The sequence below is a fragment of the Mirounga angustirostris genome, unplaced genomic scaffold (assembly GCF_029215605.1).
Source record: "Mirounga angustirostris isolate CCGP_5_RB_7025 unplaced genomic scaffold, mMirAng1.0.hap1 SCAF_7, whole genome shotgun sequence".
In the NCBI taxonomy this organism is placed as follows: Eukaryota; Metazoa; Chordata; class Mammalia; order Carnivora; family Phocidae; genus Mirounga; species Mirounga angustirostris.
In genome coordinates, this window is record NW_026991715.1 from 153368303 (window position 1) to 153505729 (window position 137427).

The window sequence follows — 137427 nt, forward strand, 5'->3', positions numbered from 1 at the left end:
GCACACACACATGCACACACACACGCACACAAGCATGCACACGCACACACACGCATGCACACAAGCATGCACACACATACACATGCACACACGCACGCACACAGACACTCACACAAGCATACACGCACACACACATGCATGCACACACACAGACCAAGACACACACACATGCACACACAAGCATGCACACACATATAAACATGCACACACGCACACACACATACACATGCACACAAGCATGCACACACGTGCGCACACACTGAAGCATGCACACACAGATACACAGAGACACGCACACATACACATGCACACAAGCATGCACACACACAGACACACACACATACGCATGCACGCAAGCATGCACACACATACAGACACACATACACATGCACACATGCACGCACACACGCACACATGCACACAGACGCACACATACATACGCATGCACACACATGCACACACACAGACACACAGAGACCAAGACACACACGCGTGCACACACAAGCATGCACACACAGACACACACAGAGACACGCACACACGCACACACACGCACGCACACATACACATGCACACAAGCATGCACACACAGACACACACATACACATGCACACACACATGCACATGCACACACAAGCATGCACACACAGAGACACGCACACACACAGACACACACAGACCAAGACACACACACATGCACACACAAGCATGCACACAGACACACACAGAGACACGCACACACACACGCACACACATGCATACAAGCATGCACACACATACACATGCACACATGCACATGTACACATGCATGCACACACACAGACACGCACACACATGCATGCACACACACGCACACACAGACCAAGACACACACGCATGCACACACAAGCATGCACACACATATAGACACACAGAGAGAAACGCACACACAAGCACACACATACACATGCACACGAGCATGCACACACATGCACACACACATACACATGCACACAAGCATGCACACACATGCACACACATACACATACACATGCACACAAATACAGACACACGCATGCACACACGCACACGCACACACGCATGCACACATACATGTGCACACAAGCTGCACACACATACAGACACACATATGCATACACACATGCACGCACACACAGAGACACGCACACAAGCATGCACACACACGCACACATACACGTGCACACAAGCATGCACACACATACAGACACACACACGCACACACAGAGACACGCACACAAGCATGCACTCACACAGAGACACGCACACACGCACGCACACATGCACACACACAAGCATGCACACACAGACACGCACAGACCAAGACACACACACATGCACACACACATACGCATGCACACACACATATATAAATTTGAAACTTAGAGACTTAACATTTTATTAGCTGAAGAGATTAAAATTGTAGACTAGGTAGAAAATGATGATGTTGAGAAAACACCCAGAAGAGGCTGGCCCGAGAGGGACCCTCACCTGGTGGCCGCACTTGGGGTAAGATGTTTCAGGGGCAGAGAACCCAGGGGTGGAGCCTTGGCTGCAGCTCTGTTCCAGGCCTGTCCGTCAAGCCTGTCCACAGCTGCCTCAGGGTCTTGTGTGGACAGAGTAGAGCTTTGGGGTCCTTCCCTGCTCTGTGAACCCCGGGGGCCTCTGACGACCGAGAGCCCCCAGACTGTCAGGTCCCAGCCCTGCCCTAGCAGAGCGGAGCAAGAGACCCTGTCCCACATCGTTGACCAGCATCCTGCTTCGCTGGGAGGCCCCAGGCTGTCCTCAGCTCAGCTCAGACCAGACAAGGAGCTCCAGCCAATGTGGTATTTCCTGTTGCCTGGGAATGTCTAGAAAATTCCAAGACAAGACCAAAAAGGGGGAGAGAAAGCAGAGGAGGCACAGTGAGGAAGGACAAGTCTGCACTGATTTATAGGTAGGAAAGTTCCTTGTGAACTGGAGACCCAGCCGTATGACAGAACCCAGAATTCTGCCAAGCAGCGGGCTCCTAAGCAAATACACCTGCGCCAGTCACCGTGCGTCTTGGTTTTGTGTTTACATATCAACATAGTTGCAAGATCCGTTACAACAGTAACAAGAAATGGGGACATATACAAACAAACTTCATGAACAATCCCTCTGTAACCTGGATGAAAAGGCGACACCATAAAGATGCCAGTTCTCAGCAAAATTATTTATAGATCCGGTGTCTTTTCTTTTTTTTTTTTTTAAGATTTTATTTATTCGAGAGAGAGACAGAAATAGCAAGAGAGAGCACAGGCAGGGAGAAGAGGGAGAAGCAGGCTCTCTGCTGAGCAGGGAGCCCAATGCGGGGCTCGATCCCAGGACCCAGAGATCATGACCTGAGCCGAAGGCAGACACTTAACCGAATGAGCCACCCAGGTGCCTGATCCGGTGCCTTTTCAACAAAAGCATAAATGTATTAGGGGAAAGTTCCCCAAATAGTTCACATGTTCATCTTGAGCAAACATGCAAGGGGCAGAAGGGGCCCAGAAAATACTGAATGGGACTGGGTGGGGGAGGGGCAGGGCTGCCATCTCCATCTGTCCTGGAGAGCATCCCCTGCCTGGACAGCCTCCAGAGCACCCAGAAGAACCCCAGGAGGTTGTCCAGGAATGAGATAGGTGTGGCCAGGTGTGCCTGCAGGTGTGAGAACTTGGTCCCCGCTGTTCCCTCTGCGCTATGGGAGTGGAGGTGGGGAAGCAAGGGGAGGGGGGTGCAGAAAGGAGTCCTCAACATCCAACACCCTGGATCTTTCTTTCCTCCTGTGCTCGCTTTGCCCTAATATCTAACCTCTCATTCCTCCTCATTAACAGAGCCCCCAAACGTCAGCAGGCACATTTCCCAGCCTTCTTCATGGGCAGGTGTGGCCATATGACTAAATTCTGCCTAATGGGTCAAACGAAGGTATTGCGTGTGGCTTCTGGGTTGTCTCTTGGGAGTGGGGGCTAATTGCCCTTCTCTGGACTCCTCTTTCTACTGCTGGAATATAACTGTGATGGCTGGACCAGGAACAGCTATCATGGACCATGAGGTAAGTGAGTCGAAATTACACAGAGCTGATCCCTGATCTTCTTTAAGTCGTTGCTCAGATATCATCTTTTCCTGGGGGCATCCTGGACACCCCACTTACAGTTTCACCTCACTAGACCCCTTCTTTGTTTGCTTCTTCATTACAGCTCTTCTGCCTCACTTCTAGAATGCATGCTTCAGAGAGGTGGGGATTTCTGTCTCCTCTGTTATCTGCATGGCCTGGCATAGCTAGGCACTAGTAAATATTCGTTGAACAAATGAATGTGCAAAAGATGTTGAATATTGTAAAGTGCTATACCAAAAACATGAAGTGGTAGCAATATTAACACAAAATTAACATGTGCTGCCGGTGCCCATAAACAGAGTAGGCTAGTTCTTGCCCACATTTTCTATCCGGTGCATTGCTCCCGAACCTCCTGGTCTCACCCCCCTCCTTCCTGACTTATGCTCCATCCAGGTAGAAGTCTGAGGCTGGATGGACACCTAATGGTCAAGAGGCCAGAGCTGGGGGATGGGAGGATGCCAGGCCAGGGTGTCCCTCCCCCAGACCCCACGGTCCAGGAGGCCTCCACCCTCACTCACTCCAGGAAAGTCTAGCACCGACCTCCTTGTGACTGGTCCCTGGCTGCCATTCTGCCGCTGGGGGTGGTCGCTGTCCCAGACCAGAGAGGTCTCCAGCATCCGCTGGCAGCCTTGTCCCAGGCCCTGGCACTGACCCCTGCTGCCTGGGTTGGGGGAGGGGTGTCTCCAAGGTCTTGCAGCGAGGTCCCCCAAGGCTCTGCTGTTCTGAAGGGACACTCTGGCTGGGAAATGGAGGCTTCCGCGCCTCACGGAGGGAATGTGCCCCTTTCCCGAGTGACTGCGTCCCCAGCCGCGCTCCTACTTGTCCTGGCCGCCCCCTCCGCGCTCCCCGTCGGGTCCCCTCTTCCCGCGCCATGGCCCCCTCCCGGGTCCTTGCAGCGCCGGTCCCTGAGACGGGCTCTGCCCCCGCGCCAGCCCCGCCCCCGCCGCCACCCCGCCCCCGCCCGCCCGGCGCAGACCTGGGCCCCGCCCTCGGCCGCACCGGCCGGCTCGGCCCCGCAGCTTCGGCGGCGGCCGGGGACCTGGAGGCTGGGGCTGCGCTCCGGCCATCATGTCCCAGCGCTTCGTGGTGACCCCCGCGGCGAGCGGGGCGGGGGACGCGGGGCCCAGGCCCGAGGGCAGCGGCAGCCAGTTCCCCAGCCCCAGCCGGGCCCCGGATCGCGACCCCGCGGCCGCCCCCGAGACGCCGAGGGTGGACGCGCTGCCCATCCTGCGCTACTGCCGCGAGCCGAGCCGCTACGGTAGGTGCGGGCCACGCGGGGACGCCCATCGAGGGCGCGCGGGCACCCCGTCTGCGCGGCGGAGCCGGGCGGGCGCGCACCGGGAGGGTCGCAGACGGGGCCGGCGAGAGCGCTGCCCGGGCGCTGGCCTCGGGGACGGCCGCGGTGGCTGCGTCGTCAGCGGCGGGGGAGCTGGTGTGGCGCATGCCCTGCGGGCTCGTCTGGGGACGGTGGGCTCGGCCCCGACGCCCCCGCTTTCTGCTCTGTCCTGCGCCCTGGAGGGGGATGCGAGTCCCCGGGTCCTTGTGAAAGCTCCCTGGCACCCTCTGACCTCACCGCCCCTGGAGCGCCGGGCATGCAGTGCAAGTCAGGGTGCCAGTGCGGGGAGTGGTGGGCGCTCAGAGCCCACGGCGGCAAGGCTGCCATTCCTCCTGTCGGGGTGAAGACACCCAGCGGTCAGCGAGGCCCGCCGGGCCTGGACAGCGCTCTGGTCAGTCACTTGGTTTGTGCCGCCAGTGGACTCCCCACCCCCTCGCCTTTAATCATCAAACTTCTACTAGCGACTTTCCTTTGGTTTTGAGGATTGTGGTCGGAAGGCCCTGAGAAGTGCAGGCGGGCACCTCGGTGATCCCTGCCCTGACCGGGTGTGCTGGGGGGGGTTGCTGCATGGACCACGGCCCCTCGCACAGGCCGGCGCCCCACAGCCCTGGGTGGGGGAGGGTGCAAACAGGAGGACAGGCAAAGGCCGGTTCCCAGCAGCTCCGGGTCTGACTGGATTCTGAGAGGCCCTTGCCCTCGAGCCTTAGGCCGCTCCTGGGGGCAGATGGTCCTGTGGCTGCCCTTGGTCTGTGATTTGCCGGCCCCTTTGGGAGCCAGAGCCTCCACCTCTGGGCTGATGTCTGAATAACCTGCAGCTTTTCAGGAGCCCAGGCGTTTCCTGCAGGTCAGCGGGGGGAGGTGGGTCTCTGGACAGAGGGGCCTCAGTCTGCCCCCCCCCCCCGCAATGTAGGGGGCGCAGTGCATGCGGTGAGAGCTGAGAGTGCCAGGGGTTTTGGATTCTTTCCGACAAGGCCTTTGTTGACTTACTCGGGAAGTTCTTTAACACGGAGATGAACTCTCAGCCGTGCCTCCCTCACAAGCCCGGGCGTTCTGTGGCTCAGGAGCACACGCACACACGTGCACGTGCCCTCTCTCAAGGACGGCATTGGTCCAGACACGTGGTGGGCACTGGGGTGTGTGTCCACGGGTTTCGCTCTGAGCCTAGGTCAGGTGTGGCCATGACACCTGTCACCTGGGGGCAGCCGGTTCTCGGGTCCTGCTCCCTGCCCATTGCCCTCTTAACCTTGGGGGCCTTTGTTTGCACTCTAGGAGGGGTAGTGGCCGCGGGCAAGGCAGAGGGGCACCCTCCCGCCGCTGCCCCTGCTTACCCGGGAGCACCCTCCTCTTGTTTGCTCTGCGAGCAATGATTCTGCTGTTAATCGATTTGTATGAGTCAGAACAACTAATTATTTCTGGGACTGCCGGCTCCTGTGTTCTGAGGGAAATTGCTTTTTTTTTTTTTAATATGTAATCCCTGAGGGAAATCGCTTTGACAAAAGGGGTCAACAGAGACTTCTGGGAGACCGTGGGTGAGAAAAGAGCCCCCAGCTGAAGCAGGTGGTCCTCCTCACGTGTGGCCGACAGCAGGGAGAGAGCGGCCTCTCCACTCCCCGTCCCGGGGGTACCCAAGGCCCCAGCCTGGGCTTGCTGGCCCTGCCATGGTCTTCCCCCCAGGAACTGGGGCCTCAGAGGCCGTGGCCTTGCCTCTTGGCAGGAACATGGACTCTCAGTGGGCCCTGTCCTGGCATGGAGCTGTTCGCCCAGCAGTGTGCAGGTCCCGGCTCCCCGGGACTGACCCTCCAGGTCCTCCTCGAACCTCGTCCCCCCTCCTGGCCCCCTCTGCCCCGCTTGTCCTGGGCCCCCAGCATGCTGGCCTGTGCCCCTGGAGAAAGGGTCTGGTGCCGGGAGACACTCTCCGGTCTCAGCTTGTCCTCTGCCCTCCGAGCTCCTGATATGTTCGTTCTCATGCTGACGAGGAGAAGGGCATGGCCCCAGAGTCCTCGAGCGGTAGATGGGAGACAGGGGGCTGTTTGGGGCCAGGGAAGCCCTACAGTCCCCCCACTCCCACCTTCACCTCTTCTCTTGGGCCTGCGGTCCAGGAGGTCAGACCTCCCTCCCTCCCCTCCCCCCATCCGGCCGCCCCAGCCCTCGGGTGTGGGACGGTTCTGAGCCGGGGCCACGCTGTGCTCTTGCCCCTGGCTGACGAGGTTGCCGATGCACAACGGGGCTCCAGTGGGGCGGCAGTTACAGGGGCGCGGCTCCAGCCAGGGATCAATCAGCTGATTGTGTGCCCTGCCCGCTGCAGGAGAACAAAAGACCAATTATTTGACGAGACGCTGCCGGTAAGACAACGTGCACCAAGTTTAAAAAGCAACTCGGGTTCTGTGGCGTGCCTTCGCGCGGGGGGGCACCTGCCCTGCATTGCCCTCCCGCTTCTGTGTACGAATGAGGGGGCTTTCGAACCCGGGACGACGCGCAGCCTCCTGGCACAGAGGCGCCTCACGCTGTGTCAGGACCCCGCCAGCTCCGAATCGGCCAGGCTGAGCATCGACTTTGCCCTTCAACCAGCTCCCCTCCAGTGAGTCTGCTTGCTGTGCGTTTGTGCATACGGGCACTTCGAGTGGGGTGTCCCTTCTCTCTGCCGAGGGACCGGACGTGATCCCAGCTCCCGGCGCCCCATCCTTGTGTCCCTGGGAGCCGCGTTTCCTTGGCACGCACCGGTCTGCTGCGCACTCTGTGCCGAGTCCCATTCCTTCGTCGAGGGTGGCAGGGTTTGTGCTGGGAGGGAGGGAAGGCTTCTTCACCCCAGGAGGCAGGGGTGCTGTCCCCAGGCCACCTGCCTGCCCTGCCTGGCTGCACCGCGGGTCTGCATGCTCCGGCAGGAGGGAGATGAGCTCGGCAGCGAGCAACTGGGCCGGGATGGGCTGCCGTAGCACCACCACTTTGGAACCCGCCCGGGAGGAAGGGCAGGGACAGAGGGAGCCTTGGCCTGAAAGGACGCCGCCCTGTGGCCACAGCCACCCACCTGCCCCTGCGACGCAGGGCCACACTCCTTGCAGCTTGGCTCCCCAGAGGCCCAACTCCCCTCAGCCCCCTCCCAGTCTCAGGTCTGGGCGGGTCCGCAGGTTGGGGGGTATCAGACAGAGGCCTGACCCTGAGACAGGGCCTCCGGCCCCCGCTGTCTCCGCAGGCGCTCTGAGCTGTGCTCCTGGGGAGGCTGGGGCAGCCCCTCGCTGAGTCAGGTGGACCCTCACGCGGCTCCTGGTTTCCGCTCTGCCCTAGGGTGGAGGCCCGTTTCCAGCCCCTGTTGCAAGGTCGACTTTCTGTTTCTCTGAAGGCACCGTGGGGCGGGGGGGGGGGGGTCCTCAGAGTCCCACAGAGGCTCAGATGACAGCTGGGGGGCTGGTCACACAGGCCTTTTGTTCAGAACATTCAAGTGTGTTTGCACGTGCATCTTTGTGTGTCTGTGTCCACATACATGTGCCTGTGAGTGTCTCTTGTCCGTGTCGGGGTGTGACCCCATGTTTGGCTCTTCGCTGCTGGAGGGGGAGGTGAGGGTCGGCCACCGAGCCTGAGAACCTGCTCCGGCCAGAGGGGCATCGTGTGTCTGAAGGGGGATTCTCCCTCAAGAGCCGGGACCTGGGAACCCGGGAACGGGACGAGGCAGGGAGCCGTCGTCCGGCATGCGGCTGGCCCCCCACACTGCTGTCCCCGGGGAACGGGCTCCCCGCTCACCGTCTGGGCCGGGCCCTCCGCGCAGTCTGTGAACCCCGGGAGAGCCCCCCTCCCCACCTGGACCGTGCGTCTGCACTTTGTGCGACTTCACAAGTGGGTCATAGGTTTCTGCTCCAGGTGTGTGTCAGGGGCAAGTCCCGGTTCCCTGGCCGATGTTGGTGCTTTCTCGTCGGGTAGGAGGCTCAGCACTGCTCCTGGCTGCCCAGGAAGGCATGAGCCCGAGTCCAGGGTGTGGGCTGCCCAGCTCTGGTGTCAGAGAACCCGCCACCCCGCTGGGCAGGCTCTGTTCTCTTTTTACTTAAATATTTCATGGGGTGCAGCGCTCGTGTCGGTTCTTACGGAGCAGCTCTGTCCAGAGCACCCTCCCGGGGAGCTCTCCCCTTCGTGGTTTCTAGCTCGCTGACGAAAACACTTGAGGGGTGTGCCCCTCACTCCCTGCTTGCTACTTCTGCTCCGTTTGGCGTCCTTTCCATGGGGCGGTGTCGCAGTTTTGGAGGCACCAACTCCCATTAAACATCAAAATGACACGGTAAGTCTGTGTTCAACTGGCCACACCGCCGTCCTTTACCCATGGGGGCTGCGCGTGGGCAGGCCCAGGACCCTGGCAGGAGCCCTGTGCGCAGTGCCTGCCCGGGGCCCCCAGCGGCCCTGCACGCGCCTCCTCCCACCTGGGCCTCTGGCCCCGTGAGCAAGGGCTGCACTGTGTGAACGTGGGCTTGGGCTGGGGGTCCCAGACATGTGTCCACGGATGTTGGCTACCATACAAACGTGGGGGTGTGTATGGCAGAAAGGTGGACAGAAGACGTGGTCCTGCCACACGCTGGAGTATTGTCCCACCTTGCAAAGGAGGGACGGACGTCCTGACACCTGTTACAGCAGAGACGGGCTTGAGGACACTGCTCAGTGAGACGGAGCCGTCACGGGGGACACAGCATCCCTCCCCGGAGGCCCCTGGAGAAGTCCCGTCCACAGAGACACAGGGGAGGGCGCAGGGGCTCCAGGCGGGCTGGGACAGAGGGTTTCACGAGGACAGATGTTCAGAGAGGGGAGGCGGGGATGGCCGCACAACGCTGTGCACGTGCTGAGTGCCACTGTATACAGAATGGCTGAAAGCTTCAAGTTTTAGGTCAGATCTGTTTTGCCACAGTCAAAAAAGCAAACAGGAGAGGGGGTGAGAGGAAACCGAATTCGTCCCCTCCCGACCCTCTGCTTCTGGCAGGTAGGCTAGCTGCTGTCTGGTTTTCCGGAGGAGGAGGAGGAGGTCACTTTGATTAAATCCGTGCTCCCCAGCAGGGCTCTCGCCAGGGTCCTTTTCATCTAAATTACTCTCTGCAAGGTGCGAGTTCAGGCCCTTTGCAGAAGATGTTTTTGTCCAGGGACCTTCCTGCTTCAAGCAGCCCCCAGTGTGGCCTTTCTGGCCTGGTCCTGGAGCAGGAGAGGGGTGGCGGGCTCGCAGTGGTGGGGTCGGGGAGGGGCTTGGGCGCGGCTACAGGCCTGGGAGACCCCTTCTCACCCTGTCCCCGAGCCTGCTTCTCCAGGGACCAAGAAAGAGCCCTAGGCCTCAGTCACCCAGCCAGGAAGGCCCCTTCTCCCTGGACACCCCGGGGACAGCCTGTCCTGGCCGCTGGGCCCGTGGGCCCCCTCACCCCAAAGCAGGAGGCCAAGTTCTCCAGTCGGAAGGAAGGGCAGGTGCAGGGCACTGGGGTGGCCCCTCCAGCCGACAGGTCCTCCCTCACCAGGGGCTGCTGGGTCTGCCCTTTGCTCGGCATGCTGGCCGGTCCCTAGAGATGGGGACAGCGCTGCGGGCTGCACTTCTACCTTCCAGATGCAGCACAGAGGGGCTCTTCGCCTCAGTTGGCCTTGGGGGGTGGGGGGTGGGGACCCAGCTTCCTGCCCCTGGAGGGACCTGAGCCCTGCACAAGGGCCGAGACCAACAGCGGCCCCAGACGGCCCCCTGAGTTGTCTGGCCGTGTCTCAGTCACAGGCAGGGGCGGGTGTGTGCTGCGTGTGAGTCCCTCCCGCCCGCAGAGCCGGGGGCCAGGGCTTGCCCCCCCCCCCCCCCCCGTGGAGACTGCTCCTGCATGATGTCATCAAGAGTCAGACGGGGCACCTGGGAGGCTCTGTCGGTCAAGTGTCCGATTCTTGATTTCGGCTCAGGTCATAACCTCAGGGTTGTGGGGTCGAGCCCCGTGTAGGACTCTGCACTGGGTGTGAAGCCTGCTTGGGATTCTCCCTCTCCCTCTTGCGCCCCGTGCCCCTGCTTGCCCTCTCTCTCTCTCCCTCCCTCTCTCTCTCTCTCAGGCCCACGTGGCCCCCAGTCCTCGCTGGGCACAGGGAGCCTGAGCCCTTCCTTCTGCCGCAGCCCTGGGCCTGGTGCCACCCCCAGTGGGCAGAGTGGGTGCTTCAGGGCATCGGGTGCTGGGAGAAGTTCCCTGGAGGCCGCGATGGAGCCGTGATGCTCACCTGAGAAAATGTGGACAGTGTTGTATTCGGGGGCCCCAGAGAAGCGGAGCCAGCAGGATGTGTGCATGGAGTGAGAGAGATTCCAAGGATTGGAGTAGTTCATGCAGCCGTGGCTTAGTGTGTCCAAAGTCTGCAGGGTGGGCCGGCAGGCAGGAGACGCGAGGAAGGCTGCAGTGCCCACGGGCCGCCTGCCGGCAGGGTTCCTTCCTGCCTGGGGAGGTCAGCCCCTGTTCTGCCAGGCCGTCAACTGATTGGACAGGGCCCACCTGTGTCAGGGAGGACTCAGAGCTCCTCACTTTCAATGTTCATCTCATCCAAAAGCATCTTCACAGAAACACCCGGAATAATGTGTGACCTCGTACCTGGGCAGCGAGGCCCAGGCAAGCTGACAGGCACAGTGAACCGTCACAATAATGGAAAGAAAATGTGCTCAGAAGTAGTCCCTGTGAAAAAGCCTCTTCCAGGCTGTCTCTGCGTGTCCACAGTCACGTGGCTGTGTCCTCGTGGTGTACCTGCTCTTTCCAACTTTACCTCTTAATGTATTGGAAATGCTTTTTCTGAATAAAAATGCCTTTATTCTTTTTATTCTTTGGCTCTGGCTTTTAGAGGACGGCGTTAGAAAACCAACAGAACATGGGTGCCTGGATGGCTCAGTCGATTAAGCGACTGCCTTCAGCTCAGGTCATGATCCTGGAGTCCCGGGATCGAGTCCCGCATAGGGCTCCCTGCTCAGCGGGTAGTCTGCTTCTCCCTCTGACCCTCCCCCCTCTCATGCTCTCTCTCTCTCTCTCATTCTCTCTCTCAAATAAATAAATAAAATCTTTAAAAAAAAAAAAAAAGAAAACCAACAGAACACAAAGCTCGAGGCAGTAAGACTTCTCGCTTTCAGTGAGTCCACGGCAAAGCTGGCTGTTTGGTTGCCAGTCTTTCTGGGTGTTTTAGGTTTTCTCCAAAGCCTGTGCAGCCAGCTACTCCTTTCAGGGCTGTTCCTGTGGAGAAACACACCCGTGTTCGCATCTCAGCGGCCGCTGTTCGGGAGGGACCGGCTTCCCACACCATGACCCTGCAGAGGGGTGCTCCCACGTGTCCCCGGCCGCTGGCTGAGACCTGTGGCCGCCAGGGACGCAGCAGAGCGGGGCTGCGTGGGAGCGGGGCTTGCCCATGGCCGTGGCAGGTGCGCCCCAGCGGTGGTGGGGCTGGGCATCCCTGGCCGGTCATGTATGTGGCTGATGCTAGTCTCGTGGACTCTGTGTCAGGGCTGAACGGATGCTTTAGTATTCGTTCACGAGCTTGGAAAGTCTGTTACCTTCAGAGGCTCAGAGACGAGACACGGCCCGGGGGTGGCTGCCAGGTTGCCTGAGATCGCAGGGAAGGGCGGCAGGTGGGAGGCTGGGACCCAGGGCCTGTTTTTCCTGTTTACTCAGATGGTCACTTCTGAAACACCATTGCAGCAACTTGCCGTGTGTCTCCATCGGGAGTTATTTGCCCCACCCCCCACCCCATGACCCGTCACACACTGGGTGGTGAGCTTTTGCACTTAATCGACGGTGCGGGGCTGTGGCGTCTGCTCCCTGGGCGACATTTGGCGGGTGCCCACGGGCAGCCGGCCTGCCCTCCACCCCTGTGCAGTCGGGGCTGGACACACCTCTCTCTTCCGTTCAATCCCTGGGACACTAATGCTCCAACCCAGGCAGGCTGGCCCAGGGAGGGTCTGGCTGGGAGGCCATTTAAAGTCGGGTTGGAATGGGTGACGCCAGTGGGTCGCAGGGTCCAGGTGGCTGAAGACGCCCCTGCGCCAGCCTGGGGGCCAAGGAGACGTGGAGCGGGTGGGACCGGGCACCTCCCTCTGCCGCTGCCCGCACCCCTCGGCTGCCCTCGGTGGAGGCTGGCGGGCCTCTTAGGACGCCCTCTGTGAGGCCAGTGGTGTGCGGACTGCCTGAGCTCAGGGAGCAGGTTCAGGGCACCGTCCGTGGAAAAGCAGGCCTGGATGTTAGGGAGAACCCCAGAAAATCAATGGAGTTCACATAGGCTACTTAACTCAAAGCGTCTCCTTTCATTTGAGAGGAATGCCATGGAATGTTCTGGAGCTCCAAAGGCTCACCTTCCCGGGCTGTGGGAGACTCTGCCTTCCAGAAGTCGCTTCTGGGGCACACGCGGCTGTCTCCTGACCGCACCCCCCACCCCGCATCAGTGCCTTCCTCCGCCCCGTCCCTGGCCTCGCCGAGCTCGGGCACGGAAGTGGAGAATGGGCCGGGTGAGGTCCGTTTTAGGCTTCCGTTGTCCGTGTGCTTTTATGTGTTCTGAACTCTGCACACGTGGCCCAACGAGCAGGAGCCACCGGAAGAGTTGGGGGTGTGGGGGGGCCGTGGTAACCCTCTGGGTCGGTGGTCCGTGTGGGGCGGGCGGTGCTGTGGGCTGTGAGCTCAGTGGGGCGGGGGGAGACGGAGCTGGAGACGAGGAGGAGACAGCGGTGACTTCCGTCTCCCCGTGGGGTCATCCTTGCTGGGGGAGGGTGTGGAGGCCACTCAGGCCGGCGGCGTAGGGTGGCCAGCAGGGCCCAGGGGCTGGCAGGCTGGGCCGGGTGCGGCTCCGGAGGGACACGGCGGGCACGCTCGCGCACCTGGGCAGTGCCTCCTTTCGGGCACGGGGAGTGGCGGTCTTTCCAGGGTGATGCAGTCCACGACTCCTTCATGCTCCAGCAGCACTCGCGTGGTCACGCCACGGCACCCAAAGAACAGACTCCGAACAAAGCTCCTTTCCCCCCCACCACCACGTGGCGCCAGAGCCCCGTTCCTTCCTTCGGTCATTCCCTGGCTCACTCATTCCTCCATCCTTGGGGCCTGAGTGGTCCCACACACTCATGCTGTCCCCTATGGCAGCCGCCAGCCACGGGTGGCTGTGGAGCTCGTGGAATGTGGCTGGTGCAACTAAAAACTGGATTTAAATATTTTGAATTTTTAACTAATTCGAATTTAAACTCAACCAACTGCCTGTGCTTGGTGGCTGCTGAATTGCACAGCATGGGCCCGGTGCTGGGGCAGAGGGGAGCACGTGCCCAAGCCCACAGCTCGGGGAGCTTGCACTCCAGGCCACGGCCCGTGAGCAGGGGCGCAGGAAGGTGGGGCTGCCCAGGGGGGCTGACGGCGCTGGGGGTCCTGGCCCCAGCATCTCAGAGTGTGACTGCACTTGGAGATGGTCTTTAAAGAGGTGATGAACAGAGCCACGGAGGGGCGACCACGTGAGGACACAGGCCACGGACAGAGGCCTTGGGAGTAATAGCCTCCAGGACGTGAGGCCACGCAGGAGGGTTGTGTGTGCCCCCAGCTGGGGCTGCCCGTTCTGCCACCGCAGCTAAGATAAGCCATGGGCTCTGGTAGCCAGTGCACGCCCCCTCCCCCGTCCCCCCAGGGGGGGCTGAGTCGGCTCAGCCTCCTCCACCACGGAGCTCCCGCAAGCAGCCTCCCGTTGTGGTCCACCATGAGGTCACTGAGCCCATCAGAGCCCGCGCAGGGACCCTGCCTCACCTGGGCCAAGCTCCCGCCCCTGTTCCACCTGCATCGGGCTCCCCTCCCCCTCCCCCCAATGGCCACCTGAGCCCTCCCCAGGGCCCCAGCGCCTCCTCGCTGCCTCGTGTTGCCTGGAGACCTGAGAGCTCTTGTCCTGCTAGACTACAAAGCCGAGTGGCGTGGGCCAGCTCTGCCGGTGGTGTCAGGCACCCTGGTCAGCCCCCGCCCGCCTCCCTGGGGGGCTGCTGCGAGGGGCTTGAGGGGTGCAGGTGATGCCAGCAGCCCACCTCCATCCCATGCACCTGTGCCCACCAGGCCTGGGGATGCTGATGACCTGAGGGATGACCAGACACAGAGCTGCCTGGGGATGCAGATCAGTGGTCAGCATCACCCTTTGGAGACTCCAGGGCCCCCCATGCTGCCCCATGCCACCACCTGGGGAAAACTGGCCAAGATTAGGGGCTGCCTCCTCTGGACAGCAGCCTGCCTGAACTCACACAGGTCTGTGGCTCCCTACCCCGAGGTGGGGGCTGTAGGGTCCTGTGGGTCTGGGTGTCCCCCTAGAGCCACCACATGGTCACTTCCCAGCCTCCCGTGGACAAGGCCCCCCACGTTGGCCTGTAGGAAGTATGGACCTGCTCCCACGCACACACCTCTCTGCAGGGTTCTGAGCCACCCGTGAATCTGGCCTGGGCCGAGGGACCCCTGGGAGCTCGCCAGTCAGCTACAGACATGGGCCCCTGGTCCACACGGCCAGACCCTGGTCGAGAGCTGTTTCCCGAGGGTCTGCTGAGGATGGCTCCTTCGGGGGTGCTGACCGATGCAGAGAAGCAGGGAGCCCCTTGGCCACCACCCTCCCCCGCCGGAGCACCCTGGCCTGAAACTGCTCCTCTGGCGTTAAGCCTGTCCCATGCCTTGGACGTGCGGGGACTCAGCGACATCCTGGGAGGCGGAGGGCATATTCTGCCACACCCAGCACCTGCGGCCAGAGGTCTTCTCCGCTGAGCCCTTCCTGGGACTGGTGACCCGAGTCATATGCGTCAGAAACTGCTTTAGGGACATGGAGAATTCCCTCTGGATGCTTCAGAGCCCACCCAGGTGTTCCAGAGGGTAGGAATGAGATGCGCCCTAGGACAGAGCAGGAAGGGGGCTCACAGGACCCCACCCCCCAAAGGCAAGCAGGCCTGCTGGTGGGAGGGGGCAGGGTTGCAGAAACAGCTGCCCGAGGGGCCAAGCAAGGCCATGCTGTCTGCCATGGGCAGGGGGCTGAGTGGATGCCTGCTGAGGACTGTTGGGGTTTGCTGAGCCCCCCTCTCATCTGTGCCCACCCTCCAGGGACCACCTCTTTCAGGCTGGGCCGGGCCTCGCTGTCGCCCGCTCTCGGCTGGGGGCTGGAACCTCTTGAGAATGAGGTTGCCTTCCTGCCCTGCCCCCTCCTGCCTCCCCATGTGCTGCCTTCAGCCCCCGCTCTGTGTGTGGGCCCATGGGTCACCGTCCCGGCTCCCCTCCGTGGGAAGCCTTGCCAGCCTCCTGCTGAGGCCCAGGAAGGCCCCCCCTTCCCCTCCTGCCTGTGGACTGTGAGTGGGAGACAGGACTGGCCCAGAGGGAGAGGATGGAGCCTGGCTTGCGGGACCATCGGGGGTCCCAGAATGCACCTGCTGTGGCCTGAGCCCCTCCACCCCAGCAGCCCTTCCAAACTGGGGACCTCAGCTGTCCTCCTTTGAAAGGCCAGACGGTGGGTGGGGGCCCACTAGGGACAGGGCACAGTGGATCTCCTGCCTGGGAGCTGCTCCCTTGAGGACACATGTTTTATGACCACAACTGTGAGGATGTGGCAGAAAGCCCAGCATTCTGGGTGAGATAGTGGCAACCGGGGTTTGCCAGCCCGTCCCACAGTCCGAGATGGTCCCACTGTGTGCACAAGGCTGCAGAGGAGCTTTGGGGAATGACCCTCCTCGAGCCCCCTCCCTGCGAACCAAGTACTTCTAGGTTTGGGCCTTATCTTGCATTAGTTTTGAGGCTGGTGGTGGGCTGAATGGTGGCCCCCAAAAGATATGTCCCCATCCTAACTCCTGACTCCTGTAAATGGGACCTGATTTGGGAAAAGTATCCTTACAAATGGGATTAGGTTAGGGACATGGGGGTGAGAGGTCATCCCGGGTTATCCGGTGTCCTGAGTCCAACAACCAACATCCTTAAAAGAGACCCAGAGGAAGACACAGACGCACCAGGGAGAGGCCACCTGAGGAGGAGACGGAGGTCGGAGTGCCGGGCCACCAGGCAGAGGCAGGAGGGACCGTTCCCTGCGGCCTCCCGAGGGAGTGGGGCCCTGCGACACCTGGCTGTCGGACGTGTGGCCCCAGGGCCCTAAGAGCCGGCTTCACGGTCTGTGGCTCTGGGTTAGAGCCACCCCAGGGTACTGGTCCAGGCTCTCAGTGGTGCTGGAGGGGCTGTCTGGGTTCACCTGGGAGCTGTTTCTGGAATGCTCCTGGGTGCTGGGGATGCGGGTGCAGAAGGGGAGCAGAAGAAAGTCCCGGCCCTCCCTTCCCGGACCCTCAGCATGCCCCAGTCCGTGGCATCTTCGTGGCCGGCACAGGGGCTCCTGCAGGTGCTACTTCTCTGGGGACTGGGCTCGGGCCTCACTGTCTGCATCTGCAGGGATGGAGGGGAGCCGAGGGCGAGCAGTCCCCAGCCCGTCCTGGAGCACCCACCCTCAGCCCAGGAGCCAGGCAATCCTCCCGAGTGCCGAGCCCCACGGAGGCACCTTCTCTCGGGCTTCGCGGGGCCTCAGCCGGCAGTCCCTGGAGGGCGAGGCTGGACCCCAGCAGGGAGGTGACGGCTGTGTCCTGGAGCAAGTGGCCGATGAAGAGAGTGGGGCTGAGGGGTGCTGGAGGGGCCTGTGGAGGCTGGGACCTGACCCCGAAGTGCAGGCCGCTCTCCAGCCTCCTGGGAAGCCCCGGAGCAAGTGCCTCTGCCTCTGTGGCCACGGGGACCCCCGTGCCCCGCTCCACCAGAGCCCCTCCCTGCGCAGACCCCCCAGGACCCCGCAGGGGGGTCCCCTGCAGAGCCAACATGGCCGGCCCTGCCTGCCCCTCATGCGCATCTGCATGGACGTGCCGCAGAACACGGGCCTGCACGGGCCTCGGCCAGCACCCCAGGGAAGCCGGGCAGGCTCCTAAGTCTGTGACCGCCTTTACAGACAGAGGCTGCTTCTCTCCCCATGCTCCCCGTGCCCCCCCAGGGCAGCCCGGCTGTGCTTTATCAAAAAGAGTCATTTGACCTTCGCTCACACGGGTGACCCGCGTTGCTTGGAAGCCGGGCTGTGACTGTGGCATCGAGCCCCCGGTGAGCTCCCTGTGGTGACGCTGGTGCGGAGCCCGCGGCAGAACCCAAGCGGGACGGAGGACTCGGGGTGCTGGTGGGCCAGGAGGGGCTGCGCTGCGGGCCACCTGTCCTTTCGTACCTGTGTGCACACGGCCCCGTTCCGTGTGCAGGCGCCTGGGGGTGAGACCGCCGCACAGGGCAGGTGTGGGGGTTTCGGGCAGGAAGGGCCCGGCTCGTGGGCAGGCGTGGGGGTTTCGGGCTCGCTGTGTACGTCTCTCTCACTTCATGCGCAGGCAGGGTGTTTGTGGGCTCGGGGCACCGGCGTACATTTTAGCTGCCGTGTGCTGGCTCAGTGCTTTCCCCTTCCTGCCGGGCTGACCGTGGGCAGAGCGCCGAGGGCAACCCGCCGAGGTGTGGACTCGTCCGGTTCCGGGGACACATCCGGTTGTGCACTGCATGCAGTCGTCTTGGGAGGGAGTCGCACACCCACGAGCAGCTCCCAGTCCACTTTGCAGAGGGTGGCACCTGGATGGGCCCCCAGGCCAGCGGGGGGGGGGTGCAGGAGAGGCCACCACAGGTGCAGGATGGCCAGGGGCAGCGTGGCAGGTGGTCTGAGGAGTCCGGGCAGGGCTGGGGGACGAGGGCACGGCGGCAGGGCCTTGGGGCTGGCTGAGGCCCTGTCGGGCGCCGACCACCCTGGGGCTGGCGGGTCCGCGTCGCAGCGTCAGGTGTGGGGTGCGGCCTGGAGAACGGGGCTGTGGCTTCTCCCCGCGAACGGCGTTCCGCACAGGTTTTCTCAGCCCCTACGTGGTGAAGGACGTGTGGCTTTAGTGGTCATGGGAAATGACGGAGGTCAGAGCGCCAGGCCACCAGGCAGAGGCAGGAGGGACCGTCCCCTGCGGCCTCCCAAGGGAGTGGGGCCCTGCGACACCTGGCTGTCGGATGTGTGGCCCCAGGGCCCTGTGGACTGTGAGTGGGAGACAGGACTGGCCCAGAGGAGAGGATCCGCATCTTGCTTATGCCAAGAATTCCTTGTGTCTACTGAATGCACTCCGTGGTCTCAGAAACGTGTGTGTCCCCTACCGAGGGTCAGGCCCTGAACCAGGTGTGAGGGGGGCAGGCCTGGCTCAGATCCGGGCGTGAGGAGCCGCCTCCCTCGCAGCCCTGACTGTGAGTTCAGATGATGCGCTGGACTGAGCAGGAAGGGCCTTGAGTGCAAAGGCCGCTTCCAGGAAGAGGTGCCCTAAGCTGCCCAGATGTCCAGCCCAAGGGCAGCAGTGCAAAGGCCCTAGGGCAGTGCCAATGTCAGGATGGGGCCTTGCATGTGAAGGACACCTGGGGTGGGCACTGGCAGAGCATGCTGTGGGGAGGGGGTGGTCCATCACACAGGCCCAGGCAGGCCGGGGAGTGGGAGAGCGTCACGGCAGAGAGGGGGTCTGGGTCTGCTCGGGATGCGGGGGGAATGCAGCTTAGCCGGGGACAAGGAGCCAGTCTCCTGTGTGGTTGGTTAGGCAACTGAGTGGTTGGTCCTGAGCTGGATGTGGGGCAGTCACCGACCAAGTCTTGACCATCTGGACTGATCGCTGCCAAGGTCGTGGGCAGGGTCCTATTGTCCGTTTCTGTGTGGTGAGGGGAGCAGGCTCTGGGTCATTCCTGGATTCGGACTTCTGTTTGCTTGTTTGTTTTCAGGTTTCTGAGAGGGGGGTGGACAGCCCCTGCAGTGGAGGGGACATAGTGGCCTCGAGGTGACCGGTGGAAAGTGGCTGGCCGTGAACCATGGGGCACATCCGTGACAGTCCCAGAGAAGTACTTTCTCCGAGAACAAAGGCCCTGTGGCCACCAGTGTGGGGCATGGTTTGCAGGTGGAGGCTGACTCCTGAGAACGGGGGCCTCCGCGCTCGGCAGGAGACACCGGAAGGAAGTGCAGAGGGCTCGCTCTCGAGGTCTGGGGGGCTTCTTCCTCCCCACCCCATGCGCTGGCTGAATGAGAAAACACGCAGACAGACAAGGGCCTGCTGGTTTCTTTCCCTCTCTGGGCCCCGATGGCCTCCCTCTCGGCTCCCTGGTGGTGGGGGTGGATTCTGTTCTGAGGAAAGGTCCCTTGGATGCTGAGTCATGGGCGAGGTGACGGGCCAGCAGCTCCGCGGCCATGACTGTGGCCTGTCCTTCGCACCCGGAGCCTGCCCGGGAAGCATTTTGCTGGGGGCATCCTTGCCTGTCTTGCAGGAGATCCTGTTGACTCTAAAACATGAGGAAAACATGCGCGTAATTGCTAGTCCGGGCCGCACCGGGCTCTTGCCTAATTCCCTCCCCGGGGTACCTGCGGGGCAGGGTGTCCAGGGAGTACTTGAAAATCTTCCACTCCCTGGGAAGAGGGAGGCTGGCAGGGACCCCGAGGCCGCCACACCTCAGAAGGCCGAGCCTGTCCACCTGCGCGCCCACCTCGTGCCCTGGGCACGGGGTGGCCAGACCCAGCAACCAGCCGTGGGCAGGACGCGTGACATTCCCGTTTCAGTAGACACAAGTAATTCTTGGCATAAGCAAGATGAGGGACCAAACTCACCCAAGCAAAGTTCAGTATTTATCTGAAATTCCAGTTTGACCGAGTGCCCGGTGTTGGTCTCACAACCCCTGTCGGGAGCCCTCCAGCCACGAGGTTCTTGTAGAGCTGGCTGGTTTTAGGGCTGGTGATGGCCCTGGGTCCTGGAGGGGAGGAGGCTGGGAGCCCACGTGGTGAAAGCGACCTGGACAAGCTGAGGGGACGTGTGGGGATGTTGGGTCAGCCTCAGCCAGCGAGCGTGGGCTCCAGGGCCGGGCCCGAGAGCCGGCGAGGGTTCCTCATGCGGGGGGCACCGCAGAAGGGCAAGATAGGGACAGGAGCTGCTGCTGGTGATGCAGGGGGCTGGGGGCCCTGAGTCCAGTGTCGCTGTTGGGGGTCGGCTTCTGGGGTCACACTGCCCATCTCCCCGGAGACCGGGGCTGTGCGGAGAGGAGACCGTGGGCCTGGCCCCCTCTGCTGCCCCCGGGGCCTGTGTGGCCCACAGGGGGCTGTGCGGGGCCCTGCGGGACTGTGTGTATCCCAGGCTGGCGAGATGCGGAGTTTCTGGAAACTTCTGCGCGCGGTGGGGACACTTGGCTCTCTAGGGGAGGCGGGTGGTTTCCGAAGCTGGAGGGCAGTGCCAGGCCGGCAGGCAAGCAGCAGGGCGACCAGTAGGGGGCAGGCGAGCACTGCGGGAGGGGTGGGGTCAAAGTCAGCCCTGTGGCCTGTGGCCGGCCCCCTTGTCCCTGGGTCACCTCTGAGAACTTGTCTGCACACCAGACCCCGCTTGTCCCCTTGTTCATCTGAGATCCTGCCGGGAGGCCAGGGGTCCGGGGAGGAGTTCCAGAAAGTTCCAGGCCAGCCTCCCACCCCTCCCCCAGCTGTGCTCAGGCGTCTCCCCACCCCTGCGAGTCCAGCCCCCACGCCACCCTCCCTGGTCAGGGTCCTGCCAGGGTCTGTGACGCTGCCCCTGAGGCCGCGGAGGCGCTGGCCCAGGACGCTCACCTGGGGACCCCGCCCCAGGCTGAGGCGAGAGCTGTGGCCTGCGGAAGGTTCTGGAGGGTCCTGGAGCTGCTCACGGTGGCTGCCTCGAGGGGACAGCTGGACGGTCACCACGGCAGCCTCATGCAGTTTCAGGTGATTTTCTGCGTATTTTCTCAACTAGATCCAGAGATGAAGTCATGGAGGGGGGTTTGCTAACTTCCTTCTTTAGGACGGAGGCGGGGTGTGTGCGGGGTTGCCCCTGCGTGGACGCCCCTCCCTGCACGTCCGACCCGGGCCCGAGGGCTCCGCGGCGGAGCCGGCACGGGAACCTGAGGACCGGGTGACCGCGGGCAGCGCAGGACCTCCCACCTCTGACTTAGTGGCTTTTCCTCTTGCAGCCCCAGGTCTGGGCAGGGCTCCACCCCCCAGAACCTTCTGTTCCCGTGGGACACCCACCGGGGTCCAGGCTGAGGCCCTGCCCTGAGGCAGCGTCCCTGTCCCCCGCGGGGATGGATGGAAACCAGGCAGGCTGCCTCCCACCTCCCACCTCTGGCAGCACCAGTCTTGGTTAGGCAAGCTCAGTGGTTAGCAAATAATCGTTGAGCACCGTTGGGTGAGACACACTTCCTGCGTCTGAGAGTTAATTCTAGAGCCTTCCATCAACAGGGTGAGGAGGAAAGAAGCTACCGTCCCAGGGCCTCCGCGCGTGGGCGTGGCTCAGGGCATCGGGAGACCGGGCGGCTGGGGACCAGCCTGAGGCGCAGGCCTCCCTGATTGGCTGGTGGTCGGTTGGCGCTTGTTTGCAGTTGACTTCTCGGAGACATGGTGTCGGGTCTCCACGGCCCCTCTCGGACCGAGGGGTTCTGCGTAAGAGTGCGCTGTCCTGCAGTCTTGTTTCTCGTGCCGCGGGACAACAAGGGCTTTATCTAGGCAGCTGGGACCAGCTGACCTGGACCCCCTGGACTCCGGGTACCGCTGACTCCCTGCCCTGCACGACCAGTTGGCCCCGCAGCGACAGCACCTGCAGCTTCGAGCCTGAGCACACCCCTGCCTCCACCGTCCCTGCCCGTCCCTCCCGGGGGACACATCTCTTCTTTTTTTTGAGATTTTATTTATTTGAGAGAGAGAGAGAGAGTGAGCGTGAGTGGGGGAGCAGAGGGAGAGGGACAAGCAGACCCCTGATGAGCGCAGAGCCTGACGCTGGACTCAAACCCACGACCCTGAGATCACGACCTGAGCCGAAACCAAGAGTCAGAGGCTTAGCTGACTGAGCCGCCCAGGCGTCCCTGGACACATCTGTTTCTAAGTAAACTTGTACCGACAGGTAACACGGGTAGTCAGGAGTACACAAATCCTGCTTTTACGTCTTCTTGAATGAACAAAAGGTGATCTCTTGAGAAACCACCCCTCGGGGTAAAAACAGAACGTTGAGCCCCTGCAGTTCATAGCGTTGTAGCTGTTTTCACGGGGTGTAGTTCGTCCCATCGTGGTCTCATCTTTCGGTTCCTTGATGACGAATGTTGATTTGACAAAACGAGTTAGGCAATATTCCTTATTTTTTTAACTGTCTGCAGGAGTTTACTCTAATTGGCGTTATTGCTTAAGTGTTTGGAAAATCATAGCAGCGCTGCCGTCTGGGCGGAGCGTGCGTGTGTGCGTGTGTGCGTGTGCGTGCGTGGGGGGTGGGTTTGACTTCATGAGATATCGCACTATTCAGAGCTGCAATTTCTTCTTGTGAAAATTTGGGTAGGGTGTGTTTCCCAAAGAACTGGTCTATGTCATGTACAATTTCAAGATGCTTCCGGGGAAGTGGCTCCTAACATCTGACGATCAGCAGCTATGTCCCGAGCCTGCTCCAACAAATCGTCGCAAACCCGCGGCTTCAGACAACAGCACGTTCGCCTCTGACCTTCCGGAAGCGACAGGGCCTGAGTAAGGGGTGGGCGCTCCCTCCAGAGGCTCCAGGGGGTCTCCCTCGATTCTTGCAGCTTCCCGTGGCTCCGGGGCGTCCCCGGGCCCTGGCTGTGCGGCCACGAGCCCGCCTCTGTGTCCCCTCCGCATTTTCAAGCGTCTCTGCCTCCTTTCAGCACCGCCAGCCGTACTGGCTCGGGGCCCGCGTACCCCAGCGTGACCTTGCCTTAACTTGATCACTTCTGCAAAGACCCTGGGCCTAAGTCCACGTTCCCAGCTTGGCAGCGGAGTGAGATTTGCCTGTGGTGCGCGGGGCGTTGGTGCGTGCTTGGCTGTGCGTGCGTCTCCGGCATCTGCCGGTTAGGTCACTCGCGTTCCACGTGTGGTGCTAGTTTATCTCCACTGGCTTTTTTCCCCTCGTCCACTTGTTCTATCAGTTCCTGAGAGGCGTGTCTGCAACCCCTGTTGGCGTGGACGCTCCGTCCGCGTCGGAGGCCACGGCGCGGAGCCATGCCCTTAGAAGGGCTGGTCTGTGGCGTGCGCACCCGGTGAGTCGGCGCAGGGCCCTCTCTTGCCTTCTTTGGTATGGAGCGTGTGTTTTCGATATTCCGTTTTCTCCCTCCACGGGCTCCCTGTTCTCTCGTCACGAGTGTGTGGCTCGTTGGGGTGCGTGAGTGAGCGCGGCAGCCAGGAAGCCTCTTGGGCCCGTATCGCCCAGGAGCTTCATTCAACACCTGGATTGCCTGTTTTGTGCGTGAGAGCGCCACGTCACGTGGCCATTGCTGTGCGCGCCCAGACCCCACGCCAACCTCCTCCCCCTCCCGCTGAGGCTGTGTCTCTGGGCTTCTACCCGGAGCCATTTGCCTTCAGCTGGGGAAGAGGTTCTGTCTCCCGAAAATGCCATCGTGTTGCCCCGTGTTTAAGGACTGTGTTGGTGGCGTGGGCATCGACGTGGGCATTGACGTGGGCATCAACGTGGGCAGCCGTTTTCCTTGCACATTTCACTGAAGTGGCAGATCTTCCCGGTTCTGCCCTTTTAATGTGCGTGTCCTTTCTCCCCAGAAGCAGAGACTGGCAACCAGCTGCTCTCCGTCAGCCTGTGTTTTATCGCCTTTCTCCATGCTCGTCACCCTCGCGCACGTTCTTGGCCTGTGATGTCGGCTCTGGGAGGACCTGGCTCCTGCCAGGGTGGACAGACTCTGGGGTCCTGAGCTGCCAGGCCCAAGTAACCTTGGTATACTTCAGCAGCAGTCAAGCTTATTTTTAAAATGTATTTTTAACTCATTGCCCTGAGAAAATAGAAATTAATGACTTGCGGTATTTACACAAAAAGTCGTGCTCCGTAGACCCCAGCTGGGCTGTCTAGCGCTTTCCTCAGGTCCCGCGGATTCGAGCCAGAGTTAACGTTTGAACGAGGTACTCAAGCCCGGAGATGGCTATCTAACTCAAACTGTGGCTCACACACCCTGCCCCTTCCCTCTCTTCCTGGGGGAACAGAAGAAAGCCAAGAAAAAGCTGTGGATTTTGGTTCAGGTTGCTGAGCAGAACTGGCCGTGTCAGCTTGAGGCCCCCCAGCTGGAAACCGTCTGGCAGAACCAAGTGCTGGGCCTCCGCAGGCCCTCGGCCCCGGCTCCGCAGGGTCCACCGCCTGCAGGCCCTGTATGGGCCGAGCGGCTCTGTCAGCCGTGGTGGGGGGTGGCCTCTGCTCGGGCCTCGTCTTCGGCCTTGTGGCCTTGCTGTGCGGGGGTAGGGGGCGCGCTGGCCGGGAGGCTTTATTCATTTAGGTGGAGGGTTCTTCTGCCTCAATTCCCGAGGCCAGAGGCCAGGGGTGTGGTGGCTGGTGTGGTCCCCAGGGTGTCGGGGCCCGCCCCCAGTGCAGACCCCTCCTCCGGCTGCGGTCTGAGCAGTCACCCCACACCCTCCCCCAGACAGAATCCAAAAGCCCTGGGCAGGTCCCCACCTTCCTGGGCTGGTAGGTGTGACCTTGAGAGAGGCCGTTGGTCACCTTATCTCCTGTGGATAATAATAGGATAGAAATCACCGCCCCGGGCGCCTGAGTGTGACCTGCTTATCTCTGGGCAGCAGCTGTTTAATTGAAATGATGGTGAAGTATTTTTGTCTTAGCAACGCTGGCTCTGGCCACCAAAGCAGAAGGTACTGGGAGCGTCTGGTCCAGTCCCGTGTCCTTCCAGAGGGCTTGCGTGGTGTGGGACGCCTTACAGACAGGGCGATGTACTTTCGATGCCTGTCTCTTACTTAGATGTATTCTCTGGGAACTGTTACACCTCACTCCATACAGGGGAATCATTTAGTGAAGCAAACACCGTGATGAGCTGAGGGGCCGTGGTGTGGGCAGCTTTCCCCCGGCTTCAGAGCCCAGCCCACCCCGCGGCCTCCTCAGTTGTGCTAGGGGGCGCCCCCAAGCCACTGAGCTACATGGTTAAATATGGTTAAAACGGCCAATTTAATATTCTGTATGTTTTACCACAATTAAACAAAATCAATTTTTTGGAAAGGGAAAGAAAAGTCAAAACGAGTGACATTTTTGTCAAGTCCCTGAGGTTGGGTGGAGGAGGCCCAGCGGCCCCAGGGCGCGAGGACTCAGCACCCTCAACGCAGGGCGTCACGGCGCGCAGTGGATGGCCTTCACCCCCACTGACTACGCTGAGGTCCCAGTGCTTGGCGGGCTTGGACGCTGCCCCCCTCCCGAAAAAGTTTGACTCCGTTGTCACCACAGCCCTGTGAGTGGGGGTCCTGTCCTCAGAGGGGACGCTGGTCTGGTCACGGGGACTCTAGGATGACCCAGTGACCATCCCCCGTGGGACTTGGGGACTGTGGGGGTCACCACGGGCTCCCATGGACAACAGCCAAACAGGAGCCCTGGGCCTGGGTGCCCCACCCTTGGCCTTCCCCAAGACCCCTCGGGAGCGACAGGCTCGCAGGAACGGGGTGCCATCACTGTGGACGTGAGGGCGAAGCTGGTGTGGCAAAACAGTCTCCAAGGTGGTGGCCTCCGTCCGGGGCTGCCTGGAGACCCCGGGACGGTTTGGCACTCCCTGAGTACCACGAGCCCAAAGAAGGAACGGGCTGGGGGTGGGGGCAGTTCCCGCTGCGGCTGGCCCAGGGGAGCTCCTGGGGATGGTCCCCTGGGAGTGGCTGTGCAGTGGCTTCCAGGGCCATACTCAGCTTCCCGGGGATGAGAGTCCAGGGAGCAGACCCCCAAGTGACCAGCCGAGACACCTGGAGCAGATCCTGACCCCAGAGAAGGCAGCTGTCCTCTAGGACCTGGCATGCCCTGTCCACCCACCTCCCTGCATCCCCAGTGGCCTCCTATCTAGCTCCTTAAGCCATGGTCTGATCAGGGGTGACACCTGAAGTCGGCTCCACTTGGGCCTGGTCCCCAAGGTGGCACCCCTGCAGGCCCGAGGCCAGGGCCTCCTTCCCCCAAGTGCCTGCACCTCGAAGCACTGTGCATAGTCCACCTCCCTCCCCAAGGCCGGAGACTTTGTCTCCTACGCAGACAAAGCCTGGGATGTGGGACCCACTTTGCCCCACTTCGTGTGTCCAAGGATGGCCACAGTTCCTGGCACAGTGATGCTTGGGGATGGAGCTTTGAGCCCGTGGAGGAACTGGTCAGTGAAGGAGCGGACCTGCCCTGGGGGCCACATGACCCCTACCCTCGCCCTGCTCGTCGGGACCCCACCGCCCAAGGGCCACGGGACGAGGCCTGCAGCCCTTTCCTGGGAGAGCCTGCACCAACTCCTGAGGGTGGCCTGTAGACGGGCGTCTGGGGCTCCGCACCGCGGGGCCCGGGCTAGGTGCGCGTGGGCAGGGGGCTCGAGTCCCAGGAAAGGCAGAGCTCCATCTGGACACACCCGGCTTTTACAGCCACCTCCGGTCCCAGCCCCAGCGCTGTGCCACGTGGCTTCTCTGGGACTCACAGAATGGAGATCGTTATTGTGCCTACAGATGGCTGTCTTTTCCTTTCTCCATGACTAGTGGGGGCCACACAGAAAAAGACCCCGAGTAGTGCCTGCTACATAGTGAGTACTGGGGTAGTCCCCACCCCGGGGCTTGGGGTCAGGATGAGGGAAATGGGCACGAGGGGCCTGGACGTTGGCCTCCCTTCCCCCACAGGCTCTGGGACACTTGAGGGAGCAGATGCAGGTGCTGGGGCTCACCTGTTGGCCTTGGTGCAGGCCCCCATCAGGGCCAAATATCCATGGGGCTGACAGCCCATCACCCACCCACCAGCCGGAATCGCCCCTGCCATCTCCAAGCCTCGGGACCGTGTGGGGCCCTTGTTGGTAGAGGTTGTGAGAGGCACGGCCCAGGTGACCCCCTGCCCGGGAAACGAGGGATTCAGGCAGGGCGAAGGTGCGTCGGGGCCTGGGGCTCATGCGCGTGCTGCCCCATCCCTGGGCATCAGGCGGAGCTACGCTTTCTTTCTCCCACAAGGTGTAGCCTGCAGTGAGGAGCACTCACGGGGCTACACTGGTGAGTTCTGTGCCCCAGGCCCCAGCAGGCACCCCTGGAGCTGCCGTCCTGACGTCTGGCCTGGACTGGCCCTGTCCGCCCCGAGCTGCCGGTGACCAGGGTCACGCAGCCTCCTCTTACCGACGCGGTGAGGGGCCGGCCAGCCGTGCACACAGTTGGCACCTCTCATGGACACTGCCGTCCCTCTGCCCATTGTGTTGATGGGCTTCTGGGCCATCTGCGGCGTGGCTCACACGAATGTCCCGCTCCCAGCGTCCCGGTGCGTGTCCTTGCTGCCCGTGACTCCTTGGGGGGAGGGGGCTTGGAGCTCCTGGCCAGGGTGAGCGTGGGTCTACCAACGTGGCTGCACGCTTTCCATGCCCGCGCTCGGCCTGGAGTGCGGCCGTGGGCCGGGGTCCTTGCTGGTGGCCGGGCGACCTCGGTCCTGCTGCTGCCTTCTCCTTACTGATCTGCGGGCTGACCTTACAGAATCCGGACACGCCTGGCCAGCCACGTGGCTCACAGCTGTCTTGGCACCCTGGGGCCCACTTCTCCACTCTGCATGGAGCTCTGTGAGGAGCAGAGACCACTTAGGCACTTTCTCTTTCAGGAAGAGTGCCTTCGAGGCCACGAGGGAATGCCACAGCCACCGTTTTTAGCGTAAATCTCTGTCTCGCGGCCCCTGACTCTAGGCTGTGCTCCTGCAAGCTCGGGATCTCCCTGATGGCGTCACCTCACATGCAGGCCCACCCCGGAATGGGGGCCCATGGCGAGTCCAGCGAGCCTGCCAGGGGGCTCCATGGCAGGCTGAGGGGTGAACCCCGGCCAGCCCCATCAGCAGAAAGATGCTGAGTGGACCAGAACCTGGGAGTCACATGTGAGGCCTTCAGAGGGACGGGTGGCTGGGAACGGCCTGCGTGTGGGCCTCGGGGGGGACAACGAGGCGTTTGGGTCTGAAGGGAGGTCAGGGGCACCAAAAGGCCCAAGGCCGGATGCTCCTGTCCCCACCTCGTCCATTCCCAGGAACTCCCTGGGGGAAGTCCAGGAGAACTGGGCGCTCCTGGATCCTTGACAGCCTCTGGAGCAGGGTGGGGCCTGCCCTGCCCACGCCAGAGCCACAGGGCTGGGGCCTGGGCTGGGAGTGTGGGTGTAGGAGCCCGGTGCACAAGGGAGGGCCTGGCACGAAGCCCTGTTGCCTGACGGTTTCTGGGGCTCCTCACCACCACCACCCGTGACCCCAGCTCCTGTGGGACGGGCTGAGTCCGGGGCACTGGACCGCATGGACCCCGGGACACTTGTCGTGGTGAGATGGGTGGGAATGGATGCAGAGGTCACGCGGAGGCTACGTGGCTTCAGACATTTCTGGAGGGGGTTGGAGATACCTGCATTGCTGAGCTGACAGGCCTCAGGGGTCTGGGCAGTGCCGTGTGGGGGCGGGGAGGCAGAAGGGTCCCCGCCGGTCCCTGGCGCTGGCCTAGCGGTGAGGGTGCCCTGCGTCCAGGCCCCGGGAGGGGTCTGGCAAGAAGGGGGCGGCAGCCATCAGGGCAAGCATGCTTTCAAACCCCACCTGTGTTGCAAGGGGCTTCTCGAATTTCCACCAAGATTTATTTGAAAAGAAGTGACATGTGAAACCAGAACAGGGTGTGAGGGCAAAGCAGTGTTTTGGAGTCTGAAGCTCTAAAGAAAGTGGAAAGGAAACCTTTCTTTGTTCTGTAATCAGTGTCCTGACCGCGAGGTGGGAACAGGGGCACAGGGTTCCCACCCGCTCCCTGGAGAGGAGATATGAAAGTCCCCGCCAGCCACCGTGGGTTCCCCGGGGAGGGGGGGTTTGGCTGCAGTGGAATTCCTCCATGTTAAAGGGTTATAAACCCTGGTTAGCACTCAAGTCCTATATGCTTTCTAACTTCTAGGTTCTCTTAACACGACTTGCTTATCTCAAAAAATAAAGCCCAGCAAGGTCTCCAAGGAGCTCTGGAGGTGGGATCCCGCCTTCCTGGCTTCCAATTCCTGGCTGCAGGCCCTCCTTCAGCACCGCCTCGGCGGGACCTGCCCCCCAGAGTGGGTGGCCCCAGAGTCCCCCACAGGACGTCCTGAGCTGGGGACTGGCAGAGGCCATCAGAACAACCCTCCAGGGGGCAGTGGAGGTCACGCAGAGGACAGGGTTTTTACGATATGGCCATCTGTCCCTTCAAAACCAGGAGGTTTTCCTAGAGCTATAAAATTATCTTATTTTGAAAGATTTCCAACCTACAGAAAAGTGCAAGACGACTGTGGGAGCCACACAACCCAGCTGACCCCATAACGTCCTCTGCAGCTTTCCCTGCCAGGCCCGCAGATTCTCGCTTCTGTGTCCTCAGGTGACAGTGACGTGTTGGAGGAGTCAGGCATTGTTTGCAGAACCCCAGAACCGGTCCAGGGCTCAGGGCGGAGAGCCTGCCCCGCCCTCCTCAGAGCCGGAGTTGTGTCCCCGGGGCAGGCTGCAGGGCTTGTGAGCCGGGAAGCCACCCAGACGCGGGCGGTCACAGGGTGTGCGCCTGGGGCCAGGGGCCAAGGGCTCCAGCTGAGAGCCGGGGCGGGGGCGGGGCAGACACTGGGTCTGGCCTGCGCCTCTGCGCTGCCCGCCACCCCACTGCTGCAGCCCCCTTCCTGAGCCACGGCAGGAGGGCAGGAGACGGTGGGATCTTGGGTGGTCCCCTCAGAGAGAATTCTCCCCGCCCTGCCAGCCAGGAGAGTCCAGTTGCCACAGAGCCGTGAAAGGCTCCTGAAGTGACCTCTCCCCTCCCGGACTTCTGTCCCCTGCTGTCCTCACCTTGCCCCCTGCCAGGGACGGCTCACCACAGTTTGCTCTGAAGAAGTAACTTTGGTTTTAAGTAAAGGGGCCTCCCTCCCCTCCCCCTGCCTCTGGAGCATCTCGGGTTCCTTCTGCTCGCCCTCTTCCTCCCCTCCTTTCTCCCCGCCCCCCATTTCCTTCCTCTCCCTTCTCCCCGCCCTCCCGCCCTCCCAGCGGGCTTGGCTCTCAGTCCAGTAGCCTTGTGGGGCATCTCCCTTTGTGGCAGGAGCTGACCTTTTCAGGATTAGCCCCAGGCCCACAGAGGTGAGCACCCGCGTGGGGGCCAGGATCTTCCAGCCTATAGCCGCTGACTTCCTAGGAGAGGTGGTCTTGGTCTCCTGGGGCTGGTCTCTGCCCTGGACCCGGGGCAGGTCTCTGCCCTGGACCCGGGGCAGTCAGCACCCCATCCCTTGCATATCCTCCCTGGTGGTTCCTGGACAGCAGGCTCCCAGCCCGGAAGGATGAGCTGAACTCTTGGGCCGGGAAGGTTGGAGGATCAGCCATGGCCTCTGAAAAAGGGAGAAGAGAGTCACCCCCCAGCCCCCTGTGAATGACCCTTCACCTCTGGACCTCAGTTCCTCATCTGTAAAGGCGTGGGTCCCACTGGTGAGCTCCTGTGGTCACCTGGCCCTGGTCACAGACCATTTAGTCTTGCTTGAGAGCTCCCCGCATCCCGGGGTCAATAGATTTGGTGAGTGCTGAGTGCAGAGGCTCAGTCAGGGCCGGGCAAGCCTGTTTCCACACTCCTACCCTTCAGCACCACACTCCGCAGCTTTGCTGAGCACCGCCCAGACTTCTTCGACAAAGCCGGCTCTTCCCTGAGAAGGACCCCTGGAAACCCTTCTATACTCTGGCGGGGGGTAGCCTTCTCCCCACCTTTCTTGCGGCTGCCCTAGGGAGGCAGCTGAAGGCACCTCCGCCTTCTGACACTCCTGACCCCTGCCACAGGACTCCGTACCTCTCTGTGGAAGCCGGGGTGTGAGGGTACACAGGGCAGTCCTGGGCAGCCCACGGGCCCAGGCCACCCGGGGAAGCTGGTGCTGGTGCTGGGTGGGGCCGGGAGCCTGGGGCCACCTGACCGACTTCTTTTGATTTTAATTGAGAATGGACTTTCTGATTTTGGTTTTATGTTGTTTGTTGTTAATATGAAAATATGCAGAGAAAACGCAGACCTTTGTAATGCCAAGGCCCAGGCCCAGAGATAACCGCTGACCTTCCTGCGGACTGTTCCGGGCGCATTTTTCAGCCATGATGGCCCCTCCTGGTGATCCTGTTGCAGTGCGTGGTGACCTTGCTTTGCCCTCCTGCGTTGCTGCGTCCTGGCCGTGAAACGCTATCTGTTCGGCTCCTTGCGCCTAGACGCCATCACCGCTTGGATGCAGAACTTATTTTCACTTTGATGAACATTTTATTGTTCTTTCCACATGTCCTTTGTTCAGGAGCTGGAAGACGCAGGCCAGTGGCGGCCTGGGGGGTGCCTGGCTGGGGTCCGAGCCGCCCTCGCGGGCCCTTCCTTCCCTTCCCTGGCTGCCCCGGCAGGGCCCAGACAAGGAAAGGGAGGGCTCCCCAGGGTACAGGCTGGGAAGCACTCCCTTGAGCGGAGGGGAGAGGCCTGGGGTCCTCTCCGGGCCGGGGCCTGTCTCAGGCCCTTGGTAACTTGTCTGGGTTATGTCCCTTGAGGACGGAACCCCCACAGCAGCCCGACAGCCGCCCACACAGCGGCCTCCGCTCCCCACCCTGTGCCCTTGCTAAGCATGGCTCCCTCCGGTTGGAAACCCCTGCGCTGGGGGCGCCTGAGCCGGGCACGGAGGGAGAGCGGAGACCAGATCCCCGCTTGGGTGGGGGGTACTGCCCTGTCCTCTAGGGATCCAGACTGCGTGGGGGGACCCTGCGGGCAGGGGCCAGCTGGGGGCACGGTGGCAGCGAGGATAGGGCGGGCAAAGGCCTGCTCCGGGCGGGCCGGGCGACGCTGGGGGAGGGGGCGCCCTGGGCGCGCGGTCGGTCCCGGAGGGCAGGCGGGGGAGGGGACCTCCGAGGAAGGCGCCCCGCCCCGCCCCGCCCCGCTGAGCGCAAACTTTTCCGGAGGCCGAAGGGACGGCAGGTGAGGTCACGTGGTCAGGGGCGGGGCGAGCCAGGCCGGGGGCGGACCGCGCGGACCCCGCCCCTGCGCCCAAGTCCCGCGGCGCGTCGGCCTCTAGAGCGCGGGCCGGAGCGGAGACCGGAGCGCCATGCCCACCAACTTCACTGTGGTGCCGGTGGAGGCGAGGGCGGACGGCGGCCCGGACGAGGCGGCCGAGGGGGCCGAGGCGGCCGGGGGGGCCGAGGGCACCGAGGCGCCGGGCCCCCCCGAGGGCGAGCCCGACTGCCAGAGCCCGGGTGAGCGCGGCCGCACCTGCCCGCCGGACAAAGGCGGAGCCGGGCTGCGCGGGGCCCGGGGACGGCCGGGAGGGGGGGCGGCCCCGGGGGGGGCCGAGGGCGACCCGGGAGGAGTCTAGAGGAGGGGGACGCAGCGAGGTCGGCCCGAGGCAGGCTGCTTTCCACCCACTCTCCCCAGTCCCTTCCCTCCGGGGTCCCCCCAGCCGTTCCTCTGCCTCACCACTACGTCTCGCCTCCCACGAAGCCCCTCTTGCGCCCCCCGCACCCCTCCAGCCCGCAAACTCCCCTCACAGGCTTATCCCGGGGACGCAGGGCTCCTGCCGCGCCCAGTACTCCGGGGGCTGTGGGCTCAGCTTGGCTGCTCCGTGCCTGGCCCACCCCACTGGGACCCTGGAAGCACCTTCTCTCCCGCACTCTGGGTGGGGCGGGAGCTGGGGTGGGACGCCCGGGGTAGCTATGGAAACGGGGAGGGGCCTCCGCCTGCGTGAGAACATCCAGGGCCCCCAGGTCCCGGGCGGTCCCGGTAGGGCCGCCAGAGTGCCTTCCTGCTTCCTTCCTGTTGCCTTTGCTCTTGCGTGCTGGGGCAAAGGGCCTCTGGTCCGATAAGCGCGGCCGAGAGGCCAGGTCTGTGCGCCGCCTGATTGCCCACGAACCCGCTCTTTTGTGGGGTCATCCGCAGGAAGGTCGGCTGGTCCCCAGCGGGGCTGGGGGAGGCGCCGCCCCATCCCAGCAGAGCTGTGCTCTGCCCCGGGCTCTCCCATACCCGCTTTGTTTCTGGACTCCAGAGGCGTCCAGCGCTTTCACTTTCTCTTGGGGGGATCCCCCAGGCCTGCTCCCTCTGTCCTCCAGGCTCCAAACCCCAGGTTCCCTGGAGTGGATGAATGGGTCGCCCCCCGTAGGTATCCTCTAGAATTGGGGGGTCCTCTGAGAACAGTCCACAGCCGCGGGTCTCACTCCACTGCGTTTGGGTCGAGGCTCCCTGCTCCCGGTGGCCCAGACCCCTGGGGCCAGGCCAGGCACCTTGTGAGGGCACCCACCATCAGGTGCACCCCCTCCCTAGGTGTCCCTCCCATCTGCGGGATGAGGCCCCTGTCCAGCTTTCCTGTGTGTGTCCTGGGGCCTGGGACAGGTCGTGGCCCCCTCCTGGCTCGAGGGTTGCAGACTAGGTGTCAGGTTAAGGCAGGGTCTGCACCCAGCCTCTCCTTGGTTCTGAGCGCACTCTGGCATCGTCCCCCTGGGTGAGCCCTGTCCTAGCGGCCACCAGAAGTGCATCGCGTTTCCAGGGGAGCCTCCATGCCTGCATGTCCCGCTCCCCATCCGCTGGCCCCTTCTTGGGCGGACTGTGGTCCTTTCTTTCCAGACTTGGAGTGTGTCTTGTTTTGAACCCGGGGTAATTTTCTTCCTGCTCGTTTCCTTGTCCCTCCATTTAGGAGCTCCACACAGTGGTCTTGGGCCTGTGGGCTCAAGAGCCAGGTACTGCAGCTGCCAGGAGGGCTGGGCGTCTTACCCATCAGGGCTGGTGGGGGGCCTGGTCTTGAGACCCCGCCTGCCCTCACTGAGTGCTGCCCACGGTCTCAGCCTTCGTCCCCTTCCCTTCCTGCCAAGGGCTCGCCAGGAATCTCAGCGCCTCGCGTGACCTCACGTGGACGTGGGCTTTGTGCTCACCTCGTAATGAAGCTTGCCATCTGAGCTGAGCCAGCACAGAAGTTACCTGGGTCTTTGACATTTTGTGCTCTACACTCTTGCTTTTCCCGCGGAAAGAGACAGGGTAGCGTCCCCCGCGTGTTACTGTGTGCTTGTCTTTGGGGATTCTGCTACGGCGGGCTTTGATGTTTCACATGAGGTTCTGGAGTGCAGTTGGTGCTCACAGGTAACGTGTGACCGGCACTGTGTCATCAGCCTATGAGGGGGCTGTCAGGGAAGGTCCTTAGCGAGCTGGGAAGGCCAGACTGGAGCCCCTCCTGAAGGCCCACTTTGCGGGCCAGGGTGCAGGGTGCAGGGTGCAGGGTGCACGCCCCAAGGTCCCAGCAGTGGCCACATCTGGCCCCCTCACAGGATTGCTGGCACTCAGGCCAGTCCCCCGGGGAATTTCCCGGCTTTCTGGGTGGACCTCCCGGTGGTGGTAAAGCAAGGCTGGGGAGACCCTCCTGGGGTGTTTCTGGAAGCCCTGGGCTGTCTGGTAAGAGGAGGCCTGAGACCCTGTAGGTTGAGGGCCCAGGGTGTGCTGAGAGTGACTGGCAGGCTGGGAGGAGTGGCCTGGCAGAGCTCAGCGGGACCGTGGGGTCTGCCCTGCCTCGGTGAGGGCCAGTGAACTGTGACCCAGGGCTGGAAGGAACCTGAACGCACCCAGACTGCTGTTCCATGCACCCCAGGCAGATGCTGGTGTCCAATGCCTCCTGAGGCCGGGTCCTGTCCCCCCCCGCCCAGGCCTTCAATGCGCAGGCCGGAGGAAGCCAAGCACTGACCTTAACCCCCCTGCCGCGTTGCCCCCGGCCCTGCCCCTCCAGGTAGGCCTGTGGTGGGTGCTTTAGAGCCGGGGGACGGGGCTCTTGACCCGGGTGGTGCTCCAGGGAGGCCTGGGCCCAGGGAGGGTTGGCACAGGAAGTGGAGGCCAGGATCAGCATCCTGCTTTGGACCCTCCCCACCCTCTGCCAGTGAGGTGGGGATGTGTTCTGGAATGACAGTTTGTCTTGCCGAGGGTCCTGTGCCTCGTCAGGACATTTATTCTGCGTTTTCTTGTGATTGGAGATTGCAAGTGGGCAGGATGGACTCTGTGTGTCTCTCTGGTGTTTGTTGGTGAAATACTTCTCAGGGGAGGTGGCGAGGAGTGGGGTGCTTTCCTAAGTTCCAAGTGTGGGGTTTTTACCAACTTCAGGGAACCCATGTGGCTGTTGGGCCTGGGTGGAGCCCCTCCTGGGCCTTGGGGGGGCCCCTGGGTCAGGCAGGTGCGCATGTGAGGCATGGCCACAGGCTGTGGGCCCCCACGGAGGTCGGGCTCAGCCCGTGGAGGGCGAGGGCTGACTGGACGGCTGCCCTGTGTCCCCGTCCCTGGCTGAGACTGTCCAGCCTCCTTGTCTCGGTGACTTCCGCTCTGCAGCTCAGCTCCTGTTGGGCACCCAGGGGTCTCTTCCCCACCTGCTAAGAGGCGGGGGGTACTGTGCTTCCCGGAGGCACTCACCCGGATGGTCCCGGGCAGCGTCACCCACGCTCTGCCAGGGCGTGTGGCGGGCTGGCCATCGGCAGTGGGCCGCACTCAGGCCATGACCCCAGACCTCAAGCAACGTTTCTGTTGGCATGTGGCTGCTGACGGGTTGGGCGGGGGTTCCTGGAACAGCGTGGTCAAGGAGTGAGGACAACAGGGCTTCCAGGTTTGGTTCTGCTGGGCGAGGACGCGGGGTTTCAGGACGGAAGGACAGCATCCTGGCGGCCGTCTGAGCAGAAAGGACAAGCCATGCGGCTGTCCCGTTGACAGCGCCTCCGAGCACCGTCTTGGGGAGTGGCTGTTAGCAGTCCCGTGTTGTTCAGGGAGATGTCACAGTGTTAGACCCCGGGTGGGGGCCAGGGCCACCACCCACGGTTCTGTGTACGGGGAGCAAAGAGGGGAAGCTCACCGAGGAGCGTGTGCAGCCGAGTGCTTGCTCACACAGCCTCTGTGCACCTGTCGAGGTTCCCGATGGCCTCCAGGGGACAGGCCCTTTTCTTGAATAAGTCCCCCCGCCGAGCCCATGTGTGTGTGCGTGTTGTCTGCGCACACGTGAGCCTTGTGTGCATGTTTGTATGTGCACATGTGGGTCTTGGTGTATGTGGGTGTGTGCACACGGGTCTGGAGGTGTGCGTGTTTGCACGTGTGTACGTGTGGTCTCTGGGCACATGGGCACGTTTGTGTGCATAAACATGGAGGTGGGTACAGGGGCTTGGTCACATGGTGCTGGCTGTTCCTTCCCCCGGCCCCCAGCGGGCCCCGGCTCGTGGAGGGGCTGGAGGTGCGCCTCCGGGGTGCCCGCCGGCTGTGGGGGCAGCGGTGAGACACGCCTGTGTCTCTGATCTGAGAGCTGTTCCCGTGACCGGTACCAGGGGCCTTGCTACCTAGATCTAGGTCTGTGTTCTGGAAAGTTCTCAGACCCTCTCAGTTTGTACCCGCTGAGCTGGAGCAGGTATCTGAGCTGTGGACACAGCGGCGTCACTGCTCGGGGAAGTGGGGGTGTGCGCCATGAGTCTGGGCACGAGGGACGCCTCTGAGGGTCTGGCTCCCGTGGCAGCCGCCCGAGGGGTCCGCTGGGTGCCCGTCACCGGCAGCTGCCATCCGTCCTGTGAGTTAGTGTGTGTGCGCCCCCCCCCCACTCCATCACGGCCTGCGGCGCGTCGGCGAGCAGACCGGGCCGTGCTCCCCTTGTGGGCGCGCAGAGGCTGTGGGACCGGCGCGTGATGTACGGTGCCCTGGGGAGGGTGGGGCGCCATGAGCTGCTGGCTGCTGGCGTGGCCTCACGGGAGGGGCGCTTGGGTGCTGGGCATGGGGGTGCCAGCGGCGAGAGTGGCCAGGAGGGCCAGGCCCCTCCATGCGGAGACCGTGGGTGTCGGGGCCCTTCGGTTCTGATGTCCCTGGCCGTGGGGCGTGAGCTGCAGTCTCCCCGTGGGGGTGGGGGCGCCCCGGAGGCTGGAACTGGCCCGTCCTGGTGAACCCGCCACCCACCAGCTGCTGTTCATAAGGTGGGCGGGGCCGGGAGCAGGGAGCAGCTGACCCCGCAGACCGACCCTCTGCCCCTCAGCGCTCTCCGGTGACGGGCACGGGGGCCTGTGGCTGGCTGAGGGTGATGCGGACCAGCAGCCTGCCCCCCGCAGTGCAGCCCCCGGCTGAACGCGAAAAGCAGCGGTCTGGGGGGTGAGCCTGGCCCAGACAGAGAGGCGCGATGAGTCAGGGTTTACAGCCACGGGACACTGAGATGGCCCGGGGGAATTCCGTGGAAGGGCCGGCGGGGCGGGGGTGGTGGCTGGAGGAGCGCGTGCGGTGTGGGGTGTGCAGCTCCCGGGCCGCTGGGCCGTGGGCTCAGCTGGGCTACCGAGCCTGTTCGCAGGGAGGAGTGGGCTCGGGGGGCTTCTGTGCCCTGTGTCCTTGGACACCTTCACCCCCTCTCTGCGCTGGGGCCTGGTGGGCCTGTGGACCCCCCGTCGCTGCCCGTGCCTCAGTGGGGCCGGTGTTGTGGGTGTTGTGACACTGTCGGAAAGCGGGAGCCCCCTCCTCACCCTTGCCAAGGGTCTGGGAGCCACGTGGCATGGCCCACGCCGCCCCCTCTGTGGTTGAGGCTCGCGCAGATTTCAGACTGTTTCAAGTAAATGGCCCCAAATGTTTCCTACTTAGAGGTGTGTGGCAGGCTCACTGTGTGTCCCTAGGGATATGGACGGAGTTCTGGGGGGCACCGTAGAGAGGGGTGCGGGCCCCGTGTGAGCACAGACCTGGTCAGGGCTGAGGCCACACGGGAGCCGGGAAGGTGGCTGGCTCCAGGGTCATCTTTGCTGCAGGTCAGTGTCCCACGGGGTGGCCGGAGTGGGTCCGAGCTGTGGGTGACCGTCCCCCCCCCCCCCAGCCCGCTGGAGCCCCCTCTGTCAGGGTCACTAGCCTCGTGGCTCCCGGGTTGGCCCAGGCTCCTGCATCGGGATGGGTGACCTGGGGCCAGGGACACCTTCCCTGGGCTGCTCACCAGGGTACCTGTGGGGCACTGGCCAGCAGGTGGGGAGGCCGTGGACGTTGGGCCTGCGGTCTGCTGGTTGCGTGCATGCTGCCGGCCTGTGTGGGGGCCTCCTGCTGCCCCCCACGTTGGGACGTGAATTCCGTGTCAGCCGCTGCAGATGTGTGCCCAGGGGCAAAGTTTGACGTTAGGTATTAACTCCCGATGGTGGGGCCAGGCCAGGCGCCTTCCATCTGGCGGGCTTAGCCAGCCGAGCGCTCCTTGGGGCCGCGTCCCCTGGTGCCGTGGCCGCGTCCCCTGGTGCCGTGGCCGCGTCCCCTGGTGCCGTGGCCACCGCTGTGCTGGGCAGGGCAGGCGTCTCCCCGCGGCTCTGGGGTGCGAGCCCGCGGGGGAGGCGGGAGGAAGACCCCTCTGCTGTGGGGTGGGGGGCCCAGTGGGGCGGGGTTGGGGCCTGGGGCCTTACAGGCTGTCAGGCCGCCAGCTGTGGGCCCCTGCGGGGGACCCTGGGCCAGTGGTGGTGAAGAGAGCATAGACGGTTAATACCCTTCCCTCAGGAGAAAGGGAAGGTCCCTCTCCAGAGAGAGGGCTGGTCTGTGCAGAGAAGCCTGGCAGCTCCAGCAGGACCAAGACCAGGGACAGACGAAGTGAGGTCCCCACACGGCTGTCCTGTCTGCACCCCAGCTTGTGTGTCCGTGTTACTGTCACGTGGGTCCTTGAGCCTCCTGCCACGAGTCCCGGTGAGAGGCCCCAACCACGCGGCCCCTGTGTCCTGGGGGGGTGGATGGGGCGGGCGGACGGGCCCCAGCCTTGTGGCCCCTGTGTCCTGGGGGGTGGACGGGGTGGGCGGACGGGCCGCAGCCTTGTGGCCCCTGTATCCTGGGGGTGGGCGGGCCCCAACCACGTGGCCCCTGTGTCCTGGGGGGGTGGATGGGGCGGGCGGACGGGCCCCAGCCTTGTGGCCCCTGTGTCCTGGGGGGTGGGCGGGCCCCAACCGCGTGGCCCCTGTGTCCTGGGGGGGTGGATGGGGCGGGCGGACGGGCCCCAGCCTTGTGGCCCCTGTGTCCTGGGGGGGTGGATGGGGCGGGCGGATGGGCCCCAACCATGGGGCCCCTGTGTACTGGGGGTACAGGGGTGGTCTGCAAGGCTGCGTCCCTGGTGGGGGGTAGGTGCTGGGGCCTTGGCCTGGGCCTCTGTAGGCTCTGGAGCCCTGGGGCGCCTTGGGCGTGTTTCCTTTCAGTTCTTGGGTGGTTTCTTCCTGGGGAACAATTGAGGGAGGAGGCTGAGGTGCTGTCCTGAGTCCTGTGTGGTCTGGGCTAGGTCGCCGAGGCAGGCGTCCCGGGGCGTGGTCAGCCGGTGTGGCTCTCGGCTGCTGCGTGCGTCTCCGTGTGGGGGAGGAGAGCGCACGGCCTTGGCCTGTTTGCCACTTAGAGTTGCTTTCGATTCCGCGAAGCAGGAGCTGCTCTGGGCTGTCTGCACAGCAGGAAGCTGAGCCTGTGTCCATTCAGTGGCCATGGCCTGGCGCTGCCCACGAGGTGGGGGTAGCTGTGCGCTGGCGTGAGTGGGGGCTTCCCCTGTGGGCACTGGCCATCCCGCTCCCAGGGTGCGGCGGGGCCCTGAGGAGGGCGCCTTGTGCCTCAGTTTCCCCATCCAGGAGCTGGCCTGGCCCAGAGTTGGCCCTGCCGTCCCCGCTCCGTCTGGCTGCGGCGCCCGTGGACCGACTGGTTCCCGGGGAGGCTGGACAGTCACTGGGGAGGGATCGAGTGGGGCCGAAATCGGAGGAGCTGCAGGTCAGTCTTGGGTTTCCTCCTCCCTCTGCCACGGGGTCTCTGTCGCCGCCAGACGGGAGCCAGTGTGGGTAACAGGAGCCGCCCCAGGAGGCCGGTGAGGGCTCGGTGTCCCTGGCGGACTCTCGCCGCCCCTCCTTGGGTCCCAGCTTGCCAACTCTAGGTCCTGATGTGGGAAAAGTGGAGAGGTTGTGGGAGAGGTCAGAGCAGAATGGGCACAGACGAGGGACTGACGGGGGGTGGGGGTCCCCCCGTTTCCCACGCGGGGGGCACACCCTTTAGGGAGAGAGGCTGGTGAGGCCTTCAGAGCGCGGGTCCCCAGAGATGCCCTGTGTGCTCATGTGGGAGGAAACGTGAGCGTGTGTGCGTGTATCTGCGTGCACACGCCTGTGCAGTGAATGCACACGCGTGTCTAGCCAGCCGGGATTTTCCAGGCAGTGTTTCTGTGTTGCTGCCCCTCAGTAGCTGAGTGTCCCCTGGGACGTCCCCTCTTTTCTGGACCAAGTCAGATTTAAAGAAAACGTGCTGCACGTGGGGTCTCTGCCTAGTCTTGGGGACCAAGGGCCCTTTGAGTGGCAGTCGTGAGTTGCCGTGGTGGCCTTGGTTTAGGTTGGAAGGTGGCTGTGTTTTTCCAGTGTCCAAAACCTTCCTGACCCCTTCTCCCCAAAGGTCCCTGAGGTGTTTTCCAAGGGAACCTTCCCTCTGGAAGCGTGGGGCAAGTGGAAGATGGGGGGGAGCCTCATGGGTTGTGCTGGTCGGTGGGGAGTGATGGGATGCACCTGGACGCGGCTGGACTTGGAACCCGAGGCCACACTGCCCTCCAACCACGAGGCTGCTCGTGGGGGTCGGCTGGTTTCGGGTCACACCTGGTGTCACAGGAGTGCTGGGTCAGGATGCTTCTGATGCTTTATGCTGAGGCTCTGTCCTTGATGGGGGCCTCTTGGAGTGGTAAGCAGGCCCAACTGCCTCTGCGGGCTGGACACGCCGCCTCCGGGGTGCTGGGCTCCGTGGATGCCACGCACACGTGGACGTCACTCGTGGGTGGACCCCGGCGTTAGGGAAGTCATGCCTCCATTCTGCATCAGGGACCCCAGAGCAGAGCAGATGTGTGACGTGGTCTTAACATACAGGGCCTTGTGTTTGGGGAGTGTGCTGGATGTGGGGGCAAAGGTAACCAGGCTTAATGTGGCGACGTGGAACTCGGGAAAGGTGACTCTGGCATCTGTCCCTTCCCTGTGACCCCAGTGGTGGCCCCGCAGGCCCGGGCAGTTGACCTCAGTGGGCACCGAGGAGGCCCTGGGATGGGCCAGTGCCGGGCGGGTAGGAAGGGCGTCCACGTTCCCGCTGGCCTGAGGCCCTCTGCTTCCTAGTGGGGCAGGCACGCTCCCAAGACATCCTTCCTTCCGCGTTCCCGGAGACCCAGGACGGGAAAGGCTAGTCCATCCTCCCCACAGAGGATGCTGCGAGGTGTCAGCGGCCGTCTCTGGCGTGGGGGCCCCGAGGGTTTGTCCTCCTGATACCTCCTCTGATTGCAACACAGTGTTTCTGTGTTAGACAGAAATTTGCTGTGAAAGTCATGGGGACTCTGACCTCGAGCCTGGTCCTGGTTTCCCGGCCTGAATGCAGAGCGCCGGTGTCCCAGCCCCTGCAGGGCAAGTCCCACTGGCCCGGATTTCAGATTGCAACGGAGGTCCTGGATGTGAAGCACTGGGGGGCGGCGGGGGCTGGGGGTCACGAGTCCACTGTCAGGGATCCTGCCGTAACCGCGTCAAAGAGATCTGGCTGCTGGGGCTGCACCGGGGGGTCCCCCGAGGGGACGCCGTCCTGCTGGGGGGCAGGGAGAGGGGTGGCCCACCTCGGGAGCCATTCTTGGGGGGAGGTCGGTAACATCCCAGTTACACATGCAGAAGCGGAGGGAGCCGGGGAGTGATGTCTGGCACACTCCGGAGAAGGCGAGATGAGCTGATGGATGCTGTAACCTGAGAAGGGGCCGGGGTCTGGTGTGCCTGGGGCCAGCCTGGGGCCACACACCCCGTGCCCACCTGTGCCCCTTCTGGGCTCCAGTCCTTCCTGAAACCTTGGTTCTGGCCCAGCAGACGCCACACGTCTGGTCTGTCCTGGGAGGGCCCGACCATGGCCTCTGGGTCCAGGGCCTGGATGGGGCCTGCTCACCGGTGTGCCCTGTGAACAGGTGCAGAAGGTGTGCTGCTGGGCCTTCCCTTAGGACCCGGGGAGACCAGCAGCTGTGTGTGGTCACTGCGGTCCCTTCGGGGTACAGAGAGGAGTGCTCCCCTGTGAGGCCCTGGTTTCCACAGATGTCTCTGAGCTGGGATCTTTAAACAGGCTGATCCGCCCTGCTGTGAGGTGGGGCAGAGCAGAGACAGCTACTGAGGCTGGGAACACACAGGGCAGGTGGAGGAAGGACGGCGGAAGGACGGCCACTTCCCTGCTTCGTGGCCTCCCGGAGAATGGCGGCGAACAGCTGTGTGTTGAGAACCTGCTGCTGGGCTCTGCAAGCCAAGGTCTGGCTGCGTGCTTTTTGTCAATAAAGTTTTATTGGCATATGGCCCTGCTGTTGGGCTTGTTCACATGTGGTCTTGGTGCTCTGGCAGTGTGGCCTCCACGGAGGAAGCCTGCTGGTCCCGTGTCTGGAACCTTCCTCCACGTCTGTCCTGCCATCGGCATGCTTGGAGGATGTGGGTCAGGAGTCTTGTAAAATGCTACAGAATTTATACGTGGCCGTTTTCCTGGGGTGGTTTTCAGGAGAAATGCTTCGTAGCAGGAGTGCCATGGGGTGTCCTGTCACTGTCTCGCTGCCCAGGTGACCCGAGGTGACCCTGGTACCGGACACCTCCCCTTTGTACTGAGGCTGTGGGGACCCACCCCCTCTGCCTCTCACCCAGCAGCTACTGGTGGATTCTTGCCTGAATCGCTTCATGTGGTGGTTACGTGGACGCACACGCACCCGCGTTCGTGAATGGCGCCTGCCTGCCTGTGTCTTCCAGGCCTCAGTTCTTAAGTTTTCTCTTTGTGGTTTCTTTGAGATAAAAATTACCTCTTCATTTACTGGGTGAGCTTTATGTTTCGCACAGCTCTGGACTTGCGGCCACGCTCCCCAGCCCCACGTGGCCTGCACCCCGAGTCCTCCCTGTGTCTCTTCTGCCCCAGGAGTCCACGTGGCATCTTGGCCTGTGGCAGTTTCTCCGGCTTTGCTTCCTCCTGAGGCTGTGGGCTCGGGACCTGTGAGCTCGGAGGGCCCGTGGCCGTGGGGTGGTGGGGGAGCGTGGGCCGTGTGCTGCCATGGGGCCCTTCAGTGTGCCGTTCTGGGAAGGGGCTGCCTGGTCACGGAAAAGCAGGTCTGGCGTGGGAGCACCTGGAGTCCACAGCCAGCCGTGCGGCGGGACCCCCACAGCTGCAAACCCAGCGCCAGGCCGGGCGCTGCTGGTATCTGGGATTCGGCGCATGAGCCCCGCCCCCGCAGTGCTGCCCGCCTTGGCCCCCTGCTCCCTGGGGTGCTGACCGCGCCCTGCTCTGGCTTCAACGCTCTCTGGGTCGCTGTGTCTTGCTCCGAAGGGATCTCGGGGCTCAGCTGAGTTGTGACATCGTGGCAAACGGGCATTTATAACAAACAGGTTTTAAAATGATTTCTGTAAACGGGAGGCGAGTGTTTTCCGTCCTTAGACGTGCAGGCGAGCCCGATGCGGGCTCCCTGTGGCAGGAAGTGGGAGAGGAGCTTGCCGCAGACGGTGTGGGGACGAGTCCTGTGACCTCCTCGTGCTGCGCACTGGTGGACCCCCGGCTGGCCCGACACCTTGTGTGTGCGGCTGTCCCTCCTCATGGTCCTGGCAGAGGATGCGGCGGGGCCTGGCGGGGCCTGGCTGCCCTCTGCCCAGGTTTGTGTGGGTAGAGCTGAGCCCGCCCCCAACTGCCTGTCCCAGCAGCGAGGGCGCACTCACGTGACGCTCGGATGCGCATGGTGCGCCCGCAGACTCATGCTGGTTTTAGGAGTGCTCACCCGCATCTCTGGAAAGGGCACCGCCTCCCAGGGCCCCCAGTTTTCCGGGTCTTCAGTGCAGGATTTAGTCTCAGTACTTGGGCCGTTTCCTTGATCCCTGCTTGGGGTGATGATGGTGTCCAGTTGAAACATGGTCGTTTGTGTTTTGTCCATCCTCATTTTTTTCTAAGGGTGGGAAACACAGGGCGCGGTTTCGGAAACCGAGCAGGGAGGCGCTCCCCGGACGAGCGCAGGGGGCTGAGGTCCGGAAGAGGCCGCGTGGCGCAGACCGCAGACCAGGCGGGTGAGCGACGGCTGTGGTGGTGTGGGAGGTCGGGTGCCATGGGCTGGGACCCTGAGGGTCTGGGGGCCTTGCGCAGCTGGGTGTGCCATTCAGGAGCAGGGTCTGCCTGGATTTCGGGGGCTGTTCAGCTGACTGGGGGTGAGGAGGGTTTCTTTACTGTGCCCATGGAGACCCACTATTGCCCCCCCTTGTCTCTTGAGCCGCCACTTGGGGACCTCCCCACCCCCACCCCCGAGCGGCCGGGCAGGATGGGGACCAAATCCCGGCAGATGACAGGTCTTACCAGTGACCCTTCAGGTCGGGGACCATGCAGCCCAGACGCAAGCGCAGTGCCCGCAGGTGACCCTCTTGCACCCGTGGTCCCCATGGTTATTCCTCACGGGAACCATGATGCAAGCCTCCTCGCTCACGAGGCGATTTTGGGCATTATTACGAAGTTGGACCAACAGGACCTGCTGTGAGTTCTCCCAGCGCCAGGGTCCTGGAGTCTCCTTGCTAGGAAGCCTTCCGGTGTGGCCTTGGGTCATAGGTCAGAACACCAGGTGGCCCGAGCTGGTGCTGGTGGGCTCGAGGGTCTCTGTCTCCCTAATCAGGAACGGACCCGGGAGGAGGTCGTCCACGTTCACACTGCTTGCGGCCCGTGCTGCCTTCCCTGCTGTGGCCTCCCGACTCTGGACGTCCAGGCAGGAGCCCCCCGCTTGGGGGTGGTGACTCCCTGGAGGGGACGGTGTTGGGGGGACGCGAGTGGGTGCCGGTGAGGGGGCGCGGCCCCGGGCTGCCCACCTCAGCTGACCCTGTCCGTGGCTTCTGCCTGTGGGGTGGCATCACCCTCCCTGAAAAGATGGGGCTGCGCTGGGGCTCCTGTCACCAGGGCTTGTGGCTTTTCCCTCCTCTTGGATTTGGAGCCTGGGATCGGGTGCCCGGTCTTGGGGTCTGGACTGGATTGGGACCTGAGTACTTTGTGCTCCTCTGTGACCTGGTGGCGTCACTCTTCTGCGCGGCCTCGTGTGAGCACGCTTTCCTGTCAGGAACGGTTCTGGCCAGGGCGCGGCGGGGTCTGTCGGATGTGTGTCCCGGGGTGGCGCCGCAGGGCCTGAGGGGGGCAGCTTGGGACTGGAAGTTCCCGAGTGGGCGGCCGCCTGTGGGGCGCCCTCACCTGACCCCCTGCAGATAGTGCTGCCCGTGAGCCTGGCACCGGGGGCTGGGCGCTGCGTGCTTCTCGGAGGCCGAACCCCCGAGATAGGACCCATTCTGGCTCCTGCTTTCCTCCTGACATCCCGTGGGCTTCGTTTGTGTCCACCGTAGCCCGGCGTTGAAATACGCGCAGGGCTTTATCGTGCACTGAGCCGCGTCTAAACCCCAGTGCCCGGGAGTGGGCCACGCGGGGGCAGAGGGTGTTTTCTGTTCTAACGAGCGCAGGGCGTCTTGGTCTGGAGGTGCCTGGCTAACTTCGGGCGTCTGCAGACGTGGCTGTGGCATCTGAAAGCCCGTGCTGGCCTGGAACCACCTCAGCGGGCCGCGCTGCCGGGACCGGAGCGCCTGCCCTCCCCTGCGTCCCGGGCCCTGTGCTCTTGCCCAGGATGGGGTGAAGTCGTGCTCTGTGAACACATCACACGTGAGGTTGGCGTGTTTCGTGTGCTGGGCGTGTGCGTTCTTCGTAAGGCCTGTCGGAGAAATAGGGAGAAGTGGTGGCCATCCCTGGCTTACTGGCCAAGGGCCTGGCGTGACCCCTGCCCACACGGAGGTCACCTCCTTCCTCTCCGACGTGGTCACTAGGGTGGCAGCTGTGCTGCGTCCAGGCTCTTGGTGGAGGGTTGAGGGGATGCAGAATGGTGGGGGGCCTGGGGGAGGTAACGGGCTGGGGCCGGGACCCTGGCTTCAGGGAACAAAGGTCAGAGGTCACCAGCCCCCGGGCACACCCCCACCCGCCCGCGTGTGGGCTGCTGCCCTCCTCCAGCCTCGCCTCGGCCCAGCCCCGGGGCCTTAGTGGGGGCGCCGAGGCCGCAAGGGGCAGCTCCCGCGAGGTGGACTATCTCCCTGCGGCCAGGCCGCCGTCCAGGTGCTGGGGAGCGTCTGCTGGGGGTCCTGGGTGTTGTGTTAGCCACCCCCAGTCCTGGCATCCAGCTTGGGTCCTGATGAGAGTCAGTGGGGGCTGCGCTTGACTTGGTGGGGAAGCACAGTCGGGGGTGGGGGTCCTGCCTGTCGGTGTGGGGGGGGCTGGGGTCCTCCCTGCCGAGGGGGGGTGGTGGTGCAAGGGCCGGAACGTGCCAGACCTGGGCCTGGCGCACAGGGTGGTGTAACTTCCCTGTGTGGGGGTCTGGTATCGGGGGTACACTAGGGTCTGACTTGCTGGCCTGGACCCCGGGTCGGCAGGGATGGGGCCCTGGACCCCTCTGCATTCGCGGGGGCCGCTCCGCCCTGCACCTGGCCTCCGCTTGCCCTGGGCATGGCAGCCCTTCCCGTCCTGCCCACCAGCTCCACCTGTTACCTGCCCCCACTCTGTGTTCCTGAGTCTTGTCGCATAGGTGGGGAAACTGAGGCGGGGAGGGCTGGGCTGCTTAGGCACAAACAGCTATCCCAGCAGCCAGGGCTACGACCTTGAGGAGTGTTGCTGGCGGGGTTCCCAGGCACAGGGTGATGTCTGCAGGTGACATGCATGTCTGTGTTCTTAGAGCCCAGCGGCCTCCCCCGCTGCCCCGCGCCTGGCTGGGCGGAGCCAAGGGTCCTGGTGTTCCACAGGGTTCCCCCCAGGCCCCGGGGGATGCGTGGGCCTCCAGGGGCACCGGTCCTGTTCAAGCCACTTCTAAGACTCACCTGAGCGGGTTCCCCTCCAGGAGATGGAAACCCGCGAGAGAACAGCCCGTTCATCAACCACACGGAGGTGGAGCAGGAGAGCTTTGAAGGGAAGAACATGGCGCTTTTTGAGGTGACTCACACTTCCTCCTACAAGACGCACGAGGGCCGGGACTTCAACGGACACGGCATGGGGGCTGTGGCCCCAAGACCTGGGGGTTGGGTGGAGGGCTGCCTGCCTGACTGTACGCCGTGCACAGGGGGAGCCTCCTTGGCCGCCACCTTCTTGGGAGGGGCCATCTGGGAAACCCTGGACCCCTACTGGGTGGCCGGGAGCCCCGAGCTCTGCCCCGACCCCTGACTTGGGACCTGGTGTGCATGTGTCGGGTGATGTGGGCCCATCTCAGCCCCGTGGACCTCGGATCTGGAGCTAGAAACGCTGGGAGCTCCGTGGGGTATTGCTCCAGTGGGTTTGGGGATCCAGGTGACTAACCATGTCTTGGCCCCAAACAGGAGGAAATGGACAGCAACCCCATGGTGTCCTCACTGCTCAACAAGCTGGCGAACTACACCAACCTGAGCCAGGGTGTGGTGGAGCACGAAGAGCACGAGGACGACAGCAAGAGGCGTGAGGTCAAGGTGCGCCCATCCCCGCCGTCCAGTCCTCGTCCCTGTCCCCCCAGTCCCCCGTCCCCATCCCCCTACCGTCCCCCTCCCTGGGGCATTCCCCAAGTCCCAGTTAAACATGACCCCTTTCCTTTCTCCTGCACATGGCTCAGTTAAGGGTGGGAACTGGCCTTCTCTGCCTTGAGTAGGACGAAGGCAGCATGGGGAGTGCCTGGCCCCGCGAGGGGGTCGGCGTTCCTGCGGGGTTCCTGCCAGCTGGGTGTGGGGGTGTGGAAGCCGGTGGAAGGCCTGGGTTTCCTGACGGCTGCCCCTTCCCTCTCTGTGTCCACCCTGCTTGGCACCAGCCACGCGGCCGGGGTGCCAGGCCCCCTGCGTGCACGGAGGCCTGCCTGCTGCCTGAGCACCTGTGTGCAGCCTGACCTCGGCTGTCAGGAAGTCTGGCCACAGAGGGGGCTTGGTGCGGGAAATGCAGCAGGATAGGTCCTGCTTTTCCTTGACACTCAGGGTGTTTGTCGTGCGTTCTGCGCGGAGTGGTAGACGTGGGGTGTGAGGGCTTCCTGGCCCAGCCTTGCCCTGGCTGCCCTCCTGGGGCAGAGGACAGTGGGGACAGCGGTCCCCGGTGACACCGTGTGGGAAGGTGACAGTTGTGTATGCTGTGGGAGTGGGCGCCACAGGCCTTTCTGTGCGACCGGCACAGGACTGTCCGTCTTTCTGTCCACTGGAGCTTGTCCCAAGGTGCCGTCTGTTGGCAGTAGGACCGGGCTTTCCTGTGGTTGGCCCGGCTCGTTGCCTCGTGGAGCCCACTGTGGCCCCTGCTGGCCCCCCGCTGGCCCCCGCTGGCCCTCACTGTCCCCCCGCTGGCCCCCACTGGCGCCCCGCTGGCCCCCGTTGTCCCCCTGCTGGCCCCCCGCTGGCCCCTCGCTGGCCTCTGCTCTCCCCCTGCTGGCCCCCGCTGGTGCCCCGCTGGCCCCCATTGTCCCCCTGCTGGCCCCCCGCTGTCCCCTCTCTGTCCCCACGCTGTCCCTTGCTGTCCCCCCGCTGGCCCCCGTTGTCCCCCTGCTGGCCCCCCGCTGGCCCCTGCTGTCCCCTCTGTCCCCCCGCTGTCCCCTCCTGTCCTCCGCTCCCCTGCTGTTCCTCGCTGGCCCCCGCTGGCCCCTGCTGGCCCCCGTTGTCCCCCCGCTGTACCCTCGCTGTCCCCCCCTGACCCCCCCACTGTCCCTCGCTGGCCCCCGCTGTCCGGCGCAGCCCAGCACGTCCTTCCCTGTGACCCATGGCCAGATCAGGACTTGGGAGGTCCTGTCCCTGAGGTAGGGGCGCTGCCTGGCCTCTGTCCCCTGCCATCGCAGGAGCGATCCAGCACAGCTGTCCTGTAGACAGGTGGACGGGTTCTGGTTGGGATGAATCATCCGCCCCACTGGGGACTGACTAGGTCCTCGGGGTGTGGGGACTGCCCTTACTGTCCACTGTCCCCCCGGGTACAGGAGGGTGTGTCCAGAGACCCAGCCCCCCTGCAGGGCGCCATTTCCAGGGCTCTGGACCTCACGTGCAGCTGGGCTGATCGTCAAAGCTGCCTTTAGGAGAGAGTGGGAGGCCCGTCCTGCCCTTCCTGGGTGACTCGGGGTCTGCCTGGCCACTGCCGGCAGGACATCAGTGGACACCCTGCAGCAGCTGGGGCTGGCTGCCTGACGCGTTAATCGAACCATGAACGAGAAGCCGTGCCCTGCCTGGCACCACTGTCCCCTTTCACACAACGGGGAAGTCCCTGGGGTGCTCTCCGCCGGCCCTGTGACCACTCCGGGGGCCCTGTGGGTGGGCAGTGTGTGGGCTGGGGGCGCCACACAGGCCCCGCGTTAAAAGGGAGCCGAGTGTCCCAGGCGTCCAGACCCAGGGACCCCCTGTGCCTCAGAGTCTTTTCCTGGGAATCCCACGGGGCCCTGTGGCCCTGACCCGTCCCGGCTCATGGGGACAGGCGTTCCTGGGTGCACGCCAGTCCTTGGACCCTGAGAGGCCCCCTGCCTCCCTGAATGTGGGTGCAGGTCAGCAGAGCCGCCGCCTGGGCCCTTGACCTCCCGGGCCCTTGTCTGCAGCCCCTCTACTCGCAGCAAATGTTTCTAAAGCAAATCTTCCCCAATTGTGTGGATTCTTTTATTCACCTGAGTTTGAGATACTTTCCCGTTGAGCATTGTTTTCAGTCAGTCTCGAGATCTCGAGTGTGCCCCTGACCACGGTGTCAGGCCAGCTGTGGGACAGGATGGGCTGGGACCCCAGTGGGGTCTGCCCTCTGTGCTGGCTTCTGGCCTGGTTGCCGGCCGCCTGCCCGCCCGGCTGGTGTGCTGAGCCCTGGTGGCCTCCAGGATTTCAGAGGACACCCCGTCAGGCACCTCCCAGCTCTGCGTCCTCGGTCACCCCGGAGATTGCCCCCCCGGGCTCATGCGGCCGCGTGTCCCATCGGAACTTTCTGGCGGGTTTGATTGAGGCACTGCTGATTTTACGGGACTTGGCTTTGCGGGGACTTCGGCGTGGTTAGGGGGCAGCCGCCCATCTCCCGCCTGGGCCTTCGGAACCCCCCTGCCCCCCGCCCGCTGGACAGGGCCTGGCTCGTCCTGCTCTCAGCTTCGCCGACGTTGCCGTGGCTGTCCTCGTGGCGCCTCCCTGCTCCCTGGCAGCAACGTGGTCTCAGGTCCTCCCGAGCCCGCCCTCTTGAGGATTCCTCCCAAAGCCTCCCTTCCAGGGGTGGCCTGGCTTCCCCCAGCCGTGCAGCCTGTGCAGCCTCCCTTCAGCGTCCGCTGTGCACGGGCGCCTGCTGTGGCTGGCCCCCCTGGAACCACTGTGCTCTCTTTCAGAGCCCGCGCATGGGAACCTTCATTGGTGTCTACCTGCCCTGCCTCCAGAACATCCTCGGGGTGATCCTCTTCCTGCGGCTGACGTGGATCGTGGGGGCGGCCGGCGTGCTGGAGTCCTTCCTCATCGTGTTCATGTGCTGCACCTGCGTGAGTGGTGGAGGGCCCTGTGCTGAGGCCCCGGGGTCCGCCCAGGGTAGCCTCCACGGGCACTGGTGCCTGCGGGGGGAAATCAGGGCCAGCCGGACTCCGTCCCTGCGTCTGGGGGAGGACGTGGCCGGGGGCTTCTGAGGGCACGGTCAGCATGCGTGAGGGCCCACGTTTGACACGGTCCCTTCCAGTTCGGAAGCTCCTGGGCTCCCTGTTTGAAGGAAGGGCCCACGCCAGTGACTTGTTCCGCCCCGACCCCGGCTCCCCACCCCTGCGTGTGCCCAGGCGTCTGCGTCCGGTGGCGCTCAGTGTTCCCACTGCTCCTGGGTCGGCCGTGGGCCCTGCACGTCCTGGGCACCTGCTGTGGCAGCCTCAGGCTCGCCTGCCCCCCCACTTGTCCTGGAGACCGGAACTCGGCTCCTCTTATCCCCCAGGTGTGAGCGCTCCGACCCCAAGAATTCAGACAACACAGACTGTGCCCCCTGCAGCCTCACGGGCTGTGGCCTCACCTTCTAAACTGTCCCGTCCTTCCTCCTGTGACGTTTTTTTCCTGGGGAAATCTGGACGGATCTAGAGTAGTCGCCATAAAACCAAATAAAAATCGGGATAAGGACCAGGGTTTTTTTTAAGTGGGACCTTAAGCCAAAGCTGCGCCTGGTGGGATCACGGTGACCATTGAGACCCTAAGCTCTCCCGAGGCTGTTCCTTCTGGTCCTTCGGTTGCAGGCTGCCCCCCAGCCTGTGGTGTGGTCACTTCTGAGCCGTGCTGGGCACTGGAGGCAGACCCACCCGGGACAGCTCTGGAGGTCCTGCATCCAACCCCCAGGGCGGGCACCCAGATGGGGTCCCCCTTGTACCCCATGGGCGGGCGGGCACCCAGACAGGGTCCCTCTTGCACCCCATGGTGGGGCAGACACCCAGATGGGGTCCTCTACACCCCAAGGGTGGGCGGGCACCAGGATGGGGTCCCCCTTGCACCCCACGGCGGGCATCCAGACGGGGTCCCCCTTGCACCCCACGGCGGGCGGGCACCCAGGCAGGAGCTGGCCTTTCATTCCAGGTGGGGTCCTGAGTTGGGTATTTCTGAGTGGCCTGCAGGAGCTCAGCTTGGAGCATTGAGTGGGAGATCGGGGGCAGCCCTGAGCATCCTGGAGCCCGCGTGCCTGACTGCTCCGCAGCCCCTCTGAGATGGGGCTGGGTATGGCCCCCGAGGCGCCTTCTCTTCTGAGAGGATCATCTGTGTTTTTGCAGACGATGCTGACGGCCATCTCCATGAGTGCCATTGCCACCAATGGTGTGGTCCCAGGTAAGGGTCCTGGGGCAGGCTGTGTGGGGTCCCAAGCTGAGCCCTGCTGAGCACCCCACCCAGGGCAGCCTCCGCCGAGACGGGCAGCACTCTGCCCCTCAGGGCCTCAGTGTGCATGTGCCCTTCCCTGCTTGGCGGCCAGCCTGGAGGACGGAGACCTCCACATCTGGTGGGCAGGCGGGCGGGCAGACGGGGGCGAGCTCTGCACAGCCAGGCTCTCCCGGAAGCCATCAGCAGGGACCCCGCCTCCAGGCAGAGGTGCTCACGGGCTCCCGGCTCTCAACGGTGCACCGAGAGCTGGTGCCTGGTGTCCTGGGCGGTGTCTTGTGTCCCCTGAGGGCACCATGGGCTGTCCTGAAACCAGGTTGTCACCAGCGCCTGATCCTGCGCTCAAGGTGCTGTGACGTTGGGGTTCTGCTCCTTGTGGGAACCTACGTGAACACTTCCCTAACTTCCTTAGGAAATTTCGCCTTTGATCTGTGGTTGGAGACCCTGCCATTTTAGGAGCCGCTTCCTGCTTTTGGTTCTGGAGTTAATTTCTCCCAGACCCTCATTATCTAGAAATAAACCGAAGCGCCAGGGTGGGCAGTGCCTGCCACGGGCGCTGTGTGGCCGGGGTGGAGGTCTGGAGAGCGGAGGGGCTGTGGGGGCTCTGGGGATGGCCCTCGGTCTGGGGGGGGCTCGGCTGGGTGGGCAGGGGCCTCAGGTGAGGAGGACCGGGAGGGACGCTGTGCTGCGTCTCCAGGTCCCAGGGAGGCCACCTGTCCCCGGAGGCTCCGTGCCCCAGCACGTGGCAGTAGTGTGGACGTGTGCATCCACAGTGATGTGTCCTCGTCCACCAGCCGGGTCCGGGGACGGTGCTCCAGCAGCCACAGGCATCCTCAGCCTTTTTGGGGCGAAGTGCACAGAATCGCAGTGTTGGGTCCAGCATTGGCCTCACAGTAAACGGTGCGATGCTGACCTGCAGCTTCTCTGTCCCATTGGCAGCTGGTGGCTCGTACTACATGATATCGCGGTCTCTGGGGCCTGAGTTCGGGGGCGCCGTTGGCCTCTGCTTCTACCTGGGCACGACATTCGCCGGGGCCATGTATATTCTGGGGACCATTGAGATTTTTTTGGTAAGTGCCTTGTTTTGGGCTGGTTTTCTAGACCCCAAGGAGTCCCTCCCAAGGCACACGGGCCCCCTCAGCCAGCCCCCTCACTCTTGACGCCTGCCTTGGGCTCTCGGGCTGCGCCGTGGCTGGCAACTGTGGCCGTGCGGCAGTGACCTGTGGGTCCGTCCGTGGCTATGTCCCACTCTCGGTGCTGGCCCGTGGCTGGCGACCCTGCCTGTGCAGCAATGACCCAGGGGGTCCGTCCGTGGCTGCGTCCGTCCATGGCTGTGTCCCCCTCTCGGTGTTGGGCCGTGGCTGGCGACTGGCTGTGCAGCAGTGACCTGGGGTCTGTCCGTGGCTGCGTCCCCCTCTCCATGCTGGGCCGTGGCTGGCGACCGTGGCCATGCAGCAGTCAGTCGGGGGGTCCGTCCATGGCTGCATCCCCCTCGCGGTGCTGGCCTGTGGCTGGTGACCCTGCCCGTGCGACAGTGACCCGGGGGTTCCATCCATGGCTGTGTCCCCCTCTCAGTGTTGGGGCTGTGGCTGGCAACTGTGGCCGTGTGGCAGTGACCTGGGGTCCATCCGTGGCTGCGTCCCCCTCTTCGTGCTGGGCCGTGGCTGGCAACCGTGGCCATGCAGCAGTCAGTCGGGGGGTCCATCCATGGCTGCATCCCCCTCGCGGTGCTGGCCTGTGGCTGGCGACCCTGCCCGTGCAGCAGTGACCCAGGGGGTCCGTCCGTGGCCGCGTCCGTCTGTGGCTGCGTCCCCCTCTCAGTGCTGGGCTGTGGCTGGCGACCATGGCCGTGCAGCAGTCACCCGGGGGTCCGTCTGTGGCTGCGTCCCCCTCGCGGTGCTGGCCTGTGGCTGGCGACCCTGCCCGTGCAGCAGTGACCCGGGGGTTCTGTCCATGGCTGTGTCCCCCTCTCGGTGTTGGGCTGTGGCTGGCGACTGTGGCCATGCAGCAGTGACCCGGGGTCCATCCGTGGCTGCGTCCCCCTCTCGGTGTGGGGCCGTGGCTGGCGACTGTGGCCGTGTGGCAGTAACCCGGGGTCCGTCCGTGGTTATGTCCCACTCTCGGTGCTGGCCCGTGGCTGGTGACCGTGGCCATGCAGCAGTGACCCGGGGGTCCGTCTGTGGCTGTGTCCCCCTCTTGGTGCTGGGGCCATGGCTGGCGACCGTGGCCGTGCGGCAGTGACCCCTGTGCCCTCGGCTGCCCTTGGACTCCACCGCCAGGGTTCTTGCCAGGTCAACGTCCGCGTGTGTGACGGGCTGCAGACCTGAGCCCGGGGTCAGCCGCGCGGCCGTGGCCTTCAGGGCCTCAGCTGTTGGCGGAGGCAGGGCCGCCCAGGAATTGGTCCGTCCTGTCGTCCCCACTCAGTTTATGTTGCGCGTGCTCACTAGGCCTCCCCCAGAAACATTCTCACTCCCGGATGGTCAGGGCGCGGTGGCCCCCGGCCTGCAGGCTGAGCTGGGGGTGCCGTCCACAGGCCGGCTTCCACGACACTGACCCCGGGGCAGTGTCTCTCTGCAGTCTTCCCTCTCTGCTCTCATTCTTGGCACCCCGGGGGCCCACCGTGAATGCGTTCTGGCGGTGGGGGCCCCCAGCAGGGGGAGGAGCCCAGCACCAGGCCCTGCAGACAAAGATGCCCCCCTGTGGGGCCACCTTCCAGGCAGGGGTGCTTGACGGCCCTTCCTGACCCCGTCCGTCCCCCGCAGACCTACATCTCCCCCAGTGCGGCCATCATCCAGGCAGACACGGCGGAAGGCGAGGCCGCGGCCATGTTGCACAACATGCGCGTGTACGGGACGTGCACGTTGGTGCTCATGGCCATGGTGGTCTTCGTGGGCGTCAAGTATGTCAACAAGCTGGCCCTGGTGTTCCTGGCCTGTGTGGTGCTGTCCATCCTTGCCATCTATGCCGGTGTTATCAAGACCGCCTTCGACCCACCGGACATCCCGTGAGTCCTGGGCCTGAGAGCCGGCCCATCCTGCAAACCTTGTCTGTGCCCGTGACCACGTACGTGGTCGGGCCGGGGTGGTGGTTCCGTGGGACGCAGATGCCCGTGCTCACGCCGGGCTTGGGGATGAGCCATCAGGGTGCTCGTGCGGCCGCGCCATCTGCACAAGTGGGATGGGTCCGCTGAAGGTCCGGGGTGGACAGGGTGCTGCTGGCCCCGAGGACGGCAGCACTGAGCTCCTCCTGGGGTGGCCCGACCTCCGTGCGCCCCGTGCCCTGGCTCCCCAGCTCCCCTAGTCCTTGCAGGAGCACCCCCGCCCGGCCCCAGTGGGTTTCTTTCTTGTCCCTCTTACGCACGTGGATGCCCAGTCCCAGGGAAGTGGCCCGAGGTCACAGCGAGTGAGCGAGCTGCCCGTGGCCCGTCGGGCTGGTCCAGGAGGGGCCCGGCGGGCTGGGAGGCCACTGGCATGAGCAGCAGCCATCCCTTGCAGCCCGCGGGGCGTTCCCGTCGCCCAGAGTGGGGTGTCCGAAGCAGAGCAGTAGGAGGTGCTTCACAAGGGCCGCACGTGCCCTCACGCCCGACCCCCGCGCTAGGGTCTGTCTGCTGGGAAATCGCACCCTGTCCAGACGTGGCTTCGACGTCTGTGCCAAGTTCCTCGCTGCCGACAACAGCACGATGCCCACCGCGCTCTGGGGCATTTTCTGCAACAGCTCCATGCCCAACGCCACCTGTGACGAGTACTTCGCCCAGAACAACGTCACGGAGATCCAGGGCATCCCCGGCGTGGCCAGCGGCGTCCTCCTGGGTGAGCACCCCAGGGCCATGTGGGACCGCGCCAGCCCTCCCCCTCTGCTCTCATTCTTGGCACCCCCGGGGCCCACCGTGAATGCGTTCTGGTGGTGGGGGCCCCCAGCAGGGGAGGGAGCCCAGCACCAGGCCCTGTAGACAAAGGTGCCCCCCTGTGGGCACCTTGCCCCTGGAGCTGCAGCCGTGGTCAGCACCAGGTGGCAAAGCCTGCAGGTCAGTAGACCCTTCCTTTTGGGGTTTGCTGCTGGGCGCACACGGGGTCGTGGTCGGGGGCGACAGGGCTGGTCCGGCTGGTTCTGGGAGGAGAGGTTGCACGTCCTTGTGTGAAGTTGGAGCCCATCCACCCCCGCCGCCTCTGCCAGGCCTTCCTGATGGCAGGAGCCCGGCAGAAGGTTCTGGAACCTGTTACTGGCCTGTTGCCCCCGCAGATAACCTGTGGAGCGCGTATGCAGACAAGGGGGCGTTTGTGGAGAGGAAGAGCACGCCGTCGGTCCCTGTGCCAGAGGAGAGCAGGGCCAACGGCCTGCCCTACGTCCTCACGGACATCATGACCTACTTCACCATGCTGGTCGGGATCTACTTCCCCTCCGTGACCGGTGAGGCCCTGCCCTGTACCTCAGTGTGCACACCTGCCCCAGCCCCCCAGGAAACGAGCGGCAGGGTCTCTGCTGCCCCCCGCGTGCTGATCGGGGTGTGGGAAGGAGCTTTGTCCCAAGCACTGCCGACTGACCAGCAGCACTTGAGGTCACTGACCGTGGAGGCTGTGCGTGGACCCGAGGGCCGTCCTCCCACGACCTTCATCTGACTTTCTGGGACGACCCTCGGCGCACCAGTGCCTCATCCCCTGCCAGGACACCCCTCAGCGGCCCGGTGCGCAGCGGGAGCTAGCAGCCGTCGGCACGTCCGGCCCTTGCCCGGGCCCTCGACCGCCGCTCGGGCTTCCCCTCCACCAGCTGGAGCCCCACAGTTTGCAGGCGGGCACGGGTTCCGGGCGCTTCTCTTTAGTCCCACGCCCCCCCCGTGAGTCGTGGCCAAGGGCGTGGCCGGCGGCGTGTTCTGGGTCTGTGGTAACTGGGGGCTCTTCCGGCGGCTCCTGTAGGTATCATGGCGGGCTCGAACCGGTCCGGGGACCTCAGGGATGCCCAGAAGTCAATCCCCACAGGGACCATTTTGGCCATCGTGACGACGTCTTTCATCTGTATCCTCAAAGGGGCCGAGGTGAGGGAGGCCCCGATGCTCTGGCCGCCGCCGCCCCACGGGGAGCCGGGCTGGCGTCTGCCTGACGAGGGAGAAGGAGGGACTCCAGGTTGCCGAGCTCACGCCGGCTGCAGTCCGAGCCACTGTCGGTAAACTGCGTGGGGCACCTACGTCGTCACACGTGACAGGCGGGGGTGGCCCATAACTGCGGGTGCGGGGCCTGGTGCTGTGCACAGCGTCCTCGTGCTGGTTGCCGAGGTCTGTCCTTGCCGAGTGAGCCAGCGTCCCCTGCCCAGTGCCCGTGGTGGTGGGCGGGCTGTGTGCAGCCTGACTCAACTGGAAGCAGGATGGAGCCGCGAGGAAGGCGCCCTGAGGGCCGTGGGGTCACGGGGTGGTGGGGAGCGGGCAGCCGGGGCGCGGGGCTGGTTCATGCCCACCCGCCACCAGACCCTGCCGATGACGTTTGGCCCGTCGCTTCCTTGACGCAAGACACAGACCTGTCCTGCATCGTGCTCTTCGGGGCCTGCATCGAAGGCGTGATCTTACGAGATAAGTACGTTGGTTTTTGTTTGTGGCTTCTAGAAGCTTTCTGGTCAGCATCGGTTTTCTTGTGGATGGTGGTTGACCTGGGGACCTCCCCCAGGGTTTCAGCCTTCGCGTGGGGAGCCGGGAGCCCCGTGGCCCCCCTGGGGGTTTCTGCTCGGTCTGGTATGTGGTCCTGTCCTGCTCCAGCCTGGAGCTGGGGAACTGCCGAGCAGCCTCCCGCCCGAGAGAGCGTGAGGGGTTCTGTGTGGTTCCGGACAGCGCGGCCATGCCGAGCCACTTCTCAGGAGTGACCGTGGTTTCCCTGCGCCTGAGAAAGGACACTTAGGGTGGGAGTGGCCTCGCTCCGGCTCAGAGCGTGGGAAGACGTTCATGTCTTCAGCTTGTGTTTGAAAGCCCGCCCACCCGACCCACAGGTTTGGGGAGGCCCTGCAGGGGAAGCTGGTCATCGGCATGCTGGCCTGGCCGTCCCCCTGGGTCATCGTCATCGGCTCCTTTTTCTCGACCTGTGGTGCTGGCTTGCAGAGCCTCACAGGGGCACCACGCCTGCTGCAGGCCATCGCCCGAGACGGCATCATCCCCTTCCTACAGGTGAGCGGGTGGCCGCCCTTCTGAGAGCAGGGGGCCCCGCGGGAAGGGGTGTGTCTGCGAGGGTCCCTGAGGGTCTGCCCCCGGAGCATGGTCTTCACGGTTACGGACTGTGGGACCCAGGTCCCCACCACCAGCCTGGCAGCCTCGCCCTGGGTGGTCACGGGGCTGAGGGCGCAGTGCATGTCGGGGACGGGGGGTGGCCCCTCACCGCCCTGGGCTGTGGGAACATTGAGAGGAGCAACCCGGGGAGCCTCCATTTCCTCAGGGCCGGTGTCTCTCCTGCTGGGTGCAGCGTCCTCCCTGCACCACACGCCATAGGCTGGGGGCTCAGACAACACACGGGGATTTGCTCACATCCCTGGGATGTGAGCGGAAAAGTCCCAGACCGGGGGGGGGGGGGGGGGGGCGCTCCAAAGCTAGTTTGTCCTTGGTGTGTCACCACCTTCCCACCTTCCCCGAGTCCCCACGTGGCTTCCCTGTGCTTTTGTTCGTCTTTCTCACAAGGACACCGGTCACTTAGATTAGGACCGCCTGTAAAGCTCACATCTGCAAACATGGTCGAGTCGCCTTTTGAGGGGCTGGGGCCAGGGCTTCACTCTGGGGCTCGGGGGCACACGGGGCCCCTTCGTGTGTGTTCATCATCTGGGTGGGGGCTGGTCCTCCCCCCTTCAGAGCACAGTCCTCACCTTCACTCCCTGGAAGGTTCTGGCAGACTTCACAGCTCCGTCTGTTGGCTCGGTGCAGACTGGGTTCTGCTCTGGGGGTGTTGCTGTGTCCCTGGTGCCCCCTCCCCGAGTCTGTTTCTGGTGTCATTCCGCATGTCTGTGGCATGCCCTGCATGTCTGTTCCCAGAGCCCCTGGGCAGCAGGGACTGTGCTAGAAAAGCATTGGAAGCTGGGGTCCCTGGAGGCAGCTGTGGTCTCCATGTGGTCCTTCCCCGTGTGGCAGTGGGTGAAGGGTCCTCACGGTTCTCCATGCGTGTGTGCCGCGGGGACCCTGCGCCTGCCCCCACGAGGCCGGTCTCAGGATGCCCCGGAGGCCCCCATCCGTCCTGCGCATGGAGGGGTCACCTTCACCCTCGCTGACGCCGCTGTGAGGCCCAGGCCTGACGGTACCTCGGCCACCGTCTGCCTTCTCGGTTCTGGGTGTCAGCTTTTCCTCCCAGAGCCGGGGAGGGTTCAGGACAGGTTGTGAAAGTCCGCTTCTGCCTCTGTCCCGTCCCTGAGCCCTTCTGGGCTGCCCCTGGGAAGCTGGGCTTCTCACTGGGACACGGGCTTTTGTCCTGTGGCCTCTGCCCCCCACGCTCGCAGCCCACCTGCCCTCTCCCTGCAGGTGTTCGGCCATGGGAAGGCCAACGGGGAGCCCACGTGGGCCCTGCTCCTCACGGCCCTCATCTGTGAGACCGGCATCCTGATCGCCTCCCTGGACAACGTGGCCCCCATCCTGTCCATGTGAGTGACTGCAGGCCCGGTAGGAGGGGTGTGGGGACAGGCCACGGAGATGGGGCTGCTGCTTGTGGACAAGGAGGCGTGTGTGACCCCGCTCTGGGGCTGGCCTTCTGCTCAGGGGTCCCCAGACACGCAGTCACGCAGGCCAGGTGGTCCTCGTGGAATGGTGCCGTGGAAGGGAGGGGAGACGGGAGGGGCAGTGCTGTAGTGGGGGGGTGGGGAGACCACGTGGGACCTGACCCCCGGCTCCTCTGGCCCTGTCCTTACGCCCCCAGGTTTTTCCTCATGTGCTACATGTTCGTGAACCTGGCCTGTGCAGTGCAGACCCTGCTGCGCACGCCCAACTGGCGGCCACGTTTCCGATACTACCACTGGTGAGCACTCCCACCGCCGGGACGGCCCCGGGTCCCTCGTGCCCCTGCACCGAGCCGGGCAGGCCCGTGCCCGTGTGCGTCCCCCGGGCCACCCGGTCCCTGCCGGGGGGATGGCCTCCGTGTGTGACCGCGGGCCACGTGGTCTCCTGCTGCTGGTGTGTGTGCCGGACGGGCGAGGCCCGTTGTGCCGTGTGGCCCGCGGGGTGCTTGAGCGCCCTGGCAAGTGGGTGGGTGTCCCGCGTCCATGGGCGCGGAGCCACGGCGGGCTCAGCCCTCGAGGGTTCAGCGTCCGGGGCGGGGGGGATTTGGTCACAGGCATCATGGCTGCTTCCTTGCTGTAGCTGAGAAGGGTCTTTGTTAAGGGGCCGGGAGGGTTTCCGGGGTTCCAGGCGTGGCAGGCGTGTGAGGTGCGTGTTTCTCCAGGGCGCTCTCCTTCCTGGGCATGAGCCTGTGCCTGGCGCTCATGTTCATCTGCTCCTGGTACTATGCTCTCTTCGCCATGCTCATCGCCGGCTGCATCTACAAGTACATCGAGTACCGCGGGTGAGCTGCTCTGCGCGAGTTCGCGGGCCGATGTTCCCTGCAGGGGTGTCTCCGTGGGGTCTGCATAGCCCGGTGCAGGGGTGGGGGGTGCTCGCGGTGTGAGTCGGGCCCCCAAGCCGGGTGGGCCCTGCTGTCCGGGCCTGCACACCTGCGGCACGGCGGGTGCAGAGCTGTGTTTGCTACTTTGTATGGATTCCACGCTTGTGTCGCTTTTTTTACTATGTGCTTTTTGAGAACTTTGAAGTCCATACAGTGAAAGCAGTGATGTGTAAAGTGTGCAGCGTCCCAGAGCGCATCCCAGAGCACCTGGTCCGTCCCTGGGGCCTGGCTCCCTCCGGGGGTAGGGTCTGAGGGGTCCCGGCCGCTGCCTGGAGGCCCCCTCCAGCTCTTCCCAGCTGGTGAACAAGGAGCATCGGGCGTGTGACCACTCCTGGTGAAGCCAGGCCCACCAAGCCTGCTGTGCTCATCAGTGTCCCCGACTCCAGGGTCCCACCCTGTCCTGTCGCAGAAACCCCAGGCTGGCTTCTCAGGGAGGCTGCCCCTGGAGGCCTGTGGTCCAGAGAAGCTTCAGGGCCCTGGCCCTAGAGTCCCCTCCTGGGTTCCTTACCGCTGCCCCTTTCTTGCAGGGCTGAGAAGGAGTGGGGTGATGGCATCCGGGGTCTGTCGCTAAACGCAGCCCGCTATGCCCTGCTGCGTGTGGAGCATGGCCCCCCCCACACCAAGAACTGGAGGTGAGCGCCCCAGCCCACCCCGACCTGGCCTCACGCACTTTGAATGCAGAGCGCCATCTCTACCCTCACACTTGAGGGATGGTCCCTCTTTTTGGGGAGCGATTGTCTCGGAAGCTTCTAGCATCTTCTCTCAGTGCACGGTGGTCGGCCGTGGCGTGATCAGCCTGGTGGGTGGGGCATGGGGTGAGTGGACCTCCCTGGGGTCCTGCCGAGGATGGAGGTTAAGTGCATGGACCGCCAGCCTCACGTCACCCGCTTCTGGGAGGTCAGGGATGTCCTCTGTGCTGAGAGCTCCGGCCTCCGTCCCTTAGACGCCCAGGGCTGTAGCCCCGGGCAGGCTCGCCTGGTGAGCGCGGTCTGTGCTGCAGGCCCCAGGTGCTGGTGATGCTGAGCCTGGATGAGGAGCAGCGTGTGAGACACCCCCGCCTGCTGTCCCTCACGACTCAGCTCAAGGCCGGCAAGGGCCTGACCATCGTGGGCTCTGTGCTGGAGGGCACCTACCTGGACAAGCACGTGGAGGCCCAGCGGGCCGAGGAGGTGGGCGGGCACGGGCCGGGTCCGCGGGATGGTGGCGGGCGGCGGGTGGCGGCGGGACAGAGGTCCAAGCAGGGAGCGCAGGCGGGGTGGGGACGGCTGGCGGCTGAAGCGGTCGAGGGGCAGGCCCGCCGCTGCCGCCTGCCTTGCGCGGGAGGGTCAGACCAGCACGTTTTCCATCGCTGCCGTCTGCGAGCATGGTTTTGTATGTTGCGCTGTTGCCTTGTTTCGTAGTAGAGCCTGGTTTCTGGGTTCGGTTGGGTCAGAACTGAGGCTGCTGAAGGCACCCGGGGGCGGGGGGCTGAGACCTCTCAGAGAGCGTGTGGGTTAGAGGCTGGTTCCAAGGGCCGCTCGGTGCCGCCCTTGGAGATGTCCCCCTGGCGCCCTCCATGGCTCGGCCTGGGCTCCGTCCCCTGCACGCTCGCTGTCTCGCATGGCGGCCTCAGGCCCATGTGTCCAGGGGCTCTGGCTGGAGGAGACGCTGACCTCGGCCTGTGCAGGTCATTTCAGGCACACGTGGAAGCGGCTGGTGTCGTGAACGCCCGGGGGCTTCCAGGCAGACCCGCCGGGTCTTGTGCTTTTGTCTCCGACGGTCTGTGTCCATGTCCGAAGTGGGAGGCACGTCAGCGCTGGTTTCTGGGGGCAGCCTCCCTGCTTCCCCGCGTCGGTCTTCCCTTTCTCACCCCTGCAGGTGGCGCGGCTCGGTCCCTTGCTCCAGGGTGGGTCCTTCTCACTCTCAGGCAGTCAGGCAGGTGGGGGAGGGATGGCTGTGTCCCCGTGTCTAGGAGCGCTGCGGCTGGCGTCCAAGCCGGGCCGCGCCCAGAGGCTCATTCGCATTCAGACCAGGGGTTGCAGGTGCTGGATCCGACCCTCCCGCCGCCTCCCTCAGCTGGATAGGCCAGCTCCGTGCCGTCGGCGGTTCGCGGGTTCCTCACTCAGGGAAGGCAGCAGATGCGCTGGGTGCTGTCTTCCTCCCGGAGGCACCAGTGGTTCTTTTTCGGCAGGACCGTGAGCCCGCGGGCTCCAGCGTGGCGGTTGCTGGCCACAGTATGTGGATTTAGGCAGTGTCGTCCTTGCACTACGCACACTGTCCCGTCTTTGGGCGGGACTGCCTCCCGCGGGCGCTAACACGCTCGGCCCAGACCCACCGCGTGGCGGGAGAGGCCCTGGCGTTCAGTTCTGACCTTGCACAAGTGCCACGTGGGCGCCAGCTCCAGCTCTCCCTGCGCGGGGGCTTCTCCGGGGGCCGCAGGGGAGGCGGGCGCCCTGCTGCGTGGAAGGCAGCAGTCCGCAGCCACGGCCCGGACGGTTGTGGCATGGCCGGATCCCCCATCCCTGCCCCCTTGCCGCCGGGGGCTGTTGTCATCTGATACGCGCGGTCCCGGACTTCCCTAGTTTCGTTAACACCCCAGTCCTGCAGAAGGTGTTCCACGCGCTCTTGTTACTGTAAAGAGGCGGTTTTCCGTTCTCGGGCAGCGTGTGTCTGCGTCAGCTCGGCGGTCCGTGTCGTGTGTGTGTTCAGGTTTCTGTTCCTCGCCGCTCTGGTTGTGTTTGGGGGTCTTGGTGTTTCTGCGTCCCGAGCGGTATGGTGAGCGGTCCGTAGACACGTCTCGGTCCCCGTGGGGTCATTCGTAGGAGGACATCGTGGAGTCGGTGGTGGTGTGCACTCCCGAGGGTCTGGGCCAGGTTCCGGTTTTTGGTCCACCTGCCAGTCTGCGTGAGCATGTCTGAGCAATGTGGGGGACGGGGGCCCCTCTGGCCCCGCTCTTCCATCTCTTGGGGACGGAGCCGTGTGCTGGTGGCTCCGCCCCATCGCTGTGCTGGGAGCTGCGAGACCTGGAGTGTGGGTGGCTCAGCTGGGTTTCACCCCAGACGTACAGCCCAGCGGGGGGCTCAGCCGTGGTGTCCCCGAGGGGAGGGGACCACCGTCCGCGGGGCTGGTGGAGCATGTCTCAAGAGGACAAGGACCCAGGGGCGCCATGGTCCCCTTGCACCCGGGCTTGCTGACGTGGCCTGACTCCTGAGCTGGCCAGGAGCGTCTCGGCCAGGTGGGGGCACAGGGCATTCACCCAGCTTCGTAAATGGAAGCAGCCGGTGCACCCCGACCTTGTCCCTCACCGTTCCTGCCTCTGTTCGTGTGTCTGCTCGTGGAGCGGAGGCCTCACTGGGGAAGGGCCGGGCAGGTGCCCACGGGGATGTGGCCTCCACGCAGTTGGCTCATGGGCCGGCCAGGATGTGGGGAAGGGGGAGGCCCTGCGTCTCCCGGGAGCACAAGCAAGGATACTCCGAGGAGGCACCGACCCAGCTTGTCTCCCCAGAACATCCGGTCTCTGATGGGCGTGGAGAAGACCAAGGGCTTCTGTCAGCTGGTGGTCTCCTCCAGCCTGCGGGACGGCATGTCCCACCTGATCCAGTCGGCCGGCCTGGGGGGCATGAAGCACAACACGGTGCTCATGGCGTGGCCCGAGTCCTGGAAGCAGGAGGACAACACTTTCTCCTGGAAGAACTTTGTCGGTGGGTGCGGTGCTTGGGCCCGTGGGCGGGGCTCCCACTGGCGTCCTGGTGTCCCACGTCCCATGAGAAAGCACCCCACCATGTGATACCTCGCTGGTGCGGTGATGCCGGAGAGCCCCGCACCCCTGGGGCCGGCGGCCCAGTGGCTGGCCGAGCGAGGCTGCGCTGCCTTCAGCACGGGCCCCAGGTGGGGCTTCCCGGGGACCCGTGGCCTCGCCTGCCTCCCACGCTGGCTGGAGCCCGCGAGTCCCTGGGGCAACCCGCCACTGCCTCTCCACAGAAACCGTCCGAGACACCACGGCGGCCCAGCAGGCCCTGCTGGTGGCCAAAAACGTGGACCTGTTTCCACAAAACCAGGAGCGCTTCAGCGACGGGGACATCGACGTGTGGTGGGTCGTGCATGACGGGGGCCTCCTCATGCTCCTGCCGTTCCTGCTACGGCAGCACAAGGTGGGCCGCGGGGCGGGTCCCTCGGCGGGGGGCAGGGCTCGGCTGCCGCAGCAGGTGCCAGCCCCGAGGCCCCCGCCAGGTGTGGAGGAAGTGCCGGATGCGCATCTTCACGGTGGCCCAGGTGGACGACAACAGCATCCAGATGAAGAAGGACCTGCAGATGTTCCTGTACCACCTGAGGATCAGCGCCGAGGTGGAGGTGGTGGAGATGGTGAGGGGTCTGGCGTGGTCCTGGGCTCGGGGTCCCGTAGCGCTGGCCTCGTCCTCCCGCCGGGGCCCATGCTGCCCTGGTTCCGTGGGCTGTGGCAGCTTTGCAGAAGTTTACCTTTGCTAGGCCCGGGGCTGGGCTGGTGGGTTTAGCGGGTTATGGGGGGGACCCCGATGTGACGTGGCCCTTCAGCACGTCCTGCGGGCGGACGTGGCAGCCGGCCCATCAGAGGCCGTGAGCCCGCAGTCCAGGCTCCTCCGCTACAGATCCCAGCGTTCCCGCCTGCAGACTCTGTCCCGGAGCAGGTCCCCGGGGCAGGGGGAGCGCTCTTCTGCCCGTGGCATCTCTCCTGGGGCTGCTGTTTGTGTCTCCCCTGGCCATGGCCACGGCCACATGGACTCCGGCGATCTCCCCATGTCGGGGTTTACGCGGGACCACACGGTGGTTCTGTTGCTCACGCTGTTCCGCCGTGGCCACTCTGGTGTCTTCGAGGCAGCGCCTGTGTCGTCTGCCCTCTGCCGTCCCCATCCCGGCTGTCACCCCCGCCAGCCATTCCCGTCCACATTCAGGAACCTTATGCGACGTCAGGTCCCAGAAGCCAAACAGAACTGGGGTGGAAACGGTCATGGGGTGCAGCGTGGCAGGATCACGCCGTGAGGCGTGGACTCCCGTGGTTTGCAGTGACTATATTTGTGTATCAAGGCTGCTAATTTCACTGAGTTTTCTAAGTAGGTGGTTGGTGCATTATGGTTAAAATCCATGTCCCTGCTTGATTTCAGTCATGACTGCAAGTTTTGTTTCATTGGGCGTTAGGGATGCAGTTGCATCTCTTCCGTGAGAGCAGGCCACTGTCCAGCCTCGCGTGGCCATGCACTCCGGTGAGGCCAAGAGCAGACCGTGGTCAGAACCCGCTTAGCCAGGTCCTTCCATTGGGAGGTGGGCAGGGTCCCTGTGGTCCGTGCTCTACTTCTGGGCCATTGGCCAGGCCAGCCTCCACCCTGGGCCCAGCCCGCCAGCATAGCAAGCCCACCTCGTGGACAGCGAGGGCCCAGGGCACCGTCTCCAGGAGCCAGGGAGCCTCACGGCAGAAGGGGAGGCCAGAGTCAAAGGCCAACATTGAACAGCAAGAAGTCAGGGTCACTAACAAGGAGGGAGATGCTCCCAGCCAGCAAGGCTTAGAAAACTACTCCAAGTGTTGAACCAGGACACGTGAGCGGGAAGGATTTGGTGGTTATCGTTAAGACGTGGCTTTAAAGAGTAGACTTTATAGATTTTATAACAAGTACCAGGGAGTAAGAGTCAGTGCATATCTAGCCAGCAGAGTCAAAGACACCCGGCCAACAGCTAGCCCCCCACAGATGTCTCCAGAGGTTAGCAATAAGCGGGCTGCCCACCAGTCTCCCTTTCCGGAAGCTGATGCTGGAGCTTAAGTGTTGGAAGCAAGGAGACGTTTGTGCAGACATCACTTAAATATCTGGAAAACCCAAGAAAATATCCAGAGTTCAGTAAGGTGGATTGACGCAGAAACTGTGTCAGAACACATCTCCGCACGTTTGTGGGACGGGATCCAGCTTGCAGGAGCAGTGACCAGGGCCTGTGGCCCTGCCAGACGATGGGAGAGCTCTGCGGAGGGTCACAGGGCGCTCCCTGTCTTCGGGCCCAAGAGGCAGAGGACATGGTGCTCGCCTGACACCACCCCCATCCTGGACTGGTGGGGGGACCCAGGGCCACCTGCCAAGGGTCAGGCCAGGGGTTGGAGAAGATCCTGGCCCTGTCGTCACCGGGCAAGCTCCAGACACCTCTGCAGGACGAGGCGTGTGCTTCCCCCGGAGCAGGCATGGGAGCAGACACGGATTCAGCTGTGGCCAGTTCCCACTCACGCGGTCACCCACACACACCATTTGGGGGCCACTGGGGCTGAGGGTGCTGGGGTGGGCTGGGGACAGCCGGTGTGCAGACGGCAGGTGCAGCCGGGGACGAGCGCCTGTTGACTTGGCGTGCTTCACGCACTGTCTAGGTTGAAAACGACATCTCCGCATTCACATACGAGAAGACTCTGATGATGGAGCAGAGGTCCCAGATGCTGAAGCAGATGCAGCTGTCCAAGACGGAGCGGGAGAGGGAGGTGCGTGTACGGGGAGTGGGCGGGCACCTGGCAGCCCCACTTGCACACGCGGCAGGAGCAGCCCCTCCGAGCGGGTGTCCTTGGGGTGTCCAGCCGCAGCTTGCTGGCCTGACCAGCAGGACCAGGTCTTGGCGGTCACGGAGCCGTCCGTCCCCAGCCTGGCTTTCTGAATGGCCGGGTGGCACGATTCTGCCCTCATGGCCCCCAGGGTTCCACACCCAGGCTGAGGTTGGGGCCATGTAGACCCCGTCTGCACACATGGGTCTGCTCGGACCAGCGTCCTCTGGCCTTCCCAGCTCTGCTCCTGTCTGAACCACCATAGTGGCCCCCACATGGCCTCCCTCCTCCTTCCCGTAACTTGTTTGGCCGAGAGCCACAGTGGGTCCCAGAGAGCCAGCGTGCTGACCCCTCCACGCGCCATCCCTGCCCTCCCCTCATGTCACCCTGCGGTTTCTCGGCAGCACCCGGCTCTGCCCTGAGCCCTGTCGCCCCCTCAGGCCAGCTCCCTCTGGGCCTCAGTCATGGTCTTGCTCGCACATGGCCTGTCCGGCCTGCCTTGGGCAACACTGACTTTCTCAACGTGCACCTGCCCCGCCCCAAGAACATGGGCTCCCTGACTCACTTTGTGCCGTTGACGAGTGTGGGGACGGGGGTGGTGGCAGACAGGTGGATGGATAAACGGGGGATAAAGGAGTGAGGGATGGATGGACGGATTGACGAGCGGGTGGGGTGGAGCTATGTCAAGTGCAGACTTCTGGGTGCATACATCCCCTCGTCAACGCGGAGCTGTGGGCTGTTCTCAGTTGCCTTCAGAGCTGGGGCAGGAAGAGGGCCAAGTTGGGTCTGGATGCCCAGGAGGAAGGCCCCGGCTGGGGTTTGGGGTGGCATCAGGTCCCCTGCGAAGGAGGGCTGGTCCTGGGGTCCCGGCTTCTCATCTGCACCCGATTCTTCTCGGGAGCGTTTTGGAGACGTGAGGTCACAGAATGGGTCCTGTTGCCTGTCCCCTGCTCTCCCGCCAGGCTCAGCTAATCCATGACAGGAACACTGCGTCCCATTCTGTGGTGGCCACCAGAACCCAGGCCCCGTCCACCCCAGACAAGGTGCAGATGACCTGGACCAAGGAGAAGCTGATCGCGGAGAAGTACAAGAACAAGGAGCCGGGCATGTCTGGATTCAAGGACCTCTTCAGCCTGAAGCCGTGAGTGTTGGCCGGGGGCTGGGGGTGCTTCGTGGTCTGGTACTGGTCACAGGCATGCGCCTGCTGACCCGTGGGCCCACGGGCCACCGTTCGCCGGGATCCGGGTGTCTGTGTTCTTGCTGGATCCCAGCAGCTAGAGGTCAGGGCTTGTGGGGGGCTGGGGACTTACAGCTGTGACCCCACCGCCCATGCAGGCTGCCCACGGGGGCCCAGGTTCTGCCTGTGGCGTTGGGCTGAGCATGGGGGGCACGGTGCGGCTGGGCCCGGAGGGTCTTCAGTGAGGGGAGGGTCCGGGGAGAAGGACCAGGTGGGCCGGGGGAGGACAGCCAGGATCCTCGTGGTCACTCTTGAAGTAACTCATTCTTTGTGTTTTCTCTCCCATGTAGAGAATGGGGAAATCTGTAAGTCGTCTCATTTTATTTAGGATGCTTCTTAGACCTGTTACCACGCATGCTTGGCCCATGCTGCTGTGTGAACCGTGTGTGCATGTGTGCACGTGTGGACAGTCCTGTGTGTGTGTGCGTGCCCGCACGAGCTGCAGCCCCCCTCTGTCCAGACGGCTCAGGGCACACAGCTGAGCTTCCTCCTGGAGCAGCGCAAGGACTGGGCTGCAGGGAGGGCGGGTCCTGAGCCGCTGGAGCAGAGGGGGGCCGGCGCTCGGTAGCTCTTAGCTGCTCCGTCCGCATCCCTGGAGGCTGAGCGTTTGGACAGATCTGCTCCCTGGCCCTGGGTGCTGTTCACCCAGGAAGCTGCAGCCCGGAAGTGCAGAGGGGTGTGGACAGACCCTGTGCATGCTCCAACACGGGGGGCAGCTGGACGGGCTGCTGTGCACCCCCTGCCCCCCCAGCGCCTGCGGGTGTGTCCCCCGCAGAGGGGTGGCCGGGCGGCGTCCACAGCAGAGCGCTGAGGCTGAGGGTTGGGCATGGAGGGCGTGGAGCCTGTAGACATGCGGGGATCTGCGGGGAGGTCCCCAGGTAAAGTCAGTCAACAAAAACAAAAGCGGGAAGACAGGAATATGGTTTCTCCCCAAAAACGCTGAGAGCCATGGGCCTGCTGACCCTGTCCCCGGGGCTCTGGGGGGGCTCCTGGTCAAGGGTTGGGCTGGGAGGTCAGCTTGTAGGGGGCAGGGGACTGAGCGACGGGTGGCTGGCTGTCCCCGGGGCGTTGGTGCGTGCAGGTGCTCATCTGCTTGTGTTTGGTCCGTTGTCCGTGCTGTGTGGCCCCCAGGAGCCCAGGGACTGGAACCTCAGCTTCCCCCCCATGCTGGCCACGTGCTCATCGCTCACCTGCCCCTCCTCTGCCCCAGGCGGCCCACCACCCCCAGCCTCAGCAGAGGCTCTGCCCCACCAGATTCAGTATACGGATGACCGGCTCCCTTACCCTGTGCATTTACGGCCCGCTGTGGGGAGCAAATGCAGGTTTCTGCTGGCTTCCTGGAAACACAAGGGCCAAACTGGCCATCTCCGCGCCCCTGTGACCTCCACAAGGCATGTCACCCTGGAGCCCAGGGCCCTTCCAGCCAGACCCAAACCCCTGATTTTCAGATTATATGTGTTTTCAGGCTTTCAGCCGTAAGGGATCCTTCGATACCACACAGACGCTCATTTCTGGAGTGAGTCTTGTCCCCAAACACTGGTAATTGTGGTCTATCCAGGCAGCTAACTCATGGTCTTGTAATGGAAGATCCCTGATTGTGCCGTGGACAGGTGCCCAGTCTGTAATTTTATCAGGCGAAACTGGACAGAAAGAGGCCCGGCTCCCTGTTTTCCTCCTGGGAATTGGTGGTTGTGATGTGGTGTATTTGGCTCAAGGGCTGAGCTGGTGACAGGGCGTGACCCAGACGCGGCCCCAGCGGGCCCTCCCCCCACCCTGTGCCCTGGCCTCTGTCTGCCCCTCCACCCCCAAGTCTGTGGCAGGGTGACCTGCTCTTGGCAGGGCTGCAGCCGACACAGCCGGGCTGCCCGCGGATTCCATCGCGCAGGCCACCCGAGAACTGGCAGAGTTGCCAGGTTTTCCAGCTCAGGGGTATGGACGTCTTGGAGGCGGTTACCTCGCCCAGACTGCGTCTCCTGAGTTGCTTCCTGGGACACACTCAGCCCGTGGGGACCCATGGGGGCCGTGGCCACCTGGCGCACGTGGGGTAGACGAGGATGGGGCCGAGTGCAGGCGGGCGGGCAGGGGTCTGCCTGGGACTCTTGGAGGACCATCGGTGCACAGTGGAGTGCGCAGAGCCGGTGGTTGCTGAGGACGAGGGGCAGGGCCTGGGTTGCTGAGCGTTGGAAGCGCTTGCCCATCGGCCATTCGCCAAGGGCAGCAGGCACGCTGCCCAGCCCGGGATGGACCTTGAAGTCTCATTCTCGACCAGAATCTCCAGCCTGGGCGCCAGGCGCCTGGGCGTCTCCCTGCACAGCATGTCTGGGCTCCCCTGCGCCCCCAGCCTGTCAGGACGAGTGAGATGCCATTGTGTGCTCACTTGAGCGTGGAGCAGGGCTGGGCCGTGACCCCGAGGCTCCCAGGTGGGGTGGGGTTAGGGCCTTTCATGCTCAACAGTGCGCTGTTTGCAGCAGGGGACACTGCTCCTAGTTGGAGAAGCTCGGTTTGTAGAACGTTCGGAGACCAAAGCCTTCTTGTTGGTGGGTAATGTCCCCGGTCGGTGCTCACCAGCCTCAATGGAGTCTCCTCCCCCGTGGGGTCTTTGGGGGAGGTGACGCCATTTGAATCCTGATGTTTTTCCCCGGGACTGAGATGGGCTCACAGGGCTAGGGCCGGCCTGGCGCCCAGAGCTGTGGGCCGGAGCACCAAGTGGTCCTCCCCCCGCAGGAACCAGTCCAATGTCAGGAGGATGCACACGGCCGTGAAGCTCAACGGTGTCGTCCTCAGCAGGTCCCGGGGCGCGCAGCTTGTCCTGCTGAACATGCCGGGGCCCCCCAGAAACCGGCAGGGGGATGAGAACTGTATCCTTTGTGCGTGCAGCCCAGCAGGACGGGGAAGGCTGGGCCGCTCCACCTCCCGGGGACAGGGCTGTCTTGCCCGGAGGATTCCTGGGTTGGGGGCGGGAGCAGTGGGGCCTGAAGCGTGGCCCCTGGTGCCAGAGCCTCCAGCCCCTGGGCTAAACCTGCGCAGACCAGGTGGAGGGGCAGACTTGGCCCCCCGGTCTGAGTGCCAGAAACTGGGGGCCCCAGGTGAACAGTTCTTGATTGGTTTGGGGCATCAGTGACTGAGGAAGCCGTAAATGTGCGGGGTATCCTGGGCAGCTCAGGCCCTCCGTGAAGAACCTGGCACATGCAGGAATTTGGACCACGGGTGATATGAACACGGACACAGAGCCCTGGCCCCGAAACGCCCAGTGTGGGGGCAGTCACCACACCCCTAACCCCATACCCTGCTCGCCGTGGGTTCCGGTGCTGGCTCTGAGCTCCTGCCTGGCCCGCTCCCGGGCTGGGCGTCTTCCTGGAGACGGGGGGCACCGTGTCCCCTCATCCAGGTGAGCCAAAGCACAGGTGGTCCCCCATGTGCCTCCCAGCCCTTCTCAGCTGGTGCCCCTCCTGGTTGGCTGGAGGCTGCCAGGCCTGACCTTGGAGGTCACAGGTCAGCTCTACCATGAGCTGGGTTCGCACCCTTAACTGTGCGTCCTGTGATGGGGACTTGGGTGCCTAGTGGGTGTGCGGCCTGGGGGCTGCCCTCTGGGGTATGGCCCCCGCCCTCCCCTCTGGTGCCGGAATGTGGGTAGCGGGGGTGGGGGTGGGGGATTAGCAGGTGGCTCTTGGGCTTAAAGCCTTGATCTAACCACAAGCTTGAGGACTCTGCGCTTGGGTGGTGACCGGACTGGGACTTGCGGGCTGTTAGGGCTCTCGATGGATTCCTATCTGTGCTGAAGCCCCGGGGTGAGGGCGGGGCTCTGGTTCCCGGTCAGGCCTGCCACAGGCGCGTGCTGATCTGAGCGTGCATCCGGTGGGCACCTGGCTGAGGCCTGCATTGGGCCTCTTCCTGCAAACCGACCTCCCTCTGCCCGGGACTCTTGTGAGTGTAACCAGCTGTCCTTAACTCAGGTCACCCCAGATATGGAGTTCCTCGAGGTCCTGACCGAGGGGCTCGACAGGGTCCTTCTGGTCCGGGGCAGCGGCCGGGAGGTAGTCACCATCTACTCCTGACACTCAGCCTCACGGGAACACGCCGGGTGGGCTGGGGATTATGCTACACTTGGCCTCCTGTGGAAGTTTCCAGAATAGCCCCACAGCTCTCCCTCCAGGCGCGGAGCCAGCCCGCAGCTGCAGTGGTTTCCTCGCGTGGAGGGGAGGCGTGGATGCCCCCGAGGGAGGCTCGCGGTGACCTGGGACCAGCGGCACTGGCCATGCGCTCAGGCTGTGAGTTCCAGAAGCGGTTTCCGTGGCCAGACCTGTCTGGTTGTCATGGTTGCGCGTCAGTTCTGCCTCGTCCAGGATGCTCACGAGAAACCCCTGCTCTGACTGAAGGTCACTTTGGGCCACAGGGGTCCATTCAGGAAGGTGACCGAGAGCCTTGGTCCCTCGGTCAGCCTCCTCAGCGCCTGTCCCTGCAGCGTCCCTGTTTGTGTTCCTATAAATTAAGGCCGAGGAGAGCCGTCCACCCCGGGCTCACTGGGTGGCCTTGGTCAACGTGCCTGCCTGGTGCAGGAATGTCTAGGAGGGGGACCCCGATTCCTCGGGGACGTGGATGGTCATCCCGGGTGGGCACGTTCCGGGGGGTTCGGCTCCAGGAAGCTGCCTGAGGGGCAGAGACCCAGGCAGGGGTCCTGCCACGCCCGGGCTGGGTTTGCAGCTGGGACACAGCCACGTCCTACACAGGCATCTGGGCCCCGTTTCTGAGAATTCACCACGGTTCCCCGCTTGATGTGTGCGTACCCATGGCCCTCGGTTTCCACGCGCCAGGCTCCACGGACAGGGTGCCCAGGGCCTCAGCGGCCCTGAGTGAGCGAGCCGAAGCCCGTGTGCCTGTCCCCTCCTGTCAGCACACGGGGGATGGTGGCAGCCACATGTGGGGCACTGTGGGCTGTTTCAGTTGGCCGTGGACTTGCTTTGTGGTCGTGGTCCCAGTCACACTGCTGTAGCTTGTGGTGACCTGTGCTTCGTCTGTGTGGTGTATTTATTTATTTAAGCACCTGGGGATTTCAGTGGTAATTAGGGCATCAGTGAAGAGACTGCTTCTGTGAACAAGCCCCAAACGGCCGTGTCCTTGGCATTCTCTGGCTTCTTCAGACCCCAAGGAAGTCGCCTGGTCCACAGATTTCAGGTCAGGGCAGAGGCTAAATGTCCAGACATTCGAGGAGCTGTTGGGCAGCACAGAGGGTCTGCGTCGTCGAGAGTGACCACTGGCCAGAGCGTGTGCCAAACCGCCGCAGCCAGGCCCGGGCATCCATGCTCTTCCCCCCGCTGTTCTGCACCCAGTGAAGCAGCGAAACCCAGCTCCCTGGCTCTCAGTCCCCTGGCCTGTCAGGGGCAGAGCCACGTCCCCAGGGCCCCGTGGCGCTGACACTGCGCTGTGGAAGGGCTGCGTGGCAGGACCTCCCCCGTGCGCCCAACCCCTGTTCACATGGCGTAGACCTTAGTGCAGCTGCAGTGGGAGGGCTCGGCTGCATCTGCGCGCCCCCCTCCACACAACCTCGTGGGGCCCCACGTGCAGCCAATCAAAGTTGGTTCCACGTTGTTTTCTAGCTTCCTTGTCTTTGTATCATTTGTTGGTAGAAGAATAAATTGTATAAAAGCTGAGTACTTGGACAAGTCTCCGTGTCTCATTCAGCATGAAGGTGGGACTGCTGGAGAAGCACCCTCCCTCCCTCCCCGTGGGCCTCCTGGTCCTATCGGCCAGGGCAGAGAGGGTGGCTCACACATCATCACCTGCATTGCCCAAGAGGCGTAAAGAACAAAGCAAAAGGCAGTGGGAGGGTCCGAGCACGAGGACGTGATGCTGCCAGTTACTGAGGTCGTAATTCCTAGAAGGGTGGGATCCGCAGGGAAAACCCGTCATTAGAGGGGCCCCCTTGTTCCAGCGTCCAGGCTCACGGCGTGAGCACTTAACCGCCCAATGGGAGGACAAGCATGAGACCCTGGAGCCCTCCCGCGTGGCGGGGGGGGTAGCGAGGAGGTGCCACGGGTCCTGAACCACTAGACTGTGGCCTCCCAACCCAGCCTTCCTGCTCCCAGAGCCAGAGCCAAGGGGCCTTGTGTCCCCACGCGTTCACAGCAGCGAAACTGCAGGCGCCCGGCATCAGCCGTTGGTGAGTGGGAGACCACGGGGTCTCTGCCTTCCAGGGAATGAAATTCTAGCAGTCTTGAGGACGTGGGGCCACGCAGAAGCAGCCAGTCAGGGCACGTGTCCTATGCTAACGTACACGGAATGCCCAGAACGGACAAAGCCAGACGGCGTGCTGGTGACCACTCCCCGGGTGGGGTCGGGGGCAGGGAGAACCCATGACCCTGGGCACGGGGCTGCTTTGGGGGTGACGGGGTGTGCTACAGGGGTTGTGGAGAGCATACCTTCTGAACAACTAGGACGCTCAGCATGGCGGCCGTGACAGGGAGCCGTGTGGCGTGGCAACCGACCCTGTGTCCTGGGGGCCTGGCTCGAGGCGGCTGCAGCACCATCGGGAGTGACCCTCCTTCAGGCCTGCTGTGAGCGCTGGCCGGGCCCGGGCACCCACACATGTGACGTGGAGCAGAGGCCTGGCCTTTGGGGCAGGGGGCCCAGATGTCCCGGGCACAGAGGGCAGGGTGGGGCACGCAGATGGAGCTGCACGGGGAGGACCTAGCAGAATCCGAGGGTCCTGACTCGGCCACCGGTGCCCAGGGGGCCCGTGGGGCAGGTTCTGTGAGCGAGCGAGCCAAGAGGCCCCCGTGGGGCTTCAGACTCCGTGTCACACCTTCTCAGAGAAGTTGATCGAGTCCTCTCACTGCCAGGAGAGATCCCGGCCCCCCATGGGCCTGAGCGGCGGTTGTGCCCGAGACCCTTCTGCACAGCTGTGAGCCGTCCATGCCTCGGTGAGGAGGCATCAGCCAGCACCCAACATGCGTGTGGGGGGAGCTGTGACCGGATGGCAGAGGAGAGACGGGGTCAGTCTAGGCACAGGCAATGGCAGGTGCCGAGGCCCTGAGGCAGGGACAGCCTGAGGGTGGGAGGGGCTCCGAGGTGGGGTCAGGACCGGGCAGGGGACTGTCAGAGCAGGAGCCGGGCCTCCGGTGTGGATGATGGAGGCTGCGGAGCCGACAGCAGGGGGTGGGGGTCCAGGAGATGGGGGTCCCGCTGGAGATAGAGGTGAGGGCAGGGCACAACAGCCCACCTGTGGCCAGGGAGGCCTGGACTCCGGCATCAGGGTGATGGGGCCTCTGGGCACTGGGAGCAAGGCCCAGGAGATTGGGAGCCCCGAGGAGCTCGAGGGCCCCGTGCTTTGGGCCGTCGCTCCAGGCTCCCGCCTTCAGCCTGTGGTTCCAAGCTGGTGGGAGGGGAAGGCCGTGAGGCTAGGGCAGGTTGGGGGACGCTGGCCTGGGAGTTGAATGAAGCCCTGTCCTGCGCGCCGTGCACGTGGCCCAGCTGCGGCATCGGGAACGTGGCCGTGTGCCCTGTACCATGGGCACGGCCCCACGGGGAGGGACGGTAAGGAAAGGGTTACGTGGTGCCGGTTTCGGTACTCCTCCCAGGCGGAGATGGTCACAGTGAGCTTCTGTCCTTGCTGAGACCTGACGTTAGCAGCCCACATTCCCTCAGGATTCACGCTCAGCCGATGCGGGGACCCCAGGTGGACAGGCGCCCCCTCCTTGCAGGGCTGGGCTGGGCTGACCGCCTGCCTGGGGCTGCCACCTGCGCCTGGCACCTCCGGGGCCCCTTCCTCCTGGGCCCAGCCCTGTGTGCGGTCCTTGCACCCGTCCCTTGGCTCCCGCACCCAGGCCCCGGGGTCTGGCCCTGCTGGTGCCTCTCCCGGGGCGGCCGGGTGCCAGGCAGGCCCCGCCAGCTTCCTCCCGGGCTCCTTGCTTTCACCAGGACCTCGCCGGGCGCTCAGGGGACAAGACGGTTTCTCTGGCTTTGTGTTTTTTTTCTGCGGTGGCCTCCGGTGCCCCGAGGGAGAGACAGGGTGGAGGTGAGGGGGACGGGAACCAAAAGGTCCCAGACAATTCCTCGCAGCGTCTGCCCCCATCGTCACTGACCGCTGGGTGGGGTCACGTGGACTTGTGCCTCAGAGCAGAGCGGCCGTTGATCCCAGCGTCCTCATCCGAGGGACGCCCTGCACAGCATCGCCTCCCCGACTGTCCTTCCGCGAGCGGACAGCGTCTGCAGAAGCGTCTCGAGGAGTGTCCTGCTTTTCTCTCCTGATTTCGGGTGGGAAACGCACCGCCGGCTCAGAGGCCCCACCTGCCACAGGTGGTCTGCCAGTGGGAGTGGCCCAGGCAGGCGTGGCGGGCGGTGTGGATCTCCATTCCGGGAGGCGCCCCACCGTGTGAGCCCCCCGTGGGCGCGTGCGTGCCCCTGGTGCACCCCCGGGCCGGGAGCTCCCGCTCAGCGTTTCCAGGGGCTCGCACCAGTGCGCCCGCCCGCCCGCCCGCACCCCAGAGCATCCTTCACGTTGTGTGTTCACCTGGAGTGGGTCCGGGCTTTGGTCAGGTGACCATTTCTCCGTGGGCACCCGGCCTGTGCTCCGTAGGGCACCGTTGTCCCAAATGTAGTGGCTGTGTTTGTAGGAGCTGCGTCTGGGCCTCCTGCCTGCTCCGTGACTCGCTTAGCCTGGCCTTGGCGTGCCGAGTTCGTTCCCGTGGCCGCAGCATGTCCTGGCGGTGGTCAGTGCCTTCACCTCGCTGCGCATGTTCTCACCCCTTTGCTTTTCCATGCATTTTAGCATCAGGAATCTGGCTGAGATCTCAGCTGGGACCGAGTTGCTGCTTCGAGCTGCCTGTGTTGACCCACCCAGGCACACGCCCCTCCGTTTAGATCTTTCCAGACGACGCCCGATGAAGTTCACGGTGCCTGAGTTGAGATCTTGGCCATCCAGGCGTTTGGCATCGTGGGTGCTGTTGTAAGTGGTCTCCGCAGTAGTCAGGGTTCCCCAGAGAAACAGAAGCATAGTACACAGAGATACAGGAATTGGGTCCCGTGATTACCAAGGCTGGGAGACCCTGGCAAGTCCATGGGGCTGAATCAGTCCGAGCCCTGAATCCTGAGATCCCAGGCTCCCGGATGCCCGGGAGCAGAAGGTGGATGCTCCAGCTCAAGCGGAGGGAGAGAATTTGCAGGACAGTCGCTCAGTCAGCCTGGACGGATGGGGAGGGTGGCACTGCCCCAGAGGGCAGCTGGGAAGGAGACGCTGGGCTTCCCGTGGCTTCATCAGGTACTGGCCGTGCCCCGGCTGGGGCTGAGGGTAGGACCTGGAGAGGGCAGCCGCTCCCCAGGGAGGAGCAAACGCGGACAGGCCAGTCCCCTGCAGCGCACCTTCTCATCCCCAAGTCCCGGGTCTCGGTCTGGGTCTGATTCTGGCCGGGCTACGATTCGGGTATCCCTGACAAACTCCTGGGCACTTCCATGCCACTGGTCCAGACCCATGGCTCAGGGCCACCCAAGAGACTCAGCACACGGTGAGTGAGAGACCCCACTGGACGCCAAGACCGTCTCCATACCTTTGGCCTGGGAACTCCAGAGTTCGAGCTGGTGTCCATGTAGGTGTTTCTGACTCAGCAGCCCCCATGTGCACGGCATCATCTGATCTATCCGGCCCAGAGTGGAACAAAAAGCCAGAGAAAGAGCCAGTTCTCTCTAGTGGTCATCATGGGCGGTCCCTCTGCCTTCCCACCTGCCTCTGCCCCTCCTTCTGTGCTCTGAGACCCCTTCTTTCTAAAACCATGGCTCGTCCCCAGAATCTCTGGCTGAAGCCCTACCCAGTGCCCCACACCCTTCCTGGGATTCCCAGTAAGCTTCCACCCGCCCCTGCCCACAGCCCCAACACGGAATCCTCAGGCTGTCCCCGGCACTGCCCACCTTCCCTGCCCTGTGGAACGGGGGCGCCAATGCGCCTGACCCCACCGGGGCAGGGCTGGCCAGGCCCTGACTCCTGCCCGCCCTCCTGAGCAGCACCCGGGCCTCCTGCTTTCCCCGGACCTCCAGGCCCACTGTCCCTCCTGGCCTCCATGGGCACTTCCCGTGGCAGGCCACGCTGAGGCCAGAGGGGGCTCTGTTTGGAGCGAGGCTTCTCGGGAGCACGCACTCTGGGCTGAGACTCCTGGTTCACTCATTCCTTCACCCTCCAGTGCCCACTGGGCTGCCCCTGTGTGTGGTGTTCTGCCTGGTACCGAGGACAAGGCGTGTGGCCTCGGAGCTCGTGGGTTGGCGCCCAGGAGCAGACGGGAACGAGATTCCAGGTGGCAGGAGTGGGTGAGGCTAGCGTGCTGGTGGGGACACAGGTCTCCCCAAGTGCAGTGAGGAAACACAGCTGAGAGTGACCCCCTGGGATGGGGGTGGCGTGGGGGTCTCCCAGGGGCAGGGGATGGCGTGGGGCATGTCGGGAGGAGTGGATGGGGGCAGGTGTTGCTCCGGCCTCTCCAGACAGAGTCCCGTTTACACACAGCCACTGTCAGCCTTGGTCTGCACGGCCCCAGATGTGGTGCCAAGTGTCCCGTTACCATGAGCCCAGTTTGGGGCTTAGGTTTTGGGGTTTCTTGTTTGTTTATGCAGTAAAGTGGGGGGAAAGGTTATCCATCAATACGGAGCGTGCACGTACATGTGTGTAAGAGACAGACGCGCACTCTCCCACGCACCCGGCAGGGCGGCCTGGTCCGCACACGTGTGCCCACACGCTGCTGGGGCAGGTGGACAGAACGTCTCCGAAATGCTTGTTTTACTACTGGGTACGACGCAGTACAAAATGCACGTATTTTATTGAGCCGGCGGGGGTGGTGCTCATGCCTCAACCACCCGCACTTCCTCAACCTCGCGCCCGGAAGACAACGCGGGACTGCCGGCACAGACCTCAAGTTGCTGGCAGGTCAGCTTGCTCTTCTGGAGCCTCCTGCCTCAGTGGGACCGCTGCCCGCACCCCCGGGCCTTTTGCTGGTCTGCAGCCCCTCTCTTGATGTCCCAGAGCGAATCCCGCTTTCCCAAAGGGGAGCTTCACCGAGGCTGTGCCCGAGCGTTTGGATGTTCGCGTGTGTGCGTCCACCAAGCATGAGAAGCCTGCCCGTTGTCCACGTCTCCGTCCACGGATGACGCTGGGAAGATGCTGAAGATGCTGTCCACTGACGACGCAAGTCCAGAGGCCGCCTCCCGCGGGCCTCGGCCCTGCCCACTGCCTCCTGCCACGGTTCCTGACAGCTCTGTGTCCCGCGTGGCCGCCCGCCCTCTGTCCATCAGCGCGTGGGGGCCACGTGCACCCAGGAACACAGGCTGCCCCGAGCCCACCCCTCTGACTTCATGATGACCAAATTACAGGAGGGGCCGCCCAACAGGGAGCCCTCGCCACCCTGTGCGCCCCGAGCACGCGGCGCGCCTGAGCGGAGGCCCAGCACCACAGGGCCTCGTCTGGAATCCAGCGAGCAGACACGCGTGCATTTTTCCGTGCTTGGTTTTAAGGGTGACACGAAAGAGCTTCATAACAGCGCCGTCTGCGGCATCCCACGTGTTCACGTGGGCCCGGCGTCCTTGCGGAGGGCAGCAGGGGCGGACGGCAGCCCTCCCAGCAGCGGCCGTCGGGCACCTCCGTGGGGGCCCCGCCCGGGGGTGCGTGCCACGCACTAGGAGGCGTGGTGGTGGTGGTGGTGCTCGTGGTGGTGGTGGTGCTCGTGGTGGTGGACCACGGGCACCGCACAGCCCTCCCCCGCCAGCATGGGCGGCAGGGCCCGCACCACCTCGTGCTCCAGCGCCGCGGGCTGGCCGAGCGCCGCCTTGAGCGGTGAGTGGACTTCCCTGCTCTTCCTCCGGGACCGCCTGTGGCCGTAGGGCTGTGCTGGGGGCTGCGGGAGGCGGTGGCCGTCCTGGGGGGCCTGGGGCGGGGCAGCCGGCGGGGGGCAGCCGAAGGCTCTCCCGGGCTTGCCTGTGCCCGGCGCCCCAGGCGGCCGCCCTGAGCCCCTGGGGGGCTTGAGAAGCTGCTTCTCCTGCCCCTTCAACCGGGGCTGCACGTCCAGGGCCCTGACGGCGGGCTCTGCGGCCAGCAGCGGGTGGTCGGCCAGCACCTGGGGCCGGCGCTGGAGTGCCGTGTGCGTGTCCGCCTCCTGGGAGCGGGACCGGCTCGGGGGGTGCGCGGCCTTGCCCAGGTGCTCCTGCTTGGCCTGTGACGGCGGCGCCCCTGCACAGCCAGGGTGCCTGTGAGACCGCGGCGGGGCCCCCGCGGACACGGGGCGCCCGGGACACCCGCCCGGGGCCCAGGACGTCTCCCCTTGGGGCAGGGACGACCCGCACGCCTGAATGGGGGGCCCACCTGTGGATGCAGTACTGTGCTGTGATTCGTTGCAGGGACCCCAGGACGCTCAGGCGGGGCTCCTGCCCCTGAGGTGTCTGTACCCAGGGCCTCATACCCAGGGCCGGTCTCCCGCACCTACCGGGTCCAAACCTAGATGTGTAGTTCTCGATCCCAGCCAGGTCCAGGTAGTGATTTCTCCGCTCGGTGTTCTCGTCCACGCAGTATGGGCCGCGCTCGCAGCAGGGGTGGGGGTCGGCGCCGGGCCTCCTGCGTGCGCCGCGGGAATGAGGGCCTGAGCTCCTGGGGCCGCATGAGGCCAGAGCAGGGCACTTGGAGCGGAGGGGCGCCTGCAGCGGGCGGTCTCAGGGTCCACGCAGGGGCCCTGACCAACACCCAGGAGGAAGGCCAGCGAGGACAGCAAGGCCCCAGCCAGCCCCGGGGGCCCCCAGCACGACCCCAGCACCACCGTCGGGGATGCCCCACAGAACTCAAGAGCGCTGGACCGTTCGAGTCTGCGGCAGAGAGCGGGTCACCACGCCGGGCCCTCCAGACTGCCCAGTGACACCCACAGGGCACCAGAGCATGGCGACGGAGGGTCTCGAGGCCAACCCACCACTGCCCCTCAAAGCCCCCCCGCCTCTCAGACACTGAGTGCACTGAGCCCCAGCCAGAGCGTCAGCCGCCACAGAGGCCCCAAGCTGCTGCCCTCACCCCGATGGCGGGCCGTGCCCGGGGCCTCTCGGCCAGCGTCCCGCCCTCTGCGCCAGGTGCCTGGCTTGGTGGCTCCGTCCTGAGGGGACAGCCCTGAGGCCTGCAGGTGGCAGGGTGGGCGGGCTGCTCCCACTGAGGACAAGCCAGAGGACGGAGCCGGACCGCAGTCCCTCACCTGGCGTGTGCGGACGGCCTCTTGTCGGCCCCCCCGGGGTCCCCGGTGAGCTCGGCCTCCATCCTGCAGCGAGCGGGCTCCCGGTCTGAAAGAGGGGCAGCGCATTCCCTGCTCATCCACTCACGCACTCCTTTGCCCAGACAGGCATTTCGCCCTCGGAGGGTTGGGGCGCTGACCGGTAAACGGAGCTGACCATAACCAGAGGCTCGGGGAATGAGCAGTGAGCGCTGTGGGGACAGGGTGTGTGGGACGGGCTGCCGTCTCAAGCAGGGTCTCCGGGGTGTCTGAGCAGGACAGCCCCTCACCCTGGCCTGTGGGGGGACTCTCCTTCCTCTCGCTGAGAGACTCAGGGCTGACGGTCAGCTTCACACGGAGGGTCCTGCTGCTGCCAGACGAGTGGCTCACGGAGGCATCGATGGCCTCGTAGATGGTGTGCACCAGGCTGGACATGTCCTGAGGACGGCCCGATGTCACTGACAGGCAGGCCGGGCAGGGGGCCCTCGGCTGCCTCCAGGCGGCCTCCCACACACACGCCTGTCCCGTCTAGCCCTGTGTGCACCCCGGGCAGCCGGGGGGCAGCCCTGCTGGTATGGGGATCACATCTCGTGGATGCTGAAATTTGACCCCGAATCTATGTTCAGGGGATTAGCAGTCGGGTGTCACGTCCTGCACACAGGCCAGCCGAGGAGAGTGCAGGGGTGCCCCTGGCGCCCTTACCGCCCGCCCTGGGGAGTTGAACCCCAGACAGAGGCCCCACCCCCGGCCCCGCCCCGCCTGCCTCCTGGGACGGGGGCGGCATCTGCCTGTCCGTGGGCGACCAGGCGCATCACCTCCCTGGTGGCCTTGCCGCTGTGGTCGAAGCCGTAGAGCGTGAACGTCCACTCCTGGTGGCTGTCCCCCTCCACAGAGACGTCACACTGCAGCCCCTGCGAGGCACGTGGGGCAGAGGACCGCGGGCTCACCCTGGGCCCCGGCCCCTGTCCTCCTGGGAAGACCAGCCCCTCCCACGGCCCCAGGCCAGTTTCTGTGTCCTTCACGCCCCCGAAGCGCCCAAGTTCTCTGGTGTCACAGTGGTCAGTTTTGACTGAACTCACAGCAACACCCCCCGGCTCTGGAGCCCACTGACCTTCACTGGAGGCACACTCGAGGTTTAAACCACCTCCAGCCCCCCGACCGCAGCCGCACCTGCCAGACTGCAGGGTCCACAGACGCCCATCGAGGGCCCACTGCGCCTGCCCCGGCCCGCAGCCTCCCGAGGGGCAGCGCCCGCCCGGACCCGATGCCTCCCGAGGGGGGGACGCCCGCCCGGACCCGATGCCTCCTGAGGGGGGTGGTGCCCGCCCGGACCCGATGTCTCCCGGGGGGCAGGGGGAACAAAGACCTACATCAATGTTGAGGTGCTTCTTGCCTGGCCCTCGTGGGCCCTCCCGGCTTGCTGCTCTCTCTGCATTGACCACACTGGAGATCGGTCCTGTGCCCTCACGGCCCTCGGCCTTCTCCGGGGGGAGCACCACTGGAGGGAGGAGAGGGTTGGGAAGGGTGCTTTCCGGGCCAGACGGGGACGGGGGCAGCGGGGTGCAGGAGGTGGGGCCAGGGAGCCACGGAGTCCACACCAACCTCTGATCCCCTCCACCGAGGCCTGACCTGAGAGCCCGTCCTTCAGAGCAAGGGGGCGTCAAGGGAGCTGTGCAGAGGGCGGGGCGACCCTCCCCTGGGTTAGCCAGGGCCAGGTGTGTGGGCCCCCGCCCGGGCAGCAGGGGCCCGGGCACTCAGGGTGAGGAGCAGGGGTCCGGGCAGGCCGTGGCAGGGAGGTCCCGCCCGACTGCCTCGCCCTGCGCCCCCTCCCCATCCACACAGCCCAGTTATCCCTGGACACCAGGACCCAGGGGCACGTGTGTGCTGTGTCTGCTGGGCAGCACCTCGTCCCCAAGCTCCGGGGATGGATGGGCAACCAGCGCTCGTTTATTCTCTGGGATTGGAGCTCAGGCCCATCCCAGCTTAGCGACCGACACATGCCCGTGCTGGCGGGGTGGGGAACCCGCTTAGGCCTGAGCCCCCAGCGGGGAGGGTCAGCCTCCTCGCACCCCACACAACTCCCCACCCCGAGTGACACACGTCTGATCGGCCGGCACACTCCGCGGCAGAAGCTCACTTGTGGCAGGGACTCCGGTCGGTCAGCAGTTCACACGCTGACCGCTTCAGGCACCCAGACCTGACCCGTGGATTCGCCAAATGGCTTCCATACAAAGCCCGGCCATCCCACCGGCATGCACAGGCTCGCGGGAACTCCGAAGACCTAAAAGCTCAGAGACTCCAACATTTGCTTCTCAGATGCCCAGATCCAAAATCCAAATCCCCTAATTCATGTAAGGAGCCCCAAAAGAAATGTATTTCCAAGTATATTTTAAGACCAAACTGCCTTTGAGACCGGAGAACGTGGCCCACCTGCGTTGGCCTGGGCGAATCCACGGGTCAGGTCTGGGACACGCTGAGGAGTGGGGTCCCCATGGTCAGGGCTCTGAGGGCAGCTTCCAGCGTGTGCTCTGGGCACGGCTAGTTTATGAGGTTTGGGGAGGACGACTTACCCTCGAGGGGACACCGGTCCTCCCAGAAAGGCCCCTCCTTCGGGTCCCCGCCGGGCGGCCCCTGCAGAAACAACAGGGCAGTGAGACCAGGAGGCTCAGCGGTGGAGACCCCGGCACGAGCTGGGCGGCTGTGCCGGACTCCAGCCCCCTGGGCTGTCAGGCGCTCTCAGCCCAGAAACGCCAACCCCTCCACGCCGCGCTGAGCCTCGGAGTTTAGAAAGCAACCCCCGCCCCCCATTGCCCGGCTCTCTCGGCACCGTGTCCAGAGGCCGTGGCCGCTTGTGACCACTGCAGCTGCTGCTAAGTGAGCCCTGCATGCGCTGGCCAAGTGGCTCGGTCTGCTGAGCGAGACGGGCACAGGACAGGCACCAGGCTGCCCACGCGAGGCTCCCTGTCCACCGCTGACCCTTCCCGCAAGAACAGGGGCGAGGGCATGGGCGCGCCTGCCAGGCAGAAGCCCCTTGGCCTCCTCAGCCCATCTCAAGACCAGTTGCGGAAAAATGGGAAAGGATGGCCTCCCGTGTGGGGGGTGGTTTAGGAAGGGAAGCTGCAGAGTGAAGTTTACGGTCTCCGAAATAATTCACAGACGTGAACAACGCGGACAGAGAAACAGCAACAATGTGATCAGGGAAGCCTCCTTGAATCAAAGGGTCCCCGGACGGCGTGGACACTGGCCCGCCAGGAAGCAGAGCACCTCCCAGGGCGGCAGAGGGTGGGAAGGAGAGGCCTCGCTCCGTGCCTGGAGTCTTCCTGGGCCCTACCGCTGTATCATGTCTCCTGACAGGACACCCAGGCCACCCGGGCGCCCCTGCAGACACTGGCCTGGCTTCCAAGTTGGCAAGGGGCCCCGGGGCTCATCCCAAAAGGGCACCCGACACCCGACAGATGCTCTGTCTCAACAGGCAGGGGGGATGGGGGTCCTGCTGCAACCGCACGGCCTGGTTAGGATCCCGGCACGGGATGGCAGGAGGTTCCCGACGGACCCACTGCCACCCCCAGGCTCCGGGCAGGGGAGGGGACTGGACCCCACTCCCATCCGCAAATGGGCCTGAAGCCAGCGCCACAGCGGGGGCACATGGGGCCAGCTCTGCTCCTGCTCCCCAGACGGACTGGGAATGAGCAGCACTCTCCTGGGGCCGTCAAGCCTACAGGCTGCTGCCCAGGGCGCGTCGGCAGGAGTGGGCGGCTCAGGGGCCAGCGAGAGGAGGACGAGGCCACAGTCAGCCATGGGGCAGCCTCATGCCTGGCCCCTCAGGGTTTGCCCAAACCATCCGGAGCCCCCCACCCCCCGGGGGCGGCCTGGCAGCATCCTCACGCTGGCCCGGGGCCCACAGGGGCCCACAGGGGCCCACAGGGGCCTGCCCGAGGCGCTGGGCTCCGCAGGAAACAAATGGGGTGCCGTGCGTTGAGTCTGCCTTCACCGCACCTGCCGTGTGCTCACAGGCGGCCAGGCGAGGGGCCTGGTGCCGCCAGCCCGACTCTCCCAGTGCCCTCCTACCCATGCCCTCGAGGGTGGCCTGTGTCCACAGCAGGAGGAAAAGGGACCCAGGCCCTCTTCAAAGCCAGAATACATATGTCAGGTGTTTAAAAAGCACAGCATCTCTAGCATGTTCCTTCTGCATGCAAAGCCCAATAACAAACAAAACAAAAACCATGAAAAAAAACTGGAACATTCACCTAAATGTACAAACATTGTTTTGCAGGAGGCGTGAAGAGGAACATGAAATGTTCCTAATGTGCCTAAATACTTGGGCACAGGGAAACAGAGCCCTCTACACACACACCCAGCCTCCTGGGCGCACGCTGCCCCCGGGTTTGGTGAGAGCCAGCCCGCACGGCCCCTCCACCTGGAGAAGGGGGTCTCCCGGGAGGCACGACCCACAGAGCGCTCCTGGCTCTTGGAAGATCTGCGGGCTGAGCGGGCGGGTCTGCAACAGGTGGGGCCCGGCAGCGAGGAGACGCCCGCCCGCCGGGAGGGAGCCTGCGCCGGGCTCTGACGGGACAGGGCGGCGGGCGCCATTGCGGGTCCCTGGGCCCAGGAAGGGCTCTGGGGGGTGGGAGGAGGACGCCTGCCCGGCCGCCTCCACAGCCCACACGGACTGCCCCTCCTGGCATCTCCCTCTTGCCCAGTCCCCACACGTCCACCCCAGGACCGGGCCGCTGTGTAGCTCCTTCCCGGGACGCCAGTGAGAAGTACAATGGTGCCCCTCACGACAGACAGACGCCCTGTTGCACGGCCACTGACATGGGCAGGACGTGCTTTTGCTGCAGCGCTCAGGAGCCCCTCGGGGCGCATGGGGTCCTTGTGCCGCCGCAGGGGGTCCCGGGAGCACGCGGCCCGCTCTCCCCTGTGGGGCAAGGCTGAGCTCCCTCCCCGGTGGACGTTAAGATAGAGGCCAGGCACTTGCAAGTTTTTTCTGCGGAACAGAACAAGCCACGAGGCTGAGGTCCCCGCCTCCGTGGGGAGCGAGGTGGCGCCTGGAGTCCCGGGACGTGGCCTGTGCAGGGTTGGCCTCCTCTGGGGGAGGACGGGGCATGGGAGGGTTATATCTGCAGAACGTGAGAACAGAAGTCGTGTTACAAAGGGTGGTCGGCCGAGGCCCAGGCCGGGGGGCCCCCAGGGGACGCCCCATCAGACTTTCTCCACGGGACCCAGTTGCGTGGCCCGGAACCTGCCCGGTGAAAGGTCCCCAGGCTCTGACCACCCCGCGCCACGCATCCCCCAGGGTCCCTGCCAGGCTAAGGGTCAGAGTGCTCAGATCCAGCAGGATTCTAGATGCTTCTGCCACGACCCAGCACTCTGCTCACCCTGCTACAATCCCGGAAGTAAAAAGGGCAGCAGGACCCACCCACCACGGACGTAAGGATGAGACCCAGGTGTGCACAACCGCTTTACAGGAAGGAGCTGAGTCACCCCGAGGCCCGCCTCCGTGCCCGAGCCCGAGCCCAGCGACGCCCCCCGGGGTGGGCGGCGGGGCCCGAGACTGAGTCACCCCGAGGCCCGCCTCCGTGCCCGAGCCCGAGCCCAGCGACGCCCCCCGGGGTGGGCGGCGGGGCCCGAGACTGAGTCACCCCGAGGCCCGCCTCCGTGCCCGAGTCCGAGCCCAGCGACGCCTCCGGGGTGGGCGGTGGGGCCCGAGACCCGGAAGCGGGAGCGCGGACCCTCGGCTGGTCTCCCGCAGTAACAAGGCCGTAACCCGGGATGCACACGGGCGCGTGGCGGGGGGTGGCCAGCCTGGCTTGGCCACCTTCCGTGGCAGAACTCCATCCGCCCCGATGCGAGAGCACAGGGGAGCTGCCCTGGAGGGGGTAAAATAGGGAAAAGGGGGTCATTTGTGGGGAAAAGTAATGATTCTGGTCCCTGCGACTGGCAACTCCAGACAAGTTCATCCTGGTCACAAAGGTCACACAAAATGCCCTTCCATCCGTGCTGCTTTGGCTAAACCGAGGGCCGAGAGCTTTCTCTGGGACGAACCTACCACCACCCCTGGCCAGCCGCCCGCCACCTGCCCTGCCCGGGGACCCAAGGGCCCACCTCCCGCAGCAGGGCACCCCCAGCCCTGCTGCAGCCACAGCAGCCCACCCAGGCCCTTTGCCCCCCCCCCCCCCCCCGAGAGCCCAGCCTCCTGCAGCGAACATGAAGCCCCTTGCCGGCCTCTCACTCCTTCGGCCTGCTTCCCCTGCCCTCCCCCGGCTGCCCCTGCCCTCCCCCGGCTGCCCCTGCCCTCCCCCGGCTGCCCCTGCCCTCCCCCGGCTTCCTCTGCCCTCCCCAGGCTTCCCCTGCACTCCCTGGCTTCCCCTGCCCTTCTGGCTTTCCCAACACAAGGTCTCTGCACTGTCCTCCTTGCTCCCCACACTGGCGATGGCTCTGTCCCTGCTGCAGGGGCCTCTTGGCGGCTCAGCCCACCCAGTGCTGGCCAGGCCTCCTGCTGACCCTCGGGGCAGCTCCCTCCCAGACTCCGCTCCCGCCTCTGGCTGCCAACCGCACATCATCCAGCATCAGCCGGGCACTGCTGGCCGCCGGGGCAGGAGTACAAGTCACAGGTTGATGGCTGTGGCCTCGGCCACAAGTCCCCACGGTGCCATCCCTGTCCCTCTCACCCTGCAGGGACTCTCAGAGGAGGCCACATGGGCCCTCGGGCAGCTGTCCCAAGAGGCCACCGTCCACATCTCTTCCTGAGACTCTGCCCTGAGCTCAGACCCCTTAGGTCCTTGTCCTCCCTACAAGCAGCCGCCAGCCTGGATGGGTCCTGCCTGGAGGAGCCCGGATTGCCCGGGTGAGCCTGCCAGGCGCCCCCACAGCTGCCCGTGGGTGCAGAGGTGTTGGGAGTTTGGAAGAAAAATCTCAGCTCCTGGCCTGCCCTGAAAAGCCAGAAGGTCCAGCCACACGTTCCTATGGACCCCACACCATGGACGCTGGCCCTTGGAGACTCCCACGCCACCAGAACTGTACAATGCTGGCCGTCCAGCCCGCGGTGTGAGGTCTGAGAGATCACACGCATCCCGGAGAAGGGCTCCTATCTAAGGCCACGTGGGTGTGGGGGTGTTGGGGTTACGGGAAGAAGCGTTTTGTGATGCAAACAATCCCCCCCAGAAGGAGTGTGCTTTTCAAATTTCAATGTTCCTATCCTCCAGAATTCGGTGCATCTGTATTTCAGCAAATGTACTCCTGGGTTTTGAGAGTGGTCTGTTTTCCTTGGAAATCCATTTCCCCGACTCCTGGAAAGACCCTGAGGAAAACTGCGTGGCACACACACATGCCTTTCTAGGAACTCCTCCTTCTCAACCTGTTAGAGCGTCCAGTTCAAAACCTGCTCTCCACAGAGAACGCTGGGCGCTCTGGAACGGGTCTGTTGTAAATGCAAGGCCCCTGTGAGAACATCCTGAGCGCAACGGGGAGACAGCTCCCGCCTCAACGCCAGGCTACTAGCGAAAATGGGGGGACAGATCGCTGGAAGGGCAGTTGCGGGTTTGCTTCTGGAGACTCCAGGAGGACTCCCTGGGCTTTTCCAGAGAATTCGGTTTCCTGCCTAGAAACCCGCTGCGTGTTGAGTCCAGAGGAACAAGAGCAAGGATCCGAGGACATTCCGCCATGTCCCCATGGAGGGCTGGGCTGCAGGCACGGGGTGGGGACTTGCCTCCCTCCACCACTGGGGAACCACCCTTGCCCAGTGCCGCTCTGTGAATTGCCCCTTCTTTTGCATTAAAAATGCAGAGGGTCCCCCTCATGACCTGGAGCCCCTGGGACTCCTAGGGTCCTGGAAATACTCCGGTTCCTTGAATTTAAGGGGCAGGCCTGGGAGAGGAGGTGGCTGCACTGCAGCAGGGAGTCCAGGCAAGGGTGGGGGGAGGGAGAGAGATGGGGGAGAGGAGGTGAGGAGGGGAGGGGGGTGCGCTGTGCAGGGGACAGGGAGCTCGTGTGGGGGAGCAGGACGAGCCACCCCAGGCAGGTGTGTTGCTGGCCATTTTCCAGAACCAAGTGCTCTCGACGATGTAACAGCCACTGGGGCCTCCCAGACCCGCAGGGGAGGGTGGCCCTTTAACAGAGACCCACCTAGAAGCTGCTGTTCACCAAGTGTCCCCGTGAAGTGGAAGACGGTGCTCCCAGATTCACAGAGCGCCTCTCCATACCGTGCCCCCAGCTGCCCACCCTCCGCCAGCTCGGCCCCCACCGTGGGGTGTTCCGACGGGCCTACCAGGGTTTCTGACCATCAGGGACGTAGCCTAACCTCCCCTCCCTGTCGTGACAGGTGCTGCAGGTGGTTCTGCATGGTTGCATGGCGGGGAGCCAGGACAACCACCGGCCTTTGGCTTCTGCAGTCAGCACTGCCTGACCGGCCCCGAACTCCCAGAGGCAAAGGGCATCGGGAGCCCCTGGGACAACCTCTGCTGGGGCTGGTCCTGCCAGTGGTGGCAGTCCTGGGCGCCAGGTGCCGGGTGGAGGAGTGCTGGGCACCAGGTGCCAGGTGGAGGGTGCCGGGTGCTGGGCGCTGGGTGCCGGGGTAGGCTGGGGCAGGGAGCTACCTGCAGGAGATGGTGGAGTGACAGGGCAGGTGAGGGTCTGTGGGTCTTAGAGAGGAGGCCGAGGGCTGCAGAGGAGAGGCCCAGCGTGGGGTCCCCTAGGCGGTCCCACAGCAGGCTTGTGCTGCGGGTGGCCAAGGCCACTTTGGGGCAGTTTGGGAAGTGCCTGGGCTCCTGCTCTGGTTGTCGGGGTGCAGGACATGGGGTGGGATTGATGTGGGGTGAGAGGTGGGGATTTGGGTTCAGCATGCAGAACTGGGCCTTGGGGGGAAGGGCAACGAGCAAGGTCGGGGTCCCCCAGAGGAGTGAGGATGAGCGCCAGGGCCAGGGCAGGAGGCAGGCAGGAGGCGGGCGGGGACTGCAGGTGTAGGGAGGGGACGGGCAGGGGCCCCTCCAAGGAGAAGGCCGACTCCTGCCTGCCAGGAACCCGAGGCCGTTTCCAAATGCCACCGGATTGAAGATCTGGGGCACATCTGCCCTCACGCGTCTAAGAACGTCGAGGCAGGGCTCCTTACAGGGTCTGTTTTGACAAGAAACCCCCGAGACGGAGGTGGAGGCCGTTGTCGGACGGAGTCGGACTTAGAGGCGACCCGCCAGCGCGTCTGTCTGGAAGCTCCATGGAGGCTTTGAAGTGCGCGGCCCTGTTTCCGCGGCTAAACAGTTTCAGATGTGCCAAAGTGGTCTGACGGGCTTGAGGATTCTGACACGTGTGTGCTGAGTCCCACAGGCCCCGCTCGGCCGCCCGAGGGCTGCCGGGCTCCGGGGGCGGCGGCCCGAGATCAAGGACCCCGAGACCACAGCCTCCCGCAGAGACGGGCGGGCAGGCTTCCCATGGGAGCGCACATGGTTTCCGGCTCTTTCTTTCCAAATTACAAGGCTTCAAGCCCCAAAAGGGGCCTTTCCAGATTTTGTCCGTCAGTACTTCTTGGTTAGGACTGTTTAATCAGACTTGGTAATCACCAAATTTGGAATTTATGTCTAGAAACGCAGTAATTTGGGGATCAAAGGGTCTCCTGAAATAAATATGTCTGTCTCTTCACAGGCCAGCGCTCTGCTGGAACTTAGTTCCCGAATGAGGTCGGGCAACTAAAAGGGTTCTGCCTCCACCTTTGTCCCCAGCACAGTTTGCCATACTTTTGCTTGTTTTATTAAGAAAAGATATGGAATATATTACAAACCCCACTTACCCTGCTCTACAGAGATTAACAGCACCCATGCCCCCCCAAACACCCTGGCCCCTGAGAGAGTCCTTGAGGACCCCACACGTGGACCTAGCTGGGGGACGGCTGCCCAACGTGTGGCAGAATGACTGAAAGCCTGCACCACGGGGGTCGGGAGTGCCCACCCGGGACCCACGTGGGTGACTCAGCCCGGCAGCCCGCCCAAGCACATCGTAATGAATTAGCGAGCGCGTGCGTTCCCAGGGGTGGGCCCAGGCCGGCTGCTGGAGGAATACCTGCCCCTAAGACGTCAGGGAAGACGTCATCACGTCTTTCACTGATCAGCGGTCAGTGAAAAGCCGGGTGCAGACCCCCGGGGGCCAGGACTCCCCCCCCACCTGGAGACAGGTACTTGGGCTACAGGGAGTGACACGACTGGGAAGGGAGCTGTCAGAGGGCCAGCCACAGACTACATGCTTGTTGCCAGGCATCCACACCCATCCCAGACCTCATTCAGAAGGAGAGCGGGCTGCTGGGGGCGGGGGTGACCCATGACCTGAAGAAAATCTATCAAAACAGACTGAACCGTGGGCACCTGGGTGGCTCAGTTGGTTAAGCCACTGCCTTCGGCTCAGGTCATGATCCTGCGGGGACCCCTGCACTGCCCCCCACTCTCTAGGCAGCCCCTCCTCTCTAAAGGCTCCCGAGACCCCAAGAGGTGTCCCTCCTTCCGTGCTGTGACCCAGGAACTTCAAGCGGCTTCGACCTCACAGGGATCATCGCCTGAACATCGTGGTGTCACGCACACTGTCCAGACTTGCTGCTGTGTGAGGCGGGGGGCGGGGGGGGCAGACCAGTCCATCGTCCCGGCCGGAGCAGCCCCTCTGGCCAGCCCAGTTCGCAGGCACGTGCGCGCGGCCCTCCGCACTGTGGCGTCTGGATCCAGGTGTCTCCCGTAGGCAGTCTTCCCTCCTCGTCCACAAGCTCAGGCACTTCTGACTCTACAAGGGACATTTTTACACAACGGAGTGGAAAGCACCATGGCACCAAAATGTCAGCCGATCCCGATTCCCTCCGTGTTCCCGCAGGTGGGATCCACCTGGACCATGGCCCGGGGTCCCCACGGCTTTAACTTGCGGCATGAGATGGGTTTCTCTCAGGATGGGGCTGCGGAGACGGGCAAAGCGTGGCGCTGGCTGGAGAGAGGACGGCCCGTGCTCCAGGCTTACATTCACGCTCATTTACGATGCTTTTTCTCCTTCCAGGAGGCCAGGTGAGCATCGTTCCGATGGTGCTGAGAACGCACGTGCGTCCCACAAAGAGACAGGAAACACCAGTGCGAATAATCTGAGTTGCCTCTTACATCTACAAGGTGTCCGACAATTTAAATAGCAAAGCCTCCAGCACACTCAGCAGGGAGGAGGGGTTCCTACACCCCCGCAACACTCTGCTCCGATTTGGTTGACGATTCCATGAAACACAGGAAAACCACCTTCTCCACCTCCAGCCACAGAGGAAGGACACTGGGGGGTTTGCTACACTTCAGATGGAGCTGTGCTGTCCACGTGGAAGCCACGGCCACGTGTGGCTATTTAAATGTAAATTTATTAAGATGGAACCACACTAGAAATCCGTTTCTCTGTTGCATCAGCCACGTTTCAAGCACAGATGTGGTCAGCAGTGACCCTGTGGGCAGCGTGGATACACACCATGCCCCTTCTACTGGACAGCATCTAGTCCCATGCCCCCACCTACAGATGGGGAAACTGAGTCCTCAAGCCATGCACTGACTTGCCAGGGCCACGGGGAGAGCCAGCCGGCCTCCAGCTCACAGGACGGCGCCTTGCAAGGGCCTCAGTGAGCCCCTTCGGGCTGGGGTGAGGCAGCCCCCACGTCCCCAGCTCCTGGCCACACAGACAGTGAGCCCCGGGATGCTTCCACATCCGGAGGCCCCGACGTCTGACCTGCTACAGGGCTGGGAGTGGACTGCTCTTGGCCGTGGCGTACTAACCCCAACCTCAGTGCCCTCCGCAGGGCCTGCACGGCACCCTCCCTGGATGCCTTGGGGGCAGGCACCTGGCCCCTCACTCCTCCTGAGCTGCATTGCTCAGCCTGGGTCCACAGTGTGTGGATTTTTCGAGTCACACTGTGGTACGGCCCATGCAACCTGAGCAAGGCAGGGGCCAGCAGGTGCTGGACATGGAGAGACCCCAGTGCCCACGGAGGGGCCGGTACATGGGCTGCAGAGGGTAGGAAGGGTGTCCACAGGGCGGCCCCACTCTCTGCCCGCCCACAGGCTCTCTTTGCCAGCAGGCGTGGCCAGCGCGCCCGGCTAGCGGAGCAGTGTGGTGCATGCCTGAATGCCTGGAGGGAGACCCCTTGGTAGAGGCTCACACTCATCCCCCACCGGGAAAGAGGTTTTCACCTGCAAACAAGCAAACAAGATTGCCAAAGAGCCAATTATGCTAATGTACATACAGCTACCAAAGTGTCCAGAAACCTAACGTGGGACACACAAGCCTCCTTCGGGGGATGCTGAACAGCGGACCTGTGGTCCCCATCACTGCCGTGGTCCCTGTCCCTGCCGTGGTCCCCACGTGACAGCGAGCAGGACGATGCTCTCAGGCCTCTGCCACTCTGTGGCAGGACCAGATGGATCTGGGACACTGCCATCCGGGGGAGGTCCTTGTCGTTCCGTGGGAGGGCTGCACGGATGCACACGCCGAAGATGGATACAGGCTGGCTGGGGCGTGACCTGGGCCGCTCGAGGCCCTGCCTCGCGAGAGACAGCTTTCAGCCGCCCCCTTACGAGGAGCGAGGACGGGGGGTGGGCAGTTAACCACCCCCCGACCTTGCACAGGAAGCCTGTGGCTGGTTCGCATCACCTCGCAGAGAAGCTTCTGTCCGGTGCTCCTTGGGGGTTGGCTTCCAGCGGTTTACCCCATTTCCGGGGAATTTTTTTTTTTTTAAAGATTTTATTTTTTATTTATTTATTTGAGACAGAGAGAATGAGAGACAGAGAGCACAAGAGGGAGGAGGGTCAGAGGGAGAAGCAGACTCCCTGCCAAGCAGGGAGCCCGATGCGGGACTCGATCCCGGGACTCCAGGATCATGACCTGAGCCGAAGGCAGTCGCTTAACCAACTGAGCCACCCAGGCGCCCCCCCCCCTTTTTTTTTAAAGATTTTATTATTTATTTATTTATTTGAGACAGAGAGAATGAGAGACAGAGAGCACAAGAGGGAGGAGGGTCAGAGGGAGAAGCAGACTCCCTGCCAAGCAGGGAGCCCGATGCGGGACTCGATCCCGCATTTCCGGGGAATTTATCAAAACAAGCGTAGCTGTATTAAGATGCTTCTGGAAATCCTATTCCGTATCTGGAAAACCAGGCTCCAGGATTCCTGGGCAAATGAAGGCCAGTCCTGAAGTACCCTGTGCTCCCGTCCCCCAGAGCAAAGAGAATCACTCCACGCCTATGTGCTTCCACCGGGCAAGGCTCTGCAGAGCGGCAGGGGCCCGGAAGGTTCTGTGGTCCAGCCTGCCCACAAGGGCTTGTGGCCAAGTGCAGAGAAGGAGCAGGTCTGAGGAGGCCCGGGATGAGTGGTGGAGGATCCCGTCCCACCAGGAGGGGCCCCCGGTGAGCGCAGAGCGGGCAGGGAGGCAGTAGGGACCCCGGGAGGTACACAGGGCCCACGGAACCTCAGAAACCCAGCTCCGGCTGGGCCGGGGCGGTGGGGAACAGCCAGTTGGGTATTGGGAAGATGGGTTAAATGGGCAGGTGGGAGGGCAGGGGTTTGAAACAGATAAGAGGAGACGGTCCCGGGAAGCAGCCTGAGGCCCCCTTGACGGCTGAGATCCCTGGGCAGGGCAGGGCAGGAAGCCACACATGAAACCCACAGAGTGGGACAGCAGGCAGGCAGGAGGCCAGGTGGTGGGGGTCTATGGCTACACGTGGACTCCTGGGGGAGCAGGGTGGCTCCAGGTGGAGGGCTGCACTTACCTGGCCATGTGGGCAGCAAAGGGGCAGGGGCTCAGTGTGGAGCTGGCACTTGTGGGCATGGGCGTAGCTTGGCCACGACAAGAGGTTCTCCACCTTGGATGGTCTGAGGGCTTGGCGGAACTGCTGAGTGATGGGGGTGGCAGGGAGTCCAGGGCAGCCAGACTGTTGTCCTGGGCAGACGAGGGTGTGGGCACAGGGTTGGGGAGACAGCTCAGGAGTTTACTCCTGGCATGACCCTGGCAGACAAGACCAGTGGGCTGCTGGACAGATGCTCCTGGGTCGTGTGAGGCCGACATTGATGCCTGGCATAGCTACCAAGGAGATAGGAGGACTTCCCCGAGGAGCGGATGGGGACAGGGGACAGGCTGCCAGTCAGGAGGACTTCCCCGAGGAGTGGATGGGGACAGGGGACAGGCTGCCGGTCAGGAGGACTTCCCCGAGGAGTGGATGGGGACAGGGGACAGGCTGCCGGTCAGAAGGCCAGGTGCCCAGGATGGAACTGTGGCACAATCGTGCTCCACAACACTGAGCATGAAACCCTGACCTCACCTGCAGGAGGCAAAGAATGTGCTAGAGGGGCGCCTGGGTGGCTCCGTCGGTTAAGCAGCTGCCTTCGGCTCAGGTCATGGTCCCAGGGTCCTGAAAATAAGCAGGGGGTCTGCTTCTCCTCCCACTCCCCCAGCTGACTCTCTTTCTCTCTTAAATAAATAAATAAAATCTTAAAAAAATAAAAATAAAAACTAGGGGCACCTGGGCAGCTCAGTCGTTAAACGTCTGCCTACAGCTCAGGTCATGATCCCAGGGTCCTGGGATCGGGCCCCGCATCGGGCTCCCAGCTCTGCGGGAAGCCTACTTCTCCCTCTCCCACTCCCCCTGCTTGTGTTCCCTCTCTCGCTGTCTCTCTCTCTGTCAAATAAATAAATAAAATCTTAAAAAAAAAAAAAAAGAATGTGCTAGAATGTGCCATGTGTTAGCCTATGGGCAGCATCTCGGTGGGTCTGGAGAGAGGTCAGTGCTACCCGAAACGCTCCCATGACACCTGGGCAGGCCTACCTCAGGCAGTGCAGGCCCCAAGGCTGTCTGCACAGCAGGTGGGCAGCAGGTATGGGATAGGGAACAGGTGGGGGCTGGGAGCAGGTATGGGAATTGGGGAGCAGGTAGGGGCAGGGAACAGGTGGGGGCAAGGAGTTGGTGGGGGGCAGGGAGCAAGTTCCGGGGGTGGGGAGCAGGTGGGGGCTGGGAGCAGGTGGGGGTGCTGGGAGCAAGGGTGGGGGTGGGGAGCAGGTGGGGCTGGGAGCAGGTGGGGGCAGGGAACAGGTGGGGGCCTGGGAGTGAGGGCGGGGGTGGGGAGCAGGTGGGGGCGAGGAGCAGGTGGAGGCTGGGAGCAGGCGGGGGCTGGGAGCAGGGAGCAGGTGGGGGCGAGAAGCAGGTGCAGGGGCTGGGAGCAGGTGGGGGTGCTGGGAGCAGGTGGGGGTGCTAGGAGCAGGTGGGGGCTGGGAGCAGGTGGGGGCTGGGAGCAACTGCGGGGGTAGGGAGCAGGTGAGGGCTGGGAGCAGGTGGGGGGCTGGGAGCAGGTGGGGTCAAGGAGCAGGTGGGTGCTGGGAGCAGGTGGCGGTGCTGAGAGCAAGGGCGGGGCTGGGAGCAGGTAGGGGTGCTGGGAGCAGGTCGGGGCTGGGAGCAGGTGGGGGTGCTGGGAGCAGGTCGGGGCTGGGATCAGGTGGGGGTGCTGGGAGCAACTGCAGGGGTAGGGAGCAGGTGGGGGCTGGGAGCAGGTGGGGGGCTGGGAGCAAGTAGGGGCAAGGAGCAGGTGGGTGCTGGGAGCAAGTGGGAGTGCTGGGAGCAAGGGCAGGGACTGGGAGCAGGTGGGGGCTGGGAGCAGGTGGGGGTGCTGGGAGCAAGGATGGGGTGGGGAGCAGGTGGTGGCGAGGAGCAGGTGGGGGTGCTGGGAGCAGGTGGGGGCTGGGAGCAAGTGGTGGCTGGGAGCAGATGGGGGGTAGGGAGCAGGTGGGGCAAGGGGCAGGGAGCAGGTGGGGGCGAGGAGCAGGTGCAGGGGCTGGGAGCAGGTAGGTGCTGGGAGCAGGTGGGGGTGCTGGGAGCAAGGGAGGGGGCTGGGAGCACGTGGGGCAGGGAACAGGTGGGGGCGAGGAGCAGGTGGGGCAGGGAGCAGGTGGGGGCGAGGAGCAGGTGGGGGGCTGGGAGCAAGGGCTGGGGTGGGGAGCAGGTGGGGGGCTGGGAGCAGGTGGGGGCAGGGAACAGGTGGGGGCAAGGATCAGGGGCGGGGCTGGGAGCAGGTGGGGACTGGGAGCAGGTGGGGTTGCTGGGAGCAGGTGGGGGTGCTGGGAGCAGGTGGGGTTGCTGGGAGCAGGTGGGGGTGCTGGGAGCAGGTGCAAGGGCAGGGAGCAGGCAGGCGGGGGCGCCTTCAAGGGAGACTGTGGGTGGCAGGCTGCAGACCAGAGTGTGTGGAGAGGAGCTTCTTTGGGGAGCCGGACGGTGGGGAGGTGCCTGGAGGAGGGCCAGGCCGCGTGGGCCCTGGAGGACAGGTAAGGAAGGACTGTGTCTGCTTCAGGGGGTCCTTCTGGAGAGTCAGAGTGAGGCAGAGAGAAGGCAAAGAGAGCCTCCTCTGTCCCTGAGCTCCTGCAAGAGGCCAAGTCCCAGATGGACACAGACGTGGGACCTGAGAGCCATGGTTACAGGAAGGCCGAGGCCTGGGGAGGGTTCTGCCTCAGGTGCTGGGACTAAGGCCGGCGGCCTCACCTTCCGCACGGGGGCAGGGAGGGCCGCAATCCGAATTCCCATCCTCCGTGATGCTGTACGACTGCGCTAACGTGTCTCCAGGTTCAGTTTCTGCGTTAGAGCATGCCCTGCTTCCTCCCTTCTCTGATTGTGGAGCTTAAAACTAGTTGTGCTTTCCTTGGAAGACACTGCAGAACGAAAGGAAAACAAATCCTTCTTGTTCCGGCTGCCGAGGGCTGCCTGTCCCCCGGAGCAAACCGCGGCTGGCACCGCACAGGGGATCGAAGGCACTCAGTCTGAGCAGAGCCAGTGGGGGCCTCCGAGGCTGCCAGGACACGGGTGGGGTCCCCGCGAGGCCCTGCATCCCACCCGTCCCACCCAGGCTTCTCCACAGAGACACAGCCCTGGCGAGGGTCCTGACGAAAGCCAGCGCTCTGTGCATACAGGTCACGGTCAGCGTGGCGGAGCGTCCAGAGCGAGGGAGGATGGCTCCCATCTCGAGTGGAAATTCGACAAGGCAGACTCAGAGTAACCCCACACACCAGGCACCGCGCAGGTGCACCTGGGGTCAGTTGCCCAAATTAGGCAGAACAGAGTCTGCGAAGGCCCACGGTCTCTCTGGGGAGCACCAGCCCAGCACCGGGAGGGAAATGAGTGGGGAGGGCCCGAAGGTCCAGGCTGGGGCCTTAAAAGGCCTCCAGAGAGGTGACGTGTGAGTAGACACCTGAAGGAGGGGAGGTAGTGAGCCGAGCTGTGGGGACAGGGTTCTAGGCAGAGGGCAGCACACGCAAAGGCCCTGGGGCAGGACCAAGAAGGAAGCAGGAGAAGAGTGGGTGCCACTGAGCAGGTTCAGAGGTGAGATGCAGGTGAGGGGTGTCAGCCTCCCAGACCTCCACTGAGGAGGCACTGGCATCAGCCCTGTGTCCCCAAGGCCCCCCCAGCTCCGAGGTGGAGGAGGAAGGTGGAGGAGGTCTGGCAGGAGGGGAGGGAGTGGGGAGTGCGTCACAGCGGAAGGGGGTGGAAATGGCCAGTTCGGCATCAAGAGCCCAAGTTGAGGGGTTTCCCGAGGAGGGGGATGTGGGAAGGACAGGCAGGGGACAGAGGACCCAATGCTAACGTGGCTGATGCGTAGCACCCTTCAGAATCAGCCCAGCGCAGGGCCTGCCCTGGTCTTCAGGGGCCTCCTAAGGCTTCTCCTGTCGAGCCAGGCAACTCAATGCCCTGAAACTGGTCCTGAGCTCATCACAGTGGTTCCAGATACAAGGCGACCGTGTCATGATCCTGCTTCCAACAGGCTCGGTGGGAGGGGCCCCTGCTAGCCGCCCTCCCTCCTAGGCTGGCCACGGAAGAACACTAAAGCTGACCCGGCTGGGGGCCAGCCACGACTGGGAGCCAGGTGGGGATTTGGGGAGCACGGTCCTCGTGTCCCACACATTGACACCGGACGCTTGTTTGCGTGCCCAGCTTAGCAACGCTCTGCTTTCCCGAGCGGAGAATGGGAACGTGGAGATGCCTTCTGGGATCAGCAAACACCGGGATCGAGCTACTCCAGCTGCCGCTCGGTGGGGGCTTGGGGACGTCCTTGGGGCAGCTTCAGAATGAGGACCTCTGCTGACGCCTTGCTGTGCAGGCCGCCCCATCCTCCATAGTGGGCTTTGCTGCCCGTGGCTGTTAGTCCCTCGGAGGCCACACAACGCAGAAAACAGGGCCTCTGCATGTCCACGGGTGACGCACCCGGCTGAACAGTGCCTCCCACAACCCACGCCTCCCCAGAAGCTCGGAATGAGACCTTATTTGGAAATGGGCTCTTTGCACGTGTGATCGGTTAGGATGGGGGTGGTGCTGGATTTGGGCAGACCCTAACCAGTGGCTGATGTCCTTGTAAGAAGAGGAGAGGACACACACAGACACGGGAAGAGGCCACGTGCAGACCCAGGCTGAGATGGGGCAGGTGCGGCTGCGAGTCCAGGGGCTGGAAGAGACAAGGAAGCACCCTCCTCTGGAGCCATCAGGGAGAGCACAGCCCTGCGGACACCTTGATTTCGGACTTCTGGCCTCTAGAATCTTCACAGAATAAATGTCTGTGGTTTTAGGCCATGCGCTTGTGGCAACACAGGCTGCTTTCTCACAGGATTATCTTCAAGTACTTGATTCTAAGGCATTCCCGGCATGTGCTTACACTGATCAGCTGTTGAGCGATTCCAGAAAGATGCACTGTCAACCATTGACTCAACTGTACTGGGGCTGGGGTGCACAGAAGGGTCCAGCTTCCTTCACTGAAGAATCACCCAAACCCTCCAGGTGGGGTCAGGGAAGGATCTGCCCCAAACTTCATCCGGGGACCTGGGGACCCTACGGTTGTGGCCGGCCCCTCTTGGGTTCGGCATGCACACGTGGACATCCCCACAGACCCAGAAGATGCCGCACCCCAAGATGGTCAGGGTCAGCTGGCCAACCTCTCACAAACCCTAGAAAAAAGGAACCGGAGAGGGAGTGGAGCAGCAGGAGGAGCCGAGCAGTCTTCCCTGAGAAGAGCAGGGCGGCCAGACCCTCCGGACACATGCGTGGGAAGCCCCAGCTGCTCGGTGGCCCTGGGGGCTCTGCACCCCACGGCGCAGGGGAAGCAAACCGGTGTGCTGGTGGCAAGCCCCTCTCTGGGCCCCGCTCTCCCTACGAGACCCTGTCCCCGGCTCACATCGGCTCAGGGACGCTAGCCCCATGGCCCCCCGGCACGGCTGCGCTCGCCAGTGGGGCAGCAGGTCCCCGCCGACCCCGACACCCGGAGTTTATGCGGCTCTGGCGTTGGGCTTACGCCCCTGTGAAAGTCAACAAGGTCAGGTGGGTCCTAACCAGCAACCCCCCCAGAGCTATTCCAACCGCGGGACCCCCCCTCCGGCAGAATGGAGGAGAGACAGGTGACGGGGCTGCTTGGGGGTAGCACCCATGTGCGCACGCGGCTAATCGCGCCCACAACGAGGCCCGTCGACGTCAGGCCTACTCCGCTTCCAGAAGCCGTGGGCTCACGCACAGCAAGCCTGGCTGTGTGAGCAGACCCTGCACACGGCGGGTCCTCTGCTCTGCGGGCAGGAGACCGCAGCACCATGTTCCCGAGTGTGGGCGCTCCTGGTGCTTCCCGAATCCCCCATTGACACACCCGTCCCGCTTGCTTCGGGGCTTCTCTGAAGCTGCCCCAGGTGTGCCTGTGGACGTGGAGGCTCCACGCCCCCTAAAGCCGCTGCCCGAGAGGGCACAGGCCGTCGCTCGCCTGAGTGTCCCCAGGGCGGGCGGCTGCATGCACTGTGTCTCCAACAGCTTCCTGGGAGCTTCTCCAGAGACCAGCATCTCAGTCATGACCACTGTCCTGGCACGGGGGAGAGGCTCTGCGGGACAGCCTCTGGCCCCGCCACGGCCCGCCACGCCCCCGCCACAGCCAACACACTGTGCCCTAGCCCCAAGGCTGGCGTGCCGGCTGCAGCCTCGCCTGGTCAACCCCAGAGTCCTGGCCACACAGCACAAGGGTGCCCGCACACACAAGAAGCGGGCACACACACTGCCCCCTGGCGGCCAAGTGGCCCCCACAGCGGCCCCACCGCCCTCCACAGGGACCTGGCTGGGGTGGACACTGCATTCACGGCATCGGGCCCTTCCAGGTGTCCCTCGGCCCCTCCGGAGCGTCTGATGCTGCTGGCTGCAGGCCACAGACCACCCCACCACCCAGGGGATGGCCACGTGGGCATGGTGGATCTCCCCTCCTCAGGAGTCCTGCCTGCAGGCTATATCCAGCCACACGTCCAAGCTAGGACCCCTTCACCGCTGGAAACCACTCAGAGCAGCCAGCCGCTGCACAGGGTCCTTGGGTCCATTCCGGTGGCTCCTCAGACGCGGACTAGCTGGGGTCACTAGGCTCATCCTTAGGTAGAATGGGGCCCTGGTTGGGGGGGCATGTGCAATTTCAGAAGCATGGGTACGGGTGAGGGGCTGATGCCACCCGACCTTGGGGAGGGGTCCCCTGGTGCTCAGCAAAGCCTGGGTCCCCGGGATGACTACCGTTGTCTCCTCTGGACCTCGCACATCTGGCAGGGCCATGTCTGAGGACATGTCTGAGGACACAGCCACAGTGCTGGCACCCAAGGGCCAGGCACACAGTGGGCACCCGAAGGAGAGCAGAGGACTCCTGGCCCTGATAGCAGACACCCCACACAGGCCAGGACTCCAGGAGGTCACGGCATCCCCAGGGCACAGGTCACGGAAGACCCAAGGTCAGCCTGTGGAGCCCCAGCCACCTGTCCCACTGAGGCTCATACAGGCAACTCTGCTCCTTCCACGAGGCCCGTGGCCCACGCAATGGCCCAGTGGCATCCACACGCTAGTCTCAAGACACACGCTGTCCCGCAAGCGTGCGGTGTACTCCCCACACCAAGCTCTCTGCGTTGACCGCGGCCGGTGTGGGAAGAATTTCCCAGGAATCTCTAGAAGGAGCCACAGCCACTCCCCTAACTGAGATGTGCAGGTCCCACTGCAGCCATGTCCTCTGGCCATGTGCTGAGCAGGCGGGCAGGTGAGTGGCGGCCTGTTGGCCGCCAGGTGGGGGAAGGGTGAAGCCTGTGGCATGACCTGTGGGGTCCCAGGCCCTGGCGCCTGGCTCCGCAGAGCGCTCACCAGGAAGACATCATGCGGTGCCACGGGGCTGAGCCCCCAGATTTCAGATGAACGCTTGCCTGTGGTTAAGATGCAGTGGGTGCCGTGAGCCAGATGGCCTGTCCGGGGGGGCCACACGCGTGTGGGACTGGCATATGCGTCCTTGGAGCTAAGGTCTGCTCAAGATGGGCAGAGCCCTGGGGGCTCGACGGCCGCATCCCATGAGGCCAGCTCAAGGGTCCCACGCAGCAGCCTTGGCCACAACCCCATCGAGTGTCAGTTAAAATGCCGCCTCTAGAGTTCCGGAGCTCGGAGTTAGGTGGAACATCCCTTTTAGCTCACTTAATGGAAATGTGTTCACTCGCAACAAAATTTCAATTGTTAGTGATTCTTGCCCTCTGAACTTCTCCTGCCAGCCTCTGGGAGCATTACAGAAATGACAGATCTGCAGGCAGATGGTGAGCAACTGTGCAGAGGGAAGGGCGTGCTTCTAGGACAGGGCTGTCCCCACCTGCAACCACAGCCCTGCTGACCGCTAGCTGTCCCCACCTCTAACCCGGACCCTGCTGACTGCTGGCTGTCCCCACCTGCAACCACGACCCTGCTGACCACTGGCTGTCCCCACCTCTAACCAGGACCCTGCTGACCACTGGTTGTCCCCACCTGCAACCAGGACCCTGCTGCCCCAAGGCTGTCCCCACCTGTTACCAGACCCTGCTGCTCTCATTCCTCATAATTTTCACGCATGCACGACCTATTACTCCCCTTCCGAGATCCTCCATGCCGCACCTGCCAGCATCCCACATCACCCTGGCACAGCCCTGGCCCTTCAGGGGGCACTTGGCAAGGAAGTGATGCAGGTCCTGCCAAGATCAAACTGCAGCATTTCCCAGAATCAGCAAGGACAAGTATTCTAGACCTCGAAGCAGGCAGTCCGCCTGCCTAGAAAACGCTAATATCGATGAGTGTTTCCGACGTGCACCAAGTGGGCACCAGGAGCCAGCACTGCTGGCAAAACCAACCTCATTGCCTTTGTTTTTGTGGGGGGAGAGGACAGATGACAGCAGGTGGACACACATTTAATTTCCACAAGGTCGTCTGGCACCGTTCTTACTCAGCACAGGGCACCGCAGTCTGCGTGGAGACACAGAGTGGACCGTGTCCCTCCCGGGGGTGCTGCGCCTTCCAGGCTGGCCTCCGCCAGGCACTGCCAGGGAGGACACAGCTCGGGACGCCACACACGGAGAAGGCTGCAGGACGCTGGGCAGAAGGGACATACGACCCAGCCCCCCAATGTCCCTGATGGAGCAATTTCCCAGGGCAGAACCGGGAGCAGGGGTGTTGGACAGAGCTCGAGCTGGGCAGGAACCACCCCAGGTCTCTCAGTGACAGCAGCAAGGACACGTGCATCCTGCCAGTGTGCGGCGAGCCGGGCCGGAGGTCAACGCCAGGCCGGTGCCCGGCTAGAGGCTCACACCCCCACAGCCGAATGCGAGATACCGTAGTCCTGCTGCCGTACGTGCTTCAGCTAGAACGTGCTTAACGGAAGGGGCACCCTGTGTTCTGAGATTGTGCTCTTTCTGTAGCTTGGTGTTAAAAGCGCCTTGTTTCCACATCAGCTTGGGCTGCTCGGATGGCACAGTCTGGGGGGCTTAGGAACACAGCTATTTACTTCTCACAGTTTTGGAGACTGGAAGCCCAAGATCAGGGTGAGGGCAGATTCCGTGTCTGGTGAGGCCCCTTTCTGATTCTTAGATGGCGTGTTCCCGAGCGTCCTCACGTGGCAGACGGAAGAGGGACCCACCTCTCTGAGGCCTCTCGTAAGGGCACTAACCCTGCCATCGGCGCCCCACCCTCATGCCCGGATCCCCTCCCAAAGCCCCCAGCTCCCCGACACTGTCACCTAAGGGGTGAGGTTTCAACATACGAGTTTTAGAGGACCACAAACATTCAGACTGTAGCAGAGGACAAAATAGAAAGGGACAACCCAAGCCATACCCCACCCATTCTTAAAAATGTCCCGAGAGTGTTCAGGCGTCCATCAGCCTGAAGCACTGTTCTGGCCCCAGCTGCAGACGCCTGGAATGTCACAGCCATGTTCCGAACAAGTGAGTTCACTCGCCCAGACACCGCCCAGGACCCAGTGCACAGCGTCAGGCCCTGTGCCCACGTGCCCAGGAGAAGGCCCCCAGGCAGGCCTGAGCACAATGTGAATGCACACACAGATGATCTGATCACATGCGAAACCGAATCTTTAACCCCATCCCCTTATCGACATGCCCCCTCCCTCTGGCAAAGCAGACGGACCTGGGCTGCTCCCCGGGGCCATCCTGCCCTGGGCCCCCACACAGGGGAGCACACGTCCAGCCAACGTTACTACGGTGTACCCAGAAAATGCTTTAAAAAGTATTTCCTACCTTCCCGGGTGTGCACGGAAACGTCACTCCCAGAAGGCATGAAGCTCCTAACTCGAGCAAGTGTTCATTTCAGGGCATGTTGGAGCCCTTCTCAGAACACCGCACAAGTGTCTGCACACACACTTGGCGTTTCTCTTTAGCGACCCGCCAGGAGGACGTCCTTCTAAAAAGGGAGCGGACATCCCCGTGAGCTGGTGCACTCTGCTGCTGAGGGCTTCGGAGGCGGGCAAGCTGGCGCGAGCAGGGGTCTCAGCCATCCCGACGGATCCAGTTCCCATGGACGCTGATAACCGTGTAAGGACCCCCTGGTCCTGCTTGGCACATATGCGTGGGTCTAGTTTTCTCAACGTCCCTCTGGTACCCCAGGCTGGGCAGTTCTCTGCTTCTAGACCGATCACCTTTCAAACCCACTCTCAGGGTCAACTGGGTCCTGAGCCAGACACCGCAGCACCCACAGCCTGGGCCCCTCTGCAGGCCAGTGGTCACCCAGCCGCACGTGGGAGGCATGGTGGTCTCCAACCCCAGCCAGTGACCCTCACACATGAATGGCCAACCCCTCCCCACAATGCCTCCAGCCTGGGAGACTGAGGCTTGCTGCCACGAGACCCTAGCCTGAGACTCAGGGGCTGGGGGGGGACAGGCTCTGGGTCCGGCTGGCAACGCTCTGGCATGCTCACTCGGGGGTCCCAGCGGGGTCACGACTCTGACCCCCGCCTCCCCGGCCCACAGGCCTACCTGCTTGCTGCCAGTGTTGCGCTCTGCGTCCTCCGTGCCTTTGCGGCCACTCGCGAACGCGGACACCACGAAGCTGTCCCCTGCGGCCCCGCGAGCCGACGCGCGGGAAACGAGGCACCGAGGAAGAAGGAGACGCGCCGTGAGCCCCAGACGCTGAGCACGAGCCCTGTCCCGCCCGCCCGGCGCGCCCATCCCAACTCCGCGCGCCCCGCGCTCGGGGCTCAGGCCCAGGGCCGGGCTGGGGTCCCGGGCAGGGGGGGCCCCGCGCGCTCCCGGAGACCCCGCGGCATCGTCCCCACACCCCGCGGGCTCGAGGGCGGGACGCGCTAGGCTCCGGGCTCGGGGTCCCGGCCCGGGGCAGTCCCGCGCCTCGGCCGCCGCCCGGCACGCTCACCTTCGGGGCTCTCTCTCCGCTGGGGGGCCGCAGCGGCCGCGCTGCGGCCGGGGCGCGGGGGGCAGGGAGGGGGCAGAGAGTGGCCGCGCCCGCCCGCCGCCCGCCGCGCGCGCGTCTCCCGGTGCTTGGACTGACACTTCCCCATGCCGCCCGGGGCCCCGCCGCCCGCGCGCCCGGCGCCGCGCTCACAGCCGGGTCGGGCTCCGGCGCCGGGGCCGGGCGTCCGCGGGGGTCGCACGCACCGGGCGCCGGGCCGGAGCAACCGGGAGGCTGGGAGCGCCGGCGCAGCGGCGGGGCCGCGGGCGAGCCCGGCCCCGGCGGCGACAGCGGCGGCCCGACTCGCTCTGAGCGCGCGCGCACGCTCCCGGGCTTTAAGTGCGGCCCCCGCAGCGCCCCCCGCGGCCGCCGCCCGCAGCGCACGGCGCCCTGGACCCGCCCGCCCGCCCCCCACCAGCTCCGGGCCGACTCTGCCCGGGAGCCCCCGGGGGCGGGGGTGGGGGTCTGCCAAATGGGGACGTGGCAGAACGGCGCCCCGCAGCGCGAGGCCCTGGGACAAGCCGCCATGAGGGTGGGCAGGGGCCGCAGTGGCCCGCGGTTCCGTGCGATTCCTTTGTGGGCAGCTCCCGAGCCCCCTCCTCATCAGGCCATCTCTGGTCGGGATCCCGCATTCTGGAGGAGCCTAGAGCACCTCCTTTTGCAGGAGAGGACCCTGGAGCACCGCCCAGGACTTCAGAAACACAACCTGCACCGGAACTGGGCGGGGGGCCGAGCTGCATGAGCGAGCCAGAGGACAGGAGGTCTGCGGGGAGAGACTTGGAGAGGGCGGCCAAGGAGGGGGTCTCCAGACAGCACCAACTCACAGTCCTGTCCTGGCTTCTTCCCCAAAGGTCCAGCCCCACACTCTACCTCCCATTAATCAAGGACAAGAAAGGACCAGCACCTGGCGCAGGCTGGACACACCCTGCGTTCCCTCTCCTTTGGCCTTGGCTGGACTTCTGGGCAATGGTGGAGGGCGTCAGCTGGCCCTGGGGTGCCACAGGCCTGTACTCCGCCTCCTCCCCGTGAAGGACAGGGCCACCTGCACCCCTTTCCTCTGCTCTGCCTCCTTCCCAGAGTCGTCCAGGTGCTCCGTTAACCCCTCCCTCACGCCCAGCCCCTCAGCACCCCATCTGTGCCCTTCCCTGAAGCCCTCGCCGTGGGAGGTCCTCTCCTCCTCCTCTTCTCCACTTGCCTCCAGAAAAACCATCCTTCCTCACCTCTGCCCTGGACCCCAGCTTGCTGAGCCCACACGACTTTTCCCTTCACTCGGCCTCAGCCTTCCCTGCCCACCAAGCTCCTGTGTCTCCCGGAGCAGTTTCAGCTCAGCAGGTGCCTGTCACCCCATGGTCACTCACACATTTCTGATCTCTGTGAATATCCTCACCATGCCCCAGTGCCAGCTCCGAGCCTCGGAGGTGGGTTGCTGTGCCCAAGGTCCCTCACCTGCCCAGGCCTGGCCCACCTCCTCAATGGGGCTGGGCCTCCCCAGCTTACCTCTGCAGCCCCCACCGCTGCCTGGACCCTCCCTGCCCGCCCCCCGCCCTGGGGCAACACACACTGATGAGCTGACATCCAGCCAAGCCCCAGGGATGCTCTCCAAGCATCATTGTCTACCTCTCAGCCATCGAGGGGCGAGGGGTGAGGGGCGAGGGGCGGGCGCTGACCCCCCATTACAGCAGCCTGAAGGGTATAGCTGGTCAACCACAGACTGCGATCGAATCAGAGTCCCGCTCCTGACCCCGGCAGACCCCTGCACCAACTGTCAGCCAGGACCCAGGCTGCACACAGGGCGCAAACACAGGCCACGTGAAGCGTGCCATGGGTAACCCTGGCTCCCGGCCACCGCGGCGATCCGTGCTGAAGGAGCCCAGCTGAAGGCCGGCTGCAGACACCCCCAGCGCTGGGCCGGCAGAGGAGTGCCTTCCGTATGGCCCCCGGCCCCAGGGCTCAGGCCCCTCCACCTCTGGGCAGCCCTCCCAGGCTCTCCCAGCCCCTCCTCAGCCTCCCATCAACCCATACAGCTTTTAACGCCCAGCTTAGAGTCGGCCAATTTGTCATCTTCCGTGCTCCATGTGTCCTATTACTGTGTTTGTGACAACACCCTTCCAAAAGCACACGTTTATATCCATCAGCAGACACCAGCTCAAGGACAGGCGTGCGACCCCTCTGCAGATAGGCTCGTGTGTGGAGCCGTGTGAGGGTGATTCCTTTGTGCTCACTCCCAGCTCAGCCCCGCAGACGCCGGGTGCCCCTATGGCTCAGCCTCGCAGACGCCGGGAAGCCCGCCACCCTGCCCTCCCACCGGGGGACGATGGCTGGGATGCCCGCCCAGGTGTGCTGGTGGGGACTGCAGAGTCTCGTTCCTTCTGGCTGAGGCTCTGGTCTTTGTTAAGGGCCGGGACGGTGAGTGTGTGTCCTGGGAAGACAGGTGGAATGAGGGTGCCCCTGAACCAGTCCCACACTCTGCTGCGCTCCACTGCCCTCCTCCTCCTCCCCAAGTGGCCCTGGGCTGCTAGGGCCACAGCTGAGGCCGGGCCCTGCTCTGGCCAGCATCTGTCATCACATCTGCTTTGTCACACAGAGAGAGCCGGATCGTAAAGCAGAAATTTCACACATGGTCCACATTGACCTGGATTCCCCGGCCAAGGCTTCGCATTTCTTCTTTAGCAGCTTTACTGAGATGTAATTTACGTACCCTACAACTCGCCCACTTAAAGTGTACAATTCACGGATTTTTAGGCTCTTCATAGATGCACACCACCATCACCAGTCAATTCTAGAAGATCCTCGTCACCTCATAAAGAAACTCCATACCCTTAGCGCTCACCTCCAATCTCCCACTCACTCCCTGCTTCCTGTCTCCGTGGACCTCTGCGTTTTGGACATTTTGTGTGAACAGAACCATGTGACATGTGGCTGTTCGTCTGCTTCTTTCACTCAGCCTAATATGTCCAGATTCCCTGCATGGTGTTGAGGGTCAGCACTTCGTTCCTTCTTTTTTTTTTTTTTTTAAAGATTTTATTTATTTATTTGAGAGAGCGAGAATGAGAGACAGAGAGCACGAGAGGGAAGAGGGCAGAGGGAGAAGCAGACCCCCCGCCGAGCAGGGAGCCCGATGTGGGACTCGATCCCGGGACTCCAGGATCACGACCTGAGCCGAAGGCAGTCGCTCAACCAACTGAGCCACCCAGGCGCCCAGCACTTCGTTCCTTCTTATGCCTGAGTCATGTTCTGTTGTGTGGACAGCTCAGGTGGCTACTGAGGCCAGTGTCGGCCCATGGACCGGGCTTGTGCTGGAATTCGCCAGGGCGCCGGGGACCAGGAATGCGGCTGTCCACGGGACCAGCGTGGCCAACAGCCTGGGTGGCGCGTTGTCCTGCAGCTGAGGCAGCTCCTCGAGGCAGCTTGCACCGTCCCTGGGTGCCTGGTGTCTTCTCTTCCATATGTCTCAGCGTTTCCCCATGCAGGCTGTCGCTGCTTCCGGAAGGATCCTTGGGGCTGTCCACTGGTGGGCAGGGGAGAGAAGTGCTCTTGGCAGGGAGGGTCCCACACACCTGGGCTTGGCACACTGCCTCCTGGTGGTGGGCCTCCCCGTCCTCCTGTGCGGCCGCGTGGGTGGCCACTCAGCCAGGTGGAAGAAGATGCTGGTCTCAAAGCTGCAGAAGCACTGGGAAGGCTTGGGAGGACCCATCAGCCACCCGCCACGTCAGGAAATGGAATTTCTACGTTCCCTTTCTGGGTGGAGGAGGCCACTTTGGGCATCTCCCTCCTCACCTCCTGTGGGGCCGAGCTTAGCGCACTCCGTCCGGCCTCGTGCATGTGGGTGCGGTCCTCTGTCTGCAGGACCCCCATGCCCTGCTGGGCCTCACGGGGAGTGGGGCAGCGTGATGGGGTCGCCCTGCAGCTGCACCCCAGAGACCTCAGGGCGCAGACTCAGCCCGTCACCTCTGCACTCAGAACCCCTGGCCTGCCGTGCACACTGTGCACGCCTCTTCCGGATCTCCTGCCCACAGCACTGCTGGGACAGCGGGTGCACAGTGGGCCCTTTCTCAACCTGGCCTTAATCAGGTCGCCAGGAGCGGGAGAAGGGTCAGCTCCAGGTCATGGACGCAGGTCCAAATCTGGAAAGGCCAGGCAGTGGCTGGTCCTTCTAGAATGTTCTGCCGTAGGATGACAGCCCACGGATGGCCACGTCTGCCCGTGCCTGTTGCTGCGATGGTTCTCGCCACGGACGCCTTCCTCCATCCTGCCGGCGGCCCCGCCACGGCTGAGAGCTCCTGTCTCCCACCCTGTCCCGGGGCCAGAGCGCATACAGAAGGTCCTCTGTGCCTGCTTCCCCATCAGCTGTGAGAACAGACCTCTCAGCCGCTGTGTCCACTCCTCCCCGTGGGGCTGCCAGGGTGACCTGAGACACAGCGGCTCCCCCGCCTCAGAATCCCGGGGGCTTGTCGGACAAGCTTCCGCCTGCCCCTCTGGTGCACACGCAGCCCCGTGTCCCCTCCGGCGCCCGGTTAATGGGCCGTGCTGCCGGTGTGGGTCTGTTTCCATGGCTGCCGGCCCATCGCAGGGGGCCCACACGGTGGGGCACAGGTCAGTCCCGGGAGACCCGGGGGGGATCAGAGACGCGGAGGGGGCGGCACCGCACATGGGCACATCAGTGCTCAACCCCTCCTTCCCACTGCCTGCCACAAATGGGGTCCCACCCTCAGGATGGCTCTGAACCCCCCTGGCTAACACCTTTCCTTCAAGGCCCCCTCACAGATCACCGGGGTTCCTGCAGAAAGAGGGAGATTCAGCAGCTGGAAACCCAAGAGGGCAGGGGCCACAGCTGATGGCTCACACCCCATGGCGGGTCCCAGGCTAAATCCCCAGAAGCTCCCCGGAGTCCTGCAGAGAGACGGCCCTAGGTCCCGGCATCCCGGTGGGAGACGAGGGCACAGCCTTGCTGCGACGGGGTTCCAGCCGGCCAAGAGCACCCAGTTACTGGGTGGGTCAGCTGGGAAGAGCCAGGATCTGTGCAGGGACAAGGAGCTCCCAGGATGTGCCAGGAGGGGGTGGGGTGGGGGCAGCATCTGCCCAGAACATCTGGAAAAGCACTAAGTGAGGTGACCCACGGAGGGCTGAGCACCGACCTGTGTAGTGGGGGCCCTGCAAACACTTGTCCAGGAGGGGAGCTCGGGGGAGGAAAGTGGTGTCTGGCTGGTGCCAAGAGAAGACCTCGAGGAAGGGGCAGGGCCCGGGCTGGAGGCAGCCATAGAGTCCCAGTCTGGGAAAAGACCTGCGGTCCAGGACATTACTCAGGCCGAGGGTGGGCAGGGGGCGATGGCCCGCACAGAGTTGAGACAAAAGGCACGCGAGGCTGTTGTGAGGCTGGAGGGTCTGGGCTCATGACAGGTGGGTAATGTGGAGGCACGGCAGGTTCTAGACAAGGGAGCAGCGCAAGGGCCTGGCCGGTGGTGCTGGAGGGACAGAAGCGCAGGTGATGCCCGGAATGGGTGATGGTGATGAAGGTGGTGAGGTGGTGGCAGGGTCTCTGGCCGTGGGCCAGGCCCCGAGAAGGATAAGCCCCATGGTGTGTGTCAGGGCTTGATCTGACGTCCTTCCAGCTGCACCGTAGGGAGAGACTCATGGGACTGTGACAGACATTGTGTCATACCCCTTCATGCCAAGGTGTGGGGACCAGCAGGAGCTCGGGCCACAGCGTGCAGCCCACGAGGGTGGGAGCCGGGGCCCGGATGCCCTGAGGGGGTGTGGGGGCACCAAGGGTGATGAGCCATGCGCATGCAGCCAGCCTACGTGGAGAGACTGCAGGTCCCGGCCCTGGGAGGCTGACCGAGCCCCAATCCCGAGGGAAGTATGTGGACACATCCACGCCGTGTCCGCTCATCCCTCCTGTGCAGACGGCTCCTTCCTCTATTGCTTGCCCCTCCAAGCCCCTACCCAGATTCTCCGCCTGGCAGAGGATGTCTGACAGGGCGGGGGGCCCGAGGGCACCAAAGCCATGGCTGAGGTTGAGAAGCCAACGTGCAGCCCTACTGTCACCCCTGTTGCCCTCAACACCAACACCCCAACCCGTACCTCCCACCCACGGCCTCCAGAATGCATCCACGTGGCCTCTGGCCTCGGTGGCAACCCCCAATTAAGAAAGCTCCAGATCTGAGGGCTTTAAGAGTCAGTGCCAACACTGAACCTTTCCCCAAACACACGGAAACAGAACCAAGACTAATTCACGGCTACTGAACCTGAGTCAAGGAGACAGGACTTACTACCTGCTGCCCCACAGCAAGGACAGAAGACCCTCACCCTCACCCATGGTCTGGGAAGGGGCAGAGAGCAGGAGATGGATTCTTCCTGAAGCCCTCCCAGCCCTCCAGGAGGGAACTGAGGCTGCCAGCCTTTTGATCCCACAAGGGGTTCTTGCAAAGGAGCAGGGCAACTACATCTGGCTCAGCCTGGGAGGGGTGTTGGCTTCAAGACCCCCCATCTGTCTCCCAGCAGGAGCCCAGAGGCAAAATGCAGCCACTCAGAGGTGGGGCTGGAGGAATGGAAGCTGGCAGGACCTCTCCCCTTCCCTTCTGGCCCATTCCTTCCCGTCCCCTCCCCTCTCTCCCCCTCCCTCTTCCCTTCTCCCTCCCCCTCTTCACCCCAACCCTTTGGCCAGGCTTGTCTGCCTCCCAGACGTGGGAGGAGCCAGGATGAGACCAGGTGTTTGTTTAGGGTTAGTAGCTGGGAGAGAGGAGAATGTGAATCTTGACACACCTGGGACCCACAGAAGGGGAGCCTGTTTGCCTCCAGCATTTAAGCTGAATCCTGGCACCTTTGTCCTTTGGGGCTCTGGAGCACCAGCACCATCCCCCATTCTCTCCCCAGGACTTGGGGCCTCCGTGGGGAGGAGGGTGTCTTAATCACTGAACGCTAGACGTGTGATAAACATCCAGTGTGTGAGACACCTGGAAATACTTTGTTATTCATGAAAACTGCTGATCTGTGGAGTAATATCCAGGGTAACTGGGAACACCCAGCCTCGCCCTGGAGAAGGGGTGTTGACAGCAGGCATTTGGTAGGTTTTCCAGGGAACCTTGATGAGCAGGAGGAAAATAGGGCAATTTCCACATTCCAGTGGGAAAGCGCCCCAGGGAGCTGGAATGCAGGGAAGCCCATTTGTACTCCCTTCCTGACACCACAGACCAGGTCAGTGGCTGAGCCCCGTTGCTCTGGACAGCAGGCCAACGAGTCCCCCAGGAAATCAGCGGCTAGCAGCGCCAGGTGACCGAGGATGACACAGGGAGATGGGCAGGGGAGGAGCGAGATGCTGGGAGAGGCGGGGCACCGAGGGGATGCGGCGAGGGGGCGTGACGCGCGGGGGCGAGGCGCGGAGATGGGCGTGGCGCGGAGATGGGCGTGGCGGCGGGCGTCGCATGCGGGGGGCGTGGCGCGGGAGGGCAGGGCGAGGGGCGTGTCAGGCATCCATCCTGCTCTCGCACAACTTCCTAGACCGAGAGGTGCGCTGGGCTTCCAGTATCCTCAGCGGTGACCCAGCCTGGAGGCCAGGAAGGTCCGTGCGCCCCCAGGTCTCCGAGGGGAGCCCCCGGGCCCTGCTCCAACCTCCGACCTCCCCGGGGAGAAGTGTCTGCTCGCTGTTTCTTGGGGGCTGCTCTGGCAGGGAGGAGCCGAGGGTCAGCCCCTCCTTGCCCTGGGCCCACCTGCCCCATTAGTAGTCGCTGCGTGCTGCGGTCCTCAGCAGGAACCATGCAAGGTCAAGTTGTACAGTTTCCGGGAGTTACTTTGGTCGAGGTGGGCACTGTCACCCAAGGTCCCTCGTCCAGCTTGGGTGAGCTGTGACCTGGTGCTGAGGTTGGTGATGCCCACGGAGCAGCTCCCCCTCCTGGGTGTCCAGGGAGACCCTGCACAGGGTCCTTCCCACACCTGTGCCCAGCGAGGGGGCCGGCGGGAAATGCCCTTCCGGGCGGGTGGATTGCAGCAAGGTGCCCCTGGCTGCCCCCCACAGCGCTCCCCCCACCTCACCCTGGCTGGGCACTTTGGGGCCACACACACTGTCCCAGCTGAGGCTTGGGACCCTTAGCAGTGGGTCCACACTGCTCGGTGCCGCCGGAGTGGTCATCCTGCAAGCATCAGAAGAACAGTGTGTCACCGGCCGTAGAGCACTCAGTACTGCTCCTCCCACCCTCTCTTGGCTTCCCCACTGCAGACACTGCATTTTCCCACCGTGGGAACCAGGCCCAGGCGGAGCACACCTGCGACTCAGGCCTACGGCCAGCAGCCCGAGGTTTCCGCGTGGGGAAAGGCTGCAGTGACGCTCCAGGATTCAGAGGAACAGGGCCTGCCTGGAGCCAAGGCTGGGCTGCGGAGCGCTTGCCACCAGAGCTGGGATCTGGGAGGAAGGGGTCAGGTCTCAGAGTCCCTTTGGACTGAGCTCAAGTTGTGTGTCTATCCGGGGATCTGTGGTCCAGCAACTGGGTGCCAAGACCCTGAGTGGACATGCCGTCGAGGGGGACAGTGTTGCTAGGCCTGTCCAGATGCAGGGAGATGGCACGGCCCATTGACGCTGTGTGCCCACGCAACTTGTCTGTCCAGTGTCACCTTGGGTGCTCACTGTGTTTACAGGAAGAATCCTTTGGAATTGAGCTCCGTCACCATGGGGACAGGCTTTCCCTCGGCCTGGAGCCGGCGGGCCTGTCTGTGTTGCTGGATAGCTGCTGGAAGATCCCGCAAAAATGAATGTGGGATACTCAGAAGAGTTTGTGACCAGCGGCAGAGGAAAGCTTTGCACACTGGGTCACTGGTGTCAAATTCTGTCTTGAGTTTGTCTCTGAAAGACATAAAATGTAAACAGCAAGCACGCTCACACATGACCGCTGACTCTCACCAGGGGACATTGGCTCCAGATTTCAGTGAATTATTCCCAGATGCATCCGCCGCGTGGGTCACAGTGCTCCCTGTGCCCCCAGCCCCGGCCTTCTCATGACCCTGCTGCTGAGGAGCTCAGACCACGAGGCTACTGGGGTCCTGGGTGGCCCCGAGCCTGAGAGCCCCTGCCTGGGTGTCTGTGACCCTGGGGCCCGAGGACGCATTGAGTGTGAGCTTGGGCCTGCCCGGCTCCGCCCCACTGCCGGAGGGCTACGTCTTGGGGTCTCCGCTTACTCCAGCTGCCGGGCCCAAGCCCATGCAGACAGCCAGGCTGCCCGAGGGACAGCAGGCCCCCAGCACGGTCTCTTGGACCGCACTGTCACAGATGCCCGTTTTGGAGATGCAGCCTCTGAGCCCATCGCCCTCCTTGTGCAACCCGAGCGCCCTCTGTCTTTTGGGGTCCACTGTGCTGGCGGTCTCCCTTCCGTCTCTGGATTAGCTGCTCCAAGCCCTCCCCGCACCTCCGTGCCCTGGGGAGCTGGGCGGGGTGCCCGTCAGAGCGACGGTGAGGCTGGACTGGGGCCCCGTGGTTCTGCCCTGGGGACGCCATGTGCCCTGCATATTCACCACTGCATCACTCACCAGGCCCAGAGCCAGGGCACCTCCCGGGCTCGCTAGCGGGGAAGGAGCCACGTCCCGGGGCGGTGGTTGGGGGGGGGTCCGTGTCCAGGAAGATTCGTGCGTACAGCTGCCCACTAGTGTTGACTGAGCGTCCACTTTGCGCCGGCTGCTGTTGAAGCATAACACAGAGCACCCGTCCGTGAAGGAGCGAGACCAGGCCGCCACCGCCAAGCGGAGCGTCAGACCGTAAACGCGTAGATGAACCCTATGCAGGATTTGTGAAGAAGATAAAGTAGGCGCTGTGGAGAGAGCAGGGCGTGGGCCTACCTGGGTTCAAAGGCGCTGTGTCAGTCGGGCCCCCGGGGCGACGCACGCGGCCCCCGGGGGCTAAAGTAGCAATGATGTGCCGTCGGCGCTCTTGTGTGCTGGCCTGGCCGGGCGGCTCGGCCGGAGCCGGGCTGCTCCACGGGCCTCTCAGCTTCCGCCTGGGACCCACAGGCCTGCACCTGTGCTGCTCATGGTGGAGGTACATGCGCACTCCCTAACTAAGGAGCCAGGGGGTGCCCCACGCAGGGCCCCTGGCCCGCGGGAAGTGGCACACAGGGCTTTAGGGGACCCAGATGGACTCGGCTCTCAACCAGACAGGGGAGCCGTTCCTGACCTGGGCCTGTGTGGGGTCCTCTTGGAAAGACGACGATGTCTTCTGTGTCTTGCCATACTGGGCTGGAGCTGGGTCTCTGTGGTGCGGTGCTGCCGACCCTGCTCGAGCCTCCGCGCCCGGCCGCCGTGCTCCCACGCCGGAGGCCCCGGCACCTTCGTGCTGAGGAAGTGTTGGTTCGGAGCCGGTGGGCGCCCACGGGATCTGCGAGCAGCGTTTCCGGAGCCGAGCCCTTCGTGGTGCGGGAGCTCACACCGCTGGGCCGGAGCGTCCGCAACGCCACCGCCTCGGGCCAGGGACGTGGCCCGCAGCCGCCTCCTTCCTAAGCTGGGTGGCTCGGGGACCCCGCACACCGATGCAGGAAAGTCAGGCTGGGCCAGTCAGTGTGGCCCTCTGCCCAGCACGTCCTTGCCACCTGGCTCCGGATGCTGCCGCCAGCCAGCACACGGGGGCCAGGTGTCCTAAGAGCCGACGAGACAGCAGTGAGGGGGCCGAGTGGGGCCGAGCCGGTGATGAGCCTTGTTCCTGCCAGTTCGCAGTCCGGCAGCAGCACATAGGCCAGGCCACCCCATGCCAAGACCAGGGTGGACTAAGAACGGAATCCTGGTTTGTTTCCGTGTTTGTTTCTTCAGCCCTGGTCAAGGCTGACGTCGGTGCTGAGTGTCTGCAGTTACATTTCTGCTTCTACTGAGGTGGTGTTCTTGTTGACGGGTAAGAGCTTTTTGCATATGAAGGATGTTCTCTCCAGTTCCTCTTAGGTTTGTTTAAGCTTTTCCTGATTTACAGAAATTTAACGTTTCTTCTTTAATTGAATGGTGTTGGTTCTCGCAGCGTCTCTGCCCACTGGAGTGGGCTGCTTTACAGTTTGGGTGTGGACAGCCCCACCGTGTCCCCAGGGCCACCGGGGAGTCCAGCAGGGCTGCCCTGAAATGCAAGCCTCAGCAGGAGGGGAGGGGGGCCTGAACCTCAGGCCAGGAACCAGTCTGTAGCCCGCAGAGCATGTGTGCCTACAGGGGTGGGTGAGTGCGTGCTGGGGGCCCCAGGGCTGGAGAAAGACCTTCTCCTGTGCGCCATGCCGGGCCCTTTGCTCCGGTGGCAGAGCTGACGTGGAGGGGACCAGGATGTGCAGCCAGAGGGGGGACACCGGGGTGGGCAGAGGCAGCCCCGAGCCCCTGCTCCCAGAGAGCCTCACCCAGAGGAGGCGTGGAGGGAGGGGTGTTCTGTGCTTTTCCTGAGGCCCCTCTCCCGGGGTGGGCCCAAGTCCCCCTAAGACTCCTGGGGCACGCAGCCTCTCTGTGATTCCAGGCTGAAGGTCCCTGAGGCCAGTTTTGACTTCCCTCTGGGGGGCTGTGGGGAGCAGCAGGGCAGGACACACCCTGGGCCGGTGGCCACAGCTCAGCTGGCAGAGGCCCTCTGGGACAGGCTGTGGTGGGGTCCTGTCCACACAGGTGCCCCTGGAGCCCCTGACAGGAGGCCGTTTCTCTGTCAGGCCCGGCTGGCGGCCGGAGGCGGGGGAGTGGCTGCATCCCAGTCTCCGGAAACAGTGGCTCCTGCGGCCTCCTCCCTGTGCTTCTGCCTGGACGGCCCCTGGCCCTGGGCCTCCGAGTCCGTTCCTGGCGCCCCAGGCCCACCCGACGGCCAGTGCCCCACGTGTGTTCAACAAACGGCAGGGTGGGTGGGCTCTTCGTCCCGAAAGCCCGTGTGCAGAGCTCTCGCTATGTCCGCCTGAAGGTCCGGGGGAGTTCAGAGGCCATCAAGTGTCCTCCTCCATCCATGCCCCCTAAACATGTGTATTCACATGTGTGTATGCACACACTCATCTAAACAAGCACAAACGTGCACACACCATGTCCATGCACACGTGCATTCATATACATGCATGTCCGAGGCACACGTGCACGCGTGTGTTCACACGCATGTTCAGGGCACACACATGCATGAATGCAGTCCCAAACACGTGCACACATGCATGCACATGGGGACAGACACCCTTGGTGTTCCCCAGGGTCCTTGGCCGTCTGCACTCACACCCTCCCCACAACTTCCTGGGCCCCACGCTTGTTTGCGCTCAGCTCTCGCCGCCCTGAAATTCTTAAGGACTTGTGAACAAGGGTCACTGTCTGCACCCCTCCCCCCATTCCCGAGCACCACCCCATTCCACTGCCAAGCCTGCTTCCTGGTCCACAGAGCAGCTGGGTCCCTCCTAATGGAGGCGCCCCTTGAACCGCCACGCTGGAGCCCCTGGGCCGGCACGAGGGGTCCTGGGTCGGGGCCTGTTCAGATGTGCGATGCTGGGTCCCCCGAGATGGGTGCCATCGTGGCCTTTTCCAGCCAGAAGATGGAGCGTAAAGACAAGGAAAGGTGACCGGCCAGCAAGCCCAGCATCAGAGAGCTTGTGCCCATCGCTGCGCCTTGCCCACACTGGGCAGGGAGCTGGCACCCAGGGAGGTGGCTGGGGCTGAGAAGGCTACAGGGGCTGGATGGAGCTCACGACATGGGCTCGCACAAACCCGGCCCAGACCGGCCTTGTCCCGCCCGTGCAGGGGGCCCTGGGCATCACCATGAGGTGAGTCCCCCCTTTGCCTCGGGGCTCACAGGGTGAGCTGAGCTCCCCACGTGGAGACGTCAGAGTGACGGCCCCTCCGAAACGGCTCTGGGGTCAGGAATCCTGGCCACTGGGGCACGCCCATCCTTGGGCCCCATCAGGAGGCCTCGGGAAGAGGAGCTCCCTGCACCCATGTAGACGCTGCTGACACCGAACCACCCGCCTGAAGACGCCCAAGGCCCAGGAGTACACGTGTGGGTGTGAGTCAGGCCCGCCTGCCGAGGGACAGCACCCTTTCCCTCCTCCAGCCCCACCTCCATGCCTCACGTCCTCCAGCTGGGCACCACCGGGGCTGGGAGGACACGGGGCCCTAGGCCACACCTTCCCCGCGGACCTGGGGCCACGGCCTCCATCCTTTCCAAGCACAGGCTGAATTTGCCAAGGACAGCACTGCAGATAGGGGTCTGGCTTTGAAGGGACAGCTCAGACAGGACCCTCCCAGACTGGGCCGGCCTCTTTCGGGTGGTGTCCTCCGTGGGATCCAGCGCATACCAAGGAGGAGCATCCTCAGGCCACCCTGGTGCCCACGTGCCCACAGCAAGGAGGGGAGCGAGCCGGAGTGACATGTATGTGCAGTGGGCACAGCATGCTCAGAACGTCCCAGCCCAACCCCCATGCCCCACAGTCTGCTGTCCCTCACCCTTCCCCAGCCGCTCCTGCCTCCCGCACCCCATGCCCAGCTCAGCACCCGTGAACCGCTTGGCTCCACCTCCAGAGCACGGAGCCCTCCGGCCACTCCTCGCCGTGCCCGGCTGGGCCCAATGCTCCCCCCAGCCTGGTCCACCAGGGCTACAGCCACAGCCTTCTCTGGGTTTCCCTGCTGCCCCCAGGGCTTCTCTGCTCAAAGCCCCAGGAGATCTCCTGTCTCCCTAACAGTAACTGCTGAATGTCCACACTGGCCTCAGGGCCCTTGCACGGCCTTCTCCATCTACCCCTCTGACTCTACCCCCACCTTGCTGCCCCCGTGTCTCTTCTGCCCCGGTGGCGCCAGCCTCATGGCCATGTGGCAGTGTGCCAAGCACGGTCCTGCCTCAGGGCCTTTGCATATGCAGCCCCTCTGCATGAAGGCCCCTTCCCCTCCTGCTCAGGGGCCATGCCACTGGTCTGCAAAGCCTCCCTCTCCTTGTGTGTTTGTTTATTGCCTGTCCACACCCTCTGGCCACTGTAGGTTCCATAAAGCCTGGGCATTTGAGTGTCTGGGCTGCTGCCCAGCCCAGGGCAGGTGCTCAGTACTTACCTGTTGAATGAATGAATGAATGAAAAGCGTGGGGAAGCTTTCAGAGTGACTTGTCTAAACCTGCATCCACGGATGACATCTAGAGAATCGGCTCTCCCTGCAGAACTGACAGATCCTGGAGGGGCTGTGATGCCTTCGCCCGCCAGGGCAGCTACCACTGAGGACGGCAAGCTGGGCGGCTCGTCAACAGCAGACATTTGTTTCTCTCGGTCTGGGGGCCAGGGCGCCCCTTCTGGGTGTCCTCACGGGCAGAGGGGGAGCTGTGGAGACAAGCTCCCTCCTCCTGGGCTCCACCTGTGGCCTCCTGCGGCCTCGATGCCCAGAGGCCCAGCCTCCAGGTGTCACGACCCGGGGTGGGGGGAGGGTTCGTGTATGAACCTGGAGATACAAGCCTTCAGTCCGTAACACCTGCTCAAGGGAAATGTTATGAATTGAGCAGTCTGGATGCCTGGGGGGTGCTTTGGTCTCGGGGGACCCCCCCCAGGACCTTCCACACCTGGGTTAGAAGATAAGGTTGTACTACTTCATGGATGAGCATCCACGTCATGTCACGGTGGAAACGTGGCTCAGTCAGATTTATGTGCGTGAGGCGCCCATCCCCGTGTCAGGAGCCTTACGGGTGTGGTTGGGGCTGCTGATTGTGGACAGCACTGCGTTCTCCTGTGCTCACCTCTGCTGTTTGGGGTGATGGACGGGGTTCCCCAGGGGCATGTGACTCCAAGCACCACATCCCCTGGTCCAGACACCAGGAGGCCCTGACGGAGCCGTGGTCCCGGGAGGAAGGCCGGGCAGGGCCCTCGTGCCACACTGCTCTTTGTGGCTGTCAGAACAGCCCGGACAAGGGAGGGGACAGTCCGAGCATCTGGATGTGCGGGGACGCTGTCAGGGGTGGCCCTCGTGGGTGAGAGGCCCTGTCACCCCTCGTCCTTCCTCATAGGGAAAGTGGGAAGAAGCTTCTCAGAAAAAGGACAGCATTTCCGTGAACTCCCTGTGGCCTGGCCGAGAAACTGCCCCGGCACGACTTATCTCATGTTGACCGTGGACCGAGGAGAACTTCATTATGGGCTCCTGCTGGCCTGGGGACCAGTTTCTGGGAAGTGCTGGTCAAGCGCCTCTGAGAAGAATTTGCAGATAAAGGCAGAACAGAGAGGAAGGCTGACCGCAGGGCTGGCATGGCCGGGAGAGGCCTCCGTGGACCACACCACCTGGCCGGGCCGCCGTGGCGCTGTGGCGCCCGTCCTCTCTTTCCTGCAGGCGGCAGGGAAGCCAAGGTGACACTCAGGGCCAAGTCCGCTTGAGTTGCTGCCCCAGCCGGGTCCAGGCCGGGTCCCCGATGCCCTGGCGTGGGCCACCACGGACGCCCCGCTCCCGGGGCCCTGACCCGGCTGTGCAGCCAGAGCTGGGAAAGACCCACTGAGTCTGCCCTGGGGGCTCTTGGGACCGATGACATGGTGTGGGGGTGACACGGGAGCCCACCACTCAGGACCGAGGCTGGACCGAGTCTGGTTCTGTTTGTAACGCTGCTGTCCGATGGCCGGAATCGTGACGCCACATTCACGGAGACTCATTTGGTGCCAGGGCTGAGATGGGGAGGTGGATGGCCTTCCAGAAGCCCCTCATCCGCAGCCCGGCTCTGTTGACTGCCAGTGGCTCGGGGGGAACTGTGTCGAGCCCAGGGCCAGCATGAGCTAACATGTGTAGTGATGGCTTGGATCGTGGGCTGGTGCTGGACACAGTAGTGAGGAAGGAAGGGCCCCTGGCCAGTGACCCGTTCTCGGGAGGCGAGGCTGTTCCTGGGGAGCGCTTGAGCCGGGAGCACGGCACCTCCGAGACTCAGCTCAGCACTGAGACCGATGCAGGTCCTTCTGGCCGGGGCACCACTCGCGGGAACTTTCCCACGGACAGCCTCGTGTCGGCACGTGTCTGCACGTGTGTGCACGTGAGAGTGTGTGGGGTGTGCCCTGCGTGCAAAGAGATGAAATCACGGGAAGCTCCGTAACTGTCACCAAAGGGCGTGTGTGTCACGCCCACCTGACGGACAGCTTACGCAGCTTGGAAACGTGGTCCAGGTCCACGCAGCCTCCCACCGGAGGATGCCCGAGGCCACACGCTCTGCTGCGGTTCTCTCTGCACATGCCGGGCAAATGTCTGGACAGACGCACAGTAAGTTGTTAGCAGAAGTTACTTTTATTAGAAGGAGGATGGGGGACTTTTCTTGTTTCAGCTCCAAACGTTAACTTTTTACAGGAAACACGTGCTTGTCGTAAAGATGGGGAAAGCTTGCAACAAGCACAAGTTTAAGGAGAGGCAGATGGCCGAGCACGTGCGCGCTCACACGGAGGGACGCGCTCTGAGTTGATCTGGGGCCAGGGTCCTTCTCAGTCCTCTCAGAGGACTGGTCAACTGGTTAACTAGTCCTGAAGCTGTTCACTCTGGCTCTAAGGGACCGACTAGCTCCAGGCAGGCGTCTCGGCCGGAGGTGGAGGAAATGGAAATTCGAGAGGGAGGAGCTGGTTCTTGGGAACCGAGTTTCCGTGGTTTGGGTTGTTTTATCGTTCGTCCTGCTTTAAAGGAGCAGGAATCCGAAGTCCACGCTGAACGCTGACTAATGGTGTCCTGGCATCAGAGACCGTGGGTTCGACCCCAGCAGTCAGGCCGCGCACATGGGGGCGCACACGGGGGCCGCCGCGGACCAGGACGGGGTCTCGGCTGGGACACGGGCGACAGCAGCTCGTTCGCTTTTGAAGGAGGTTTTACAAATCACCTGGCACAGGACCTGTCACTTCTCCGGGAAAGCCGTGCGAGAAAACCTGTGTTTTCTTCTTTCAGGAAAGAAAAGGAAACACAGAACCTCCCTCTGGCTCTGAGAACATGAGGGCTCACACTACAGAGAAGCTGAGGGAAAAGAAGGATTTTTCCCTTTCTCCCTTTTACCCTCACCCTCCCTCAGGCCTGATGAGCTTAAGGACAGCAGGTAAATGGGGAGGGGACACTGGGAGCCTGACCCAGAGCACAAGCTCCCCACCAGGAGCCTGATCCAGAGGACAAGACCCCCACCCCAGGAGCCTGACCCAGAGGACAAGCACCCCACCAGGAGCCTGACCTAGAGAATAAGGCCCCCCCGGAGTCTGACCCCGAGGACAAGCACCACACCCCCCTGAGCCTGACCCCAAGGACAAGCACCTCCCCAGGAGCCTGACCCAGAGGACAAGCACCTCCCCCAGAGCCTGACCCAGAGGACAAGCACCCCACCAGGAGCCTGACCTAGAGAATAAGGCCCCCCCGGAGTCTGACCCCGAGGACAAGCACCACACCCCCCTGAGCCTGACCCAGAGGACAAGCACCTCCCCCAGAGCCTGACCCAGAGGACAAGCACCCCACCAGGAGCCTGACCTAGAGAATAAGGTCCCCCCCAGAGCCTGACCCAGAGGACAAGCATCACCCCCCCTGAGCCTGATCCCGAGGACAAGCACCCCCCTGAACCTGACCCCGAAGACAAGGTCCCCCACCCCAGGAGCCTAACCTAAAGGACAAGGCCCTTGCACGGAAAGGTCCTGCGTGGCTGGGAAGGACACTGAAGGCAGAGACTGGGGGATCGTGTGAGCAGTCTTGCCAGCCTCTAGAGAAAAGGCGGATTCTCCGGGAAAGTTGCAGGAGGAAGGAAGGCCAGCTACACATCATTCCCATCCCTGGGGAGGCTCTGGCTTTGGAGGAACTGCAAATGGCTCCCTTTGGCCTTGGGGGACCCAGGGAACCCCAGGCAGGTGGGTGGCCCCATCTGTCCAGGAGGGTGCCTGGAAGGGCGTCTTTTTTTTGTTCTGGGTCCTGCTTCCTGTGGGAAGAACTGCTGGGTGCTGTAGGGTTACCTACTTGGAGTCGAGAAAAGACAAGCATCCAATTTGGCCATCATGGAAGGGCAGCTCCTCTTTCAATGTCCCACCTCCCCAAGCAGTCGCGGGAGTTGAGGCAGAGCAGGGGCATGTGGTGGAGCCTCGCGTCTGGGATGAGAGGGGACAGATGTGAATGTGAGGAAAGGAGGAAGCACCGGGCAGTGTTGGCTGGCGGTTTCCAGGAGCCGGTCTGCAGAGGGGAGGGCAGGAGGCAGGCGTCGTTCGGAAACTGCACGAAGATCTGAAAACCCCGAAAGACTGAGAAAGAAGAGGACATAGTCATCGTGGGGTGCACAGCAGGATGGCCCCTGCAGAGTGCAGGGACCCCACGTTTAATAGAAGGACAGCTCGGGGCCTGCGGTGGGCTGGCGTGTCCTGCAGATGCCACGGGACAGGAGCTTTGCCACACGGTGGGACGGCACTCGGCACCGATGCTGAGAGGATTGCATGCTCTCGTGTTGAATCCACAGATGCTGCATTTCACCAGGAAGGAGCTGTCCCTTGTGAAGAGCAGGGTGACCTCCAGGAAGACTACGCAGCTGAGGAAGAACACCCAGCCTGTGACGCCGCCTCCCTGCAGGCCTCCTGGGTCACTGCAATTGGTGTGACCTCTGGGAGCCGGACCACGTGTTTGAGCTCAGGCTCACTTGCTCCTCTGCTGCCCCCAGGACCCCGCCCTCCTTGCAGCCCACCCCACCCCTTCCCCCTTGCTCCCGTCAGCATCTCCCACCCTCACCAGGCCTCCAGAACCATTGGCTTCTGTGCCTTCTGCCTACAGAGTTCAGCCTGCCTCTCAGGACTGTCCCTGAGCCCCTGCTGAGCTGTGCTGTCCCCAACCCTGTGGACCAGCTGTCCCAGGGCCTCTCGCACTGGCTCTTCCCTCCCTGCGGTAACATGGCCCACAGTCACCGGGCATGGGCCCACCCTGCTTTTCCAGCTCCCCACCCTTCTCGTGGGGGAAATGTCAATGGTCTGTTGTCAGGCTCCTCCCACAGACTCCAGGGGACCAGGAGGAGCAGGCCGACCTGGGGGTCCTAGAGCAGTGTGGCCAGGAGCAGATGCCAGGCGTGGTTCAGCACGTGTGCATATATACCCCCCACAGCGCACCCATCTACGTGCACACACGCACACACACGCACACACACGCACTCACATACGTGCACACACGTACACACACTAACCCACATATGCACACATGCCCGCTAGCAGAGTCACGTGGTGAGCAGGCCAAGCTGGGGAGGTGTAGGGTCTCTGGTCTGAAGGGGGCAGGCCCGAGGGACAGCTTCTCACAATGGCCAGCACAGCCCTTCGCCCATGCTGACAGCAAAATATGCAGGCCAGCAGAGTGGACGTGTGTGAGATTCGGGGCCACAAGGAGAGGTGTAAACGGGTTGACCGCAGAGGGTCATCAGTGAGAACCACTTGCTTCCGGCTCCTGGGGGGTAGGCTAGGCTGTCTCTGCAGACCAAGATCCCAGCCTTCTAGGGAAAATGCCACATCTGGGGACGAGCCCTGGTCCTGATTGAAGAATAGCAGCCACATTCTGTCCCCCTGCCTCTCCAGGCCCTCTGAGCTGAAGGAATCCCCCGGAAACTATGGGCCCTTTGTACCCTGAGGGGGAGCTTCCCACGGTTGTTGTGCCTCCCAGCTCTGGAGGCCACGTGTCCGTGGCGTCTGACTGGGCTCGGCCTGGGTGTGCACAGGACTGGACCTCCTGGGGGCTGCCAGGGACGTTTGGTGCCTTCCCCAGCTTCTCGGGAGCTGTCAGGTGGGAGCACAGGTGAGGATGGGCATCTGAGCCCCGCCCCTCCCCAGGGAACAAGGGCCTGGGAGCCCGGGGGCCACGGCTGTGGTCAGATTGGAAAACTGAGACTGACTGTGTCCCTGGGAACGTTCTCGCTTTGTGGTTTATTTCTCAGGGACTCTTCACCCGAGGGAACCGAATGAGCAGGGGCCTTGGAGACGCCAGACCCTGACCCTCCACGGACGCCAGCCTTGCCCAGGAACACCTGTGGTCTGGCCCTCCAGGGAAGGGGAGGCTCAAAGCCCGGGTCTGTTCATCCCGAGAGAGACGGGGGAGTGTGATCACACCACGCTGCACGCGTATCCATCCCCCAGTCAGGATGGCTGCCTGGACGCCCCACAGCTCCAAGTCCCGTGGCCACGGGCTCGCCTCCCCGTTCAGCCTCCCAGAGCAGAGCGGACGCGGGGTGCTGGCCTCTGACCGCACGCATGTGCAGCTGGTCCCAGGGGCAGGCCTGTGTCCAGCCGGCAGGACTGTCCCCAGCCTCCCACGCTCTTGTGCCTTCCGGGGCCGACCTTCCCCACGCCCGCCACCTGCACCTGGGGGGTCCGCTTGGGGGTTCGTTGGTGTTTCCCTGGCTGTTTGCCACGTGGAGCCCCTTCTCCTGCCCTTGCTGGTCACCGGGGCGTCCTTGCCTGGGGAGTGCTGGTTGAGCCTTTGGCCTGTTTTCGGGTCACTATCTATCTCCTTGGCGCCCCAGTGGGGTCTTCGGATGGACGGGCTTCTTAACTTTAATGGAGTCCCATTAGTGCTTTCTCGTCCGCCTGCAGAACCTGCTCCTGGTCGTGAGTGTGGTTCCGGCATCTTGCAGAAGCCTTACCACTCCCATTCATGAGCTCCGTGCTCCACTTTATTTTTGTGTTTGATGTGAAGTATGGGTCAAGGCTCATTTTCCCTCCTGCGCAGGTACGCAGCTGACCCGTCACCACCTGCGAAGACGACCCTGTCGTCATGTTTGCAGCGAGCCCGGGCTGTGGGCGTGACGGCACCTACTGGCCGGCGCTGAGCCGCCCTCCCCGGATGCGCTTGCCGCCCCAGTGCAGGGGTGAGCCGAGGAGCGGGGTCTCGGAGAGGCTGCCCCGCAGGCCCACCTCACCCTGGTGTGGGGCCCTGGCCACTGGGCTCCAGGATGAGGAGTCGGCGGCGTGAGGACACAGCAGAGGAGCCCCGGGCCGAGCGGGTGTTGCCCCAGCCCTGCCGCCCGCAGCCCTGGGCTCCAGGCCCCACAGAGGGCCCTTTATGAGTCGCTGGTACGTCCAAAGTGCTCTCAGAAAGACGAATGAATTGTTTTCCAGGAAAGCATTTAATGAGACTCACCAGCCAAGATGGAACAGGGAAATAAATAAGGCACAATCGGATCTTTATTTTCGAGCATTCCCGAGTCCGGTGTTTTCAGACTGCGCTCTGGCATGGTCCTCCCCCTGGATCTCCGTTTGTTTCATGCTCCTCAGCGAGCCGCGGGCATTTCCCTTTGACTGCAGTGTTATTAAATATCGACTGCAGGCCTAAGAAACGGTTTCTACTGAAGGCAGAGGAGAGGAAAACAGACCGAGTAAACTAGAACTTCTTCAACTGGCTCCCGTCTTAAAAGGCAGTGCGAGGAATTTCTGCCAACTGGCCGCTCGCGGAAACAAAGCTGACGTTTGATGTTCGGGCCATGGCATCACGGTTCCAAGCTGCCGGCGGGCGAGGGGGTGGAGGGTGGTCTGGTCGGACTCTGCATAGGTGAGAAAAGCCTCAGCGGCCCGTGGATAAACGTGTGAGAATAGGAAATCGAAAGCAAGGGCATAAAGGGGATCAGGCCCACGGAGCAGCCAAGGGGACCCTGCGAGCAGCCGTCCACTGTGGGTCCCCGCGGGCAGGCCAGACGTGGCAGGTGGGGCCGACGGAATCTGTGCCAGGAGTGTGGACAGCTGGATCCAGCTTGTGCATGGCCTGAAACTGGCGTGTGGGGAGGGGGCTCCCGTCCTGATCCCGCTGGAGCTCCCGCCTCTGTGGGCCCTCCTTCCATGGCTAAGCTCGGCCCCTGCAATTCTTCCCAAACATGGCTGGATCTTTGGGAGGAGACATGATTCCTGAGGGTGGGGATGTGGCTCCTCATTCCTGAATCTGATGGTCTCCCATCCTGACCCAGGCCCCCGGCATGACCTTTGGGACAGCACGGGGGTCCCTTCTTGCCCTTGGTCCTGGGAGTGCTGCAGAAGGACAGGGTCCCGATCAGATGTGCTGTCCCCAGATGACCCCACGGTGTGAGGAACAGCTGCTGCTGGAGGTGAGCACGCAGCCTCCCGCCCCTCAGAGCAGGTGGTGTTTCTGGAAGGAGGGCAGGTCCTGTGGAGGTCGCATCCCCTCCCCAGCCAACCCAGCCCAGCAGAGCCCGCCGCTCTCAGAGAGCCTACAGGGGGGCTCCCCGGGAACGCGACTTGTCAGAAATGCAGTAGAGGAAAGGCCCTGTTCATGGTGCTTCTGAAAGCACACAGCCAGCTTCCTAAACTATTCAGTGAGGCAAACCATAGAAGAGAAAGCACCACTGAGCCCCGTGCAGGAAGGTAGGCACGCATCATCATTCCAGGAGTTCTTGTTCAGCTGTACATTCTTCAAATCAGTCCATAAATTAAATCCCCACGGCAGCTTTTGGAAACTTGTAAAAAAATAATCCTTAAGTTCATTTGGAAAGAATTCAATCAACCAGGAATGTTCTGAGAAGAAAGAGTAGCTTTCCCCATGAGCTCTGGGAGCATGGGGACCACGGGCAACATCACGGGCAAGTCTGCAGTGGATGCTGGGGTCCAGGGACCCACCGTTGGTAGGACAGCATTCCAGAAGGGTCGTTTTCTATGTGGTTTGGGGAAAACTGACACTGATCCCCGCTTCATCTCAAACACCAAGATACAAGCCACGTGCATGACCGTGGCATAAAAGTATCCATCCGTCATTATTCTAATCCTCCATAGCTTCACTGCTGTATGTTTGTTTTACTGTTCAGAGCTCAGGTGCAGAGCGTCTCAGACTTCTCAGTCAGGGCACGCGGCTGTCCTCCTCTCGTCCGATCCCTGCTGGTTCGGTTACTTGCTTTATGTGCACTCCCGTCCCCCTGCCTGCTCTGATGGAGATGCCCCTGGGCGTGCACAAACGTGCACACGTGACGGCTGTTTCCAGGGGCGTGCGTGAACACGCGCACACACGGCTGTTTCCTGAATGAGCCTGTAATGGGCACGGTTGACATCTGCCGTGGACCTCATTCCTGGCAGCTCCCCGACACTGCATTCACGGCTGTGGCCCAGATGTGTGCTGTCATCCACACGCCCACTTGGCTGGTCCTCAAGCTGCCCTTGGAATGCTCTGGGGGCTTCAGAACAGACAGATGTCCGGCCCCAGCCCTGGAGACGGTGATTTTATCGATCTGAGGTGGAGCCGGGACATTGCAGCTTTTAAAAGCAGCCACGTGGTTCCAGCGCGCACAGAGCTGGAGAAAGGGCGTGGCCTCTGACTTCACACAAAAAATGCTGAAATGACTCTGTGGATGCCGCATCTTGTCCCCGGCCCTGCCTTACTGCCGCCGTGTGGACACGGGACACGCTGGCTTCCCACCGGTCAGCGACAGCTCTATCCCGGCCCTCCTGCCTATTGTTGGGACGATGCAGACCACTCGTGCCTCCTGGACCAGCTCCCAGCCTGTGCCTGTGCCTGAAATCCTGTCCTGGGGTCTGCGTGGGGGGCAACCCCGTGGGCCGACGAGACACAGCAGCTCCCGCTTCCCTTCGCTGACCCACGAGGCCCTCGGAGGACAGGTCCTCCTGAGGGGGCTTCATCTTACTGTGGGAGCCTCAGGGCCTGGAGGAGCCCCTCCCCCCCAGCAGGTGTTCTGGAAAGTGTCTGTTCTGTGCGGCCCCGGGGCATCCGCTCAGACGGAGTGCAGAGGGAACACCGAGCACCCCCAGCCAGATGATGATGTGCACGTCAGCGCTCGGGAGCAGGTTTCCGGGGACCGGGAAGCAAGGTCTGCCTTGCACGTGCCCCAGGCTGGATCTCAGGGAGGAGGGTGTGTGTCCCTGGAGAGCTGTCACTGGGCTCTGGAAACAGCCCCGAAGCCGCAGCCCCAGGCGGCATGGCGCTCGGCAGTCTGATCCGGCCACTCCTTCCAGCCGGGCTCCCTCATATGGAAATAATATTGGGCCTCGTAAAAGATCCAGGTTCTTGTTTCAAATTATGAAATGAACATTCTCCTCGGGTAATACCATGTGGGGCCACGAGTGAAGTTTTGAATTCCAACTTCAAAGGGAAGTTAAAATTAGTTCTAGACCATAGCATGTAAGTTGGTAACAAATTGGGTGCCGCATTCTGCTGCCAGTTAAAAGTAACTGTTGGATCCGTTTCTTTGAATTATTTGAGTCTACGTGCATGTCACACTCTCCACAAAGCCTTAAAGTCATGGGCAAAAGTATAAACTTCAGAAATAATTAATGCAATTTAATGACAGTAAATAAGCTTCAAAGCCCAAGGAACAGCAGAACTTCATCAAAGAGAGAAAATAAACATGTTCCCAGCTCAGATCTGAAACCCCACCAGTGGCCCAGTGTTTAATCTCGAGGGAAAGGGCCCTCCCGCCTCACCGACGGAGACTCCTGTGTGCAGGGCACCGACCTGCTCTCCCAAGGGAAGGCTTTGCAGGGTCAGCAGGCAAGATTAGACAGTAATTGAGGGGTCCACACTGAGAGCGTCCCCAAATTTAGCAAATGATGTTTAAACTTTTGCTTTAACTGAGCGTCACTCTTCAGAGCCATCAGCTTCTGCATTTGGGATTTTCTAGAAAACCTTGGTTTAAGGCTTTGCTGTGGACAAAGTTTCTCCCAAATGCCCTCGGAAACCAAAAACAGAATGAGTGTTAACTGAATCATGTGTGTGGGAGATGGGCGTCAGCCCCTGCACCAGGAGCTGCCACGCGCCTTGAGCAGAACCACAGGGGTGGTCAGCGGCTCTGCCCGGAGGCCCACGGCCCCTTTCCCACGCGTCACATAAACGTCCATGCGGATGTGAGCTGCTGAGTGTCAGTGCCCCGGCCCAGAGCTGACCCAGACGCCCCGCGTGTCTCTGGGGAATCTGCCCTCACGGCTGAGCCGTGTCGGGAAGCTGTTCTTGGTGGGCCTCACCACGACGCCCGTGCATTAAGTCAAGTGAGGCAAGGACGGAGTCATCGGTCGCATGCTGTGTGTGCACGGGGCTTGGCGATGGGGCACGGCACGGTAGGACACTCCAGCATCACCGTAGCCGGGCGTGTGTCTCCACGGGCCTCGGGCCAGCCTGGACCTGCCCCTTGCCTCCCAAGGGCAGCGGCCAGCAGGCCTGGGCCAGCCGTGGATGGGAGGGCGCGGGCAAGGCCCCTGCTGTTCCCTTCATCCCCCCTCTCCTCCTGTCCACCCGTCCTTCCCGCCCGCGTTCCTGAGGGTGCAGACGTTGGGTCTCTGTCCTTCCTCTGTCCTCCCTCCACCTGGAGAGCCTCCCCAGGTGACCTGGGGCCGGGGTCGCCTGGAGCCCAGCTCGCCGGCCACCTGGGTAGGAACTAACACGTGAAAACATGGGTTGATGCCAATGGACAAATGCTCCCTGACCCAAAGGGAATATTTGTAGAGGGACCACCGGGCAGAGTGGCCTCCGGCAGGGCACACTTTCGGGGTGTCCGGTCCTGGGCGCGGACCTCCCCCCGCCTCTCGCGCTGCTCCCTGGGGCAGCTGCTGCTAACGCGGGAGCAGGCCTGGAAGAGCCCGTGTTCACCGCTTCCCGTGTGGGACAGAACGGGAAGTGAGCTTCAGGTCTGTGTGGGGCACGACACCTGGGGGCGCACAGCCGGGGGCACGTCTGCCGTAGATTCCCAGGCAGCCGCTTCCGTCGCCGCGAGAGCCGCCAGCGAGGTCGTCGGGACGTTTGGCGTAAGGTGTTTGGGGGTCAACGTTCCCGTGTGGGAGCTCACGCGTGTGCACTGTCAGCAAAGCTCGGCCGTGGGGCCGCGTGTGGGGCGGGTTCCCGCCAGGAGAGCAGGCCCTTCTGCAGGAGCATGTGCTCCCTGGCCAATCCCAAACTCCGCGGACAGAGGACGTGCTCCCGGGTCGTTGGCCCGTTCGCCTGGTGCACTGCCCTGCTGCTGGTGGCCCAGCTGCCCGTGGGGCCGACCGAGGAAACCGCAGGAGGGGTCTGGAGCCAGCACGGGGAGGGCAGGGTGGGCGGCAGGCCCCGCCACGGGCAGCAACCACACCAGGCAGGTGAGGGGACGGCTGTCCTCCGGTCCTGCCGGGCTGCCCGGAGCCGTGTGCTCAGGGGGGTGTGGCATGCCTGCTGGAGCCCGCGCCGACCCTGGTGCCTCGCTGAGCAGCCAGATGGTGGACATCGCAGGCCCCAGGTGGCGGGCGCAAGGGACAGAGCGCGGGAAGCCACACAGGTGGCACCATTCGGGCTGGCCTTCTCCGCGGGCTGTGGGAGCCAAGCAGGTGGGCTGCAGAGAGCAGGGGGCCCTGGGACGTGCCGTGGGGAGTGGTCCTGTGGGCGCTGACAGGGCAGCGACCATGATGGTGCCCAGAGATGCTGCAGTCCAGGGAAAGCAGAACCCAAACTGCCATGGCCCAGCAGCTGTGTTTCCTAGCGGGCAGGGTGCCGCTGTCCCTGCCTTCTCTCCCCTGTCCTGGCAGCCGCGTCCCAGGTCCCTGAAGGACCGTGAGCCCAGCGTCCTCGCCCAGCAAGGCTGCTCCTCTCCACCCTCTTCTCTGGAGCCTCCTTCACCAGCGGCCTCCAATCCCCCGACTGCCAGCTTGAGGACAGTCTCTAGAACCTGGGACCCTCCCCAGGATCCAGAAGCCTGTGCGGGCACCTCGGGTGTTCCCGTCAGAGTCCATTTGGTTAGAACACGCCCCTGCGGGCTCGGGATTTTCTTTTCTTTTCTTTTCTTTTCTTTTCTTTTCTTTTTCTTTCCTTTTCTTTTTTCTTTTCTTTTCTTTTCTTTTCTTTTTTAAACATGGGCTCCATGCCCAGCGCAGAGCCCAACGCGGGGCTCGAACCCACGACTCTGAAATCAAGACCTGAGCTGAGATCAAGAGTCGGACGCTTCACCGGCTGAGCCACGCAGGTGCTACAGGGCTCAGGGTTTTCTGCATCGAGGTCGAACGTGTAGGTTCGGTGAGACTTAACCCTGCACTCATGCTGCTGAAAACATGATGTTTGGAAACGTGTGCTCTTTTCTGCCTGGACACAGAAATGTGATTCTCGTACTGACCCTGCACCGATAACCTTGCCCAGTGGACCTGCTGGTTCCGGTAACCTAGGCTCATTCGGATTCTCTCTCATGGTCTCCCGAGAGCGCCAGTTCTGCCTTTCCCTCCTTGGGCCCCGGCTGGGCCCGAGCTCTGTCCCGCCGGCCTCACAGGTCTGTCCCCGCAGTGCCGACCTCTACTGAACGCTTCCTGTAAACATCCGCTGAAGCGAGTATATGCCTTTTCTTCTTCTGTTAATAGATGGAATCACCAACCTTGAATTTCTGGAGGATACAGCTTGCTTGTTGCCTATTATTCTTTTTACGCGGAAAAGGAAACGTATTATCTGGTTTGGTTTGCTATTCCGTGGGGGTTGCTGCGCTCGATCCCGCGAGCCTGACCGGCCGTGGTGTGTCCTCTGTCTCTGCACGGGCGGAGGTTGAGGGGGACGGACGCCTTCCGGGGCAGGTCCTCTTTCCAACCCACGGACCAGTTTGTGCAAGTTCGGTGTTAAGTCTTTCCTCAGTGTTTGGAGGAATTCGCTAGGAAAACCACTGACGCCTAGGGTTTTCTGTGGGGAGATTTTAAATGACGGATCCCGTTTCTTCAGGGGACTCCGGTTTCTCCTTTTTCTCTCGTGTCAGCTTTGGAAAATCGTGCCTATCCAGGAAGGCGTCCATTTCCTCTGTGTTTTCAAATCCAACTCAGAATAATCTCATTGCTGTACTTCTCAGAGTCCCTGGAGCATCCGGGAACGCGTCTGTGTTTACTTTCCATCAAACAGAACGTTTGTAAGCGGCGCGTTTCGTCTGCTGCGTCAGTGCCGTGGTCCCCACGAAGAGCCGACCTTTCCAAACTATGCTCCTCGTGCGGCTTTTATGCGTGAGCCCCTGTCCTGTCTCTGTGGTAGATTCGCTTCTGCTCTCATCCACTTTGATTTGCTTTTCTCCATCTGGTTTCTGAAGATGGATAATCAGGCCTTGTTTCTAGATTCTTCCCTTCAATATTCACACTTGAGGCTATGAAGTTACTGCATTCCACTTTTGATTTGTCATATTTTTATCATTTGGTTCAAATGTGTTCCAATTTTCCTTGTGGTTTATTTTTTTGACCCATGAATTATCTAAAAGGTTATTGCTAAATTTGCGAACATTTGAGAATTTCTTGAATTGAATTATTCCACTGTGGCCAGAGCAAATGCTCTAAAAGATTCCACCCCTCGCCTCTGGTGGGGTTCTGCGCTGTGACCCGTTTCCTGCCTGGTTTGATGTGCGTTCTTGCAGATGGTGAGCAGACAGGCCCGTTTCCGTGCTCGGGGATGTCTCAGAGAATACTGTGGGCTTGGGCAGAGCAGAGGGGATGCGGGTCCTCGGGAAGCGAGGGGGCATGTCCCAGGCCACCTGTTCGGCACAAACCGAGAAGTGGGGACGTGGCTATCCCTTAAGTGACAATATATGGACACAAGAAGACCCTTTCCTCTCACAAAGGCCCCAGAACTTTCCCCAGGTCCGCTCGGTGCCCACGTGTGCCCTCCCCTCCCAGGGGGTTGCAGCTCCCTTCCCAGCCAAGCGTGCAGGGAGGGAGGCAGGCCCAGGGGTCTCCCGAGCCAGGCATCTTCCACCCAGGTGGGAGTGGATCAGACACACCTGTGCCCCTCTCCTCCGCAAGGCACGTGGTGAAGGCTAAACCAAGCTGGGTTCTGTCCAATGCTCCCGGAAGGTGCTCGCACATGCACGTGGCGTCTTGACCCTGTCCCACCCTGGAGACAGTGGGCTCGCGAGAGCTGGGTGAGGGGCCATACGGGACACAGCGTGTTTCCCTCGGGCACCACCTCACACAAGGACTCGCCCTTGGGCATGGGGTCGGAGCCGGGAGAAGGGCAGTGGGGGCGGCTGGCTGGTGTCTGGGTCCGCGGGGCTCGAGGACTGTGATTCGGGTAGAGCTGGCTCTGCTGCCCGGCTTCCTGGAAGCGGTTTCCTTTGCTGGGTGCTCCCCGGCCCTCGCCATGTGGGCGCAGGGGTGGACCTCCTGCGCGGGCATCCTACGTCCCCCCCGGGCTCCCTGGGACTTCCCTGAGCCCTGGAGCAGACAAAGGGGCTGCTTCCTGCCCCCAACACTTTCTTTGGCGGTAAGATGCCGGTTTGGAAACATACAAAGGCTGGACCTGCCACGGCTGCCATTTGAAATCCCGAAATCACGAACTAGAAAAGCTCATGAAGGCCAGGCCAGGGCGGCCGGCCGGAAAGGCCCGGAAGGCAGTGGGGGTGGGCGCTCGGCCCTCTGCTCTCCATGCTGCATCACCCGCTGCTCCCTGCTGGGGGCCCTGGTGCAGGCCACGGGAGGCCATGGGGTGGTAGGCAGGGTGAGCACAGCAGAAACGCCTCCGTGGGCTCGGCACCCTGGGCCGGTCAGCAGAACGTGACCCAGGCGTCCTTGGCAAGCGTGGACATACTTCCTTCCCGCTTCCGCTCAAAGACGCAGAGGCCACCACGATGCACCAGGTGGCACGCCTGCCCCGGACGGATCTGGGCCTTGGACAAACCCGAGGAACGCCTCCTGAGGTCCAGGTCGGGAGCAGCAGGTGACGCGGAAGCAGAAAGCAGAGGGCGTGAGCAGCACCCACCACCCACTGCCCTTCCGGACCCTTCCGGACCCTTCCGGCTTGCCGTGGCCCGCAGTGGCTGGCTTGGCGGGAGCATGCGGTCTGCCGTCCACATTCCCACAGCCCTGGTGCAGACGGGACTCCTGCCTTCCCCACCAGCCTTGTCTGATTCCTCGCCAATATAGTCGTATTTCATTTCATTTTTTTAAAGCTACTTATTTCTTTCCAGTTTTACTGAGATATAATTGACGTGCAAGCAACATAATCCTAGTTTGGAAATGTTTCAGCCGTGCCCCGTGTGTTGGCTAGACCGGGGGGCAGGGGAGCCCCACAGCCCGGCTTCCTGGGTGCACACCCTGGCCAGGCCTCCCACCTCGGCCAGGGCTGGTCTGCGTGGCCAGGGGCACAAGCAGAGGCCTGATACGTGTTTCTGCACTCAGGTTGTGAAGACACGGCTGTTTCCATCGCGTGTTCTCCGTCCCCTGGGTCACGGCTCCACACGAACCTGCTGCTGTGTCCCGAGAACACCACGTGGCTTATGAGAGACCCAGACGCCGGCACGCGTGTCTGCAGCCCACCAGCCGTCCCGTGAGCAGACGCAGACACCCGCCCCCTAACCCCAGCACGGCCTCAGCTGATGGCCGGGCCACAGGCTATGGCCCCCGGAAAGGCACGAGCACCATCCTCCGCAAAGCAGCTCCTGGACTCCCGACCCACGAAACTGTGAGGTTTGGCCAACTCGTGCTGGGCCGTCGCGGGAGATGCCACGGCCAAGCCCTTGGCGGGCATCAAGAGATAGAAGGTCCTGTTGGGGGCATTCTGTTGGGGGGGCTCCTAGGTGAGGCAGCCAGTGGAGGGCTGCCAAGCCCGCAGAGGTCATGGAGGTCACTGGCGGGCAGGACATGCGGTGGAGGAGGCGTCCAGGAGGAGAGCGGAGGTGACCTGTTTCTGCTCTCTATTGACGGCATGCCGTGCGGGGAGACGAGCCTGCAGACGCAGTGACAGAGGAGGAGCAGGACCCCGGCCTCTCGAGCCAACGATGCTGAACTGAAGACACGTCTTCTGAGCAGAGGTGGAGCCCACGGTGCTTTCCGGAAAGCATTGTTGGAACAGGACATGGAGGATCCCAGGCTTTGCAGAGGCCGAGCCGTGCCTGCAGAGTTGTTGGGTCAGACGAAGGCCTTCGACGCGGTGGGGGGCGGGTCTTACAACCCCCCACGCAGACAGCAGGGCCCCGGAAATCCAGGCCCCTCCAGACTCCCAAGACAGAGGGGCACCTTGATGACACTGGGGCTTTGACTTTTGACCGATGGAGTGAATTCCAAAAGATGCACAGGAGACCAATGGTATTTCTCAGAGATTTACGTCAAGAGAAACGCTGCTAGCTTGTCCCGAAGAGACAGGGATCGGGCCAAGGGAAACGGACCTTCTGACCCCCACACTTCCCCAGCAAACAGCCAAAGAAGCGCCTTGGCTGG

General features: G+C 63.4%; 2 protein-coding genes across 5 annotated transcripts; one reads left to right on the plus strand and one right to left on the minus strand.

The window, feature by feature from the left end:
• Window positions 1-32397: 32397 nt before the first annotated feature.
• On the plus strand, window positions 32398-74160 carry SLC12A7 (solute carrier family 12 member 7). 4 transcript variants are annotated; one of them, XR_010413379.1, is made up of 24 exons: window positions 32398-32616; window positions 47217-47308; window positions 47689-47814; window positions 50646-50792; window positions 52044-52098; window positions 53086-53216; window positions 54909-55150; window positions 55744-55955; window positions 56386-56553; window positions 57057-57155; window positions 57650-57707; window positions 58114-58288; window positions 59621-59739; window positions 60012-60110; window positions 60534-60653; window positions 61280-61384; window positions 61753-61921; window positions 64237-64432; window positions 64713-64882; window positions 64962-65093; window positions 67108-67215; window positions 68235-68413; window positions 68800-71046; window positions 71234-71371. XR_010413379.1 is itself a non-coding variant. In XM_045863916.3 (24 exons), the coding sequence occupies exons 1-24, from the start codon at window positions 32469-32471 to the stop codon at window positions 72562-72564; spliced, it is 3276 nt and encodes a 1091-aa protein (XP_045719872.1). In that variant the 5' UTR covers window positions 32399-32468; the 3' UTR covers window positions 72565-74160. The 4 variants fall into 4 exon arrangements, 3 of the variants coding, with proteins under 3 accessions (XP_054360950.1, XP_045719872.1, XP_054360959.1); XM_045863916.3 differs by lacking the exon at window positions 68800-71046 and adding an exon at window positions 72473-74160 and having other exon boundaries at window positions 32399-32616; window positions 71234-71367; XM_054504984.2 differs by lacking the exons at window positions 32398-32616; window positions 68800-71046 and adding exons at window positions 45142-46002; window positions 72473-74160 and having other exon boundaries at window positions 71234-71367.
• A 5124-nt stretch (window positions 74161-79284) lies between these two features.
• Window positions 79285-106589, minus strand: NKD2 (NKD inhibitor of WNT signaling pathway 2). The gene is made up of 9 exons (XM_045865183.3): window positions 106388-106589; window positions 105994-106073; window positions 84291-84351; window positions 83091-83218; window positions 82536-82631; window positions 82011-82158; window positions 81706-81790; window positions 80959-81086; window positions 79285-80705 (listed from the first exon to the last, which is right to left on the minus strand). Exons 1-9 carry the CDS (start codon window positions 106530-106532, stop codon window positions 80155-80157), a joined length of 1422 nt encoding a protein of 473 aa, XP_045721139.2. The 5' UTR covers window positions 106533-106589; the 3' UTR covers window positions 79285-80154.
• Window positions 106590-137427: the final 30838 nt, after the last annotated feature.

Excerpts from the sequence above, each read along its gene's own strand:
- SLC12A7 (XM_045863916.3), top strand. The coding sequence starts at position 32,469 with ATGCCCACCAACTTCACTGTGGTGCCGGTGGAGGCGAGGGCGGACGGC. Across the intron at positions 47,815-50,645 it reads GCAAGAGGCGTGAGGTCAAG|AGCCCGCGCATGGGAACCTT; the intron begins GTGCGCCCATCC and ends GCTCTCTTTCAG. Across the intron at positions 61,385-61,752 it reads CCCCACACCAAGAACTGGAG|GCCCCAGGTGCTGGTGATGC; the intron begins GTGAGCGCCCCA and ends TCTGTGCTGCAG.
- NKD2 (XM_045865183.3), bottom strand. The coding sequence starts at position 106,532 with ATGGGGAAGTGTCAGTCCAAGCACCGGGAGACGCGCGCGCGGCGGGCG. Across the intron at positions 84,352-105,993 it reads GCAACACTGGCAGCAAGCAG|GGGCCGCCCGGCGGGGACCC; the intron begins GTAGGCCTGTGG and ends TTGTTTCTGCAG. Across the intron at positions 81,087-81,705 it reads AGGCCGTCCGCACACGCCAG|GAGGCCCGGCGCCGACCCCC; the intron begins GTGAGGGACTGC and ends CGGCGCACGCAG.